The sequence below is a fragment of the Dipodomys spectabilis genome, unplaced genomic scaffold (assembly GCF_019054845.1).
Source record: "Dipodomys spectabilis isolate Male_0828 unplaced genomic scaffold, ASM1905484v1 ptg000002l, whole genome shotgun sequence".
Taxonomy (NCBI): domain Eukaryota; kingdom Metazoa; phylum Chordata; class Mammalia; order Rodentia; family Heteromyidae; genus Dipodomys; species Dipodomys spectabilis.
This window is the reverse complement of record NW_024870679.1, coordinates 3,582,760-3,723,866: the sequence shown is the minus strand read 5'-3', so window position 1 is coordinate 3,723,866 and position 141,107 is coordinate 3,582,760. Positions and strand designations below refer to the sequence as shown.

Sequence of the window (141,107 nt, the reverse complement as noted above, 5' to 3'; positions counted from 1 at the left end):
TCAAGGCAAGTGTTCTACCACTTGAGCCACTTCCATCTTTTTCTGTTTATGTGGTACTGAGAAACTGAACCCAGGGCCTCATGCATGCAAGGCAAGCACTCCACCACTGAGCCACCTTCCTAGCCCCAAGATGCTGATATTCTATGTGGTTAGCTTTTGCCCCAGACTTTTGATAAAGATTAACATTCAGATTCCATATTCTTTCTGCCTACCATTCCTTGTTTTTATTTACTTTGAAGATTTCTAAAGTATTAGTTCCCTGACTCCTTTTTTTTTTTTTTTGCCAGTCCTGGGGCTTGAACTCTGGGTCTGGGCACTGTTTCTGAGTTTCTTTTGCTCAAGGTGAGTGCTCTACCAGTTGAGCCACAGCTCCATTTCTGGCTTTTTTGAGTAGTTTATTGGAGGTAAGCATCTCATGGACTTTTCTGCCCAGGCTGAACCACAATCCTCCTGAATAGCTAGGATTACAGGCATGAGTCACCAGAGCCCCCCTACTTCCCTGATCTTAATACATTCTGATTCCCTCTATTCTCTATCATTTAAGATTAAAAAACAAAAATCCACACTTTGTGTGTGAGAGAGAGAGAGAGAAAGAGAGAGAAATGGTGGGGAAGATATTGTAGAGTACTAGGGCTTGAATTCAGAACCTTGTGCTCTCCCTTAGCTTTTTTGTTTTCTAAAGTCTGGTGCTCTACTGCCTGAGCTACAACTCCACTTTCAGCTTTTTTGCTGATTATTTGAAATAAGAGAAGAGTCTCAGGGGCTTTCCTGCTTGGTCTGGCTTAGAATTGCAATCACTGTCTTTGAACTCAGATCTTCAGATCTTAGCCTCCTAAGTGAATTACAGGCTGAATCCCAGTGCCTGGTTCTTTCTTTTAAAAATTAACACACATTAGTTGTACAAGTGAGGTTCTACTGTATGTTTCTTGTATGTTTTATATACACTATTATTGTTATGTTTTGAATCTACGGATTGCTAGATCCATGGCCTTCACTTGATCTTGTCAACAAACATTTAATAGCTGTTTTTTCAAAAACTTTAGAAGGCCACTTCTCTTTAACAGGATTCTTACGGTAGTCCTTTCTTTCACCTCATTAATCCGAACCTTTTGTCTTGAAAAAACTTAATGCTCCAGTGGTCACTGCAATTCTGTTAACAAGATCAACAAATTATGATTAATTTGGGGGTAGTTTCGGCTTACAAAGTTGTTTGCTGAGTCTGCCTTGGAGGAATTGTTTAATTCTTATAACTCAAAGAATAAACAAAAGTGACTTGCTCCAGAATAACAAATGAGCTGGCACCAGTGGCTCACAACTGCAGTTCAAGCTAATCAGGAGACAGATCTGAAGATAGTACTTCGAAGTTAGTCCAGGCAGGATTGTCCACGAGACTCTTACCTCCAATGAGCCACCAAAAATCCAGAAGTGGAGCTGTTAGTGGCTCAAGTGGTAAAGTGGAAAGCCTTGAGTAAAAAAGCCAAGGAAGATCTCAAGGCTGTGAGTTCAAACACCAGTACCAGCATGACCAAAAAAAAAAAAAAGTATGCATTATTAGTGCAATTTTTGCTCCATGAAGATATTCTCTCTTGTGAGACTGGCACCTGCTAAACTGATTGATTCCAACCAATTGTTAGAGATTTCCAGATTGCTAAAACTGCTGTCCCATTAGGAAATCGTGTTTAGCTAAAAAGTGTAACTAGCGCCCTCCAAGATGAGGCAAACACCGGTAAGTTCCTCTGATTCCTTTTCTCTTTTCTTTTCTTTTTCGGTCGTGGGACTTGAACTCTGGGTCTGGACGCTGTCCCTGAGTTCTTCAGCTCAAGGCTAGCACAATAAACCGGTGGTTTATTGGAGATACGACTTTCATGGACTTTCCTGCCCGGGCTGGCTTTGAACCGTGATTCTCAGATCTCAGCCTCCTGAGTAGCTAGGATTACAGGCGTGAGCCACCAGAACCAGGCTCCTCCGATTCCTTTTCGTAAGGGCTACAATGGGAGTAAACCCAGATGAATACAGAAAATACGGCAGACTTGAGGGGAGAATTAGGCGGTTCTACAATCATAATGAGTGGGGCAGCAGACAGAAGAGAAAGCAAGGAAAGAGGAGAGCTCAACTACACTCTACCCAATAACCAGAGAAAGTAAAGCAGTATGCCATGCTATATTGGCAGTAGCCCCGCACAGGTCATCCTTACCCCCCTCTTGATTGCTTCGAGAGGCAGGGCTGCTCAGCAGTACCTGCCAGGTGTGTGCACGTACTCTGCAAGTTCCCAGCTCCAAGTGGCTCACTCCCTGGGATGACACATGCTTGCTCACGGGCCAGGCCCTTCGGGAGCGCGTTAGTACTGCCTGGTGGGAATGCTTCTACACAAGAATTCACTTTCAGGCTGCTTCCTAATAGAGGACCCAGCACAGGACCCAGGCCGGGTCCTGGCCGAGGAACACCGACGCCCGGCCTGCATTCCACTGGGCCCAGAAACACCTGCGGAGCCACGCGCATCGGCAGAGCCTTTGCAGACCGGGGGACGGCGCGGGACCTCCGGGAACGCCCGGGCTTCCCGCGTCGGACACCGACTCCAGGGTTCAGCGACTCGGGCCCAGAGTGAGAGCGCAGCCGCGCCTACCCGACGCGCAAGCCTCCCGCACCCGCCCACTTCCGGTGGCCGCGGCCCGTCGGGTGGGGCGGGCCTGAAGCGGATTCCGTTCTTACTCCTTCCGTAGCCGCAGGCGGGGGGGGGGGGGGGGGGGGGCAAAAACTACTTCCGGCCTTCCGGTTTGAAGCTTTGGGAGGAGCAGTGGGGGCAAGGGGAAGCATGGGGGCGGGGCGGGGCCAGGGAGGCATGGGGCGGGGCCAGAAGCCCCGCCTACCCCCACTGGACACTGGGTAAAGTCACAGTCCAAGTCGGCCGAGGCCAGTGTGGCTCGGTCCATAATATCAGCACCATGCCCATGACACTTGGTTACTGGGACATCCGCGGGGTGAGCGACCGACTAACGGGTGGGAGGGGCCGAGGAATGGGGAGAAGCTGACTCCAGCTGGGGGAGGCGGTTCTAGCATGGGGATCTTCCTCAGAACTTGCTGGAGTCTTCTGCCTAAGCCTTACCAGAGGGCACACACATGTGACCTCTTTCTTTCTGTGTATGCACGCATAGTGTGTGCATGCATGTGGAAAGTATTGTTAGACTGGGCTCACCTGGAGGAGGTGAAGTCACAGACAGGATCCCCCATTTCTGATCTCTCTCACCTGCCAACTTTCCCAGCTGGCCCACGCCATCCGCCTGCTCCTGGAATACACAGACACAAGCTATGAGGAGAAGAGATACACGATGGGGGACGGTAATGACACCTCCTGGTCAGACTTGTGACCAATTCTTGCCCATTGGGGTGCCCAGCCACTCATACTGTGGTCACCTGTTCCCAGCTCTGCAGGCCTCCAACCACACCCAGGGCCTGCTCCTTCCCAAATCCTAAAAGGGTGCACTTTGGATTTCCATTACAAGGAGCTGGGAGTGGAGGGCCAGGGACCCCCCCTTTATCTGAAGTTGGGTGGGGTTGTCTAGCACTGGCCTAAACCTTTTGTGCTCTGGTCCTTAGATCCCTCAGCCTTACCAGCATTCTTCACCCCTGTAGCCTTGGAATGTGGGACACAGCTGGTCAGAGTGCAGATCCACTGCCTCAGGGGGTCCTGGGGAAGGAGGGCTGGACTCAGGGAGGTTTGTTTTCACTTGATCTCATCTACCACAGCTCCTGACTATGACAGAAGCCAGTGGCTGAATGAGAAGTTCAAGCTGGGCCTGGACTTCCCCAATGTAGGTGCAGGGGAAGGAGTGGTCTAGGGAAATGTAGCCTCCCTCCCTCCTCCCCCCCCCCCCTCCCCTTTCCTTGCCCAGCTGAGAGCTTCTAGGATCAGTGCTTCTGCTCTACTCCTTTCCTTTCTGGCTATCTGTGGTTTTCTATGACGCTCTATGTCTTGACTCTTGCATTCATTCTGAAGTGTGTTTATGTGGGGCTCACCAGTGCCAAGCACACTGAATGCTAGGTTCTGTGTCTGTCTAACCCAGAGAAGGGCTGCTGGGACCTGGGGCCCCTTGTGACCTTCCCTGCTTGTCCATCCAGCTGCCCTACTTGATTGATGGAGCTCACAAGATCACCCAGAGCAATGCCATCCTGCGCTACATTGCCCGCAAGCACAACCTGTGTGAGTGGGGCTGGCTGCAGGGCGTGTGTGGGACAGGCAGTGGTCATCCCTTGGGCTTGTTTGGGGTGGGATGGAGAGGATGCAACTGAGTTGTGTGGCTGCAGGTGGGGAGACAGAGGAGGAGAAGATTCGAGTGGACATTTTGGAGAACCAGGCTATGGATGTCTCCAATCAGCTAGCCAGAGTCTGCTACAGCCCAGACTTTGTGAGTCATATATTGCTACCCACTCCCTGTCCCTGTCCTCCTCTGCCATGGGCTGTGTCAGGCAGGGTTTGGATCAAGAGTCAAATCTTTTAAATTCCCATCTCTGCTGGTCCTCTTTCACTTTTGAACTCATTAGAACTGCTTATCTTTGAGGATGTTTCCTGTGTTGCCACCTGTGTCCCTCACCGGACTGTATTAACTGAACGTTCTGATTCAGTCCCTACCAACCTGAGTGCAGTCTAGATTCTCCAAGATGGATATTCAGTGCTAGAATGTGTTAGAGTTTCAGAATTCTCTCCACTTTTGCCCTCTGCCCTGGCTCTTTTTCCAACAAGTTCATTCCATGTACCTGCTCATGATATAAACACACTCACTGAGGAGAAAGGGAAGTCCACAAGCAGAATTGTCATGGAAGTCTTGAGTTCTGGCCTCTGCCAAAATGTTTCCTAGTGCTGTCCCCTTCACATCAGCATGAATCAATTACTTTTCCTAATAGGGGCAGCCAGAAGACCTCTGCTCCTCTTTTTCAGCTTCATTTTTTGCTTTATGAGAAAGACTTAGATGTTTATTTCATGCTTTTGAAACTTACTAGGTAGAGCTATCATCTTCTCTACTGGTACTTTTGGTTCTTGCATCTTTGATTCTGCCTGGCATCATAGCCTAGATCTGCCAGGTAGTCAGAGCACTCCTTGGGTAGAAACACAGGAGGTTGTTTGACTATCAGGAGTTGTAATGTTTCCTTAAGAGAAGTGTCCCATTCCTGTCTGACTTTTTATTGCCTTTCAAGGACTGGGTGAAGTATCCAGAAGTAGTCAATTAAAGACTGAACACCGACCTAGTCTCCATCTGAGGGAAGATGGCTGCTGATTGGGGCTATGCCCAACACTGTGGAGACTGGTCACTCTGTCAGGGAATTTGTGGGTGAGGGTAGTGACAGCTGTTTTCTGTCTCAGGAGAAACTGAAGCTAGAGTACTTGGAGCAACTCCCTGGAATGATGAAGCTCTTCTCAGAGTTCCTGGGGAAGCAGCCATGGTTTGTTGGTGACAAGGTAAAAGGCAGGGAATCAAGCTGGGTACCAGTTGTTCACATCTGTAATCCTAGCTACTCAGGAATCTGAGATGTGAACATCATAGTTTGAAGCCAGCCTGGGCAGGAAAGGACCTGAGCCTCTTACTTCCAATAAACTGTTAAAAATAAAGTATATTTGCCTTGAACAAAAAGAAGCTCAGGAACAATGCCCAGAACTGGCACACACACACAAAAAAGGGAAGGAATGAGAATTCGTTCTTTCAAGTGTATGGAACTTCATGCTCACAAGCCAAGAGCCCGTGGCTCACACCTGTAATCCTAGCTACTGAGGAGGCTGAGATCTGAGGATTGTCGTTCAAAGCCAGCCTGGGCAGGAAAATCCTGAGATTCTTATCTCCAATAAACCATAGAAAACTGGAAGTGATGCTGTGGATCAAGTATTAACAGCACTTGCCTTGAGCTGAAGAGCTGAGGGACAGCACCCAGGCCCAGAGTTCAAGCCCACCCACGACTGACAAAAAAGAAAGAAAGAGAGAAAGAAAGAAAGAAGGAAAGAAAGAAAGAAAGGAAAAAAAAGAAAAAAAGAATTTCATGCTCCTTTATCCTTGGCTGTTTTGCAGATCACCTTTGTGGATTTCCTGGCTTATGATATCCTTGACTTGCACCGTATATTTGACCCCAAATGCTTGGACACATTTCCAAACCTGAAGGACTTCATTTCTCGCTTTGAGGTGATACCTCTCATCCTCCTTTTCCAGGCTATGACCTCCTTCTTCTTTTCAGGATGTTTTTCTAGGCCTAGAGCTGAATGAAGAGCAACTAGGGCCTGTAGTTAGCAACTTGCATCTATTGGGCTGGCTTTCCTACAGAGAGAGCAATCTGTCCCACTGGACGGATTAGGAACTTGGGAGTGTAGGGGGTGAGTCACTTGTTCAAGATCTCAGTGCTGGGGAGGTTGCTCTGGGATCCTTGTGGTCCTCTGACTTCTAAGGGCAGCAGTTTAGTAGCTTTCCAGCTTTTGTGCTAAAGGAAAAATCTTCAGGTTTACTGCCCAGGACCTTGGGCAGAGTCAGCAGAGTCTATTCAACAGGTATTAGGAAAGTGAGGTGAGGGATTAATGTGAATCCCCAAGATTCAGACAGTATTCACACCTGATCTGCAGGAGGCTTTGCTCAATCCAGTCAGATCAGTAGCTGGTGCTGGATTTGGAGAGGCCTAGGATAGAAGTATTCTATGGTGTGGGCCTTTCCTTCCACCTTCTTCCTTTGTTTTTTTCTTCTTCCCTTGAATGTGCCAGATGGTTCACATGTGAATTAATCTATGAACTTATTTTTACTCATGTTTTCTGACCTTTTCTCTATGAGGTTCCCTGTAGGCGGGTACAATACAGAGAGATACCCCTTCCCCCATCTTGGCACTGAGTAAAGCATGGAATAGTTGGAATTCCAGACTGTGAGGTGCCCTACTTGGGCTCTGGGGAGCCCAGCCTTGATCTCACCTCACATCAAGGCCTGGGGCAACTAGAGTCCTTAATTTGAAACCCATAAAACCTACTTTAGGAGATTTGGAAGTTGGAGGCATCGTGTGAATTATTTAGACTAGAATTTGTTGTTTCCTCTTCCTCATAAAGTGTTGTGCTTTTGCAGCAAGTTCTCATCAGTTCTGGTTCTGGTCCAGATTATGTGGCCTTGGGGATTGTGCAAGAGCTGGCTCAACTCTGAGATGGGAGGGATGGGAGGGATGGGAGGGATGAGAGGGGGAGGGGCTGGGAGGGCTGAGGCTGCTGCCTGAGGCTAGTGTGGACTTGATCCATTGATACAGGCAACCCTAGATTACACTGAACCCTTTAGAAATTGCCCAGGAACTGAACCTTGGTAATAAGTCCCATAATACAATGGAATATCATTTAGCTTAGTCTCTGTATCAGGTCTGGCAGTTGGGTGGGGTACAAGTGGAGAAAATTGCACTTTATGCTCTTAGAGGATTGATTAGGACTTGCTCTACCTTTCCTTATGGGTCCTCCTCCGTCGGTGTGTGTGTGTGAGTGTGCGTGTGTGGCTGAAACTCAGGGCCTCATGCCCTTCCTTGGCTTTTTCTCTTTCCTTTTTTTCATTTTGCTCAAGGCTAGCACTCTACTACTTGAGCCACATCTTCAATTTTAGCTTTTTTTTTTTTTTTTGCTGATTAAATGGAGGTAAGATAAGAATCCCAAAGATTGCTCTGCCTGTACTGACTTCAAACCACGATCCTCAGATCTCAGCCTCCTAAGTAACTAAGATTATAAGGTGTGAGCCACTGATGCCCTCTTCCTCCATCTTCTACACTTTTACCCAAGGTTTACTGAGTTGCTGGGTAAGGCCTGGGCTCTATGCCAAACAGCATGGCAAATTCTCAGCTCCTTTGTTCTTCCTGGTCGCTCCCTTGTGTGCAAATCCAGGCAAACAGGAGCTTCCCTGGGAAAGAAGAGCATGTCTGTGCAGACAAGCGCCTCCTGTGTGAGGGCAGAAAGGGCATGTCCACAGAGGACAGACTGACAGACAGCCCTTTCCTTCTCACTATCTGCATGAATAAGAGGAAGTTGCTTTCCCTCTGTGGATCTCCACATATCCTGAGCCTCTGCTTTCTCTTTTCCACTCAGGGCTTGAAGAAAATCTCTGCCTACATGAAGAGCAGCCGCTTTCTCCCAACACCTTTGTATACAAAGGTGGCCACATGGGGCAATAAGTAGAGCTTTGAAAGGATAGTGAGAAGTCCATTTTGTCCCTGCCTGGGACTCTGGGAAACAGCTGGACCCCTGCAGCCCTAGCCCAAAACAGATGATAGCCATCCATGGAGGCATGGGGCAGGAGCTCAGCATTCTTAGATCACAGCCATACATAGTCAAAGCACTCATTGTTGGTACCAGTAAGTCTTGATTGTAATGTCTTTTACATTGTTTATTTTCTGCCTTTAAATGGATTGATAATGTTGGGAAATAAACTTGACTAATGTTAAACATTTTAACAGCGGTTAAAGGAGCTGGAGCCTGACTGGCTTGAGCAAAGAATGAGTAGTCACAAATGTGTCCCCAAATCATGACTGTGGTGCCAGAATACACTGACCAGCAAGTAGCTTGTATTGGACTTTTGCCACCACTAGCCTTGTGAACTCTAGAAGACCCTATGGTCACTCTCACCCAGACTAGGCAGGGAACACCTCATTATCCTAGTGGCCCAGCAGAAGACTTGTGATTGGTGCAAACAAAACCCTTCATTTGCATGAAGGAATTCAATGATTGGTGTAGACTCTTGGCAAGTCCTGTTTCTTACTGTGTCAGCAGGCTGTGTGGCTTACTTTGTGCACATCATGAGAAATCCTCTTTGCTTTTCCTTGTTATTACAATATAAGGCCCAAATAAAGAGTGATTTTCTTTGCCTACTTTTGATTTTCATTGTTAATACAGTGATTGAGGGGGTAATATGAAAAAAATTGGTGCCTGTAGTCAGGCACCGGTGACTGATGCTTATAATCCTAGCTACTCAGGAGGCTGATATCTGAGGATCATTATTCAAAGCCAGCTGATGCAGGAAAGTCTGTGAGACAATTATCTCCAATTCACAACTGGAAAACCAGAAGTGGTGCTGTAGATCAAGAGGTAGAATTCTTGTCTTGAGCTGAAGAGCTGAGGGATAATGCCCAGGCCCAGAGTTCAAGCCCCACAACTGACCAAAAAAAAAAAAAATAGTGGTGAAAGTGGAGTGGCCAAGCCATCAAGGCAAACATGGCGGCAGAACTTGCAGAGCACATGGGCAGCAAAGATGGCGCTGAGAGGGAGCTGAATGGGCAGAGCCCGATTTACTGCAGAGCACATGTGCAGCAAAGATGGTGTTGAGAGAGAGTAGAGTGAGAAGAGCCCAATTTGCCTTAAGTTGAGTGCATAACCAGTCCCTGGAAGCTTAGGTGCATGATAGGGTGTGACCTTGACAGTGATTGGTTTCTCTTCCTCCCCTGCCAAGCCACCTGCTCCTGTTTGGCTTTAAAAAGGGCCTGTTCTCTGTTAATAAATGAGTTTTCTACCTGCTTCACTTGACTTCCAGCTGAGTCTTATTGTCTCCCAGGCTGAGGGAGGCTGGGGAACGGGCCAGCGCCACACTTACCTTTCCTTGGACCCCGTCCATCTTTTCGTGAGACGGATGAAGACCCAACATCTGGCGCCCAACGTGGGGCATGAAGGGAAAAGATACCGGCCGAGGCTAAGCAGTCTCTCAGGGTAAGTGAAACCCTTAGTATGGGTAATGCTATCTCACAGAAGAAGGAGGAGGAGGCAACAGTAGGCCTAGAAGGAGTACAGGAGGACTTGGGAAGTGAGAAGGAAAAGGAACGGGTCAAATTGGACTGAGAACACACTGAAACATGCACAGTGGAAGTCAAAACGAGGGTGAAAATGACTCCCTCTGACTCAGGTGCTCCTGATGGTCCTAGGGCCCCTGCCTATTCCCCCGATTGGAGGAGAGGTAGGGCACCCTACCATACCTGAGAGAGGGACTTTCAAGACCCAGACCCCTACCAACCTTCCATGGAGGGGCCGAGGGCTGGGGAAGTAACCTACTTAGAGACCTATCCTGGAAGGGAAGGGCCTCCTGAGAGCCTGGACTCTAGACCACAGGATTCGCTTCCCCAAGTGTATCTGGTCAATCTGGCAGCAGGGGCTAACAGGCCCTTGGAATGGTATTCATGGGAAGCTAAGGATCTTAAAGAGCTCTGCAAGGCGGTGACAGAGGATGGCCCAAACTCTCCCTGGGCCCAGACCCTGTTATAGGACATTGCTTATCACCCATATGACCCAAAGGACTGGCTGGATGTGGCCAATTCCATCCTTACTAGTTCTCAGTTTATTAAATGGTGTGCTTTCTTTAAGGAGGAATGCAGAGTCAGAGCCGAGAATAACCAGCAGGCTCAACCCTGGATACCTATTACTTATGCCATGTTAACAGGGACAGGGGGAAGGGTACTCCACTGGCGTCCAACAGGCCGCCATACCTGGCCCATACCGTGACCAGGTGAGGCAGGCAGGACTTGCCACCTGCTACAAACTGGATGATGGGCCTACTGAGTCCCCCATAGCAGCAGTGAGACAAAAACTGGGTGAGCCTCTACCTGATTTTATGGACCAAGTCCAACAGAGCGTTCACTGCAAGATGCCAGCAGGGAACCTCCGAGATCAGTTTGTAAAGCTGCTGGTCTGGGAAGGGATGAATGCAAACCACCACATGGCCTGCAAGGGATTGAGAGAGAGTTCCCTGGGCAGATGGGTGGTGGCCTCGCAGGATGTGGGAACGCAACAGTACCAGTCCCAATAATTAGCTTTAGCTTTACAGTCTCAGACATCTGCAATAACTGAGGCTATTACCCAGGCACTGGCAGCCCAGGGCGGAGGAACCCCAAGACCATCGGGGAGAGGGACTTGTTTTAAATGCGGGCAGGAGGGGCACTTTAAGAGGGACTGTTTACAACTATCCCCCACCAACCAGCCCAGGGGGGCCAAACGGGCCCCCTACACCCTGCCCCAAGTGCACACAGGGATACCATTGGAAAAAGGATTGTGGATCCAAGTTTGATTTAGATGGGAAGCCTTTAAACTAGGGGAGGGGGGCTGGGAAGGTGGCTCAGTGGTAAGAGTGCTTGCCTTGCATGCCTGAGGCCCTGGGTTCGATTCCTCAGCACCACATAAGAAAAAAGAAAAAAGTCGGAAGTGGCGCTGTGGCTCAAGTGGTAGGGCACTAGCCTTGAGCTGAAGAGCTGAGGGACAGCGCCCAGGCCCAGAGTTCAGGCCCCAAGACTGGACCCCCCCAAAAAAAATAAACTAGGGGAGGGGCATCCTCTAGCCCCGTTAACTCAAGGAGGAACCCCCTCTGCTGTGAGGCCCAGGCAGCCTCCTGGCAGGGCAACCCAGGCCCATTGGACCTTCCCCCTGGTGGAAGGACTCCACGCTAAAATGAGTATTCTCATAGGCGGAAAGAGGTTTCACTGCTTAATTGACATGGGGGGCAGATCGAACCATTCTTAGGGAGTAGGAAGTGCCTTTGGACTGGAAGTTTGCACCTGGGCCCCCGATATTGGCGGTAGGGGGCAACTCCCAGTCCAAAGATATGGTTGCCATTATGAAATGTACTAGCTCAATTGGAAAACATGGAAAGATAAGCCCTTTAGTGGCAAAAAAAACCTCACTGCCTATTTACTAGGGCAAGACATGCTAAGACAAATGGACACTGTGGTCACTACAGACCATCCTGGATGGAGAAGAAGTACAAAGGCTTAAACAGGAACTAGAGGGAGTTAAGGAAAAGGATTTTTTTTAACTTTCATAATTACAGAGAAGAGCATAGGGGACCCGCTCAGGTGCACCCCCAATCCTAAAGGCCACTGCCCCCTGATTACCTCCCATTAGGTGGAAGCCAAGAAGCCCAATCTGGGCGGAGCAGTGGCCATTGACCAAACCTAAACTTGTAGCTCTCCACCTTCTGGTGGAGGAACAGATAAACCTTGGGCACACATCCCCTTCTATGAGTCCTTGGAACACACCCGTATTGTTACTCAAAAAGCCTCCGGGGCTTGGCGTATACTCCAAGATATACTTAAGGTAAATGAAAGGATGGAGCTAGTAGGAGCGCCCCTAAGAGGCATGCTCTTGACTCCCGCTATACCTTCAGAATATACCTTGGTTGTGATTGATATTAAAGATTGCTTTTTTTTCTATCCTCCTACATCCAGATGACTGGGAGAAGTTTGCTTTCTCCATACCTTCTCTTAATTTTTCCCAGCCTGATGGGAGGTTTGAATGCACAGTGCTGCCACAGGGAATGGCCAATAGCCTGGCCTTTTGCCAACAATACTTGGCCACACTTTTAGGGCCTGTGCTGGGTTCAGATACCTCCCTTGCCTATGCCTCCATGGATGATATAATTCTGGGGCACCAAGACCCGATCTGCCTGGAGGGCCTTCTGGCCCAAGTTCTCACCATATTAAAAAAGGGGGTTTTTACCATAGCCCTTAATAAAATTCAAAACATAGCTCCTTTAAGGTGCTCAGGACCCACCTTACCTTGACTCAGGCCAGCCCCCTTTAGCCTTTGCTGGATATTCCAGCCTCTCTAACCTTAATCCAACTTCAGAGTCTTTTAGGGGAAATCAATTGGCTGGTGCCATGGGTTTCTCCCTAAAGATAGTCTTGTGCCCTTATTTGTCCTGCTAAAAGACAGGATGCCCCAAGAAGTTATTACAATTACAGACAGCCATTGGGCAATATTTTTGCAGTTCCAAAAAGCCCTGGATGAAGTTTCTCTAAAGAGGTATTCTATTTTTGAGCTCATTTCCCTTTGGTTGTTTGCAGGTGTCACATTAATTTCTGCAGTTTTAACTCAGAGTGGGGAGCCATTAGAGTGGGTTCACACTCCTCTGGGGGGCACACCTCGGGTGTACTCTCAAGCAGACCAACTTGCAGATTTTATTGTCAAGGGAAGGACCCAATCCCAAAGGCATTATGGCCTTGACCCTCCTAGGCCTCCCTTGTGAGGTCCCCATCTTCCCACAGCCCAGCTCTGGTGCTTCAGAACCTGCTCTTCCCCATGGCTGTGACAGCCAATTTTAAAGACTCAAGTGTGTGTGTGCGTGTGTGTGGGCACAGCAGTATTAGAAATTGAATTTAGGGCCTCTAGCCCTTGCTTGGCTCTCCCCCCCCCCCCCCCCCCCCATTTCAAGGCTGGTGCTCTATCGCACTCCATTGTTTTTCCTTTTCGGATGGCAGAAGTTGAGTGGCTCACTTGAGCCAATGCTCATCTTGCTCTCTCCTTGGAGGGGTTTCTAGGCCAAATTGACTGCCATTATGGGCCATTCAAATGGACTGCCATGTTATGGTGACTTCCCCTCAAAATGCCATCTCTATTTTCTCCTACGCCTATTCCTGGCACGCTCCATGTTTTTACTGATGGAGGTAAAGCAGGCTCTGCCTATGCAGCCTTTGAGGAGCAACAAAAGACCCCGAGCTAACAAAGATTTCAACCTTGTCAAGGGTCAGCACAATATAAAGAAATGCTGGCCGTAATTATGGCCCTTCAGGACATTCAAAAACCCTTTAATTTGTATTCTGATAGCCTATATGTGATTAACTTGCTCCCTCATATTCCCCAGGCACATATTAAGCTGGATGAAAACCCTATTTCTCCTCTTATGGTTACCCTTAAGGGCCTATTAGAAGGGTGGGGAGCCCCTATTCATATTCAACATTTGAGAGGGCATTCAAAACTTCCTGGGTTTTTATCCCTAGGCAATAATTGGGCAGACCAGTTAGTTACTGGCCTGCAAGCATTAACAAACATTACAAGAGGCTACCTGTTTGCATGATTTAACCCACATTAATTGGAGAGGTCCTTAGCATAGATATCCTCAGATTCCTGTAAAGGACCTCAAAAGGATAGCACATACCTGTAAAACATGCCAGCCCTTCTTAAGAGTACCCTGTTACAACCACCAGGGGTAAATCTCAGAGGTCTTAAACCTAACATCCTCTGGCAAACGGATGTTACTCATTTCCTAGCCTTTGGTAAGTTTAAATATATCTTTGTCTCTATAGATATCTACTCAGGGGCATGCTGGGCCATAGCACATACAGGAGAAAGAACTAAACATTCACAAGCACATTTTCTTCAATGCTTTGCCACCTTGGGTCTACCAGCACAAGATAAAACCAATAATGGACCCTGTTTTGTTAGTAAAGCAATGTCAGATTTTTTTTGATAAATGGCATAATAATCATACTAAAGGAATTCCCTATAATCCCCAAGGCCAAGCAATTATAGAAAGAAATCACCAATGTCTTAGGGAGTTAGCCCCCATATACAGTTACAGATAACTTTGTTTACCATTAACATTTTAAATTTTTCAAAAGGGGCAACTGAATCCAGATTTCAGAAGCACTGGGGACAACAACCCTAAGCCCCAAGTGACACTACAATGGAGAGGACCTGACCCCCTAGTTACCATGGGCAGGGGATTTGGATGCGTTTTTCCCATAGGGGAGACAGCTCCCATTTGGATCCCTGCCAGGAACCTCAAGTTTTTACCCATCTCTCTATACAGGAGGATGCCCAAGGATAAGCTAACCAACCAGGAAAGAAAAATGGCTATAGTGTCTGAGGCTTGTGTTTAAAAGAGAAAAGCCAGATAACAACTAACCATCCCCAAGGGCAACCAGCCCTTGAGAAGCTCTGGTGTACTCTAACAATTGCAGATGGTGATATTCCAGCTGTTGGCTGTCCTGACCCTCCCAGTCCCAGCAATGGCCCTATGGAATCTCCATCAACCTCAACGGGTAACCTGGGCAGTGATCAGAGCTGGCAATGTAGAAATCATCAATAGCACCACAAGAGAAGCTGTCCCTTCGACCTGGTGGCCTGATTTTCATTTTGATAACCACCCTATGTCATTATGTATGGACCGTTTAATATTTCTGTAGGAGCTAATTACTTTAATGTTACCTGCTTTAATTGTTCTTTTACTAATTGCTTGTATTGTGCATTATTGAATCCATACTTATTGTTCAACAAGCACCTTTTGTTATGCTTCCAGTTTAGATCTTTTGCAACCCCACAGGCAAATAGCTGGATTAGAACAAGCCCCACCTCTGGATTCTGAAGTGGCAAAGACTGCTATCCCATCCTTGACTAATGTTAAAGGACTGGTAATGACATTTCCTGGTCTGGTAATGCTTTTGCTGATGGTTTTTCTATGCCTTCCTTGCATTATACATGCACTGTAAAACTTTTATGAGCTTAGCCAGCCAGTTACATAAGCTCAAGCTCCAAGTGAATGAATTTCCCCTGAGAGGAATCACAGCCAGAGACAGGTAAGAGGGGGTGTTAGTCTGACCAACCTAAGACAGGGCCTTCAGCTTCACTCTGAAGAAGTTCCCGATGACAGGTAAGGCAGACAAGGTGATCCACCCAACCTAAGACAGGCAGGTTAGCTTCTTTAAACAAAGATGGGGGAGATGTGAGATGTTGGGAGCCTTTGGGAGCTGACAGTAAAGCTCAAAGGTCATCTTGACCCCTGTGCTAGCTTAAAGGCACGTACAAGGAACTGGCTTATTTAAAAGACACCAGGTGCCCAGGATTGCTTTGCTATGTCTGCAGTTTGTTTTAAATTTTCCTTGTTTCTCTGGACTATAGTAGATTGGCCTGAGTGTGGGGGCCCACAAGGATGCACCATGCCGCAGGTGTGCAACTCCCAATACCCAGGCTGCTCCCATGTTCTGAAGAGGACGACCTTACGAGATACTGACTTTTATATATGCCCAGGAATTAATTGAACTGCTTTGGACATTTCTAACTGTGGTGGGACTGTTTATTACTGTGCTAGGTGGGGATGTGAGGTAACTGGGATGGGCTCTTGGATCATGCACAAGGGCCCTCCCTATCCTTGTCTGGCGAATCTCGCCCCCCAGACTTGCCTCGAACCCCCTGTGTAGCCAATGCTATTCTTACCAATGTAATTCTGTTAAAACAACCTTTACAGAGGAGGGAAAAGGATAACTAACTGGGAGGTGGGTCTGCTATTAAAACAAAAAAAGGGGGAATCTGCAGAGCACATGGGCAGCAAAGATGGCGCTGAGAGGGAGTTGAGTGGGCAGAGCCCGATTTACTGTAGAGCACATGGGCAGCAGAGATGGTGCTGAGAGAGAGTAGAGTGGGCAGAGCCCAATTTGCCTCACGTTCAGTGCATAACCAGCCCCTGGAAGCTTAGGCACATGATAGGGTGTGACCTTGACAGTGATTGCTTCCTTTTCCTCCCCTGCCATGCCACCTGCTCCTTTTTGGCTTTAAAAAGGGCTGTTAATAAGTTTTCTTCCTGCTTGACTTGACTCCTCGCTTTGTCTGATTGTCCCCCAGGCTGAGGGAGGCCACACTTACCTTTCCTCGACCCATTCCGTCTTTTCGGACAGACAAGAACTGAGAAGTTCCATGACAGTACGTGGCCTTGGATAGGCAGCTGATGGCGCCCATGGTTTGGGCTCTCTGGCAGCAGCAGTAGGTGGTGTCAACTGTTCTTGGAGTGAACCTGATATCACCAATGCATGAGAGCCAGAGCACTTGCCCCTCCCAACCATGACTGTCAAATATTGTACAATCAGAAGACTTGTAACACTGGCCCCAGATGTGAATTGTCTGTCTTCCTGGACCCTGTCTTCCTGAAGCCTGTGTCACTGCTCCAGCGGTTACCTGGACCCTCCAGATGAGGGTTATTATAGAATGGGGCTCCTGTCATATCTCTTCCCCTTGGCTTTGCACTGATGGCTTCATGGCTTGTGCATGTGGCATCCTTTCATTGGTTGAGCAGGTAAACAGCATTATGGGAAGAAAAAGTGTTTGAGCGAGAAATTAGCATTATGGCTAGAAGCATTTGAGCAGGAGCCTGAGGCACTATGGGAACAAGAATGGCCATAGTGGGACATGTGTTATCTTTTTTTGGGGGGGGGGGAAGGGTCTGGTCATGGGGCCTGAACTCTGGGCCTGGGAGCTATCCCCTCAGCTCTTCAGCTCAAGGCTAGCGCTCTACCACTTGAGCCACAGCGCCACTTCTGGTCTTTTCTGCTTATGTGGTACTGAGGAATCAAACTCAGGGCCACATGCATGCGAGGCAAGCACCCTACCACTGACCACCTTCCCAGCCCTAGGATTATTTTATTAGAAAAAAAATCTTTTTGCTGATTGATTGGAGATAAGAGTTTCACAGATTTTTCTTCCTGGACTGGCTTTGAATCCCCACCCTCAGATCTCCTGGGTGGCTGAGATTATAGGCTTGAGCACTAGCATCCACCTTGCTTTGGAGTATCTAGACAATTGGCTCTGTATTCTCCAACATACAAGGGACTTGCAACCATCTTCTACCTACCCAACCTTCATACCATTGACTGACTTATACCATTGACTTCCTGAATTGCAGAGTGACCATGGGAATTCTCTTCATAATCTGTTGAATCAATTCATACATATATATATATAATATATACACACATGTATAGATATATGCGCACACATACACATGTATATGTATATATTAATAAACTGATGTATCGATTCATCTATTTGTAGCTATTCTGCTCTGCTTCTGTGGAACACTATTGACTATATTGTAAACACATTTGCAAATAAGTTGCAAAAATGAATGAATACATTGATATGATGAAATACAACAAACCATTATATTTTTTTCTATTTGGAATGGACTGGATGGACATTTGGAGGTACAATATTTTTTTTTTTCACTTAAAAATCACCCAATCAGGTTCTGGTGGCTCCTGCCTATAATCCTAGCTACTCAGGAGGCTGAGACTGAGGATCATGATTCCAAGCCAGCCCGGGCAGGAAAGTCTGTGAGACTCTTATCTCCAATAAACCACCAAAAAATCGGAAGTGGCGCTGTGGCTCAAGTGGTAGAGTGCTAGCCTTGGGCTGAATTCCTGAGGGACAGTGCCCAGGCCCAGAGTTCAAGACCCAGCCCCCAGAAAAAGAGTCTCATGGACTTTCCTGCCCAGGCTGGCTTTGAAATATCTTTCTTAGATCTCAGCCTCCTGACTAGCTAGGATTATAGACATGACCCACCAGTGCCCAGCTTTTGATGGAGCTTTGGTTTCAAGTAGTCATCTGTGTGTATTTGTCCTGGACCATGTTGTGAACATGTCCCCCCTTTGTTTCTTTTTTTTTTTTTTTTTTGGTGTGAAGTCAGGTGTCAGGAAAATTTCCAAAAGGGAAAAGAACTCCTACGTAGCCAGCTATTCCCTTTGTCCACATGGCTCTTCTGCTCTCTCCCATCTTTCTCTCTGCCTGACTCCTCTTAGCATGCTGTGTCCTAGCACAAAAATAGTTATGATCAAGACACTATATTCTCTCTCTCTCTCTCTCAGTTGTGGGTCCTGGGTGCTGTCCCTCAGCTCTTCAGCTCAAGGCTAGTGCTCTATCACTTGAGCCACAGCACCACTTCTGGCTTTTTTTGCTTATGTGGTGCTGAGGAATCAAACCCAGGGCCTCATGCATGCAAGGCAAGTGCTCTACCACTGAGCCACCTTCCCAGCCCCTATATTCTCTTTTCACTTGTTATTGTTGTGTGTGTGTGTGTGTGTGCGCGCGCGCGCGCGCGTGCGCACGCTAGTACTTGGACTTGAACTCAGGTCCTCAGGCTCTACCTTAGCTTTTTCATTCAAATCTGGTACTCTATCACTTGAACCACACCTCCACTTCCAGCTTTTAGTAGTTAATTTGGAGATAAGATTCTTTGGATTTGTCTGCCAGGGCCAGCTTCAAGCAGCAATCCTTATATCTCAGCTTCCTGAATAGGTAGGATTACAAGCATGACTCACTAGTTCTTGGTAGGACATTCTACTTTTTCTCTTGATGCTGGAGTCTGGGTGAGGATTCAGGCCCTAATATAGGACAGTGATTCATAGTCATCCTCACTGTGCTACCTTCCCAGGTGTGTCTTTGTAGTAAGATGAGTTCTCTAACTCCTATCAGATGAGCTGTGCTCATTCCAGATTACAGCAAAGCTAAGTGACCAACCCTTCCCATAGTGCTGGCTGAGATCAGCAAAATCCCAGCCTTATTTTGTTTGAAACTGTAGTCATCTCTGTACTAGGTGGCGCTCTAAGTCCAGATTTACAACTAGTTTGTATCAGACAGCTATATAAAAAAGAAGCTTGGGCTGGGCATGGCTTAAGCAGGACCCTGAAATCAAACCGCAGTCCTACAACCAATACTTGTGGTGGAAACATGCAAAATCCTTTCTTTGTTTTTCTTTTCTTCTCTTCTTTTTTGTTTTCTTCGTGGGTGGGTGTGTATGTGAGTGCACATGCACCTGTACTGGGGCTTGAACTCAGGACCTCTCACTCTCGCTTAGCTTTTTCCCTCAAGGCCAGTGCTCTAACACTTGAGCCACATCTCCACTTCCGGCTTCTTGCTCATTAACTGGGGGAACTAGGCTCACAGATTTTCCTGCCCAGGCTGGTTTTTCCACATTAACATTGTTATTAAATCCCCCCTCCCCACACTGTGCAGTACTAGCCTATTGGAACTCCTTGCTCCTGGCTAAACATAACTCCACTCCTTGATCAATATGTCTCCATCCTTCCCTCCAGCCTACTTTCCCTACTACTGCTCTAATTTCAACTTTCATGGTCTTAGCTCCCCGCCCCAATATGGAGTGTCTTACAAATTTTCATGTCATCCTTTCTCATGGATCATGCTAATCTTCTCATCCCTGCCTAATGCATTCTCTTCTTCCCTGCCTCCACTCTGCTTTTTCCTTTCAGTTCCTCTTCCCATACCCTAGCAGCCTCTGTCTCTTCTCCTTTCTTCATTTCCACTCCCCCCTTCTCCTCTCTTCTCCTGTCTTCTCTTCTCCCTCTCTCCCTCTATTTTTCTCTTTCCTTCTTCCATCCTTCCCTTCCTTCCCTCCCTTTATTCCCTCCCTCACTCCCTCTTTCTCTCTCTCTGTTTCTTTTTTCTTTCTTTCTGTCCTTTCTTTCTTTTCCTTCCTTCCTTCTATCCTTCTTCCCCCTCCATCCCTTTCTTTTTCTTTTTTGGTTTCCACAAATATGGAAGAACACATATGATAATTTTTTATTCAGGGTTTGGTTAACTTCATCTACTTTCCTGAATATCATTTCATTTCATTCTCTTTTTAATGACTGAACAATACTGCAGTATGAATGTATAGCATATTTTCTCTATGCATTTATTTGTGGATAGACATTAGGCTGACTCCATGACTTGGCTCTTGTGGGCAGTCTGCAGTAAACATGGATGTGTATGGGTTTCTATTGTATGCTGACTTGCTTTCTTTGGAGTATCTATTCAGGAGTAATAAATCTGGATCCTATAATGGTTCTAGTTTTAGTTTTTGGAGGAACCACCATACTGATTTCCATAGTGGCCATACTAAAAGCAGTGTAGTGCCTTTCTTTCTCCTTATTTGCTATTTTATTCTTTGGAAGTTTATTTTTTCTTATCCTTACACTACAGACAAGCATCATTGCAAGTGAAAGTGAATTTATGTTACTCCTTTATTTATTTGATTATATATTTGACTACTGAATTAACTATTTAATCATATATTTAAGTGTTTATTTTCTTGAGCTGATACTGGGGCTTGAACTGAGGGACTGTTGCTTGGCTTTCTCATTCAAGGCTGGTACTCTACCACTTGACTTTCACTTTCAGCTTTTTAACTGGAGATGAGTCTCCTAGACTTTTCTGCCCTGACAGCTTCAAGCTGCAATCCTCAGATCTCAGCCTCCTGAGTAGCACCCAGTGCCATTTTATTTTTATTTTATGTATTTATTTTTGCCAGTCCTGGGGCTTGAACTCAGGGCCTGGGCACTGTCCCTGAGCTTCTTTTGCACAAGGCTAGTGCTCTACCACTTGAGCCACAGAACCACTTCTGGCTTTTTCTCTTTATGTGGTGCTGAGGAATCGAACCCAGGGCTTCATGCATGGTAGGCAAGCACTCTACCACTAAGCCACATTCCCACCCCATTGTTGAATTGTTATATGTTCTTCATATTGGTTCTCTGTCAGATGAATAGCTGGCAAAGGTTTACTTCCATTCTGTAGGTTGTTTTTTCTCTCTGTTAATTATTTCCTTTGATGTATAGAACTTTATGTTATAATACTATTTTTCAGTTCTTGCCTTTATTTGCTGAGTCATTTGAGTCAATTCCAGGTTCTCTTTGCCTGTGCCAACATTTTGCAGAATTTTCCCAACACTTCCTTGTACTGAGGTCTTTGATTCCTTTTCAGCTGTTGTACAGGGAGAGAAACAGGGATCTAGTTTCAACTATCCAGCTCTCCAGCATCTCTGGTTGAAGAGGCGATTCCATTCTTTTTACAGCTGAATAGCATTCCATGGTATATGTACAACATTTCCTTTTTCCATTTATCAATTGATGGGCACTTAAAGGTTGATTTCAGTGTTTTGGCTATATTGTGAATAGTGCTGAAATAAACATGGGAGTACAGATGCCTTTCACATGCTGATTTGATTTCCCTAGGATAAATCCTCCATAGTGGCATTGCTAGATCATTTATACTTCTATTTTTAAATTTTAGAGGAACGGCTATATAGTTTTCCCTAACGGGTATAATAATTCACATTCATAACAGTATACTAGTGTTTCCTTTTCCCCAAGCCATCACAAACCCTTCTCCTTCTTTCCTTCCTTCCTTCCTTCCTTCCTGCCTGCCTTCCTGCCTTCCTGACTTTCTGCCTTCCTGCCTTCCTTTTTTCTTGTGCTAGTCCTGGGGCTTGAACTCAGGGCCTGGGAAAGGCTCTTGAGCATTTTTGTTCAAGGCTAGCAATATACCACTTGAGCCACCACATCACTTCTGGCTTTTGGGTGGTTAACTGGAGGTAAGAGTCTCAGACTTTCTTACCTGGGCTGGCTTCGAACCATGATCCTCAAATCTTAGTCTCCTCAGTATTTACAAGTCAAGGTGTGAGCGACCAGCGCCTAGCTACTGGTTTTCTTGGTTCTTTTTTTTTTAATTTTTTTTTTTTGGGGGGGGGGGGTTGGTGGTGAGGCCTGAACTCTGGGCCTGGGTCCTGTCCTTCAGCTCTTCAGCACAAGGCTAGCGCTCTACCGCTTGAGCCATACCACCAATTCTGGCTTTTTCATTTTCTGCTCATGTGGGGCTGAGGAATCAAACCCAGGGCTTCCTGCATGCAAGGCAAGCGCTCTACCACTGAACCACCTTCCCAGCCCTCTTTGTTCTTTTTGAGAATCACCTTTCTTAATGTGATGAGGTATATCTCATTGTGATTTTGGTTTGCATTTTACTGATGATCAGTGATATTGAGAGTTTTTCACATATCTACTGTCCATTTGTATATCTTCTTTTCAGAAATGTTGATTTTGGTATATTATCCTACTTTTTAATCCAGTTATTATTTGTTATTGAGTTTTTTAGAGTTCTTACATATTTCAGATAATAACCCCTTGTCAGATACATAGTTTGCTAATGTTTTCTCCCATTCTGTAGACTCTGTCCTTACTTTGTTGCTTATTTCTTTGTAGAGCAGAGACTCTTTAGTTTAGTGAAACCCCATTTGTCGGGTTTTGCTTTGATCTCCTGTGCTTTTGGGGTATTGTGTATACTAACATCTTAAAGAATTTTCACTATGTATTTGTCTGGGAGAACACTTCTGCCCAAACCGTCTCAAACTGAGATTCTTCAGCTCTTAGCCTCTGGAGTCTCTTTCTGTAGCCTAGGCTGCCCTTCAACTTGTTATCCTCTTGCTTTCTACCTGAGTGCTGGCATTGAAAGCATGCACCATCATACTTATTTTGTGTTCATTTTTGTAAATGATGAGAGGTTAGGAACTATTTTATCCGGAAGCGTTGTATCTTAAACTGACATGTTGAATTGAAACACCTTTGCACAATTACTTAAAGATAATTTAAAAAATGAAACGAAAAAGATAAAAAGGGTCTCCTTTCATAACTTTGAATGTGAACATAATTATTTTCTTTTTTCAGGTTAAGAAAATTTCTGGATTTCCTAAATTTATACACACAGTATTTAAGAAATTTTTTTCCCATGAAGTAGGATACATTTTAACTTGTCTATAGTTATTTACTTCTAGTAAGTTGTATTTTAAAAACTAACTGAGGCGATTTTATGTAGAATTACTGTGAATTGCCTTAAAATTGTTACCATAGAGCTCAGTGGAATTATGGATTCCAGTCTAGGAGTCATTCTAAAGGCTCTCAGCAAGTTCTACCAATATATGTTGATGACCTGCACACTGCCTCTTTAGAGAGTTAAAAACACTCCTCACTATAAGCTCAGGATATAGCATACAGATATCCAGAGAATTGAGCAACATTAGGGCAAATTACTGTGAGGTCATTAATGGACCACAGTCTCTTGCTTCAGGACCACTTCCAGTGTTTCCAGTCCTGATTGCTCCCTTCTGCCTTTCAGAGACCTATGTCACCCACTTAGATGTCTCTCCTGGTTTGTGGGAATCCTGCCTTTGAGATCCTGCTGTTCCAGGCCTTCTTTTCCTTTGACAAAGCTGTTTTCCCCAAGAGCCCACCTTCCCAGCTCCTTAGAGTCCTTGTCCTGGACAGCATGGCCTCCCTCTCCTTCACCGGGCCTCCCTCCCTGTCCACTCTTCTCAGGGCATAAAAACATGAAGATGTGCCTCATGTTTCCAAAGTCTCTCCCTGTAGTTCCCATTTCAGTTGTCTTCTTTGACATCCTGACTACAGTCTAGTGAGGGGCTGTATTGCTCCTGGGGCCTGGTGTGTGAGAGGGTCAATAACTGCCCTCCTCCCTCAAGAAAGGAGTCTTTGACCAATAAATATGAACATACTATTTTGGTTCTTCTACAGTTATGATTCTAATTTTTTAGCTTGAAATTTTATTTGCTCAATTGAGTCTAGAACCTTTCTCCCCGAAGATATACAAACCTCAGAGTGACAAGTAATTTGTAAGGACTTGAAACAATGTGAAGGGCCAGCCCTGTGTGAGAGCAGGGCACTGGGTCTCTGTGCACAAATCCAGAGAGAACCTCACTTGAGGCCTAAGCTTACACACAGAACTGGACAAAACCGGGAGCAGTGGCCGCTGGGCCTGCACTGTCAGCTCCAGTGTCATGGGTCTGAGTAACTCACCTTAGCAGAACTCTGCAGATCATCTGATTTCTAGGATCTCCTATGACAAAGTGGAGGATTATCCTTTCAGGTGAGTACTTGCTAGGTATTCCTCACAGCCTGAGCCACCCAGAGCCTGCAGGAACTTGACAGTGATGGAGACTGAACTATGTCATGGGGAGAACGCAGGGAGAACGTCATGGATATTCCTGTCACCCAACAACAGTGCCAAAGCATCGTGGATTCAGCAGAGCAGGGTTCAGGCAATGACCCTCTGGCTGGGCTGGGGAGCAGTCTAGCTGAACCCTGGCTTTGGCTTCTGGAGGCCCAGTCCTGGGAGGTTCCTGGCAGGGGCTGCATTGATTGTTACTCCTCCTAGTGGGTGGGGTCCCAGCGCTAAATCCAGGCTTTCCTGATTGGCAGAGGTGGTGCACGGGGCGGCGCCGGGAGGCACGGGGCGGGCCAAAGACTAACTGCAGCTTGGGCAAAGCAGATCTTTCTTCCTCAGTTGGCCTCAAGGGCTGCTGGAAGCCAGTCGGGGCGAAGTCAGTCTGCTCAGTTCACAGCACCAGCACCATGCCTATGACACTGGGTTACTGGGACATCCGAGGGGTGAGCGAGGGGTCCCCGTGGAGAGGGGTACAGGGGCGCGGGGTGGGAACACGCTGAGTAAATGGGGGCTGCTTCTGGAACAGTAGTTGCTGGATGGAATCTGCTGTTCTGCCCTCCCTCTTCCCCGTGTGTGTGTGTGTGTGTGTGTGTGAGAGAGAGAGAGAGAGAGAGAGAGAGAGAGAGAGAGAGAGAGAGAGAGAGAGAGAGAGAGAAGATAGAGAAATAGAGAGAGGACGTTAGGCATAAACAAGTTTCTGAGCACCCCTCCTCCCTCCCAATGTCTGACTTGTGTCACCTCCCATCTCTCCCAGCTGGCCCACGCCATCCGCCTGCTTCTAGAATACACAGACACAAGCTATGAGGAGAAGAAATACTCGATGGGAGATGGTAAAGACACTTCCTGGGCAGAATCCTGACTCCTGCGCTGCCCATTGGAGCCCTGACACCTTTACAGTGGTCACCTGTTGCTCAGCTCTGCAGGTCTCCTAGTCGCGTGCAGCACCTGCCTGTTCAGGAAACTCTTGGAGGACCCAGTTTTATTTTCCAAGGAAGGGGCTGGGAGTGGAGGGCTGTCTGTAATTCCGTTTGGTTTCCTGAAGTGCTGACTTAAACGTTTTTGAGCCTGGTCTTGTAAATCTCTCTTGCATTCTTTGTCCTTGTAGCCTTGGAAGGTGGGACACAGCTGGTCAGAGTGCAGATCCCCTGCCTCAGGGGGTCCTGGGGAAGGAGGGCTGGACTCAGGGAGGTTTGTTTTCACTTGATCTTGTCTACCACAGCTCCTGACTATGACAGAAGCCAGTGGCTGAGTGAGAAGTTCAAGCTGGGCCTGGACTTCCCCAATGTAGGTGCAGGGGAAAGGGTGGTCTGGGGAAATATGAGTGACCCTCTTGCATCACCTTTTCTAGCTTGTAGGTTTTAGGATCAGTTATTCCAGACTGTCTGTGTTGTGTCTCTGTGATGCTCCATGCCCCAGCCCTTGCATTCTATCTGCTGTGTATTCATGGAGGGCTCAGCATGGCAGGGCACACTGTGTCTGCTCTAACCCAGGGAAGGGCTGCTTGGACCTGGGGCCCCTTGTGATCTTCCCTGCTTGTCCATCCAGCTGCCCTACTTGATAGATGGAGCTCACAAGATCACCCAGAGCAATGCCATCCTGCGCTACATTGCCCGCAAGCACAACCTGTGTGAGTGGGGGTGGTGGCTGGGTGGGTGTGTAGGGGTGGGAAGTGGTTATCCCTTGGGCTTGTTTGGGGTGGGGTGGAGAGGATGCAACTGAGTTGTGTGGCTGCAGGTGGGGAGACAGAGGAGGAGAAGATTCGTGTGGACATTTTGGAGAACCAGGCTTGGGACACTCGCATACAACTAGGCACGATTTGCTACAGCCCTGATTTTGTGAGTCTTTCCTTATCCTGAATGAATTATGGTTGGGTTAGGGTTCTAGACCCTCAAATTCTCATCTGCTCTGGTTCTGTTTGTCATCTGAACTCTCTGAACTCACTGTGCAAGTACTGTTTCTAACTACCAAATAGAGTAAATCTCAAATCTAACATCACATCAGATGCAACTTACAATTAATTTCCACTAACTCTTAGGATGCAGCTCAGCCTCTCCAGGGAAAAATTCAGTACCTGGACAGTAAAGTTTGTGTTCAGAATTCCCCAGCTGAAATCACTGATTTCTGCCCTGAACACTAACTACATCAGTGATCCTGGAATACATATCTTTAAAGTAGGAAGAAGAAGAGGACAATTGAGCAGGAAGGGCACTCTCCCCTGGGAACTTTTTCCCAGTGGTTTTCCCAGAGTGCCGGTCCCCTTAACACCCACAAGAATGAGCTGGCTTTCTGGAAAGTCTACATGGATGAAGCGCCTCTCATCCTTCCCCTTTTCTTCCAGCTCCACAAATTCACTTTCCTTTTGTTTTGTTTTTTAATGTTACAGAAGTCTGTGCCTTCTCACTGACCTTGCACTATGTAGAACATCCAGCTTTTATTCCCCTGAGTGTTTTCCATTGTTTGCATCCTTGAGTCTGCCTGAGTTCATAGCTTGATGGTGCCCGCAGCACTCTTGGGCCTCAACCATAGGAAGTGTCTTGTACATCAGTGGTGACAGATGGGGGACAGTGTTGGATTCCTCTCGGGCTTCTCTTCACCCCTGAAATATGGGCTCTGACAAGACACCTATTTATTTAAAAAATGGTGATGCATTCAATAGAAGCTTGAACCCTAGAATAGCCCCAGTTACATGGGAGGTAGCTGTTCACTCCTTCCTAGGCTGGGGTCTTCTCAATCCAGCTGAGAGCAACCTCTGCTGGGGGCAGCTAGGGCTTGCATCTGCAGGTGCACTGACTGCTGTTTTCTTCCTCAGGAGAAACTGAAGCCTGAGTACGTGGAGGGCATTCCTGACAAGATGAAGCTCTTTTCCCAGTTCCTGGGGAAGCGGCCATGGTTTGCTGGGGACAAGGTAAAGGGAAGAGTCATGCTTAGGAGAACTTGTTTTTCCTCTTGTTCATGAAATTTCGGCCCATTCATTCTCAGCTTTCTGCAGATCACCTTTGTGGATTTCCTGGCTTACGATATTCTTGACCAGCACAGAATGTTTGAACCCAAGTGCCTGGATGCGTTCCCCAACCTGAAGGACTTCATGTCCCGCTTTGAGGTGACACCTCCAGTCCTCCTTCCTCATGGATGAATTTCTTCCCTTCCCCCTTTCTATGATGCCTCCGTAGTCCTGGAGCTGAGAGAAGAATAACTAGGGTTTACAGCACACTGGCTTTCTGCTAGCCCCTGTGCTTGGCAACTTGCATCAACTGAGACAAGTTTACCATGATAACATTCCTGGGGGGTGGTTAGATCAATCCATCCCATTAGACAGATTAGGAACCTGAGAATGTTCAATGTCCCAGTGCCAGGGAGGCTGTGTTGGATTGTGAGCCTCTGGTTTAGCCTAAAGGCAGCCATCAGTGGCTGTCTGCTTTGTAGGGGAAGGAAAATCCCCAGAGCTTGTGCAGCTTGAGTTTCCACCCTGTAGAGAAGGAGGAGGAGTCAGCAGAGTGTGAGCAAGTGGCACTGGGAGAGTGAGATGAGTTGGGATTGATAGGAAATACCAAGACACAGACAATATTCACACCTGCTCTGTAGGAAGCTTTGCTTGGTTGGATCCCTGGCTAAGGAAGCACAGAGACCCCAGCACTATGGTTGGTGTTGGACTGAGTAGATACGCGAGGCCTCTGTTGCAGGACTTTATCTTCACTTGTTCAATGTTCATCTTTCACCTTCTATTCTTTAGTATCTCAAGTATGAAACAGGTTGAATTCTCACTCAGTGTCCCTTATAGTCTCTGGCTATCTTCTCTGAATAAGGCTCATTGCTTGGTTCCATGGGACTTGGATGATGTCTTCCTATCGAGGGCTGAGATAGCAGAATGGAGTGGATATTCTAGACCATGAGGTATACATGGTGCTACCTAGACATTGAGGAGCCCAGCCTGGGCCTCACCTCACAGCTAGTCATGGGCCTCCCAGAATCCACTTGTTTGACACCCATAAAGCCTTCTTTGTTAGAGATTTGAGTGTTGGAGGCATCCGTTCAACTACTGGAATCTGTTCTCCTTTCCTCCTCCCCACGAAGTGACATGCTTTCTTAGCCAGGTTTTATCAGCTTTGGTTCTGGTCTAAATGATGTGGCTTTGGAGACTGTGCAATAGCTGTGGGTCTGTAGTGGGTTGGGATGGAAGACACCAGACATCTTCACACTGAAATCAGCCAGGGTCTGCCCAGATTTGCCTTGTTGGGTTTTTCTCTTTCTCCTTCTCTCTCTGTCTCTCTCTTTCTTTTTCTTTGTTTTCTTTCATCCTTCACTTCCTTCTTTCCTTCCTTCCCTCTTATTCCCTCCCTCTGTACTTTCTTGTCTTGTCTTTCTCCTGGAAATGTCAGAGTTTTGGCAGTGTGCTTTCATTGAGGCATACCTCTAGTCCTCTTTTTTGGTGCATGATTTTTTTCATATGATTGTATGTTTACATTTGTTCTGGTGATAGGGCTTGAACTCAGGACCTGGGTACTGTCCCTGAGAATATTTTGCTCAAGGCTGGTATTCTACCACTTGAGCTCTACCTCTCCACTTCCAGCTTTTTGCTGGTTAGTTGGAGATAAGAGTCTCATGGACTTTTCTGTCTTGGCTGGCTTTGAACCTCAATCCTCAGATCTCAGTCTCCTAAGTAGCTAGCAGTACAAACATGAACTACTGGTTCCTGGTCTGTGCTGGTTACTTCTGAGCCAGGGTCTATCTTCATGCTGGGTGTTGCTTCTAGAGCACAATCGTCCTGGATTTCACTGTCCAGTGTATCTTTGATGACAGACATGTTTGACCATGCCTAACTCCCACTGAAATAGCTCCTGAAGACTTTCTGCTTGAGTTAGCCTGGAATCACAATTCTCCCAATATCAGCCTCTCAAAGCAAAGTAGCTAGGATCATGGGTGAGTCACTGGCACCTGGCTAGCCCTTTGATCTTTGAGTCCTTTTATTTGGTCACTGAAAATATAGTACACAGTATAGTTAAGGATTAGCTTAGTCATTTCCACTACGGGGCCACAGAGTATGGGTTCAGGTGCCTGCTTTCAAAGTTAGTGCTTTCTGCTACAGAAGAATGATAAGCATGTATCTGTCCTTTCTTTCTGGTTCACTTTTCACGGAGTCCCCTTGCAGTCAGGATTTGCTGTGTTACAGAGTAAGACCTGGGATGTCTTTCTGCAGACACTGGCAAGTCCTGGCCTCCCTGTTCTGCTAGATCTCTCCTCTGTGCTAACAGAGATAAGGAGGGGCTTCTCTGTGAAAGAAGAGCAAGTCTGTGCAGACAACACAGGATAGGGCCTTGAGCAGGGAGTTTGGGGCCAATTCCCAGTCAGCACAGAGTGACAGGCTGATTCCAGCCCTGGGAGGGTTTTGTTTTTTTTTTGTGTGTATATTGTAATGTCTATTTTATATAAAGAATCTTACATAGTGATCAGAATTTTCTTCAGTATAAGGAACTGAAGAGCTTCCTTCCCAGAGCTGGGGGACTACATAGACTAGAACGTGCCCTGGCCTTTGACTCCCCCAAGAACAGAGTGTTCTTAAAGGAAGGCTACTTGGTCCAATGGGCAGAAGATCTGATCTGCATTCTTCTTCTTACTCACAGAGCTTGAACAAGATCTCCACCTATATGAAGACCAGCCGCTTTCTCTCTAGACCTGTGTTTACGAAGATGGCCCTGTGGAACCCCAAATAGGACGCACAGCTGTCCTTACTGGCTCTGGGACCTTGGAAACAGATCCAGACCAGACCTGCAACTTGAGACAGTTTTATCATCCTTTCCCTGAAAAACCTAAGCAATTCCATTGTACTTAAGACTCAATCTCAGTTCTGCGACTTAACCCATGGCCCACTTTAGCCCCAATGCTAGGAATTTTTGACAGAAAGCCAGGCACAATTCTTGGAGCCATAGATGGCGTTTGCTTAAGGCAGGTGTTAGCCCCCAAGTGACTTTGCCCCTGAGTGACCATGAGCTAAGAGTTTCAGTTAAAACTATATAATGTTCCCACCAACCGGTTCTTCAGAGCCCAGAACAAAACATGCCATGCATACTGTTGGTCCAGGTATGACTCATAACCATTTGTGGTCAAGCTGTGGACCAAGGATATTTTTTGTAAAGGTCAACCAATCGTATTTGCCCACCTTAGCTTGTTTGAAATGTTAACCAATCATGTAATTTCTTATGTAAAACTTCCTTAAAGTTGTTTGTTCAAAACTATAAAAACTTCGCTGATTTTACGCTCGGGCCTCTTAGCGTCACCAGTTGCCGGGTGTGCGGAGGACTAAGCTGGAGCTTGCAATAAACGACTCTTTGCTGTTTGCATTGATCGTGGTCTCTGGTGGTCTGTGAGGGGGCATCTGAAAATGGGGTACTTCATCCCTTTGCATTTCCTTTTTTTTTCTTCTATTACTTCTACCAGTGCTTTTCATAGAGTTGAAGTCTCAGCTCCTCATTTCTTGAGTAGAATCCTCCCACTCTCCTTGTCCCTGACCTGAAACAGGGTGCCTCTGTTCTGCTTGGAGGAGCTTGAATGGCTCCAATCCCCAGCAATGCCTGGAAGCCCAGCTTCGCCTGCTGTGCAGACCCTATTCCCCAGTATGGGAGCTGCCAGTCCGTGTGACCCCTGGTAAAACTATTCTTGCCTATGTCTTGTCGGTTTTGTGTGTGTGTGTGTGTGTGTGTGTGTGTGTGTGTGTGTGTGTGTGTGACAGTCCAGGGGCTTGAACTCAGGGCCTGGGAGCTGCCCTGGGCTTCTGTGCCTCAGAGCTTTACCACTTGAGCCTCAGCTCTACTTCTGGCTTTTAAGTGATTCATTGCAGATAAGAGTCTCAGGGACTTTCCTGCCCAGGCTGGCTTTGAACAGGGATCTCAGCCAGATCTGAGCCTCCTGAGTAGCTAGCATTATAGGCAGGAGCCTGTCTTGTTTGACTGCCTCTGGGCTGACTGTATTGATGGTGTTGGGGTTCTTTGTTCTGTGTCTGTAGCTGGACTGGCTGATGGGGTTGGACTCTGGGTGATTCAAGGAGATGTGAGCTAGGAGGCAGGGTCAGCATCATGGTTTGGTATGTGGAAACCAAAGACAAAAGAGATGACATTGTTGCAGAAGGTCCAGCAGGAAACAAAACATCCTGCTTCTGCCCCTCCCTAATCCCTTTTGTCCCTCAGATTTCCATAGCCTTCCCCTGACCCTAGGAGGAAGAGAATTTGCAGAAAGGACCTTATTGGGAATTTAAAAAAAATCCAGCCTGGAGTTGGTAGCTCACACCTGTAATCCTCTCTACTCAGGTGGCTGAGTTCTGAGGATCAAGGTTCAAAGCCAGCCAGGACAGAAAAATTCAGGAGACCTTTACTCCAATAAACTACTCCGAAAAATCTGCAAGTGGCACTGTGGCTTAAGTGGTAGAGCACTAGCCTTGAGCACAAAGAGCACAAAGAGACAGTGCCTAGGCCCCAAGTTCAAGCCCAGAACTGGGGAGAAAAATCCACTCAGGATGTTATGAGACCCCCGCCAATAGAAAGACCACTTTCGAATGTTTCATTATAAAAAGGGGCAACCACTCAGGGCAAAGCTCAAAGTATAAAAACCCCTAGATTAAGCCAGGTGCTTGTTGCTCATACCTATAATCCTAGCTACTCAGGAGTCTGAGCTGTGAGGATCATGGTTCAAAGCCAGCCCAGGCAGGAAAGTCCATGAGCCTCTTATCTCTAATTAACCACCAGAAAACTGGAGGTAGCGCTGTGGCTCAAGCGGTAGAGGACTAGCCTTGAGCTGAAGAGGTGAGGGACAGTGCCTAGGTAGTGCCCAGGCCTAGAGTTCAAGCCCCACAACCAACAAAAACAAACAACAATAACATAAAAACCCCTTAGATTGAACCACTTACAGACAGCAGCAGAGACACTTCTGAATGTCTTGAATGAAGGCTGATGCCTTGAAATTGGTCCCTAATACAACAGTTTTCAGAACTAAAGCTTCTGGGAAATTGTGGGATCATAAAGACTCTGACCTCATCAATGGATTAATCTATTTGTGAATGAATACTCAGACTATTAGAAGATTATGGAAACTTTGAGAGGTAGGGCTGAGTCAGAGGAAGTAGATGGTGAAGGAGTGGGTGGGAGACTGAAGAATCTATTTCATTCTAGCCCCTTCCCTTCACTCTTTGCTTCTAGGCATCATGAAATGAGCAGCTTTCTCCATCACCCGTTCCCTGCCATAATATCCTGCCTCTCTCCACAGGCCTAGAAATAACAGAGCCAAGTAATCATGAACTGAAACCATGATCCAAAATAAATATTTTCTTTACATCGATTTTTTTCTCAGACATGTTGTCAAGCAGGCCTACTGAGAGGGACAGATATTTGACCCCACGTAGGTACTTTAGATCGAAGACATCTGGGGCAAAGGACCAGTTGTCCGGAAATCAAGAAAGGACATAAATCACCTTTCTTGTTCTTGTCTAGGCTGGGAGGTTTCAAGTTCTGGTACACATGTTTAGATCAGATTCAAAAGCAGAAGGCAAACCCACCCACCCCAGGATAGGAGGGGTCCAACCAGACCCAAACTCATATCCAATCCAAAAGGCCTTCAACAGTGAGTGATCACTGCTTAACAAATCAAACCAAACATATGTCCCTCACGAGGGAGGGGCCTAAGGGCCAAATATCTAGTGGGAAACAGAAGCCTCTGACTTTTTCTTAATTGGTAACAAGGAAGTGTCCACCCACTAAGGATCCTGCTCATTCTTCCTACCTACTTTCATGGTTGATTTCACCTTCAAGTAAACTTACTCTTTTTACCTTAAACTCTATCCTGCCTTTTCATTCTTAAAAGGGCAGAGAAATGAACCTGAAGTGCCTCTAGACTACTTTAGTAGCACACTGTGAGGTGCACATGGTAGCTTCTGGGTGCTGTGGAGAATAGCCTAATTCTGGGTACCTGGAACCCACTTGTTTGATACACACAATACCCACAATCGATTTGGCAGTTGGAAGTATCAGTGCCAACAGCTGGCTCAGCCTGGAATCTGTTCTTCTTTCCACTTCCTGTGAAGGAATATGCTTTCTCAGATAGCTGCCATCTGCTGTGGTTCTGGTCCAGGCTGAATGGCACTGGGGATTGTGCAAGAGCTGCCTTGACTATGGGAGGAAAGGCTGGAGGGTGAGCCAAATGCTGCAGCCCGAGGCCTGCTGGGGCTTGGGTATAAGCGAGCCTTTAGAAATTATCTTGTCACTTCCTCTTCTGGTAGAAGATCAACAACATATGTGACTGTCCAGCCTAGTCCCTGTATCAGCTCTGGAGATGAGGTCAGGTAGGACACAATGATATTGGGCTCAGGTGTTACAGAGAATTTAGGACTTTTCAGATCTCAAGAATCCTGCCTTTCTTTGTGGGTGTTCTTGAGGTTCCCTTTCATTCAAAATTTACTGAGTCACTGGGAAAGATCTGGGCCCTTTATTAATGTGGAACTGGCATAATCTAGGTTTCTTTCTCCTTAGAAGTCCTTTATCTGTGCAGACACAAGCAAGTGAGAACTTCCTTGGGAAAGAAGAGCATGTCTGTGCAGAAAGACATGCATATATATATATATATATAAATATAAATATATAGTATCATATCTTATATGTGTTACATGTTATATATGTAATATGTATAATGTTACCATATATGTGTGTAAGAACACATACATGCACCAGTACTGAGGCTTGAACTCAAGGCCTCATACTCTTGCTTAGCTTTTCCCATTCAAGGCAGTCACTCTACTCCTTGAGCCACACCTCTACTTCCAACATTTGGCTGGTGAATTACAGTCTCAGATTTGTCTGTCTAGAGTAGGCTTCAAACCTTGATCCTCAGATCTCAGTCTTTTGACAGCTGTGAAGTTTGAGAGTGTGTGTGTGTGTGTGTTAGAATTTGCCAGAGAACCATGCAGACATCCAGGTACAAAGAAAAAAAAAAAGGTTTATTGCCAGTAAATGGGCCCCAAGACCCCTTTTCACAAGAGAGAAGTGAGAAGTGGCTGCTATTGTCTGAGGTGAACTATATAAACTAGGAGGTTTAGGAGGGGCTAGAAGGGGCTAAAATGTGGAGAGCCTGGTGTGGACATGAGGACCAGGGACTTCATCATGGTGGACTAGCATTGATGGCTGCTGCCCAAGTAGTAGATAAGGGGCCCTGTAGCTGCCCACCTGAAGGTCACTCTAAGGGGCTCTTGTTGCCTTATATGGTGGTAGCTGCCCAGCAGAGTGCCATCTCAAGGTACAGGGGGTTGGAGGCTGATTATTTACTACCTTTACTATACTACATGGGCCTAGTGTTGCCTAGCAAAGGAGCATGATAAGCTGTGGAAAGGGGAAGAAGCGTGCTAAGGTATGGGAAGGGAACTCATTGGGCTGTGTGTGTGAACTTGGGAGCTTTAAGTAAGTTTGTGCAGTGTCCCTGAGCTCTTTTTCTCAAGGCTAGTGCTCCACCACTTGATCCATAACTCTACTTATGGCTTTTTGGTGGTTAATTGGAGATAAGAGTCTCTGGTTTGTCTGCATAGGCTGGCTTCAAAGCCTGATGCTCAGATTTCAGCCTTCTGAGTAACTAGGAGTTTAGGTGGGATTATAGGTGCCAGGCTTGAGTGGATATTTTTGAACCTTCTTCCTGAGATCTCTTACCAGAGATCTCTAAGATATCTCTTCCCAGAGCTGGGGAGCTAAGCAGATTGGGTTGTGGCCTGGTACTGGACTCCTTTGGAAATATTATTAGAGTCTCCATGTGCTATTGTTAGAATGAGGTTTAGTCTGACCCCAAAGGAGTTGCAGTCCATGTACCCCTATATTCTATCCCCACTGGCAGGGTCTGAAAATGTTCTACAGCTACCAAATACAGCTGTTTCCTCCCAGGATTTGTTTTTTCCAATTGTGGTCACATGGGGGTATCTAGTGGCATCTTGAAAGAGCAACAGATGGGCATGAGGAGCCAAGATTTGGTATCCTGCCCAGAGCCCTGGCAAGAAGCCAGACTCACTGCACACCTGACCAATCTAACACTTGCTCCTACTTTTTATTTCTTCCTCATACCCATATCCTTATCAGCCCTCTCCCCCTCCCCCTCCATGCCCCCTGACCATATTTCTCAATCATGACACGAAAAGGTTCTGTTTCTACAAAAAAAATCTCCATCCTGACTTTGCTAGTTCTCTCCTAGGGGACTTTTCCCTTGGAGCTCAGCCCCTGGGTCCCAGCCTGGTCCCAAAGACTGTGCTGCCCAGTGTGTGTGGTCCTGTCCTGGATGAGGTCTCTGCCAGGTTCTGTCTGATCCCCAGTGAAGCAGAGCCCCATTTGCTTTGCTTTTTGTTCTCTCACTTCTGGTTTCTGCCCTTACCAGCTCCTACTGTGACCTCCAAGGGATTTTGTTGAAGGGATTTTCCATTTCCTGGTTCGAACCAGACCTTGCTCAGAGCAAGCAGTCCCTGGAGGTGCTTTCTGGGCTTGGAATCTCATTCACTTCAGCAGGACTGAGGACTTTCAAGTTGAACAGGATAGTGGTCTCAGTGTGCAGAGATGCAGAGTGGTGAGTCCGCAGCAGAGAGTTAGTTTAGCATCCTTCTTGCCAACTCTATAGAATGGCTATAGGTCTCCAGGTGTGTTCTTCGAGTGTGTGTGTGTATGTGTGTGTGTGTGTGTGTGTGTGTGTGTGCTAGTCCTAGAGGTTGAACCCAGGGCCTGGACTGTGTCCCTGACCTTTTTGGCTTAAGGCTAAGGCTCAACCACTCAAATCTCAGTGCCACTTTTGGCTTTGCTTAATTGGAGATAAGAGTCTCTGGGATGACTTTTCTTTCCAGGCTGGCTTTAAATTGCCATCCTAAGCTCTCAGCCTCCTGAGTAGCTAGGATTGTAGGTATGAGCCACCAATGCCTGACTTATACTTCTTTTTCACTTCTTTTCTCTGTCAGACTCTCCCACTTTAGTTCAGCCTCCTCCTCTCTTCTTCCTCCTAATCTGAATGCTAAATCCAAGCACAGAGACCTTTGCTGTGATTTTCTTTAGAAACCTAAGGAGCTAGTGTTTCCCAGCACTACTGTCATCTCTGTATAAGACACAACGCAAAGATATGCACACAATATCACCATCAGCCTCAGCCTCACCTCACAGCTAATCATGGGTCACCAAGAGTTCATTTATTTGATACCAGTAAAAAACTATGTTACTAGAGATTTGGAAATTTGAGGCAATAGTCTAATGTGTTTATTAGCCTGGAATCTATTTCTTCTCCCCTCCCCTTGCAAACAATGTGCTTTCTCAGCAAGGTCTCATCAGCTCTGGTTCTGGTCCAGGTACATAGCCTTGGGCATTGTACCAAAGCTACCTTGAGCATGGGGAGGAAAAGTGGGGGACAATAGAGAACACCGCACTCTGGGCCACTGGGCCTGGCTCATTGTGTACAGATAGTGCTGGACCTCCCTTGAACCCGTTGGAATCATCTGTGTACTCTGTATCCTGAAAAGTACTCCCACAATAAAACTGAAAGGCTATGGTCTGGTTGATGTGTCAGGGCTGTGGATGAGGTAGGTTGGGTTGCAATGAGATTGGACTCGGGTATCAGGTGGAGAAATTTGGACTTTCTTCTCTCATGAGAAGCCTGTCCAACCTTTCTCTGTAGGTCTTGTTCTTGGTGTCCCTTCTCATCTAGGATTTGCCAAGTCATGGGGTGGAACCTGGGCGAGAAGGAGCATGTCTGTGCACACAGGAGGTGACAAAATGTCACTAGTTGTGTGGAAGTCTTTTAACCTCAGTGGACCTCAATGAGAAGTCTCCTAAGTGGTGCTGGCAGGACGGCTCTTGCTGAATAGCTGAGTGGAACCTTTGAAACTTTGCAATGTCATTGTTAGCATTGCCTGCCAGCTCATTATGAGTAGAAGCCATGGGCTACAAGCCTCAGATGGCCACACCCTGAGTCAACAATGAAGGGTCCTTCTATAACCTTTGTGACAAGCCTCTCTCGTATCAAGATTGGGCATGTAATGAAGGGCACAGAGGATTGCATGCAGAAGCTATAGCTTCTCACAACACCCCACTCCCCACCAGGCAGCCTCTGTACACTGACCAGACCATTTGGGGAGGGACATAGGGAAAAGCAGTGAAATCCCACCCTTTTAGATAAAGCACTAGCCCTTGCCAGCGTCCATACCATCAATCCTTATTTGAGCTGCCCATTTCATCCCCTGAGGATTAATCCCACTTAGCTAATAAATCACTCTTTGCTATTTGCCTAGTTTTGTGCCTCCTTTGCTGTACCTGGGGCAGCTAGAGCACAGTGTCTAGTGAGTGGCATTCCTAGAGTTGGAGGGCTAAGCAGCCTGGGTTGCTGCCAGTGTTTGATCTCTGTGAAAATGCTACTCTTCCAGGGAAGCTGCCTGGTTCAGTGGGCAGCAGATCTGAGCCCTGGTCGCCCCTACTCACAGGGTCTGAAGATCTCTGTCTACTAAGACCAGCTGCTTCCTCCCAAGACCTATGTTTTCATAGATGGCCCAGTGGTCCAACAAATAGAACTCTGCAATGCTCAGATGCAAAGGGAGGACCCATCAGAGCCTGGGCTCTTGCTGGGCTCTCTGGAGTGCTGCTTCTTCTTTCTACTTCCATCTCTTCTGCAAAGCCTTATATTTCTCTTTCTTCTACCCACCTCTCTTTCCGGCAAACTTTGCTAAGCAAACTCTTTCATATTATTTCAGCCTCCCCCACCCTTCGTCCTCCTCATCTCAGTGCTAAATACAAGCACAGAGTCCTTTGCTGTGATTTTTTTGGAGCACAATGATCTTGTGCCTGTATCCCACCCCCTGCTGCAGCCCCCCCCAACCCCCCAGTACTATCCCAAAGGGCAATTATTTCCTTGTGGCCAGGCTCTGTCCCCAGTGTGGGAAAGATGGATGTGATGACCTCTGCTGGCCTCCAACCTTTGCACTGAAAGTTCAAATCATTATTGACACACTGAGTTTATTCACTGCAATCCTAACAATGCATTAGCTATTGCATTAGCTCAGTTATTTCCTACAGATAACAGCCTTGTCCTTGTAAACTCATTCCCCGCATTCCCCCTTCTTTTCCAGGCTGAAGGAAAATGCATAAATACAAGGCCACGTGTCAGGCCCCAACAAGACACTTTCTAAGGGGCCTCCAAAGAAAGGTGCTCACTTATTCCATTTTCCCCCTAAGCCATCAACTTTCAACCCAATGAGAAATTTAGACCCTCTCTGCAGCTCTCTTGCATTGAATATATGATCAAAACAGGTCTGCATGGCAACAGGAAGAATAAAAAGTGATTTTTTTGTGGTAGGCCTCTTGGGCCTATCTAAGAGTACTTGATTCAATAGAAGTTTCACTGGATTAGGATCAGACCATACAACATCCTTAAAGATATCCCATGCCTGCCCACCTTTCAGATCTTCTTTCAGTTTCCCAAGTGAACTTCCCAAGCAGGAAGAAAGCATATTCCATATTTTAATCTATTTGGCAGTCATAGGGAAAGTATAGAAGTCAGGTGTGTCTGCTTGGGGCAGGCCCATGTTCAACCTGTACCCAGACAGGAGTCTGCCTTCCCTTTCCCAGGCAGATTATTTTCCGTGTCTGTTGTGTTTGGTTTGGAAGTCCAGAAATTTGCATTTGTATTCCTAGCAGGGCTTTAATTCACTGAGATTTAAAAGAAGAAAAAGGAAGAAAAAGAAAACCAAAATATATGTTAACTGTGTGTCAGACAGAGGTTCTGCCAATGTTTACCACTGTAGCCTATCTTGAAACAGCTTGTCTAGGTCTCTGCATTCCATGTTGATGTATTGCTAGACACAGATTTCTCTGTGTGTGTGTGTACTTGGGGCGGGGGTTGAATGAATTCAGGGCCTTGTCACTGTCCCTTAATATTTTTTCTCAAGGCCAGCACTGTCCAGAACACTTGAGCCACATTTTTTGGCTTTATGTTGTTACTTGGAGATAAGAATCCCACAAACTTTCCTGCCTGGACTGGCTTCAAATGGTGAATAGCTAAGATTACAGGTGTGAGCCACCAATACCAGGCCCCATTCTTTTTTTTAAGTCCCATTATCTGTTCTCTAGCTATTATGTTTTCTAAGTTGCTTGGCATAAGGCAAAGTCAACCCCAGGCCAACTGATTGCATACCTCTTGGTTTTGAAATAGTCTTCTGCCTTCAAGGAAGGAAGCTGGCAGGCAAGAGGCTATTCTTTTGGGATATTGCCCTTGCTGAGGTCTCAGATCCCAGAGTGGCTTTAAAGGCCATTTGAGTCCTCCTGTGACACCCAGAGCACAAGGGTCAGGGGCCTGGGCCAGGGCTAGGGCTAGAATCCAAGGCTCTAGACAGCTAAGGCTGTGAGCCTGGCCTATCTATTGTCTTGTGTGGGATCCTCCAGGGACCCCTCTTGTCAGTGTCCTGTCTTTCCTTGGAAAGCAGAAGAGGTGTCTGGCTCCTTGGAGCTTAAGAGATCCTCCATCCTAGCTCACCATCCAGCTGTGAGCTCTGTAGCCAAGGCTTCCCTGCTATCAGTGTAAATGAACTCTGTAGCCAAGGCTTCCCTGCTATCAGTGTAAATGAGCTCTGTAGCCAAGGCTACTCTGCTGTCAGTGTGCATTTCTGCTAGCTGCTTCAGTCTATGGCAGAGTGGGCTTGGGTGTGGGGGTGAGGATACCTCACCCTCTTTTTTTTTTAATTTAGATTCACAGATGTGGCCAAAATGTTTAGTGGCTAATTTGCATAATCATAACCTGATCCCCCACAGAGCTTGTGCTTCAATTTCTCAGAGACCACATATTCCCCATATCTGTCCTTTGTCCTAGGTCCTAGTTCATGAACGCCTGTTTCTGTAGATAGGAAACTTTAGAAGTTTCCTCCAGATTGGCCAGTCTTGTTTTTCCAATAATAGGGACTGAGACTCTTTTAAGCTGGACTCTGGCAGCCTGAGCTTCACCAAAACACAGGATCTTTATAGCCCTGGGTGGAGGAGTGCATGGACTGCGCCCCAGGAGCCCAGCCAGGGGTGGCTGGGGAGCAGGAGAGCCTGGCGCTGACTTAGGATCTCAGATGTCCACACCTGGCTCCTAGCCCATCCAGGCTGAGGCTCCTTGGAGTTTTTCCTTCTGCCTCTTCCAGGGTTCCAAGAGCCGGCCGGCGGGCCCTCGGGACCCGCTTCTGCATATCAAGGTTGGAGGAGACTTGGGGTGGACCCCGGAGGTGGAGCCGAGAGGGATGGAGGGGGAGGGGGAGCCTCAGCGGGTTCACGCGGGAGGAAGGGGCGGGCCTACCCTCCCTTTTCCTGGATTCCAGGATAAAGTCACCGTTCACCCCCGCCGAGGCCGATCTGCGCAGTCCAGCACCCGAGCACCATGCCCATGATACTGGGTTACTGGGACGTCCGCGGGGTGAGCCGGGACTCCGCCGGGAGCAGGGCGGGGGACGCGGGCGGGGACTTTTCAGGAGGGCCCGCAGGGCGCCTGTTGCTGGAGTGCAGGCTCAGCAAGCCAGGACCTAACTTGCAGGTCTCCAGAGCTCACATGCATGGGGCTACGCAGGGTGGGGTGGCGGGGAGGTGAGTGGGGTGTGCTGTGCATAAGGGGCACCAAGGAAGAGGTGAGGCCAAGCAATCAGGCTTCTCCCTTCCCCTTCTGACTTCGGTCATCTACCCTCTGTCTCAGCTGACTCACCCCATCCGCCTGCTGCTGGAATACACAGACACAAGCTATGATGAAAAGAGATACACTTTCGGGCCCGGTAAGGACATTCCCTGATCAGACTCTTGACCAAGGCTTGCCCATGGGGTGCTCAGCCACTCATACCGTGGTCACCTGTTGCTCAGCCCTGCAGGCCTCCTCCATGTGCACCCAAGGTCTGCTTCTTCTCAAACCCCTGTAAGATGCAGTTTGGTATTCCATTACAAGGAGCTGGGAGAGGAGGGCTGGGGTCCCCTTTGTCTGAAGTTGGGTGGGGTTGTCTAGCACTAGCCTAAACCTTTTGTGAACCTGGTCCTTAGATCCCTCAGCCCTCACTGTGTTCTTCACCCCCCTGTAGCCTTGAAATGTGGGACACAGCTGGCCAGAATGCAGATCCATTGACTCAGGGGGTCCTGGGGAAGGAGGGCTGGACTCAGGAAAGTTTGCTTTTAATTGATCTTGTCCACCACAGCTCCTGACTATGACAGAAGCCAGTGGCTGAATGAGAAGTTCAAGCTGGGCCTGGACTTCCCCAATGTAGGTGCAGGGGAAGGGGTGGTCTAGGGAAGTGTGGCCTCCCTCCCTCCTTCCCCCCTTTCCTTGCCCAGCTGAGAGTTTCTAGGACCAGTGCTTCTGGTCTACTCCTCTCTTTCCTGGCTATCTGTGTTTTTCTATAATTCTATATGTCCCAGCTCTTGCATTCATTCTGCAGGATGTTTATGTAGGGCTCACCAGGGCCAGGCACACTGAGTGCCAGGTCCTGTGTCTGCTCTAACCCAGAGAAGGGCTGCTGGGACCTGGGGCCCCTTGTAACCTTCCCTGCTTGTCCATCCAGCTGCCCTACTTGATTGATGGAGCTCACAAGATCACCCAGAGCAATGCCATCCTGCGCTACATTGCCCGCAAGCACAACCTGTGTGAGTGGGGCTGGCTGCTGGGCGTGGGGGGGGGGCAGGCAGTGGCCATCCCCTGGGCTTGTTTGGGGTGGAATGGTGAAAGTTCATCTGTGTTGTGTGGCTGCAGGTGGGGAGACAGAGGAGGAGAAAATTCGTGTGGACATTATGGAGAATCAGGTCACAGATATCCGTACACAGTTCATCATGCTCTGCTACAACTCAGACTTTGTGAGTTTCCCAGTTGTGAGGTCTCATTATGGCTGAGAAGAGGAGTTAAACCTTTGCAGTTACATCTTCAGTGTTTCAGTTCAGCAAAGGAATTTGTTAGTGGTACCTACTCTCTAAGGTTTCCTATCCTACCAAGTTTCCTCTCCTTCAGATTGACCTTCCGTATTTTAGCACATCAAGTCAAGTGTGAATCCATCCTAACTAATCATAATATAGTTTAGATTATCCAGGATGAATATTCTGATCCTAGTCTCAAGCCATGAATATAAGGTACAAAAAAAGGGAGAGCAATGAACCTTAGCTTCTTTTGTCTTCCCAACTATTTCCCCAGAACTGTTTCTTTGGCATTCCTAATAGTCAGCTCAGGGTCAGAGAGATAACCTCTGTTTCTTTCCTGCCATTTTTTCTACATGAAATACTCTTAATCTTTATGCACACTCCTCACAAATCCTGCGGAAGGAGTTCAGCCCTCCCCCATGCATACCACTGTTTCTTCACTTTCAGTCTTCTAGTCGTCTGTCTTTTTGGTTCTACTGCATTATATCTGTTTACCCGAGTACGTGTGAGGTACTCGGAAACCATTGGCTCTGACTCACATGAACCAGGTTGAACAGCAGTGGATTCCAGCATATGTTGCATTTGTGTCTCACTTCCCAATACCTCTGATAGCTGGGATCTGTACCAAGTGGGAATCTAGACAACACAATTGTGACTCAGGATGTGGAAGTCTCTATCCAGACCCAGGCCCAGACTCATGGAAGATGGCTGCATAAGCCTGGCCAGCTGGGGCCTGCAGTCCCTACTGAGATTGGCCTCTCTGCTGGGGGGGGTGGGACTTGCATCATAACATGGTGACAGCTGTTTTCTGCCTCAGAAAAAGATGAAGCCAGAGTACTTGCAAGGCCTCCCTGACAAATTGAAGCTCTTCTCACAGTTCCTGGGAAAACGTCCATGGTTTGCAGGGGACAAGGTAAAGGGGAGAGTCCTGGGGAGCAGAACTTATCTTTCCTGTAGGTTATAAAATTTAACCCATTCATCCTTGGTTTTCTGCAGATCACCTTTGTGGATTTCCTGGCTTATGATATTTTTGACCAGCAACGTATGTTTGAGCCCAAGTGCCTGGATGCGTTCCCAAACCTGAAGGACTTCATGTCCCGATTTGAGGTGACAAGTCCCCCAGTCCTCCTTCCTCATGGATGAACTTCCTCCCTTCTCCCTTTCCATGATGCCTCCCTAGTCCTGGAGCTGAGTGCAGAATAACTAGGGTTTACTGAACATTGACTTTCTGGCAGCCCCTGTGCTTTTAACTTTTGTTTATTGGGTCAAGTTTATCATTACAGCATTTCTGCAGGGTGGTTAGAGCAATCTGACCCATTGGACAGATTAGGAACCTGAGGCTATAGAGTGTGAGTCACTCCTTCAAGTTCCCAGTGCCAGTGGGGCTGTGCTGGGCTCCTGGTGGGCCTCTGTCTTGGTCTAAGGGCTGCAGTCAGTGACTGAGCAGACATGTGGGAAGACATGTTGGAAGGTTTTATCTTCAGTTGTTTGCAGTTATCTTGTTTCATCCTGTCATCATTGTGTCTTCTCTTGCATATCTTAGGTCTTTTGTCTGTGTGATGGGAACATAATGTTCTGAGTTTTTAAAATATATATTTTTATTGTAAAAATACTGTACAGAGGGATTAGAGTTACATGAGTAAGGTAATGAGTACATTTCCTATGGAGCATTGTTACCTCCTCCTTTGTTTTTCCCCTACCATCCCTTCCCTCCCCACCTTCCCACCTTCTCCTTCCCCACCTCCCGACGTTGTAAAGTTTGTTTTGAACATAGTGTCTTGTACTGTGCTGAATTTTTTTACATGTATGAATGCTGATCTTCTCCAGCAGTATAGTATCAGTCTTAGCATGACATGCAAAACTGTCCCCAAATCCTGGGACTGAATATAGCAGAAATTAGCAGAGATACCAGAACATAAGATGCACATGTGCCATCTGGATGCTGGGGACCCCAGCCTGGACCTCATCTTTCACAGGGCACCTCCAAAAGTCTCTTTTATTAGAAATGTGAAAAGTGAGTCACAGTTATGTTTACCTGGAATCTGTTCTCTTTCCCTCTCCCTCTGAAGCACTGTGATTTCTTAGTAAGTTCTCATCAGTTGTGGTCTGGTCCAGATTTCATGAGCCCAAGTACCTGGATGTATTCCCAAACCTGAAGGACTTCATGTCCTGCTTTGAGGTGACACCCTCCAGTCCTTCTTCCTCATGGATCGGGAGAGGGCACAGTGCAGTAGCCTGAGGTCCAGGAGGCCTGGTGTGTTTGGGAAAACACAGGGATGGATATAGCAAAACCCCTTGGGATTATCTCTTCACTCTGTGTCCTGGAAAGAAGTCTTGCAATGCAACTGAGAGTCTGTAGCATGATGATTGTATCAGGGCTGCTGATGAGATAGACTGAGGGGGAGTGTGGTTGTACTCATGTACTAGGTAGAGAATGTTGCACTTTCTGCTCACTGGGGACCAGTCAGAACCCTGTCATGGCTTTCTTTGTAGATTCTCCTCCCTGAATGTTTTTTCCTTTTTTGTTTTTTTGGGGGGAGTTTTGCCAGTAGTGGAGCTTGAACTCAGAGCTTTTGGCCCTCATCTGATTTTCTGTACAAGGCTGGTGCTGTGCCATTTGAGTCACACCTCCACATCTATCGTTTTGCTGGTTAACTGGAGATAAGAATCTCTCAAGTTTGTCTGCCTGGGCTGGCTTTGAACCAAGATACTCAGATCTCAGCCTCCTGAGTAGCTAGGATTATAGGCGTGAGTCTCCAGTTCCCAGTCTTGCATACTTTTTCATGTGGTAATTTCTGAGTCATTGGGTAAGTCCTGGACTTGCTTCCAAGTTACACTGTCAAGTTCTCAGCTCCGTTGTCCTGCTGACCCTCCTCTTTGTGCAAAGCTGGGCGAGCAGAAGCTTCCTGGTGAAAGAAGAGCAGGGCTGTGTGGACAGGAAGGGATAGGGTCTGCTGTGGGGGGGAGGAGTACACAGAGCACAGGATGTCACGCACAGATCCTTAACCTCACATAACTTCTCTGGGTGCCCCTGATCAGTGATAATGGCAGGATTGTTGAGGTGTTTTTCTTGAGCCTATATTGTAATATCTAGTGGGCATAAAGCACCTTGCACAGTGTCCAGTCTCCCCCTCTTACAGGAAATTAGAGTTCCCTTCTCAGAGCTGGAGTGGTAAGTAGACCGGACTGCGCTCCAACACTTGACTGCAGTGAACAATCTCCTCTTGGACGGCAGCTGGCTGGTCCCGTGGGCAGAAAGCCTGAGTTCTGGCTCTCCTCTTCTCATAGGGTCTGAAGAAGATCTCTGCCTACATGAAGAGCAGCCGCTTCCTCCCAAGACCTGTATTTTCAAAGTTGGCCCAGTGGTTGGAGTAGTAGAACTCTGCAGCACTTGGAGCAAAGGAAGACCTGTTGGAGCCTGGGCCCTGGGCCGGGTTGGGCTCCCAGTAGTGTTACCCAGGTCTTCCCACTGCTTTTTTCTACTCCCTTCTCTTCTCCAAGGCCTTATTGGCTGTCTTTTCTTCTACTCAGCCACTTCCAGAAAAGCTTCTGTACACACACTCTCCTGCTCTCCCATTCCTTCCTTCTTTCTCATTTGACTGCTAAATCCAAGCATACAGAGCCCCCAGCACTCCCTGAAAGAGCAACATTGCCTTGTGGGCAGACGCTGTGCCACTGGGGAATGAATACCCAGTTATATCTGTCCTCAATAAAGCTTGAAACTGTGCTGTGTATTTTGTTTATTCCTTTGGCTCCATGCATGTACTCAGCCATTGTCACTGCTCCAGCCTCGAGCCAAGAAAAAAAAAAAAAAAAACGAAGGGAGAGCACTTTGGCTGTGAGTTTAAGCCCCAGTAGTAGCAAAAGAAAACAAAGCAAGAACAACCAAAAGGACAACCCTGAGGTTTGCCCAGATAGCAGGTCAACTGTTTAAATGAGCACCAGAGTCAGTAGACTGAACAAAGAAGCCCTTTCCCATCATTATCCTCAAAATCCAGTAAGACATAGCTCAGATAGAACAAAAACTGAGAGACTTTTTTACCTGGCACCAGTGGCTTACAACTGTAATCCTAGCTACTCAGGAGAATGATATGTAAGGATATCCATTCAAAGCCAGCCCAGGCTGGAAAGTAACTCAAGGGATAGAATGTTAGTTTTCAGAAAAAAAAACAAACAATAAAAAAAGCTCACACACAGCACCAGATCCTACATTCAAGCCACAAAACCAGCATTAAAAAAATAGGAAAAAACTGGTCAGAGGCTGGGTGAATTCACGCTCTCACGACAGAAACACATGCCGTCTCTTGCCCTGGGTCATCTGTGCTCCCTGTTCTCTGGCCTTAGGGCTTCGTTTGTGACTTCCACAGGATCCTCTACCTGTTTGCAGGTCTTTAGCCTTGGACTAAATGTACCACTCTAACTTATGGTTGGCAGATCACTGGAGTCTTCCTCCTCCATGATGAATGAGCCAATTCTTATAACAGCACACACATGCATGTACTTATAGAAAATGTATTATTTATGCATTCTGCCTATACTGTTTCTTGGAGAGTCCTGACTAGTACATTCACATAGCAAGAAACAAATTGGTCACAATAATCAGTGAATTAGTCATACAACCACACAAAACACAATATGCCAGAAAATGGCTATTTATTATATATATTTATTATATATTCAACTTGTGATGATGACTTCTAGGAGCTGGTTAGACATGATTCTCAGTTATGGTGTTCACATTTAGTTGGGCACTGGTGGCTATTCAGGAGGCTAGGCTATTCCTAGCTATTCAGGAGGCTGAGATTTGAGAATCACAGTTCATAGTCAGCTCTAGCAGGGAAGTCTGTGAGACTAATCTCTATTAACTAACAATAACTATAAGTGGAGGTATGGCTCAAGTAGTAGAGTGTCATCTTTGAGCAAAAAGTTAAAGGAGAGCATGAGGTCATGGGTTCAAGCTCCAGTACTGGCAGAATACAGCAACTTCAGCTTAACCTGCTGGTCTTTACCCCAGTTGGGGATAATAAGTATAGTGAGGCTGGGCTCAGCTCTGCCCTTCTAGTAGGCTACTGAGGACTCCAGGGAGGTCAGCTGTGTAACTAGCAGAGTCTCCACTCCCTGCCATGCACACTGGGAGACCAGGCTGCCCAGCCTCTCCCATGGATAGACCCATGCCTCTGCCCACATCTTTCTGGTTCATTGTGATCTGCAGCCTGATGCTCCAGGGTAAGAGCGTTCTAGGTCCTCCTTCAGGCACTCTCTGGACCAGCTGATTGCCAGGGCAGCTGCCACCATTATTTTAGAGCCATTTTACTCTAAATGTAGATTTTTGACTTGTCCATCCACAGTTTTTAGACCTGGAGTTTTAAAGGTTATGACTTCTAATTTGAAGCATACAATTATTTGCTGTAAGGGGCTATGCTGTGCATTGCAGGGTTCTTTGCAATCCATCCACTTCCTCCAGTTGCATGTCAGTCGTATTTACCACAAGGGACCATTTGGAAAATCTGACCATTGCTGAATATATCCCAACAGCAAAATGATCTCTTGTTACAGACTTGTGGTAATGTAGAGGCTCATTTCAAAAATGAAACAGAAGGGCTGGGAAGGTGGCTCAGTGGTAGAGCGATTGCCTTGCATGCCTGAGGCCCTGGGTTTGATTCCTCAGCACCACATAAGCAAAAAGAAAAAAGCCGGAAGTGGCACTGTGGCTCAAGTGGTAGAGCGCTAGCCTTGAGCTGAAGAGCTTAGGGACAGCGCCCAGGCCCAGAGTTCAGGCCCTACGACTGGACCAAAAAAAAAAAAAAAAACAGAAGAAGAAAAAACAAGAATACAATGCATGGTGAGTCAGAAGAATTCTGTTGGAACAACACAATTCGTTGCAATTAGTAAGGCATGAGTGTTTGTCCTGAATTATGCAGTAAATGCTTTCCTTTTCTTTTTTTTTTTTTTTTCCTGTTTTTTTACTTTAGTATAACCTTACACTTGGAGAAAATTTGCAAGAAGAGAAAAGAACTCCTGTGTGCTCAGTAATTTGCTTTGTCCACATGGTCCTTCTACTCCCTCTCCTTCCCTCCCTTCCACCTTTCTCTCTTGTCACTCTCCCCCATATGCTGTGTCTGAGCACAAGTATCATCAAGGCACCATATTGTAGATGCCTGAGTTGATTAGACTTAAAAAGGGAGAGTGAATTGTTATTCTCACTTTTTGTTTGCCTAGGTAAGTCTCTCAAGCTGTCTTCATAGTTTGGGACAGTTGATACAATAATTGTTTAGGAGGGCTTATCCAACCAATTTCTGTGTAGTAATTGCCCTTAAAATTCTATCTATCTATCTATGTATCTATCTGTCTGTCTGTCTGTCTGTCTATCTATCTATCTAACTACCTACCTATCTATCTATCATCTATCCATCTGTCTATCTATCTATATCTACCTACCTGACTATTTATCTATCTATTTATCTTTATTTTGCTGGTCCCAGGGCTTTAATTGATAGCCTGGGCACTGTTCCTCAGCTTTTTCTGTTCAACGCTGGTGTTCTTCCGTTTGAGTCATAGCTGCACTTCTGGCATTTTTGCTGGGTAATTGGAATTGAGTCTCACAGACTTGTCCTGTCTAGTCAGGCTTCAAATCTCCATCCTCAAATCTCAGTGTTTTAAGTAGATAGGATTATAGGCATGAGTCACTGGCACCCAGCCAGATCTTAATTTCTTCAATTTATGTTTGGCCTTATTGGTTGTAACTGTAATATTTCTATATGGAGAAAGTGTTTCCCCAATTTGAAATCATTTATGCTGGTTTTTAAATCTTCTTTCTTAGATCTACTGGTTATTAAATTGAATTTTATCACTTTGTTTTTCTTGTTGTACTAATGCTGCATCAATTTAGCTAATGTTTTTGAGGAATTCATCTCTTTTTCATATGAAAGTTCAGTATTTATCTTCTTAGTATTATTTCTTGTTTTCTATACAAACTTTTCACATTGGACAGTGTTATTATTCCTCCATCTTGAAACTCTGTGTTAAGCTAATTATTCTTTCTCTTATTTCATTTTTGTCTTTCTTCCCTTTCTTTCCTCCTTTTCTTCTCTTGCTTCCTTCCCTCATTTCCTTCCTTCCTTCCTTCTTTTGCACCCCTACCCCTTCCTTTCCCTTCTCCTTGCCTCTCTTTTCCTCTTTTCTGTGTTTAGGAACTAATGATTGCTGCCTCTCCAGTATTGAGCTATATCCCTAACCTCAATTTATTTATTTATTTATGCCAGTCCTGGGGCTTGCAGTCTGGGTCTGAGCACTGTCCCTGAGCCTGTCTGTGCTCAAAGCTAACACTCTACCTTTTGAGCCACAGTGCCACTTCTGGCTTTTTTTGTTTATGTGGTACTGAGGAGTTGAACCCAGGGCTTCATACATATTAGGCAAGTACTCTACCACTAAGCTACATTCCCAGACCTTAACTTAAATTTTAATATCAGAAGAATGTAGGGTATTCATTTTCTCAAATCAAAGCTGGTAACATATCTTCGATCTAAAGTACCTGCGTGGAGTCAAATATCTGTCCCTCTCAGTAGGCCTGCTTGACAACATGTCTGAGAAAAAAATCGATGTAAAGAAAATATTTATTTTGGATCATGGTTTCAGTTCATGATTACTTGGCTCTGTTATTTCTAGGCCTGTGGCAAGAGGCAGGATATTATGGCAGGGAATGGGTGATGGAGAAAGCTACTTATTTCATGATGCCCAGAAGCAAAGAGTGAAGGGAAGGGGCTAGAATGAAATAGATTCTTGAGTCTCCCACCCATTCCTGCATGATGTATTTCATCTGACTAGACCCTACCTCTCAAAGTTTCCATAATCTTCTAATAGTCTATGAGGTTATTAATTCACAATAGATTAATCCATTCATAAGGTCAGAGTCTTTATGATCCCATAATTTCCCAGAGGCTTTAGCTCTGAACACTGTTGTATTAGGGACCAATTTCAAGGCATCAGCCTTCATTCAAGACATTCAGAAGTGTCTCTGCTGCTGTCTGTAACTGGTTGAATCTAAGGTTGTTTTTTTTTTATTGTTGTTTGTTTTTGATGATTGTGGGGCTTGAACTCTAGGCCTGGGCGCTACCTAGGCACTGTCCCTCAGCTCTTCAGCTCAAGGCTAGTGCTCTACCACTTGAGCCACAGCGCTACCTCCAGTTTTCTGGTGGTTAATTAGAGATAAGAGGCTCATGGACTTTCCTACCATGCCTTTGAAGCATGATCCTCAGATTTCAGCCTCTTGAGTAGCTAGGATTACAGGCATGAGCAACCAGCACCTGGCTTAATCTAGGGGTTTTTATACCTTGAGCTATGCCCTGATTGGTTGCCCCACTTTATAAAGACATTTGAAAAGTGGTCTTTCTATTAGTGGAGTCTCATAACATCCTGACTGGATTTTTCTCCCCAGTTCTGGGCTTGAACTTGGGGCCTAGGCACTGTCTCTTTGTGCTCAAGGCAAGTGCTCTACCACTTGAGCAACAGTGCCACTTGCAGATTTTTCGGAGTAGTTTATTGGAGGTAAAGGTCTCCTGAATTTTTCTGTCCTGGCTGGCTTTGAACCTTGATCCTCAGAACTCAGCCACCTGAGTAGAGAGCATTACAGGTGTGAGCTACCAACTCCAGGCTGGATTTTTTTTTAATTCCCAATAAGGTCCTTTCTGCAAATTCTCTTCCACCTAGGTTCAGGGGAAGGCTATGGAAATCTGAGGGACAAAAGGGATTAGGGAGGGGCAGAAGCAGGATGTTTTGATTTCCTGCTGGACCTTCTGCAACAATGTCATCTCTTTTGTCTTTGGTTTCCACATACCAAACCAAGATGCTGACCCTGCCTCCTAGCTCACATCTCCTTGAATCACCCAGAGTCCAACCCCATCAGCCAGTCCAGCTACAGACACAGAACAAAGAACCCCAACACCATCAATACAGTCAGCCCAGAGGCAGTCAAACAAGACAGGCTCCTGCCTATAATGCTAGCTACTCAGGAGGCTCAGATCTGGCTGAGATCCCTGTTCAAAGCCAGCCTGGGCAGGAAAGTCCCTGAGACTCTTATCTGCAATGAATCACCAAAAAGCCAGAAGTAGAGCTGAGGCTCAAGTGGTAAAGCTCTTAGGCACAAAAGCTCAGGGCAGCTCCCAGGCCCTGAGTTCAAGCCCCTGGACCTTCTCTCTCTCTCTCTCTCTCTCACACACACACACACACACAAACACACAAACGACAAGACATAGGGCAAGTATAGCTTCACCAGGGGTCACACGGACTGGCAGCCCCCATAGTGGGGTATAGGGTCTGCAGAGTGGGCAAAGCTGGGCTTTCAGGCAAGAACAAGCAGAACTGAGGCACCCTGTTTCAGGTAAGGGACAAGGAAAGTGGGAGTATTCTACTGAAGAAAGAAGGACCTGAGACTTCAACTCTATGAGAAGCACTGGTAGAAGAAAAAAAAAAAAAAAAGGAAATGCAAAGGGATGAAGTATCCTGTTTACAGATGCCACCTCACAGACCACCAGAGACCACGATCAATGCAAACAGCAAAGAGTCGTTTATTGCAAGCTCCAGCTTGGTCCTCCGCACACCCGGCAACTGGTGAGGCTAAGAGGCCCCGAGCGTAAAATCAGCATAGTTTTTATAGTATTGAACAAACAACTTTAAGGAACTTTTACATAAGAAATTACACGAGTCGGGTGCTGGTGGCTCACGCCTGTAATCCTAGGATCTGAGGATCGCGGTTCAAGAGCCAGCCCGGGCAGGAGAGACCATGAGACTCCTATCTCCAATAAACCACCAGAAAACCGGAAGTGGCGCTGTAGCTCAAGTGATAGAGCGCTAGCCTTGAGCTGAAGAGCTGAGGGACAGCGCCTAGGCCCAGAGTTCAAGCCCCAGGACCGACACACACACACACAAAAAAAGAAATTACATGATTGGTTAACATTTAAAACAAACTAAGGTGGGCAAATATGATTGGTTGACCTTTACAGAAAATATCCTTGGTTCACAACTTGACCACAAATGGTTATGAGTCACACCTGGACCAACAGTATGCATGGCATGTTTTACTCTGGGCTCTGAAGAACGGTTGGTGGGAATATATATGGTTTTAACTGAAACTCTTAGCTCATGGTCACTCAGGGGCAAAGTCACTTGGGGGCTAACACCTGCCTTAAGCAAACGCCATCTATGGCTCCAAGAATTGTGCCTGGCTTTCTGTCAAAAATTCCTAGCATTGGGGCTAAAGTGGGCCACGAGTTAAATCGCAGAACTGAGATGGGGTCTTAAGTACAACGGAAGTGCTTAGGTTTTTCAGGGAAAGGATGACAAAACTGTCTCAGGTTGCAGGTCTGGTCTGGATCTGTCTCCAAGGTCCCAGAGCCAGTAAGGACAGCTGTGCGTCCTATTTGGGGTTCCACAGGGCCATCTTTGCAAACACAGGTCTAGAGAGAAAGCGGCTGGTCTTCATATAGGTGGAGATCTTGTTCAAGCCCTGTGAGTAAGAAAGAGAAAGCAGATCAGATCTTCTGTCCATTGGGCCAAGTAGCCTTCCTTTAAGAACACACTGTTCTTGGGGGGGGGGGGGAGGCGGAGGGTCAAAGCTCAGGGCACATCCTAGTCTATGTAGTCCCCCTAGCTCTGGGAAGGAAGCTCTTCAGTTCCTGATACTGAGGAAAATTCTGGTCACTATGTAAGATTCTTTATATAAAGTAGACATTACATTATAGACAAAAAAACAAAAACAAAACCCTCCCAGGGCTGGAATCAGCCTGTCACTCTGTGCTGACTGGGAATTGGCCCCAAACTCCCTGCTCAAGGCCCTATCCTGTGTTGTCTGCACAGACTTGCTCTTCTTTCACAGAGAAGCCCCTCCTTATCTCGGTTAGCACAGAGGAGAGATCTAGCAGAACAGAGAGGCCAAGACTTGCCAGTGTCTGCAGAAAGACATCCCAGGTCTTACTCTGTAACACAGCAAATCCTGACTGCAAGGGGACTCCGTGAAAAGTGAACCAGAAAGAAAGGACAGATACATGCTTATCATTCTTCTGTAGCAGAAAGCACTAACTTTGAAAGCAGGCACCTGAACCCATACTCTGTGGCCCCGTAGTGGAAATGACTAAGCTAATCCTTAACTATACTGTGTACTATATTTTCAGTGACCAAATAAAAGGACTCAAAGATCAAAGGGCTAGCCAGGTGCCAGTGACTCACCCATGATCCTAGCTACTTTGCTTTGAGAGGCTGATATTGGGAGAATTGTGATTTCAGGCCAACTCAAGCAGGACCTATTTCAGTGGGAGTTAGGCATGGTCAAACATGTCTGTCATCAAAGATACACTGGACAGTGAAATCCAGGATGATTGTGCTCTAGAAGCAACACCCAGCATGGAGCAAGACCCTGGCTCAGAAGTAACTAGCATAGACCAGGCACCAGTAGTTCATGCTTGTACTGCTAGCTACTCAGGAGACTGAGATCTGAGGGTTGAGGTTCAAAGCCAGCCAAGACAGAAAAGTCCATGAGACTCTTATCTCCAACTAACCAGCAAAAAGCTGGAAGTGGAGAGGTAGAGCTCAAGTAGTAGAATACCAGCCTTGAGCAAAATATTCTCAGGGACAGTGCCCAGGCCCTGAGTTCAAGCCATATCACCAGAACAAATATAAACAAACAATCATATGAAAAAAATCATGCACCAAAAAAGGACTAGAGGTATGCCTTAATGAAAGCACACTGCCAAAACTCTGGCATTTCCAGGAGAAAGACAAGACAAGAAAGTAGAGAGGGAGGGAATAAGAGGGAAGGAAGGAAAGAAGGAAGTGAGGGATGAAAGTAAAGAAAGAAAAAGAAAGAGAGAGAGAGAAAGAGAGAGAGAGAAAGAGAGACCCAACAAGGCAAATCTGGGCAGACCTGGCTGATTTCAGTGTGAAGATGTCTGGTGTCTTCCATCCCAACTCACTACAGACCCACAGCTATTGCACAATCTCCAATGCCACATCATTTAGACCAGAACCAAAGCTGATAAAACCTGGCTAAGAAAGCATGTCACTTCGTGGGGAGGAGGAAAGGAGAACAGATTCCAGTAGTTGAACGGACGCCTCCAACACTCAAATCTCTAACAAAGAAGGCTTTATGGGTGTCAAACAAGTGGATTCTGGGAGGCCCATGACTAGCTGTGAGGTGAGGCCCAGGCTGGGCTCCTCAATGTCTAGGTAGCACCATGTATACCTCATGGTCTAGAATATCCACTGCATTCTGCTATCTCAGCCCTAGATGGGAAGACACCATCCAAGTCCCATGGGGCCAAGCAATGAGCCTCATACAGAGAAGATAGCCAGAGACTATGAGGGACACTGAGTGAGAATTCAACCTGTTTCATACTTGAGATACTAAAGAATAGAAGGTGAAAGATGAACATTGAACAAGTGAAGATAAAGTCCTGCAACAGAGGCCTCGCGTATCTACTCAGTCCAACACCAACCATAGTGCTGGGGTCTCTGTGCTTCCTTAGCCAGGGATCCAACCAAGCAGAGCTTCCTACAGAGCAGGTGTGAATATTGTCTGTGTCTTGGTATTTCCTATCAATCCCAACTCATCTCACTCTCCCAATGCTACCTGCTCACACTCTGCTGACTCCTCCTCCTTCTCTACAGGGTGGAAACTCAAGCTGCACAAGCTCTGGGGATTTTCCTTCCCCTACAAAGCAGACAGCCACTGATGGCTGCCTTTAGGCTAAACCAGAGGCTCACAACCCAGCGCAGCCTCCCTGGCACTGGGACATTGAACATTCTCAGGTTCCTAATCTGTCTAATGGGATGGATTGATCTAACCACCCCCCAGGAATGTTATCATGGTAAACTTGGCTCAGTTGATTCAAGTTGCCAAGCACAGGGGCTAGCAGAAAGCCAGTGAGCAGTGAACCCTAGTTATTCTTCACTCAGCTCCAGGACTACAGAGGCATCATAGAAAGGGGGAAGGGAAGAAATTCATCCATGAGGGAGGAGGATTGGAGGTGTCACCTCAAAGCGGGACATGAAGTCCTTCAGGTTGGGGAACGCATCCAGGCACTTGGGTTCAAACATTCTATGCTGGTCAAGAATATCGTAAACCAGGAAATCCACAAAGGTGATCTGCAGAAAGCTGAGAATGAATGAACTGAAATTTCATAACCAAGAGGAAAAACAAGTTCTCCTCAGCATGACTCTTCCCTTTACCTTGTCCCCAGCAAACCATGGCCGCTTCCCCAGGAACTGGGAGAAGAGCTTCATCTTGTCAGGAATGCCCTCCACGTACTCAGGCTTCAGTTTCTCCTGAGGAAGAAAACAGCGGTCAGTGCACCTTCAGATGCAAGCCCTAGCTGCCCCCAGCAGAGGTTGCTCTCAGCTGGATTGAGAAGACCCCAGCCTAGGAAGGAGTGAACAGCTACCTCCCATGTAACTGGGGCTATTCTAGGGTTCAAGCTTCTATTGAATGCATCACCATTTTTTAAATAAATAGGTGTCAGAGCCCATATTTCAGGGGTGAAGAGAAGCCCGAGAGGAATCCAACACTGTCCCCCATCTGTCACCACTGATGTACAAGACACTTCCTATGGTTGAGGCCCAAGAGTGCTGCGGGCACCATCAAGCTATGAACTCAGGCAGACTCAAGGATGCAAACAATGGAAAACACTCAGGGGAATAAAAGCTGGATGTTCTACATAGTGCAAGGTCAGTGAGAAGGCACAGACTTCTGTAACATTAAAAAACAAAACAAAAGGAAAGTGAATTTGAGGAGCTGGAAGAAAAGGGGAAGGATGAGAGGCGCTTCATCCATGTAGACTTTCCAGAAAGCCAGCTCATTCTTGTGGGTGTTAAGGGGACCGGCACTCAGGGAAAACCACTGGGAAAAAGTTCCCAGGGGAGAATGACCTTCCCACTCAATTGTCCTCTTCTTCTTCCTACTTTAAAGATAAGAATTCCAGGACCAGTGATGTAGTTAGTGTTCAGGGCAGAAATCAGTGATTTCAGCTGGGGAATTCTGAACACAAACTTTACTGTCCAGGTACTGAATTTTCCCCTGGAGAGGCTGAGCTGCATCCTAAGAGTTAGTGGAAATTAATTGTAAGTTGCATCTGATGAGATGTTAGATTTGAGATTTACTCTATTTGGTACTTAGGAACAGTACTTGCACAATGAGTTCAGAGAGTTCAGATGGCAAACAGAACCAGAGCAGATGAGAATTTGAGGGTCTAGAACCCTAACCCAACCATAATTCATTCAGGTTAAGGAAAGACTCACAAAATCAGGGCTGTAGCAAATCGTGCCTAGTTGTATGCGAGTGTCCCAAGCCTGGTTCTCCAAAATGTCCACACGAATCTTCTCCTCCTCTGTCTCCCCACCTGCAGCCACACAACTCAGTTGCATCCTCTCCACCCCACCCCAAACAAGCCCAAGGGATGACCACTTCCCACCCCTACACACCCACCCAGCCACCAGCCCCACTCACACAGGTTGTGCTTGCGGGCAATGTAGCGCAGGATGGCATTGCTCTGGGTGATCTTGTGAGCTCCATCTATCAAGTAGGGCAGCTGGATGGACAAGCAGGGAAGGTCACAAGGGGCCCCAGGTACTAGCAGCCCTTCCCTGGGTTAGAGCAGACACAGTGTGCCTGGCCATGCTGAGCCCTCCATGAATACACGGCAGATGGAATTCAAGGGCTGGGGCATGGAGCATCACAGAGACACAACACAGACAGTCTGGAATAACTCATCCTAACACCTACAAGCTAGAAAAAGATGATGCAAGAGGGTCACTCATATTTCCCCAGACCACCCTTTCCCCTGCACCTACATTGGGGAAGTCCAGGCCCAGCTTGAACTTCTCACTCAGCCACTGGCTTCTGTCATAGTCAGGAGCTGTGGTAGACAAGATCAAGTGAAAACAAACCTCCCTGAGTCCAGCCCTCCTTCCCCAGGACCCCCTGAGGCAGGGGATCTGCACTCTGACCAGCTGTGTCCCACCTTCCAAGGCTACAAGGACAAAGAATGCAAGAGAGATTTACAAGACCAGGCTCAAAAACGTTTAAGTCAGCACTTACGGAAACCAAACGGAATTACAGACAGCCCTCCACTCCCAGCCCTCGGCCTTGGAAAATAAAACTGAGTCCTCCAAGAGTTTCCTGAACAGGCAGGTGCTGCACCCGACTAGGAGACCTGCAGAGCTGAGCAACAGGTGACCACTGTAAAGGTGTCAGGGCTCCAATGGGCAGCGCAGGAGTCAGGATTCTGCCCAGGAAGTGTCTTTACCATCTCCCATCGAGTATTTCTTCTCCTCATAGCTTGTGTCTGTGTATTCTAGAAGCAGGCGGATGGCGTGGGCCAGCTGGGAGAGATGCAAGGTGACACAAGTCAGACATTGGGAGGGAGGAGGGGTGCTCAGAAACTTGTTTATGCCTAACGTCCTCTCTCTATTTCTCTATCTTTCTCTCTCTCTCTCTCTCTCTCTCTCTCTCACACACACACACACACACACACACACACACACACACACACACGGGGAGGGGGGAGGGCAGAACAGCAGATTCCATCCAGCAACTACTGTTCCAGAAGCAGCCCCCATTTACTCAGCGTGTTCCCACCCCGCACCCCTGTACCCCTCTCCACGGGGACCCCTCGCTCACCCCTCGGATGTCCCAGTAACCCAGTGTCATAGGCATGGTGCTGGTGCTGTGAACTGAGCAGACTGACTTCGCCCCGACTGGCTTCCAGCAGCCCTTGAGGCCAACTGAGGAGAAAGATCTGCTTTGCCCAAGCTACAGTCAGTCCTCGGCCCGCCCCGTGCCTCCCGGCGCCGCCCCGTGCACCACCTCTGCCAATCAGGAAAGCCTGGATTTAGCGCTGGGACCCCACCCACTAGGAGGAGTAACAATCAATGCAGCCCCTGCCAGGAACCTCCCAGGACTGGGCCTCCAGAAGCCAAAGCCAGGGTTCAGCTAGACTGCTCCCCAGCCCAGCCAGAGGGTCATTGCCTGAACCCTGCTCTGCTGAATCCACGATGCTTTGGCAGTGTTGTTGGGTGACAGGAATATCCATGACGTTCTCCCTGCGTTCTCCTCGTGACATAGTTCAGTCTCCATCACTGTCAAGTTCCTGCAGGCTCTGGGTGGCTCAGGCTGTGAGGAATACCTAGCAAGTACTCACCTGAAAGGATAATCCTCCACTTTGTCATAGGAGATCCTAGAAATCAGATGATCTGCAGAGTTCTGCTAAGGTGAGTTACTCAGACCCATGACACTGGAGCTGACAGTGCAGGCCCAGCGGCCACTGCTCCCGGTTTTGTCCAGTTCTGTGTGTAAGCTTAGGCCTCAAGTGAGGTTCTCTCTGGATTTGTGCACAGAGACCCAGTGCCCTGCTCTCACACAGGGCTGGCCCTTCACATTGTTTCAAGTCCTTACAAATTACTTGTCACTCTGAGGTTTGTATATCTTCGGGGAGAAAGGTTCTATACTCAATTGAGCAAATAAAATTTCAAGCTAAAAAATTAGAATCATAACTGTAGAAGAACCAAAGTAGTATGTTCATATTTATTGGTCAAAGACTCCTTTCTTGAGGGAGGAGGGCAGTTATTGACCCTCTCACACACCAGGCCCCAGGAGCAATACAGCCCCTCACTAGACTGTAGTTTGGATGTCAAAGAAGACAACTGAAATGGGAACTACAGGGAGAGACTTTTAAAACATGAGGCACATCTTCATGTTTTTATGCCCTGAGAACGGTGGACAGGGAGGGAGGCTGGGTGAAGGAGAGGGAGGCCATGCTGTCCAGGACAAGGACTCTAAGGAGCTGGGAAGGTGGGCTCTTGGGGAAAACAGCTTTGTCAAAGGAAAAGAAGGCCTGAACCAGTAGGATCTCAAAGGCAGGATTCCCACAAACCAGGAGAGACATCTAAGTGGGTGACATAGGTCTCTGAAAGGTAGTAGGGAGCAATCAGGACTGGAAACACTGGAAGTGGTCCTGAAGCAAGGGACTGTGGTCCATTAATGACCTCACAGTAGTTTGCCCTAATGTTGCTCAATTCTCTGGATATCTGTATGCTGTATCCTGAGCTTATAGTGAGGAGTGTTTTTAACTCTTTAAAGAGACACTGTGCAGGTCATCAACATATATTGGTAGAACATGCTGAGAGCCTTTAGAAGGACTCCTAGACTGGAATCCATAATTCCATTGAGCTCTATGGTAACACTTTTAAGGCAATTCACAGTAATTCTACATAAAATTGCCTCAGTTAGTTTTTAAAATACAACTTACTAGAAGTAAATAACTATAGACAAGTTAAAATGTATCCTACTTCATGGGAAAAATTTCTTAAATACTGTGTGTATAAATTTAGGAAATCCAGAAATTTTCTTAACCTGAAAAAAGAAAATGATTATGTTCACATTCAAAGTTATGAAAGGAGACCCTTTTTCTCTTTTTTTTTTAATTTTTTAGATTATCTTTAAGCTATTGTGCAAAGGTGATTCAATTCAACATGTCAGTTTAAGATACAACGCATCCGGATAAAGTAGTTCCTAATCTCTCATGATTTACAAAAATGAACACAAAATAAGTACGATGGCACGTGCTTTCAATGCCAGCACTCAGGTAGAAAGCAAGAGGATAACAAGTTGAAGGGCAGCCTAGGCTACAGAAAGAGACTCCAGAGGCTAAGAGCTGAAGAATCTCAGTTTGAGACGGTTTGGGCAGAAGTGTTCTCCCAGACAAATACATAGTGAAAATTCTTTAAGATGTTAGTATACACAAAACCCCAAAAACACAGGAGACCAAAGCAAAACCAGACAAATGGGGTTTCACTAAACTAAAAAGTCTCTGCTCTACAAAGAAATAAGCAACAAAGTAAGGACAGAGTCTACAGAATGGGAGAAAACATTAGCAAACTATGTATCTGACAAGGGGTTACTATCTGAAATATGTAAGAACTCTAAAAAACTCAATAACAAATAATAACTGGATTAAAAAGTAGGATAATATACCAAAATCAACATTTCTGAAAAGAAGATATACAAATGGACAGTAGATATGTGAAAAACGCTCAATATCACTGATCATCAGTAAAATGCAAACCAAAATCACAATGAGATATACCTCATCACATTAAGAAAGGTGATTCTCAAAAAGAACAAAGAGGGCTGGGAAGGTGGCTCAGTGGTAGAGCGCTTGCCTTGCATGCAGGAAGCCCTGGGTTTGAGTCCTCAGCACCACATGAGCAGAAAATAAAAAAGCTGGAAGTGGCACTGTGGCTCAAGTGGTAGAGCACTAGCCTTGAGCTGAAGAGCTGAGTGACAGCGCCCAGGCCCAGAGTTCAGGCCCCATGATCAACCCCCCAAAATTTTTTTTTAAAAAAAGAACAAAGAAAACCAGTAGCTAGGTGCTGGTCGCTCACATCTTGACTTGTAAATACTGAGGAGGTTAAGATTTGAGGATCATTGTTCGAAGCCAGCCCAGGCAGGAAAGTCTGAGACTCTTACCTCCACGTAACCACCCAAAAGCCAGAAGTGACATGGTGGCTCAAGTGGTATATTGCTAGCCTTGATAAAAAATGCTCAAGGACAGTTCCCAGGCCCTGAGTTCAAGCCCCAGGACTGGCACAAGAAAGAAGGAAGGCAGAAAGGCCAGAAGGAAAGAAGGAAGGAAGGAAGGAAGGAAGGAAGGAAAGAAGGAAGGATGGAAGGAAGGAAGGAAGGAAGGAATGAGAAGGGTTTGTGATGGCTTGGGGAAAAGGAAACACTAGTATACTGTTATGAATGTGAATTATTATACCCGTTAGGGAAAACAATATAGTCGTTCCTCTAAAAATTAAAAATAGGACTATAAATGATCTAGCAATGCCACTATGGAGGATTTATCCTAGGGAAATCAAATCAGCATGTGAAAGGCATCTGTACTCCCATGTTTATTTCAGCACTATTCACAATATAGCCAAAACACTGAAATCAACCTTTAAGTGCCCATCAATTGATAAATGGAAAAAGGAAATGTTGTACATATACCATGGAATGCTATTCAGCTGTAAAAAGAATGGAATCGCCTCTTCAACCAGAGATGCTGGAGAGCTGGATAGTTGAAACTAGATCCCTGTTTCTCTCCCTGTACAACAGCTGAAAAGGAATCAAAGACCTCAGTACAAGGAAGTGTTGGGAAAATTCTGCAAAATGTTGGCACAGGCAAAGAGAACCTGGAATTGACTCATATGACTCAGCAAATAAAGGCAAGAACTGAAAAATAGTATTATAACATAAAGTTCTATACATCAAAGGAAATAATTAACAGAGAGAAAAAACACCCTACAGAATGGAAGTAAACCTTTGCCAGCTATTCATCTGACAGAGAACCAATATGAAGAACATATAACAATTCAACAATGGGGTGGGAATGTGGCTTAGTGGTAGAGTGCTTGCCTACCATGCATGAAGCCCTGGGTTCGATTCCTCAGCACCACATAAAGAGAAAAAGCCAGAAGTGGTTCTGTGGCTCAAGTGGTAGAGCACTAGCCTTGTGCAAAAGAAGCTCAGGCCCAGGCCCTGGCAAAAATAAATAAATAAAAATAAAATGGCACTGGGTGCTACTCAAGAGGCTGAGATCTGAGGATTGCAGCTTGAAGCTGTCAGGGCAGAAAAGTCTAGGAGACTCATCTCCAGTTAAAAAGCTGAAAGTGAAAGTCAAGTGGTAGAGTACCAGCGTACCAGCCTTGAGTGAGAAAGCCAAGCAACAGTCCCTCAGTTCAAGCCCCAGTACCAGCACAAGAAAATAAACACTTAAATATATGATTAAATAGTTAATTCAGTAGTCAAATATATAATCAAATAAATAGTTAAATGGGTAGCATAAATTTACTTTCACTTGCAATGATGCTTGTCTGTAGTGCAAGGCCAAGAAAAAATAAACTTACAAAGAATAAAATAGCAAATAAGGAGGGAGAAAGTCACTACACTGCTTTTGGTATGGCCACTATGGAAATCAGTATGGTGGTTCCTCCAAAAACTAAAACTAGAACCATTATAGGATCCAGATTTATCACCCCTGAATAGATACTCCAAAGAAAGTAAGTCAGCATACAATAGAAACCCATACACATCCATGTTTACTGCAGACTGCCCACAAGAGCCAAGTCATGGAGTCAGCCTAATGTCTATCCACAAATAAATGCATAGAGAAAATATGCTATACATTCATACTGCAGTATTGTTCAGTCATTAAAAAGAGAATGAAATGAAATGATACTCAGGAAAGTAGATGAAGTTAACCAGACCCTGAATAAAAAGTATCATATGTGTTCTTCCATATTTGTGGAAACAAAAAAAGAAAAAGAAAGGGAGGGAGGGGGAAGAAGGATAGAAGGAAGGAAGGAAAAGAAAGAAAGAAAGAAGAAAGAAAGAAACAGAGAGAGAGAAAGAGAGGGAGGGAGAGAAGGAAGGAAGGGAAGGATGGAAGAAGGAAAGAGAAAAATAGAGGGAGAGAGGGAGAAGAGAAGACAGGAGAAGAGAGGAGAAGGGGGGAGTGGAAATGAAGAAAGGAGAAGAGACAGAGGCTGCTAGGGTATGGGAAGAGGAACTGAAAGGAAAAAGCAGAGTGGAGGCAGGGAAGAAGAGAATGCATTAGGCAGGGATGAGAAGATTAGCATGATCCATTAGAAAGGATGACATGAAAATTTGTAAGACACTCCATATTGGGGCGGGGAGCTAAGACCATGAAAGTTGAAATTAGAGCAGTAGTAGGGAAAGTAGGCTGGAGGGAAGGATGGAGACATATTGATCAAGGAGTGGAGTTATGTTTAGCCAGGCGCAAGGAGTTCCAATAGGCTAGTACTGCACAGTGTGGGGAGGGGGGATTTAATAACAATGTTAATGTGGAAAAACCAGCCTGGGCAGGAAAATCTGTGAGCCTTGTTTCCCCAGTTAATGAGCAAGAAGCCGGAAGTGGAGATGTGGCTCAAGTGTTAGAGCACTGGCCTTGAGGGAAAAAGCTAAGCAAGAGTAAGAGGTCCTGAGTTCAAGCCCCGGTACAGGTGCATGTGCACCCACATACACACCCACCTACAAAGAAAACAAAAAAGTAGAAGAGAAGAAAAGAAAAACAAAGAAAGGATTTTGCATGTTTCCACCACAAGTATTGGTTGTAGGACTGCGGTTTGATTTCAGGGTCCTGCTTAAGCCATGCCCAGCCCAAGCTTCTTTTTTATATAGCTGTCTGATACAAACTAGTTGTAAATCTGGACCTAGTACAGAGATGACTACAGTTTCAAACAAAATAAGGCAGGGATTTTGCTGATCTCAGCCAGCACTATGGGAAGGGTTGGTCACTTAGCTTTGCTGTAATCTGGAATGAGCACAGCTCATCTGATAGGATTTAGAGAACTCATCTTACTACAAAGACACACCTGGGAAGGTAGCACAGTGAGGATGACTATGAATCACTGTCCTATATTAGGGCCTGAATCCTCACCCAGACTCCAGCATCAAGAGAAAAAGTAGAATGTCCTACCAAGAACTAGTGAGTCATGCTTGTAATCCTAGCTATTCAGGAAGCTGAGATATAAGGATTGCTGCTTGAAGCTGGCCCTGGCAGACAAATCCAAAGAATCTTATCTCCAAATTAACTACTAAAAGCTGGAAGTGGAGGTGTGGTTCAAGTGATAGAGTACCAGATTTGAGTGAAAAAGCCAAGTGAGAGCCTGAGGACCTGAGTTCAAGTCCAAGTACTATCGTGCGCGCGCACATGCGCACTCACACACTCACACACACACAAAATAACAAAATAACAAGTGAAAAGAGAATATAGGGGCTGGGAAGGTGGTTCAGTGGTAGAGCGCTTGCCTCACATGCATGAGGCCCTGGATTTGATTCCTCAGCACCACCTAAGCAAAAAACCCAGAAGTGGTGCTGTGGCTCAAGTGGTAGAGCACTAGCCTTGAGCTGAAGAGCTGAGGGATGACCCAGGACCGACGGGGGGGGGGGGGGGGGGGGGGGAGGGGGGAGAGAAAGGGGAGAATTAGAGAGAGAAAGAGAGAGAGAGAATATAGTGTCTTGATCATAACTATTTTTGTGCTAAGACACAGCATGCTAAGAGGAGTCAGGCAGAGAGAAAGATGGGAGAGAGCAGAAGAGCCATGTGGACAAAGGGAATAGCTGGCTACGTAGGAGTTCTTTTCCCTTTTGGAAATTTTCCTGAAGCCTGACTTCACACCAAAAAAAAAATAGAAACAAAGGGGGGACATGTTCACAACATGGTCCAGGACAAATACACATAGATGACTACTTGAAACCAAAGCTCCATCAAAAGCTGGGCACTGGTGGGTCATGTCTATAATCCTAGCTAGTCAGGAGGCTGAGATCTAAGGAAGATATTTCAAAGCCAGCCTGGGCATGAAAGTCCATGAGACTCTTTTTTTGGGGGGTGGGGCTTGAACTCTGGGCCTGGGCACTGTCCCTCAGGAATTCAGCCCAAGGCTAGCACTCTACCACTTGAGCCACAGCGCCACTTCCGATTTTTTGGTGGTTTATTGGAGATAAGAGTCTTACAGACTTTCCTGCCCGGGCTGGCTTGGAATCATGATCCTCAGATCTCAGCCTCCTGAGTAGCTAGGATTATAGGCAGGAGCCACCAGAAACTGATTGGGTGATTTTTAAGTGAAAAAAAAATATTGTACCTCCAAATGTCCATCCAGTCCATTCCAAATAGAAAAAAATATAATGGTTTGTTGTATTTCATCATATCAATGTATTCATTCATTTTTGCAACTTATTTGCAAATGTGTTTACAATATAGTCAATAGTGTTCCACAGAAGCAGAGCAGAATAGGTACAAATAGATGAATCGATACATCAGTTTATTAATATATACATATACATGTGTATGTGTGCGCATATATCTATACATGTGTGTATATATTATATGTATGTATGAATTGATTCAACAGATTATGAAGAGAATTCCCATGGTCACTCTGCAATTCAGGAAGTCAATGGTATAAGTCAGTCAATGGTATGAAGGTTGGGTAGGTAGAAGATGGGTGCAAGTCCCTTGTATGTTGGAGAATACAGAGCCAATTGTCTAGATACTCCAAAGCAAGGTGGATGCTAGTGCTCAAGCCTATAATCTCAGCCACCCAGGAGATCTGAGGGTGGGGATTCAAAGCCAGTCCAGGAAGAAAAATCTGTGAAACTCTTATCTCTAATCAACCAGCAAAAAGATTTTTTTTTCTAATAAAATACTCCTAGGTCTGGGAAGGTGGCTCAGTGGTTGAGTTCTTGCCTCGCATGCATGTGGCCCTGAGTTTGATTGCTCAGTACCACATAAGCAGAAAAGACCAGAAGTGGTGCTGTAGCTCAAGTAGTAGAGCCTTGAGCTGAAGAGCTGAGGGACCTTGCCCAGGCCCAGAGTTCAGGCCCCATGACCAACAAAAGCTAAATAAATAAATCTAGTAAAAATAAAATACTCCCAGTGTACAGGAAGAAAAGCAATCCTAATCTGTTTTTCTTTCTTTTTTTGGGGGGGGGGTCCAGTCGTGGGGCCTGAATTCTGGGCTTGAGCGCTGTCCCTCAGCTCTTCAGCTCAAGGCTAGCGCTCTACCACTTGAGCCACAGCACCACTTCCAGCTTTTTTCTTTTTGCTTATGTGGTGCTGAGGAATCGAACCCAGGGCCTCAGGCATGCAAGGCAAGCGCTCTACCACTGAGCCAACTTCCCAGCCCCCTAATCTGTTTTTCTTTGTAATAACAATTTATAAAAACTATACTTGTTAATAGGCCTATATATTGTAAAAGAGTTAAATACAAATTTTATTGGATTTCACAGATTATAGGATGAAACAGATTAATATCTTTTGTTTAAATAATGCTGGGGTCCTTCCTAATCTACCTGGACACAAATCATGGATAGATGAGAAACTTCTGAAATTCTTCTAGGATCTGAGGTGCAGGTAGAGTGGGGGGAGGGGGATGTGATCTTACAGTAGATGAGAGAAAGGGAAATGGTTAAGTATGTAGGGCTAAAAAAATGGCAGATAAGGGGCTGGGAAGGTGGTTCAGTGGTAGAGCACTTGCCTTGTATGCCTGAGGCCCTGGGTTTGATTCCTCAGCACCACACTAGCAAGAGGAAAAAAGCCAGAAGTGGCGCTGTGGCTCAAGTGGTAGAGTGCTAGCCTTGAGCTGAAGAGCTGAGGGGACAGCTCCCAGGCCCAGAGTTCAGGCCCCATGACCAGACCGCTCCCCCGCCCCCCAAAAAAGATAGTAACACATGTCCTACTATGGCCATTCTTGTTCCCATAGTGCCTCAGGCTCCTGCTTAAATGCTTCTAGCCATAATGCTGATTTCTCACTCAAACACTTTTTCTTCCCATAATGCTGTTTACCTGCTCAATCAATGAAAGGATGCCACATGCACAAGCCATGAAGCCATCAGTGCAAAGCCAAGGAGAAGAGATGTGACAGGAGCCCCATTCTATAATAACCCTCATCTGGAGGGTCCAGGTAACCGCTGGAGCAGTGACACAGGCTTCTGAGTCATAGGAGACAGGGTCCAGGAAGACAGACAATTCACGTCTGGGGCCAGTGTTACAAGTCTTCTGATTGTACAATATTTGACAGTCATGGTTGGGAGGGGCAAGTGCTCTGGCTCTCATGCATTGGTGATATCAGGTTCACTCCAAGAACAGTTGACACCACCTACTGCTGCTGCCAGAGAGCCCATACCATGGGCGCCATCAGCTGCCTATCCAAGGCCATGTACTGTCATGGAACTTCTCAGTTCTTGTCTGTTGGAAAAGACGGACAGGGTGGAGGAAAGGTAAGTGTGGCACTTGCCTGTTCCCCAGCCTCCCTCAGCCCCGGGGAGAATCAGATTAAGCAAGGAGTCAAGTCAAGCAGGAAGAAAACTTATTAACAGAGAGCAGCCCTTTTTAAAGCCAAAAAGGAGCAGGTGGCATGGGAGGGGAGGAAAAGGAACCAATCACTGTCAAGGTCACACCCTATCATGTGCCTAAGCTTCCAGGGGCTGGTTATGCACTGAACGTGAGGCTAATTGGGCTCTGCCCACTCTACTCTCTCTCAGCGCCATCTCTGCTGCCCATGTGCTCTACAGTAAATTGGGCTCTGCCCACTCACCTCCCTCTCAGCGCCATCTTTGCTGCCCATGTGCTCTGCAGATTCCCCCTTTTTTTGTTTTAATGGCAGACCCACCTCCCAGTTAGTTATCCTTTTCCCTCCTCTGTAAAGGTTGTTTTAACAGGATTACATTGGTAAGGATAGCATTGGCTACACAGGGGGTTCGAGGCAAGTCTGGGGGGCGAGATTCACCAGACAAGGATAGGGAGGGTCCTTGTGCATGATCCAAGAGCCTGTCCCAGTTACCGCACATCCCCACCTGGCACAGTAATAAACATCAGTCCCACCACAGTTAGAAATGTCTGAAGCAGTTCAATTAATTCCTGGGTCTATATAAAAGTCAGTATCTAGTAAGGTCGTCCTCTTTAGAACATTAGGAGTTCTACACGTGTGGCAAGGTGCATCCTTGTGGACCCCCACACTCAGGCCATTCTACTATAGTCCAGAAAAACAAGGAAAATTTAAAACAAACTGCAGACATAGCAAAGCAATCCTGGGTACCTAGTGTCTTTTAAGTAAGCCAGTTCTTTGTAAGTGCCTTTAAGCTAGCACAGGGGTCAAGATGACCTTTGAGCTTTACTGTCAGCTTCCAAAGGCTCCCAACACCTCACATCTCCCCCATCTTTGTTTAAAGAAGCTAACCTGCCTGTCTTAGGTTGGGTGGATTGCCTTGTCTGCCTTACCCGTCATCGGGAACTTCTTCAGAGTGAAGCTGAAGGCCCTGTCTTAGGTTGGTCAGACTGACACCCCCTCTTACCCGTCTCTGGCTGTGATTCCTCTCAGGGGAAATTCATTCTCTTGGAGCTTGATCTTATGTAACTGGCTGGCTAAGCTCATAAAAGTTTTGCCGTGCACATATAATGTAAGGAAGGCATAGAAAAACCATCAGCAAAAGCATTACCAGACCAGGAAATGTCATTACCAGTCCTTTAACATTAGTCAAGGATGGGATAGCAGTCTTTGCCACTCCAGAGTCCAGAAGTGGGGCTTGCTCTAATCCAGGTATTTGCCTGTGGGGTTGGAAAAGATCTAAACTGGAAGCATAACAAAAGGTGGTTGTTTAACAATTAGTATGGATTCAATAATGCCACTATACAAGCAATTAGTAAAAGAACAATTAAAGCAGGTAACACTAAAATAATTAGCTCCTACAGAAATATTAAAGGGCCCATACATAATGACATAAGGTGGTGATCAAAATGAAGGTCAGGCCACCAGGTCAAAGGGACAGCTTCTCTTGTGGTGCTATTGATGATTTCTACATTGCCAGCGCTGATCACTGCCCAGGTACCCGTTGAAGTTGATGCAGATTCCATAGGGCCATTGCTGGGACTGGGATGGTCAGGACAGCCAACAGCTGAAATATCACCATCTGCAATTGTTAGAGAGCACCAGAGCTTCTCAAGGGCTGGTTGCCCTTGGGGATGGTTAATAGTTATCTTTCTGGCTTTTCTCTTTTAAACACAAGCCTAGGCCACCATAGCCATTTTTCTTTCCTTGTTGGTTAGCTTATCCTTGAGCATCCTCCTGTATAGAGGAGATGGGTAAAAACTTAAGGTTCCTGGCCAGGATCCAAATGGGGGCTGTTGCCCCTATGGGGAAAACGCATCCAAATCCCCTGCTCATAGTAACTAGGGGGTCAGGTTCTCTCCATTGTTGTGTCAGGGGATCCTTCCACCTGACTTTCACTTGGGGCTTAGGGTTTAGTTGTCCCCAGTGCTTTTGAAATCTGGATTCAGTTGCCCCTTTTGAAAAATTTAAAATGTTAATGGTAAACAAAGCTATCTGTAACTGTATATGGGGGCTAACTCCCATTCTTTGTTTTAAGACATCAGTGATTTCTTTCTATAATTGCTTGGCCTTGGGGATTATAGGGAATTCTTATAGTATGATTAACATGCCATTTGTCAAAAAAAAATCTGACATTGCTTTACTAACAAAACAGGGTCCATTATCGGTTTTAACTTGTGCTGGTAGACCCAAGGTGGCAAAGCATTGAAGAAAATGTGTTTGTGAATGTTTAGTCCTTTCTCCTGTATGTGCTATGGCCCAGCATGCCCCTGAGTAGGTATCTATAGAGACAAAGACATATTTAAACTTACCAAAGGCTAGGAAATAAGTAACATCCATTTGCCAGAAGATGTTAGGTTTAAGGCCTCTGGTATTTACCCCTGGTGGTTGTAATGGGATACTTTAAGAAGGGCTGGCATGTTTTACAGGTATGTACTATCCTTTTGAGGTCCTTTACAAGAATCTGAGCTCAAATGTTGAATATGAATAGGGGCTCCCCGCCCTTCTAATAGGCCCATAAGGGTAACCATAAGAGGGGAAATAGGGTTTTCATCCAGCTTAATATGTGTCTGGGGAATATGAGGGAGCAAGTTAATCATATATAAGCTATCCCAATACAAATTAAAGGGTTTTTGAATGTCCTGAAGGGCCATAATTATGGCCAGCATTTCTTTATATTGTGCTGACCCTTAACAAGGTTGAAATCTTTGTTAGCTCGGGGTCTTTTGTTGCTCCTCAAAGGCTGCATAGGCAGAGCCTGCCTTACCACCATCAGTAAAAACATGTAGGGTGCCAGGAATAGGCATAGGAGAAAATAGAGATGGCATTTTGAGGGGAAGTCACCATAACATGACATGACAGTCCATTTGAATGGCCCATAATAGCAGTCAATTTGGACTAGAAACCCCTCCAAGGAGAGAGCAAGATGAGCATTGGCTGGAGTGAGCCACTCAATGTCTGCTATCCGAAGAGGAAAAACAAAGGAGTGAGGGTCAAGGCCATAATGCCTTTGGGGTTGGGTCCTTCCCTTAACAATAACATCTGCAAGCTGGTCTGCTTGAGAGTACACCCGAGGTGTGCCCCCCAGGGGAGTGTGAACCCACTCTAATGGCTCCAAACTTTGAGTTAAAACTGCAGAAATTAATGTGACACCTGCAAACAACCAAAGAAAAATGGGCTCAAAAATAGAATACCTCTTTAGAGAAACTTCATCCAGGGCTTTTTGGAACTGCAAAAATATTGCCCAATGGTTGTCTGTAATTATAATAACATCTTGGGGCGTCCTGTCTTTTAGTAGGGCAAATAAGGGCACAAGACTATCTTTAGGGGCAGTAACCCATGGCACCAGCCCATTGATTTCCCCTAAAAGACTCTGAAGTTGCGTTCAGGTTAGAGAGGCTGGAATATCCAGCAAAGGCTAAAGGGGGTTGGCCTGAGCCAAGGTAAGGTGGGTCCCAAGCACCTTAAAAGGAGCTACCTTTTGAATTTTATTAAGGGCTGTGGTAAAACCCCCCTTTTTTAATATGGCGAGAACTAGGGCCAGAAGGCCCTCCAGGCAGCTTGGGTCTTGGTGCCCCAGAATTATATCATCCATGTAGGCATAGGCAAGGGAAGTATCTGAACCCAGTACAGGCCTTAAAAGTGTGGCCAAGTATTGTTGGCAAAACGCCAGGCTATTGGCCATTCCCTGTGGCAGCATTGTCCATTCAAACCTCCATTCAGGCTGGGAAAAATTAAGAGAAGGTATGGAGAAAGCAAACTTCTCCCAGTCATCTGGATGTAGGAGGATAGAAAAAAAAATCTTTAATATCAATCACAACCAAGGTATATTCTGAAGGTATAGCGGGAGTCCAGGGCATGCCTCTTAGGGGCGTTCCTACTAGCTCCATCCTTTCATTTACCTTAAGTAGATCTTGGAGCATACACCAAGCCCCAGAGGCTTTTTGAGTAGCAATATGGGTGTGTTCCAAGGACTCATAGAAGGGCATATGTGCCTAAGGTTTATCTGTTCCTCCACCAGAAGGTAGAGGGCTACAACTTTAGGTTTTGTCAATGGCCACTGCTCCACCCAGATTGGGCTTCCCGGCTTCCACCTAAGGGGAGGTAATCAGGGGCCAGTGGCCTTTAGGATTGGGGGTGTACCCCAGTGGGTCCCCTATGTCCTTCTCTGTAATTATGAAAGTTAAAAAAATCCTTTTCCTTAACTCCCTCTAGTTCCTGTTTAAGCCTTTGTGCTTCTTCTCCATCCAGGATGGTCTGTAGTGACCACAGTGTCCATTTGTCTTAGCATGTCTTGGCCTAGTAAATAGGCAGTGAGGGTTTTTTGCCACTAAAGGGCGTATCTTTCAGTGTTTTCCAATTGAGCTAGTACATTTCATAATGGCAACCATATCTTTGGACTGGGAGTTGTCTCCTACCCCCAATATTGGGGGCCCAGGTGCAAGCTTCCAGTCCAAGGGCACTTCCTCCTCCCTGAGTATGGTTCGATCTGCCCCCGTGCCAATTAAGCAGTGAAACCTCTTTCCGCCTATAAGAATACTCATTTTAGGGTGGAGTCCTTCCACCAGGGGGAAGGTCCAATGGGCCTGGGTTGCCCTGCCATGAGGCTGCCTGGGCCTCACAGCAGAGGAGGTTCCTCCTTGAGTTAATGGGGCTGGAGGATGCCCCTCCCCTAGTTTAAAGGCTTCCCATCTAAATCAAACTTGGATCCACAATCCTTTTTCCAATGGTATCCCTGTGTGCACTTGGGGCAGGGTGTAGGGGGCCCTATGGCCCCCCTGGGCCGGTTGGTGGGGGATTGTTGTAAACAGTCCCTCTTAAAGTGCCCCTCCTGCCCGCATTTAAAACAAGTCCCTCTCCCTGATGGTCTTGGGGTTCCTCCGCCCTGGGCTGCCAGCGCCTGGTTAATAGCCTCAGTCATTGCAGATGTCTGAGCCTGTAAAGCTAAAGCTAATGATTGGGACTGGTGCTGTTGCGTTCCCACATCCTGCGAGGCCACCACCCATCTGCTCAGGGAACTCTCTCTCAATCCCTTGCAGGCCATGTGGTGGTCTGCATTCATCCCTTCCCAGACCAGCAGCTTTACAAACTGATCTCGGAGGTCTCCTGCTGGCAGCTTACGGTGAACACTTTGTTGGACTTGGTCTATAAAATCAGGTAGAGGCTCACCCGGTTTTTGTCTCACTGCTGCTATGGGGGACTCAGTGGGCCCATCATCCAGTTTGTATCAAGCGGCAAGTCCTGCCTGCCTCACCTGGTCATGGTATGGGCTAGGTATGGTGGCCTGTTGGATGCCAATGGAGTACCCTTTCCCCATCCTTGTTAACATGGCATAAATAATAGGTATCGCGGGTTGAGCCGGCCAGTTATTTCTGCTCCCACACTGCATTCCTCCTTAAAGAAAGCACACCATTTGATAAACTGAGAACTGGTGATGATGGCTTTGGCCACATCCAGCCAGTCCTTTGGGACACATGGGTGATAAGCAATGTCCTGTAACAGGATCTGGGCCCAGGGAGAGTTTGGGCCATCCCGAGCCACTGCATTGCAGAGCTCTTTAAGATCCTTAGCTTCCCATGGATAACATTCCAGGGCCTGTTAGCCCCTGCTGCCAGATTGACCGGATATGCTTGGGGAAGCGAATCCTGTGGTCTAGAGTCCAGGCTCTCAGGAGGCCCTTCCCTTCCAGGGTAGTTCTCGGAGTAGGTTACTTCCCAGGCCTCGGCCCCTCCATGGAAGGTTGGTAGAGGTCTGGGTCTTGAAAGTCCCTCTCCCAGGTCTCATAGGGTGCAGTACCTCCCCTCCAATCGGGGGAATAGGCAGGGGCCCTAGGACCATCAGGAGCACCTGAGTCAGAGGGAGTCATTTTCACCCTCGTTTTGACTTCCACTGTGCATATTTCAGTGTGTTCTCAGTCCAATTTGACCCGTTCCTTTTCCTTCTCACTTCCCAAGTCCTCCTGTACTCCTTCTAGGCCTAATGTTGCCGCCTCCTCCTCCTTCTTCTGTGAGATAGCATTACCCATACTAAGGGTTTCACTTACCCTGAGAGACTGCTTAGCCTCGGCCAGTATCTTTTCCTTTCGTGCCCCACGTTGGGCGCCAGATGTTGGGTCTTCGTCCGCCCAGTCCCACGAAGAAAAGACGGACGGGGTCCAAGGAAAGGTAAGTGTGGCTCTTGCCCATTCCCCAGCCTCCCTCAGCCTGGGAGACAATCAGACTCAGTGGGAAGTCAAGTCAAGCAGGTAGAAAACTCGTTTATTAACAGAAAACAGGCCCTTTTTAAAGCCAAAAAGGAGCAGGTGGCTTTGCAGGGGAGGAAGAGGAACCAATCACTGTCAAGGTCACACCCTATCATGCACCTAAGCTTCCAGGGACTGGTTATGCACTCAACTTAAGGCAAATCGGGCTCTGCCCACTCTACTCTCTCTCAGCGCCATCTTTGCTGCGCATGTGCTCTGCAGTAAATCGGGCTCTGCCCACTCTACTCTCTCTCAGCGCCATCTTTGCTGCCCATGTGCTCTGCAAGTTCTGCCGCCATGTTTGCCTTGATGGCTTGGCCACTCCACTTTCACCACTATTTTTTTTTTTTGGTCAGTTGTGGGGCTTGAACTCTGGGCCTAGGCATTATCCCTCAGCTCTTCAGCTCAAAACAAGCATTCTACCTCTTGATCTACAGCACCACTTCTGGTTTTCCAGTTGTGAATTGGAGATAATTGTCTCACAGACTTTCCTGCCTGAGCTGGCTTTGAATAATGATCCTCAGATATCAGCCTCCTGAGTAGCTAGGATTACAAGCGTCAGCCACCGGTGCCTGACTACAGGCACCAATATTTTTCATATTACCCCCTCAATCACTGTATTAACAATGAAAATCAAAGTAGGCAAAGAAAATCACTCTTAATTTGGGCCTTATATTGTAATAACAAGGAAAAGCAAAGAGATTTTCTCATGATGTGCACAAAGTAAGCCACACAGCCTGCCGACACAGTAAGAAACAAGACTTGCCATGGGTCTACACCAATCATTGAATTCCTTCATGCAAATGAAGGGTTTTGTTTGCACCAATCACAAGTCTTCTGCTGGGCCACTAGGGTAATGAGGTGTTCCCTGGCTAGTCTGGGTGAGAGTGACCATAGGGTCTTCTAGAGTTCACAAGGCTAGTGGTGGCAAAAGTCCAATACAAGCTACTTGCTGGTCAGTGCATTCTGGCACCAGAGTCATGACTTGGGGACACATTTGACTATTCATTCTTTGTTCAAGCCAGTCAGGCTCCAGCTCCTTTAACTGCTGTTAAAATGTTTAACATTAGTCAAGTTTATTTCCCAACATTATCAATCCATTTAAAGGCAGAAAATAAACAGTGTAAAAGGTGTTACAATCAAGACTTACTGGTACCAACAATAAGTGCTTTGACTATGTATGGCTGTGATCTAAGAATGCTGAGCTCCTGCCCCATGCCTCCATGGATGGCTATCATCTGTTTTGGGCTAGGGCTGCAGGGGTCCAGCTGTTTCCCAGAGTCCCAGGCAGGGACAAAATGGACTTCTCACTATCCTTTCAAAACTCTACTTATTGCCCCATGTGGCCACCTTTGTATACAAAGGTGTTGGGAGAAAGCGGCTGCTCTTCATGTAGGCAGAGATTTTCTTCAAGCCCTGAGTGGAAAAGAGAAAGCAGAGGCTCAGGATATGTGGAGATCCACAGAGGGAAAGCAACTTCCTCTTATTCATGCAGATAGTGAGAAGGAAAGGGCTGTCTGTCAGTCTGTCCTCTGTGGACATGCCCTTTCTGCCCTCACACAGGAGGCCCTTGTCTGCACAGACATGCTCTTCTTTCCCAGGGAAGCTCCTGTTTGCCTGGATTTGCACACAAGGGAGCGACCAGGAAGAACAAAGGAGCTGAGAATTTGCCATGCTGTTTGGCATAGAGCCCAGGCCTTACCCAGCAACTCAGTAAACCTTGGGTAAAAGTGTAGAAGATGGAGGAAGAGGGCATCAGTGGCTCACACCTTATAATCTTAGTTACTTAGGAGGCTGAGATCTGAGGATCGTGGTTTGAAGTCAGTACAGGCAGAGCAATCTTTGGGATTCTTATCTTACCTCCATTTAATCAGCAAAAAAAAAAAAAAAAAGCTAAAATTGAAGATGTGGCTCAAGTAGTAGAGTGCTAGCCTTGAGCAAAATGAAAAAAAGGAAAGAGAAAAAGCCAAGGAAGGGCATGAGGCCCTGAGTTTCAGCCACACACGCACACTCACACACACACACACACACACACACACACACACACACACACACACAGACGGAGGAGGACCCATAAGGAAAGGTAGAGCAAGTCCTAATCAATCCTCTAAGAGCAGAAAGTGCAATTTTCTCCACTTGTACCCCACCCAACTGCCAGACCTGATACAGAGACCAGGCTAAATGATATTCCATTGTATTATGGGACTTATTACCAAAGTTCAGTTCCTGGGCAATTTCTAAAGGGTTCAGTGTAATCTAGGGTTGCCTGTATCAATGGATCAAGTCCACACTAGCCTCAGGCAGCAGCCTCAGCCCTCCCAGCCCCTCCCCCTCTCATCCCTCCCATCCCTCCCATCCCTCCCATCTCAGAGTTGAGCCAGCTCTTGCACAATCCCCAAGGCCACATAATCTGGACCAGAACCAGAACTGATGAGAACTTGCTGCAAAAGCACAACACTTCATGAGGAAGGGGAAACAACAAATTCTAGTCTAAATAATTCACACGATGCCTACAACTTCCAAATCTCCTAAAGTAGGTTTTATGGGTTTCAAATTAAGGACTCTAGTTGCCCCAGGCCTTGATGTGAGGTGAGATCAAGGCTGGGCTCCCCAGAACCCAAGTAGGGCACCTCACAGTCTGGAATTCCAACTATTCCATGCTTTACTCAGTGCCAAGATGGGGGAAGGGGCATCTCTCTTTATTGTACCCGCCTACAGGGAACCTCATAGAGAAAAGGTCAGAAAACATGAGTAAAAATAAGTTCATAGATTAATTCACATGTGAACCATCTGGCACATTCAAAGGAAGAAGAAAAAAACAAAGGAAGAAGGTGGAAGGAAAGGCCCACACCATAGAATACTTCTATCCTAGGCCTCTCCAAATCCAGCACCAGCTACTGATCTGACTGGATTGAGCAAAGCCTCCTGCAGATCAGGTGTGAATACTGTCTGAATCTTGGGGATTCACATTAATGCCTCACCTCACTTTCCTAATACCTGTTGAATAGACTCTGCTGACTCTGCCCAAGGTCCTGGGCAGTAAACCTGAAGATTTTTCCTTTAGCACAAAAGCTGGAAAGCTACTAAACTGCTGCCCTTAGAAGTCAGAGGACCACAAGGATCCCAGAGCAACCTCCCCAGCACTGAGATCTTGAACAAGTGACTCACCCCCTACACTCCCAAGTTCCTAATCCGTCCAGTGGGACAGATTGCTCTCTCTGTAGGAAAGCCAGCCCAATAGATGCAAGTTGCTAACTACAGGCCCTAGTTGCTCTTCATTCAGCTCTAGGCCTAGAAAAACATCCTGAAAAGAAGAAGGAGGTCATAGCCTGGAAAAGGAGGATGAGAGGTATCACCTCAAAGCGAGAAATGAAGTCCTTCAGGTTTGGAAATGTGTCCAAGCATTTGGGGTCAAATATATGGTGCAAGTCACAAGGATATCATAAGCCAGGAAATCCACAAAGGTGATCTGCAAAACAGCCAAGGATAAAGGAGCATGAAATTCTTTTTTTTTTTTTTTTGTTTTCTTTCTTTCTTTTTTGTTAGTCGTGGGTGGGGCTTGAACTCTGGGCCTGGGTGCTGTCCCTCAGCTCTTCAGCTCAAGGCAAGTGCTGCCACCCCTTGAGCCACAGCATCACTTCCAGTTTTCTATGGTTTATTGGAGATAAGAATCTCAGAATTTTCTGCCCAGGCTGGCTTTGAACCACGATCCTCAGATCTCAGCCTCCTCAGTAGCTAGGATTACAGGTGTGAGCCACTGGCTCCTGGCTTGTGAGCATGAAATTCTGTACTCTTGAAAGAACAAATTCTCATCCCTTCCCTTTTTAGTGTATGTGTGCCAGTTCTGGTGCTTGAAATCAGGGCCTGGGCATTGTTCCTGAGCTTCTTTTTGTTCAAGGCAAATATACTTTATTTTTAACAGTTTATTGGAAGTAAGAGGCTCAGGTCCTTTCCTGCCCAGACTGGCTTCAAACTATGATGTTCACATCTCAGATTCTTGAGTAGCTAGGATTACAGATGTGAACAACTGGTACCCAGCTTGATTCCCTTCCTTTACCTTGTCACCAACAAACCATGGCTGCTTCCCCAGGAACTCTGAGAAGAGCTTCATCATTCCAGGGAGTTGCTCCAAGTACTCTAGCTTCAGTTTCTCCTGAGACAGAAAACAGCTGTCACTACCCTCACCCACAAATTCCCTGACAGAGTGACCAGTCTCCACAGTGTTGGGCATAGCCCCAATCAGCAGCCATCTTCCCTCAGATGGAGACTAGGTCAGTGTTCAGTCTTTAATAGACTCCTTCTGGATACTTCACCCAGTCTTTGAAAGGCAATAAAAAGTCAGACAGGAATGGGACACTTCTCTTAAGGAAACATTACAACTCCTGATAGTCAAACAACCTCCGGTGTGTCTAACCCAGGAATGCTCTGACTACCTGGCAGATGCCAGGCAGAATCAAAGATGCAAGAACTAAAAGTACTAGCTCTACCTAGTAAGTTTCAAAAGCATGAAATAAACATCTGAGTCTTTCTGATAAAGCAAAAAATGAAGCTGAAAAAGAGGAGCAGAGGTCTTCTGGCTGGCCCCATAAGGAAAAGTAATTGATTCATGCTGATGTGAAGGGGACAGCACTAGGAAACATTTTGGCAGAGGCCAGAACTCAAGACTTCCATGACAATTCTGCATGTGGACTTCCCTTTCTCCTCAGTGAGTGTGTTTATTTCATGAGCAGGTACATGGAATGAACCTGTTGGGAAAAGAACCAGGGGAGAGGGCAGAAGTGGAGAGAATTCTGAAACCCTGACACTTTCTAGCACTGAATATCCATCTTGGAGAATCTAGACTGCACTCAGCTTGGTAGGGAGTGAATCAGAATGTTCAGTTAATACAGTCCAGTGAGGGACACAGGTGGCAACACAGGAAACATCCTCGAAGATAAGCAGTTCTAATGAGTTCAAAAGTGAAAGAGGACCAGCAGAGATGGGAATTTAAAAGATTTGACTCTTGATCCAAACCCTGCCTGACACAGCCCATGGCAGAGGAGGACAGGGACAGGGAGTGGGTAGTAATATATGACTCACAAAGTCTGGGCTGTAGCAGACTCTGGCTAGCTGATTGGAGACATCCATAGCCTGGTTCTCCAAAATGTCCACTCGAATCTTCTCCTCCTCTGTCTCCCCACCTGCAGCCACACAACTCAGTTGCATCCTCTCCATCCCACCCCAAACAAGCCCAAGGGATGACCACTGCCTGTCCCACACACGCCCAGCAGCCAGCCTCACTCACACAGGTTGTGCTTGCGGGCAATGTAGCGCAGGATGGCATTGCTCTGGGTGATCTTGTGAGCTCCATCAATCAAGTAGGGCAGCTGGATGGATAAGCAGAGAAGGTCACAAGGGGCCCCAGGTCCCAGCAGCTCTTCTCTGGGTTAGAGCAAACACAGAACCTAGCACTCAGTGTGCTTGGCACTGGTGAGCCCCACATAAACACACTTCAGAATGAATGCAAGAGTCAAGACATAGAGCGTCATAGAAAACCACAGATAGCCAGGAAGGAAAGGAGTAGAGCAGAAAAGCACTGATCCTAGAAGCTCTCAGCTGGGCAAGGAAAGGGGGGAAGGAGGGAGGGAGGCCACATTTCCCTAGACCACCCCTTCCCCTGCACCTACATTGGGGAAGTCCAGGCCTAGCTTGAACTTCTCATTCAGCCACTGGCTTCTGTCATAGTCAGGAGCTGTGGTAGATAAGATCAAGTGAAAACAAACCTCTCTGAGTCCAGCCCTCCTTCCCCAGGACCCCCTGAGGCAGTGGATCTGCACTCTGACCAGCTGTGTCCCACATTCCAAGGCTACAGGGGTGAAGAATGCTGGGAAGGCTGAAGGATCTAAGGACCAGAGCACAAAAGGTTTAGGCCAGTGCTAGACAACCCCACCCAACTTCAGATAAAGGGGGGTCCCTGGCCCTCCACTCCCAGCTCCTTGTAATGGAAATCCAAAGTGCACCCTTTTAGGATTTGGGAAGGAGCAGGCCCTGGGTGTGGTTGGAGGCCTGCAGAGCTGGGAACAGGTGACCACAGTATGAGTGGCTGGGCACCCCAATGGGCAAGAATTGGTCACAAGTCTGACCAGGAGGTGTCATTACCGTCCCCCATCGTGTATCTCTTCTCTTCATAGCTTGTGTCTGTGTATTCCAGGAGCAGGCGGATGGCGTGGGCCAGCTGGGAAAGTTGGCAGGTGAGAGAGATCAGAAATGGGGGATCCTGTCTGTGACTTCACCTCCTCCAGGTGAAGTCTAACAATATCTAACAATACTTTCCACATGCATGCACACGCTATGCGTGCACACACAGAAAGAGGTCGCACGTGTGTGCCCTCTGGTAAGGCTTAGGCAGAAGACTCCAGCAAGTTCTGAGGAAGATCCCCATGCTAGAACTGCCCCCCTCCCCAGCCCCAGTCAGCTTCTCCCCATTCCTCGGCCCCTCCCACCGGTCAGGTGGTGGCTCACCCTGCGGATGTCCCAGTAACCAAGTGTCATGGGCATGGTGCTGGTATTATGGACAGAGCCACATGGGCCTTGGCAGACTTGGACTGTGACTTTACCCAGAGTCCAGTGGGGGTGGGCGGGGCTGCTGGCCCCACCCCCATGCCGTCCCTGGCCCCGCCCCTTCACCCCGCCCCACCCTCATGCCTCTATGTAGTGTGTGTGTGTGTGTGTGTGTGTGTGTGCGTGTGCGTGTGTGTGTGTGTGTGTGTGTGTGTGTGTGTGTGTGTTCTGGTTTCTGTTCAGGGGTGTGGGGTGATGCCTTAGGAGTGGTGGAGCACATGACAGTATAGCCTGAGCCTCAGTGGGCCTAGCCTGTTGACAGTCTGGGAGTCTAGCAAGCCTTTAGAAATGATCCTTGTGAGGAAGACCCCCATGTGTCTCATTGCTATTCAACTTGTGCTCTCTGGACAGCAGTTGAGGTGGATTAAGCACACAGGGATTTCACTGGGGTGCTGGGCGAGGAAGAGTCAGCTTTCTGATTTAGATTAGTAGTTGTAGTAGCTAGTGCTTTCTTTGTGGTTTGGCTTCTTCCTCTGCACTGGCCATCAGGGTTTGCTGAGTCACTGGGTGAGATCTGGGCTCACTTAGGAGCTGCACGGGCAAGTTCTCTGTCCTGCTGTTCTGCCAGATCCTCCTTCCTTTTCATTCTACCTAAGTCAAGAGCTTCAATGTGAAAAAGGGATGCGTGTGTGCAGACAGGCCTTGTGTAGGAGAGAAGAAGGCAAAAGCACAGAGAGAACACAGAATGACCAATCCTGGCTGCTTGAAGCCCTGGCCGACTTCTTCGCCATTGGAGAAGGAGAATGTTGCATAACCTCTGTCTCCCTCAGGCTCCCTTATTTTTCTCATTATTATTATTATTATTATGATTGTAAAATTCCATTTAAGTAATTGTACAAAGGGGTTTCCGTTCAGCAGATAGATCTTCATCAATGTCACCCCTTCCATCATTCTCCCCCATCTTTCCCAACCCTACCCATCCCCTTAAATGTCCTGGTTCCATTTTCACATATATACATTGACTAGAATGACTGTATTCACCCTTTCTTTTGCCATTCATCTGTACTTGACCCTCTTTGCCCTGCTCTTGACCCTATAAAGCATGCTTCAGTTATTTATTTTGGTAAGCTGTTGTTTAGTTGTTCATTACATCATTGGAATGCCTCCCCTGAGTATTTTATGTTTAGTCAGTTTGTCTTGTATGTTTTTGTATATGTTTATGAATTAGGTCTCATCTCTACAGATAAGAAAACACATGTATAGTTTGTGTCTCTGAGCCTTCAGGCTCCCTTCTGATAAGTTGGGTGGACTTCCTGCATCTGTATTTTAAACTCTAGTAGATGTCCCTGCATGCGGCTGCTCCTGCCCAATGGGCAGCAAACCTGAGCTCCTGCCTTTTCTCTCCCACTTGCAGGGACTGGAGAAGATTTCTGCATACATGAAGACCAGCTGCTTCCTCTCCAAACCCCTATTTTTAAAACAAGCCAAGTGGGGAAACAAATAGGACTGTATAATGACAAGACTCAAAAAGAGGATCTGTCTACACCCTTGGCCCTCTCACCTGGCTCCCCACATGGCTATCTCAGTCTTCTCCATCCTTTCTCCCTCCTTCTACTCCCTTCTCTGCAACGGCTATAATCTCCTTTTTCTACTCAGGCCCACCTGCAAGTGAGCCTCTGTAAGCTTCAGATCTCCATTTCTTCAGCAAAGTCATCCTGCTCTCCAATTCCTGGTCCTAGCTCTGAATCCAACCAGACAACCTCTGTCTTGCTTGGAGGAGCTTGACTGACCCCAGTCCCCAACATTGCCTGAAAGATAACTCTACCTGGTGCATAGGCCCGGGCCTCCAGTCCTGTGTGACCCCTTCCCTGCCTAGTAAAGCCTGAGCTACACTAGTTCTGTTGTAATTACTGCCTCTGTTTTTCTGGGCTGATTGTGTTGATGAAGTTGAGGTTCTTTGTTCTGATGTCCATGGCTGGGCTGGATGATGGGGAAGGGAGGAGACTCTTATGGCCTAGCAGGATTACATGGTGTCCAGGTCATTGCAGTGGCCTATCACTATTTCTGTGTGCACACCTGTGATTCCTCCTTAAGGTGCTCCTTCTGTGCCAGGGCTCTGCATTCTGAGGGAAACATGCAGTTCTCCATCAGCTATGAATAGACAGGTACTGAAGGTGGTGGTGGGAGGGCCTGAGTAGTTCATGAGCTCAGCACCTTCTGTGCCTTTTTCTTGGAAGCCCTGATCTGGTGTTCTCCTGTGTATTCTCAAGATGTTTCCATATAAACTCTCCTTGCTGAATTGTAATTAGTGTTCTACATGTTTTCAACCAACTCAATCAGAAATTCATTTAGGAGAATTTGGGCATTTTATCTGATATATTTGACAAAGCCTGGCATACAACTAATGTTTAGGAAACTTGGAAATTGGAAAGAATTTGTTCAAATTGAACTTAAGGCTGGGCACTGGTGTTTCCTGCCTGTAATCCTAACTACTCAAGAGGCTGAGATCTGAGGATCGGGATCAGAGGCCAGCCAGGGCAGGAAAGTCTGAGACTCTCATCTTCAATAAACTAGTCAAAAAAGACTGGAAGTGGTGCTGTGGCTCAACTGGTAGAGTGCTAGACTTCAGTAGAAGAAGCTCAGAGACAATGCCTAGGCTTTGAGTTGAGGTCCCAGGACCAGCTCCAATTCCCCCCCAAAATGAACTTAAGGACAAATGAAATTATCAAAAGAAACAATGGAATTAATATGAAAATATGATAAAAAGTTATGTAGATGCATAAAATATTAAGCTAGACTAAAATACATAGCAGCCTAGAAGTCAGCAAATATTTTCCATGATGCGCCAATATTTCATGGTGTTGGCCATGATTCTTCCCTGTTTCATTGTGTAGAAGCAATGATAACTCATATATTCTACACAGATGCACCTTTGCCTCATGAAATGTTATTTACAAACATTGGTGGCTATAACCAAGAGGTCACAAATAAAAGATTCAAACATTGACTAAAAACTCAGATAAAAATTTCTCCATAGAATATATGCAAATGCCATAAGCTCAGGGAAAATCTCTCAAGACCGCTAATCATTAGGGAAATGTAAATCAAATCTCTAATGAGGATCACACATTGTGGAGTAACTACTATCCAATACCAATGATGGGTTTGGTGATTTTTGTGGAATAACTCTAACCCTTTTAAGACTCTTCCAGTGAGGATGGAAAATGGTATAGCCACTGTGCAAATTACGCAGTTTATCAAAACAGGAAGCTTGGTCCAAAACCAAGAGTTGCGAGATCCATTGGTCTGAGATTGACTTTGCCTTGTCTCAAAGAACTTAAGGGACATAATGGCTAGGAGAACAGATTTTGGAACAAAAAGGAAATGAGTTTATAAGGGCGAGGTTGTTATCTACATTAGCTAATGCTTTGTTTGGACTGCAGGTATGAACTCAGTGTGTCAACAATGGTTTAAACCCTGCATGAAAAGGTGAGGAGTGGGGGTGGAGGAGGTGTCTTCCCCTTCCTGTTGAGCCAGGGTGTCACATGCATGCAGGTCTCTGTGAAAGGTGGGGGCCTCAGAAACCAGGTCACAGAGGCTGGCAGAGAGAGTACCTCTTCAAATATTGCCTCTGCATTCAGACACAACCAACTCTCTAGCTCAGTTTCCTGCACTGTGTCCAGCCTCAAGAAGTAACTCAGCCCTTAAAGAGAATCCGTGCATGGCTTTGCCCAGAACCAGACACTAACACACACACACACACACACACACACACACACACACGCACACGCACACACACACACACTTTGTGGGTCTCTGAGCTCTTATAGTTCTCGATACACTTCAATCATTTGTCATACTAAAGTTTATACATCTTGACCTTAGAAATAGAACATTGTCTGGCTCTGGTCACTCCTGCCTGTAATCCTAGCTACTCAGGAGACTGAGAACTGAGGATCGCAGTTTTGATGCCAACCCAGGGAGGAAAGGCCCAAAGACTAGTATCTCCAATTAACATCAAGAAAACCAGAGATGGCACTGTGGCTCAAAGTAGAAGAGCATTAGCCTTGAGCACAAAAGCTCAAGGACAGCACCCAGTTCCTAAGTTCCAGCCCCACAACTGACAAAAAAAAAAAAAAAAGCCATTTCCAGATTCATCTGAAAAACTGCATTTTTCATATTAAGATTGACTAGACTGGAGTTGGATATGTGCTCAATGTTAAATCCTTTCCTGGGACTCAGGTAGACATGGATTTGATCCCCAGAATGACAACATTTTAAAAAAGTATTAATCATTTTGTAAGACTTGAATTGCAATAATAATTTCAAAGCAGATGCTATACCTGAATGTGCATCAATTGTTCCCTCTATTACTAGGGGGAGGGGAGAAGGCCCAGGACCAGGAATAAGATGGATCCTTCATTTTGACTTAGTTTGGCTATTAACAGACACAACTGAGGTGAGCTACAGAGAGAGAGTTTGGAAATACAGGCACATCTTTATGTTTTTATACCCTGAGCAGAGTGGACAAGTGGACAGGGAGGGAGGTTGTGTGAAGTAGAGGAAGCCCATGATGTCCAGGACAAGGACTCTCTCGAGCTGGGAAAGTGGAACACAGGAGGAAAACAGCTCTGCAGAAGGAGGGGAAGGATGGACCAGTAGGTTCTCAAAAGCAGAGTGCCCACAAGCCAGGAGAGACATCCACTGGGTGACCTGAGTCTCTGGAAGGCAATAGGGAGCAGTCCCAGTTAGGGTGCTTCAAAGTGATCTGAAGCAGAGGATTGTAGTCAATTAAGGACCTCACAGAAATTCACCCTAGTGTTGCCTGACACCCTGGATTTCTTTTTTTTTTTTTGGTCGGTCGTGGGGCCTGAACTCTGGGCCTGGGCGCTGTCCCTCAGCTTTTCAGCTCAAGGCGAGCGCTCTACCACTTGAGCTACAGGGCCACTTCCGGTTTTCTGGTGGTTTATTAGAGATAGGAGTCTCACAGTCTCTCATGCCAGGGTTGACTTTGAACCGCGATCCTCAGATCTCAGCCTCCTTAGTAGCTAAGATTACAGGCATGAGCCACCAGCGCCTGGCTGACACCCTGGATTTCTGTGTGCATTGTCACAACTATACAGAATGGCCATGTTCTAGTTGTCTAAAAGATCATGGTACAGATAATTATAAGCAATTGGGTGAAATTTGCCTAAGGATCTACAGAATGACCTCTGGACTAGATTCCTTCATTCTTTTTACCTGTATAAATAACACTATTCTATCAATAGCAAGGTAAATTCACACCAATTCTAATACAAGAAGAAGTAAGTACCAAATAAGAAAAAATCAGAAGTGCTCTATCTTATAGATATTATTTAGAATTTTCTTTTTTTTGGGGGGGGGGGGGCGGTCATGGGGACTGAACTCTGGGCCTGGGTGCTGTTCCTCAGCTCTTCAGCTCAAGGCTAGCGCTCTACCACTTGAGCCACAGCGCCACTTCCGGCTTTTTTCTTTTTGATTATGTGGTCCTGAGGAATTGAACCCAGGGCCTCATGCATGCAAGGCAAGCGCTCTACCTCTGAGCCACCTTCCCAGCCAGAATTTTCTTAAAATAGAGGAAATATACCACATTTTCTTATCTCTAAAAAATAAAATGATTAGTAACACACCTACATGCTACCAGCTTTGATTTGAGAAAATGAATATCCTACATTCTTCTCATATTAAAATTTAAGTTTAGGGCTAGGAATGTGGCTTAGTGTAGAGTGCTTGCCTAGTATGTATGAAGCCCTGGGTTCAACTCTTCAGTACCACATAAACAGAAAAGGCCAGAAGTGGCACTGTGGCTCAAATGGTAGAGTGTTAGCTTTGAGCACAGACAGGCTCAGGGACAGTGCTCAGACCCAGAGTTCAAGCTCCAGGACTGGCATAAATAAATAAATAAATTCAGGTTAGGGATATAGTTCAATAGTAGAGAGGCAGGAATCATAGGTGAAGCCCTACATTAGTTCCTAAACACAGATAAGAGGAAATGAGAGGCAAGGAGAAGGGAAAGGAAGGGGTAGGGATGCAAAGGAAGGAAGGAAATGAGGGAAGGGAGCAAGAGAAGAAAAGGAGGAAAGAAAGGGAAGAAAGACAAAAATGAAATAAGAAAGACAAAAATTAGCTTAACACAGAGTTTCAAGATGGAGGAATAATAACTCTGATCAATGTGAAAAGTTTGTATAGAAAATAAGAAATAATAATAAGAAGATAAATACGTGAACTTTCATATGAAAAAGAGATGAATTCCTCAAAAATATTAGCTAAATTGATGTAGCAATAGTACAACAAGAAAAACAAAGTAATAAAATTCAATTTAATAACCAGTAGATCTAAGAAAGAAGATTTAAAAACCAGCATAAATGATTTCAAATTGGGGAAGCACTTTCTCCATATAGAAATATTACAGTTACAACCAACAAGGTCAAACACAAATTGAAGAAATTAAGATCTGGCTGGGTGCCAGTGACTCATGCCTATAATCCTATCTACTTAGAACACTGAGATTTGAGGATGGAGATTTGAAGCCTGACTAGACAGGACAAGTCTGTGAGACTCAATTCCAATTACCCAGCAAAAATGCCAGAAGTGCAGCTATGACTCAAATGGAAGAACACCAGCGTTGAACAGAAAAAGCTGAGGAACAGTGCCCAGGCTATCAATTAAAGCCCTGGGACCAGCAAAATAAAGATAAATAGATAGATAGATAGACAGGTAGGTAGATATAGACAGATGGATAGATGATAGATAGAGAGATAGATAGATACACAGACAGAGAGACAGAGAGACAGACAGACAGACAGATAGATAGATAGATAGATAGATAGATAGATAGATAGATAGATAGATAGATAGATAGAATTTTAAGGCCAATTACTCCACAGAAGTTGGTTGGATGAGACCTCCTAAAAAATTATTGTATCAACTGTCCCAAACTACGAAGACAGCGTGAGAGACTTACCTAGGCAAACAAAAAGTGAGAATAACAATTCACTATCCCTTTTTAAGTCTAATCAAGTCAGGCATCTACAATATGGTGCCTTGATGATACTTGTGCTCAGACACAGCATATGGGGGAGAGTGACAAGAGAGAAAGGTGGAAGGGAGGGAAGGAGAGGGAGTAGAAGGACCATGTGGACAAAGCAAATTACTGAGCACACAGGAGTTCTTTTCTCTTTTTGCAAAGTATAAGGTTATATTAAAGTAAAAACCAGGAAAAAAAAGAAAAGGAAAGCATTTACTGCATAATTCAGGACAAATACACATGCCTTACTAATTGCAACGAATTTTGTTGTTCCAACAAAATCCTTCTGACTCACCATGCATTGTATTCTTGTTTATTCTTCTTCTGTTTCAGTTTTGAAATGAGCCTCTACATTACCACAAGTCTGTAACAAGAGATCATTTTGCTGTTGGGATATATTCGGCAATGGTCAGATTTTCCAAATGGTCCCTTGTGGTAAATACTACTGACATCCAACTGGAGGAAGTGGATGGATTGCAAAGAACCCTGCAATGCACAGCATAGCCCCTTACAGCAAATAATTGTATGCTTCAAATTGGAAGTCATAACCTTTAAAACTCCAGGTCTAAAAACTGTGGATGGACAAGTCAAAAATCTACATTTAGAGTAAAATGGCTCTAAAATAATGGTGGCAGCTGCCCTGGCAATCAGCTGGTCCAGAGAGTGCCTGAAGGAGGACCTAGAACACTCTTACCCTGGAGCATCAGGCTGCAGATCACAATGAACCAGAAAGATGTGGGCAGAGGCATGGGTCTATCCATGGGAGAGGCTGGGCAGCCTGGTCTCCCAGTGTGCATGGCAGGGAGTGGAGACTCTGCTAGTTACACAGCTGACCTCTCCTGGAGTCCTCAGTAGCCTACTAGAAGGGCAGAGCTGAGCCCAGCCTCATTATATTTATTCTCCCCAACTTGGGTAAAGACCAGTAGGTTAAGCTGAAGTTGCTGTAGTCTGCCAGTACTGGGGCTTGAACCCATGACCTCATGCTCTCCTTTAACTTTTTGCTCAAAGATGACACTCTACTACTTGAGCCATACCTCCACTTATGGTTATTGTTAGTTAATAGAGATTAGTCTCACAGACTTCCCTGCTAGAGCTGACTATGAGCTGTGATTCTCAAATCTCAGCCTCCTGAACAGCTAGGAATAGCCTAGCCTCCTGAATAGCCACCAGTGCCCAACTAAATGTGAGCACCATAACTGAGAATCATGTCTAACCAGCTCCTAGAAGTCATCATCACAAGTTGAATATATAATAAATATATATAATAAATAGCCATTTTCTGGCATATTGTGTTTTGTGTGGTTGTATGACTAATTCACTGATTATTGTGACCAATTTGTTTCTTGCTATGTGAATGTACTAGTCAGGACTCTCCAAGAAACAGTATAGGCAGAATGCATAAATAATGCATTTTCTATAAGTACATGCATGTGTGTGCTGTTATAAGAATTGGCTCATTCATCATGGAGGAGGAAGACTCCAGTGATCTGCCAACCATAAGTTAGAGTGGTACATTTAGTCCAAGGCTAAAGACCTGCAAACAGGTAGAGGATCCTGTGGAAGTCACAAACGAAGCCCTAAGGCCAGAGAACAGGGAGCACAGATGACCCAGGGCAAGAGATGGCGTGTGTTTCTGTCGTGAGAGCGTGAATTCACCCAGCCTCTGACCAGTTTTTTCCTATTTTTTTTAATGCTGGTTTTGTGGCTTGAATGTAGGATCTGGTGCTGTGTGTGAGCTTTTTTTATTGTTTGTTTTTTTTTCTGAAAACTAACATTCTATCCCTTGAGTTACTTTCCAGCCTGGGCTGGCTTTGAATGGAAATCCTCACATATCATTCTCCTGAGTAGCTAGGATTACAGTTGTAAGCCACTGGTGCCAGGCAAAAAAGTCTCTCAGTTTTTGTTCTATCTGAGCTATGTCTTACTGGATTTTGAGGATAATGATGGGAAAGGGCTTCTTTGTGCAGTCTACTGACTCTGGTGCTCATTTAAACAGTTTACCTGCTATCTGGGCAAACCTCAGCGTTGTCCATTTGGTTGTTCTTGTTTGCTTTGTTTTCCTACTACTGGGGCTTAAACTCACAGCCAAAGTGCTCTCCCTTTGTTTTAGTTTTCTGTTGTTTTTTTTTTCTTGACTCAAGGCTGGAGCTCTACCACTTAACCCACAAGTCTTTTCACAGTTTTTTTTTTTTTTATAGTTAATTGGAGTTAAGCATCTCCTAGACTTTTCTGCCTGAGCTAGCTTTGAACCATAATCCTCAAATCTCAGCCTCCTGAGTAGCTAGGATTACAAGTATGAGCCACTAGTGCATGATAATGTGGTATATTTGAATAAAAAAATTACTGTCATATTAAGTAATGAAATCTAGAATACTATCACAACTAATGGCCCTGCCCCTGATTAAACAAAACACTGTCACAGGTTCTTCTTTTCACGTTTCTATAGGACTCAAAGGGAGACAATGATTAAACAGAGGACTTGCTTGGTGCTGGTGACTCATACTTGTGATCCTAATTAATTCAGGAGGCTGAGATCTGAGGATAGCAGTTCAAAGCTAGCCCAGGCAGAAAAGTCCTTGAGACTCTTCACTCCAATTGATCCCAAAAAGAGGGAGAGCTGTGACTCAAGTGGTAGAGCACTAACTAAGCTCAGGGACAGCACTCTGGCCCAGAGTTCAAGCACCAGGACCAGAAAGAAAAATGATTAACACAGGGTTCCTCAAACACAGGGAAATTCATTGACAGTGTTGAACAGATGGAAAAGCGTAAGTGCTAACCATTAACAAAATATAAAAGTCAAATTTTCACCCACTTTTCTAGAATGGAGAGGAATTAGCCAAGAAATATGGTCTCCATGCCAGCTAGGGAGCAAGCCTTGAAGGCATCAGGGATGAAGAAAAGATAGACTCCTGGACTTATAGTATGTGATGCAGTCAAACCATGTGAGAAGCACAGAGAGGCCCAGGTCGCTGCCACTGAATCCCATCCATTCTGGGTCTTGACTCATTGGGATCCACAGCCTTTCTCATGGTAAATTCAGTAGCCCTGTAGAAGTGCATGAGAGATGCAGGCCCAGAAAAGGAAGGCTTTGTACTCTAGAATGCCTCCTGAACTGTCTCCTGTGAGTGCCTCAAAACTGAAAGCAAGAAGTCTCATACTAGCTGGGTCCCAATGGCTCATGCCTATAATGGTAGATACTCAGGAGGTAGAGATCTGAGTATCACAGTTCAAAGCCAGTCCAGATACAAGACTTTGAGATACTCTTATCCAGCAAAAAGTCAGAAGTGGAGGTGTGGTTCAAGTGGTTCAGTCTTGAACCAAGTGAAAGTGCAAAACTTTCAAGTTCAAGCGCAAAACTTTCAAGTTCAAGCCTCAGTACCAGCACAATAAAAATTAATTTTGTAAAAAAATTAAACATAAAAATGTTTCAAAACTCTCAGATTCTCTAGAAGCCCTCTAAAACTAGCCACTGGCTCAGATTTCAGTCCATTGACAGTAGCAGTGACAATGGCTGAGTACATGCATGGAGCCAAAGGAATAAACAAAATGCACAGCACAGTTTCAAGCTTTATTGAGGACAGATATAACTGGGTATTCATTCCCCAGTGGCACAGCGTCTGCCCACAAGGCAATGTTGCTCTTTCAGGGAGTGCTGAGGGCTGTGTATGCTTGGATTTAACAGTCAAATGAGAAAGAAGAAGAAAGGAATGGGAGAGCAGGAGAGTGTGTGTACAGAAGCTTTTCTGGAAGTGGCTGAGTAGAAGAAAAGACAGCCAATAAGGCCTTGGAGAAGAGAAGGGAGTAGAAAAAAGCAGTGGGAAGACCTGGGTAACACTACTGGGAGCCCAACCCGGCCCAGGGCCCAGGCTCCAACAGGTCTTCCTTTGCTCCGAGTGCTGCAGAGTTCTACTACTCCAACCACTGGGCCAACTTTGAAAATACAGGTCTTGGGAGGAAGCGGCTGCTCTTCATGTAGGCAGAGATCTTCTTCAGACCCTGTGAGAAGAGGAGAGCCAGAACTCAGGCTTTCTGCCCACGGGACCAGCCAGCTGCCGTCCAAGAGGAGATCACTGCAGTCAAGTGTTGGAGCGCAGTCCAGTCTACTTACCACTCCAGCTCTGAGAAGGGAACTCTAATTTCCTGTAAGAGGGGGAGACTGGACACTGTGCAAGGTGCTTTATGCCCACTAGATATTACAATATAGGCTCAAGAAAAACACCTCAACAATCCTGCCATTATCACTGATCAGGGGCACCCAGAGAAGTTATGTGAGGTTAAGGATCTGTGCGTGACATCCTGTGCTCTGTGTACTCCTCCCCCCCACAGCAGACCCTATCCCTTCCTGTCCACACAGCCCTGCTCTTCTTTCACCAGGAAGCTTCTGCTCGCCCAGCTTTGCACAAAGAGGAGGGTCAGCAGGACAACGGAGCTGAGAACTTGACAGTGTAACTTGGAAGCAAGTCCAGGACTTACCCAATGACTCAGAAATTACCACATGAAAAAGTATGCAAGACTGGGAACTGGGGACTCACGCCTATAATCCTAGCTACTCAGGAGGCTGAGATCTGAGTATCTTGGTTCAAAGCCAGCCCAGGCAGACAAACTTGAGAGATTCTTATCTCTAGTTAACCAGCAAAATGATAGATGTGGAGGTGTGACTCAAATGGCACAGCACCAGCCTTGTACAGAAAATCAGATGAGGGCCAAAAGCTCTGAGTTCAAGCTCCACTACTGGCAAAACTACCCCCAAAAAAACAAAAAAGGAAAAAACATTCAGGGAGGAGAATCTACAAAGAAAGCCATGACAGGGTTCTGACTGGTCCCCAGTGAGCAGAAAGTGCAACATTCTCTACCTAGTACATGAGTACAACCACACTCCCCCTCAGTCTATCTCATCAGCAGCCCTGATACAATCATCATGCTACAGACTCTCAGTTGCATTGCAAGACTTCTTTCCAGGACACAGAGTGAAGAGATAATCCCAAGGGGTTTTGCTATATCCACCCCTGTGTTTTCCCAAACAGGCCAGGCCTCCTGGACCTCAGGCCACTGCACTGTGCCCTCTCCCCATCCATGAGGAAGAAGGACTGGGGGGGTGTCACCTCAAAGCAGGACATGAAGTCCTTCATGTTTGGGAACACATCCAGGTACTTGGGCTCATCAAGTCTGGACCAGACCACAACTGATGAGATCTTATTGAGAAATCACGGTGCTTCAGAGTGAGAGGGAAAGAGAACAGATTCCAGGTAAACATAACTGTGACTCACTTTTCACATTTCTAATAAAAAAGACTTTTGGAGGTGCCCTGTGAAAGATGAGGTCCAGGTTGTGGTCCCCAGCATCCAGATGGCACATGTGCATCTTATGTTCTGGTATCTCTGCTAATTTCTGCTATATTCAGTCCCAGGATTTGGGGACAGTTTTGCATGTCATGCTAAGACTGATACTACACTGCTGGAGAAGATCAGCATTCATACATGTAAAAAAATTCAGCACAGTACAAGACACTATGTTCAAAACAAACTTTACAACTTCGGGAGGTGGGGAAGGAGAAGGTGGGAAGGTGGGGAGGGAAGGGATGGTAGGGGAAAAACAAAGGAGGAGGTAACAATGCTCCATAGGAAATGTACTCATTACCTTACTCATGTAACTGTAATCCCTCTGTACAGTCTTTTTACAATAAAAATATATATTTAAAATACTCAGAACATTATGTTCCCATCACACAGACAAAAGACCTAAGATAGGCAAGAGAAGACACAATGATGACAGGATGAAACAAGATAACTGCAAACAACTGAAGATAAAACCTTCCAACATGTCTTCCCACATGTCTGCTCAGTCACTGACTGCAGCCCTTAGACCAAGACAGAGGCCCACCAGGAGCCCAGCACAGCCCCACTGGCACTGGGAACTTGAAGGAGTGACTCACACTCTATAGCCTCAGGTTCCTAATCTGTCCAATGGGTCAGATTGCTCTAACCACCCTGCAGAAATGCTGTAATGATAAACTTGGCCCAATAATCACAAGTTAAAAGCACAGGGGCTGCCAGAAAGTCAATGTTCAGTAAACCCTAGTTATTCTTCACTCAGCTACAGGACTAGGGAGGCATCATGGAAAGGGAGAAGGGAGGAAGTTCATCCATGAGGAAGGAGGACTGGGGGACGTGTCACCTCAAATCGGGACATGAAGTCCTTCAGGTTTGGGAACGCATCCAGGCACTTGGGCTCAAACATACGTTGCTGGTCAAAAATATCATAAGCCAGGAAATCCACAAAGGTGATCTGCAGAAAATCAAGGATGAATGGGTTAAATTTTATAACCTACAGGAAAGATAAGTTCTGCTCCCCAGGACTCCCCCCTTTACCTTTTCTCCTGCAAACCATGGACGTTTTCCCAGGAACTGTGAGAAGAGCTTCAATTTGTCAGGGAGGCCTTGCAAGTACTCTGGCTTCATCTTTTTCTGAGGCAGAAAACAGCTGTCACCATGTTATGATGCAAGTCCCACCCCCAGCAGAGAGGCCAATCTCAGTAGGGACTGTAGGCCCCAGCTGGCCAGGCTTATGCAGCCATTTTCCCTGAGTCTGGGCCTGGGTCTGGATAGAGACTTCCACATCCTGAGTCATAAATGTGTTGTCTAGATTCCCACTTGGTACAGATCCCTGCTATCAGAGGTATTGGGAAGTGAGACACAAATGCAACACATGCTGGAATCCACTGCTGTTCAACCTGGTTCATGTGAGTCAGAGCCAATGGTTTCTGAGTACCTCACAGGTACCCGGGTAAACAGATATAATGCAGTAGAACCAAAGAGGCAGATGACTAGAATACTGAAGGTGAAAAAACAGTGGTATATCTCCATGTTTATTGCAGCACTGTTCACAATAGCTAGGTATGGAAACAACCCAGATGCCCCACCACAGATGAATGGATCCAAAAACTGTGGTATCTATACACAATGGAATATTATGCAGCCATTAGAAATGACAAAATAGTGGCATTTGCAGGGAAATGGATAGAGCTAGAAGGAATCATGTTGAGCGAGGTAAGCCAAGAGCAAAGAGACAAACGGTACATGGTCTCCCTGATAAGTGGATGCTAAATCCAAAATGTTAGGTGATACAACAAAATTAACAGGACTTAAGAAACAAAGAACTCCCACTCATCTGGTCGAACCAATAGTAAATATCCCCATGCTGCTGATCACATGTATTGTGTATATGTGTACACCGTTATATGTTATAGACTGTGATAGACAATTTGCTCCAGGAAAGTTAGAATAAACTTGTGACTTTAAATGAGCAACATAATACCACAATACTGTGAAATTTGAGAAATTATGTAATCACTTAATAAAAAAAAAAAAAAAGAACCTCGGGGAAGGTTGGGAGGGAAGGGATGGTAGGGGGAAAACAATGGAGGGGGTAACAATGCTCAATAGGAAGTGTACTCATTACCTTGCTCATGTAACTGTAACACTCTCTATAGTATCTTTACAATAAAAAACTTAAAAAAAAAAAAAGAAAAAACAGTGGTATGAATGGGGGAGGGCTATAATCCTACCACAGGATTTGTGAGGAGTGTGTATGTTGAAACAGTGGCGAGAAAGGAACAGAGGTTATATTTCTGACCCTGAGCTGACTATTAGGAAAAAGTCCTAATTCCTGCTAATGCCAAAGACACAGTTCTGGGGAAATAGTTGAAGATCAGGCTTCATTGCTCTCCCTTGTTTTACACCTTATATTGATGGCTAGAGACTAGGATCAGAATATTCATCCTGGATAATCTAAACTATATTATGATTAGTTAGGATGGATTCACACTTGACTTGATGTGCTAAAATACGGAAGGTCAATCTGAAGGAGAGGAAACTTGGTAGGATAGGAAACCTTAGAGAGTAGGTACCACTAACAAATTCCTTTGCTGAACTGAAACACTGAAGATGTAACTGCAAAGGTTTAACTCCTCTTCTCAGCCATATGGGGACCTCACAACTGGGAAACTCACAAAGTCTGAGTTGTAGCACAGCATGATGAACTGTGTACGGATATCTGTGACCTGATTCTCCATAATGTCCACACGAATCTTCTCCTCCTCTGTCTCCCCACCTGCAGCCACACAACACAGATGAACCTTCACCATTCCACCCCAAACAAGCCCAGGGGATGGCCACTGCCAGCCCCCCCTCCCCCACGCCCAGCAGCCAGCCCCACTCACACAGGTTGTGCTTGCGGGCAATGTAGCGCAGGATGGCATTGCTCTGGGTGATCTTGTGAGCTCCATCAATCAAGTAGGGCAGCTGGATGGACAAGCAGGGAAAGTTACAAGGGGCCCCAGGTCCCAGCAGCCCTTCTCTGGGTTAGAGCAGACACAGGACCTGGCACTCAGTGTGCCTGGCCCTGGTGAGCCCTACATAAACATCCTGCAGAATGAATGCAAGAGCTGGGACACAAAGCATTATAGAAAACCACAGATAGCCAGGAAAGAGAAAAGTAGAGCAGAAGCATTACCCTAAAAACTCAGCTGGGTAAGGAGAGGAGGAAGGGAGGCCACACTAGAAAAAGGTGATGTGAGAGGGTCACCCTCATTAATTACCCCAGAACACCCCTTCCCCTGCACCTACATTGGGGAAGTCCAGGCCCAGCTTGAACTTCTCACTCAGCCACTGGCTTCTGTCATAGTCAGGAGCTGTGATAGATGAGATCAAGTGAAAACAAACCTCACTGATTCCAGCCCTCCTTCCCTAGGACCCCCTGAGGCAGTGGACCTACACTCTGACCAGCTGTGTCCCTCCCACATTTCAAGGCTACAGGGGTGAAGAATGCAGTAAGGACTGAGGGATCTAAGAACCAGGTTCACAAAAGGTTTAGGCCAGTGCTAGACAACCCCACCCAACTTCAGACAAAGGGGACCCCAGCCCTCCTCTCCCAGCTCCTTGTAATGGAATACCAAACTGCATCTTACAGGGGTTTGAGAAGAAGCAGACCTTGGGTGCACATGGAGGAGGCCTGCAGGGCTGAGCAACAGGTGACCACGGTATGAGTGGCTGAGCACCCCATGGGCAAGCCTTGGCAAGAGTCTGATCGGGGAATGTCCTTACCGGGCCCTAAGCTGTATCTCTTTTCCTCATAGCTTGTGTCTGTGTATTCCAGCAGCAGGCGGATGGGGTGAGTCAGCTGAGACAGAGGGTAAATGACCGAAGTCAGAAGAAGGGAGAAGCCTGATTGCTTGGCCTCACCTCTTCCTTGGTGCCCCTTCCGCACACTCACCTCCCCGCCACCCCACCCTGCGTAGCCCCATGCGTGTGAGCTCTGCAGAGCTGAGAGTTAGGTCCTGGCTTGCTGAGCCTGCACTCCAGCAACAGGCGCCCTGCGGGCCCTCCTGAAAAGTCCCCGCCCGCGTCCCCCGCCCTGCTCCCGGCGGAGTCCCGGCTCACCCCGCGGATGTCCCAGTAACCCAGTATCATGGGCATGGTGCTCGGGTGCTGGACTGCGCAGATCGGCCTCGGCGGGGGTGAACGGTGACTTTATCCGGGAATCCAGGAAAAGGGAGGGTAGGCCCGCCCCTTCCTCCCGCGTGAACCCGCTGAGGCTCCACCTCCCCCTCCATCCCTCTCGGCTCCACCTCCGGGGTCCACCCCAAGTCTCCTCCAACCTTGATATGCAGAAGCGGGTCCCGAGGGCCCGCGGGCCGGCTCTTGGAACCCTGGAAGAGGCAGAAGGAAAAACTCCAAGGAGCCTCAGCCTGGATGGGCTAGGAGCCAGGTGTGGACATCTGAGATCCTAAGTCAGCGCCAGGCTCTCCTGATCCCCAGCCACCCCTGGCTGGGCTCCTGGGGCGCAGTCCATGCACTCCTCCTCCCAGGGCTATAAAGATCCTGTGTTTTGGTGAAGCTCAGGCTGCCAGAGTCCAGCTTAAAAGAGTCTCAGTCCCTATTATTGGAAAAACAAGACTGGCCAATCTGGAGGAAACTTCTAAAGTTTCCTATCTACAGAAACAGGCGTTCATGAACTAGGACCTAGGACAAAGGACAGATATGGGGAATATGTGGTCTCTGAGAAATTGAAGCACAAGCTCTGTGGGGGATCAGGTTATGATTATGCAAATTAGCTAGTAAACATTTTGGCCACATCTGTGAATCTAAATTAAAAAAAAAAAGAGGGTGAGGTGTCCTCACCCCCACACCCAAGCCCACTCTGCCATAGACTGAAGCAGCTAGCAGAAATGCACACTGACAGCAGAGTAGCCTTGGCTACAGAGCTCACAGCTGGATGGTGAGCTAGGATGGAGGATCTCTTAAGCTCCAAGGGGCTAGACATCTCTTCTGCTTTCCAAGGAAAGACAGGACACTGACAAGAGGGGTCCCTGGAGGATCCCACACAAGACAATAGATAGGCCAGGCTCATAGCCTTAGCTGTCTAGAGCCTTGGATTCTAGCCCTAGCCCTGGCCCAGGCCCCTGACCAATTGTGCTCTGGGTGTCACAGGAGGACTCAAATGGCCTTTAAAGCCACTCTGGGATCTGAGACCTCAGCAAGGGCAATATCCCAAAAGAATAGCCTCTTGCCTGCCAGCTTCCTTCCTTGAAGGCAGAAGACTATTTCAAAACCAAGAGGTATGCAATCAGTTGGCCTGGGGTTGACTTTGCCTTATGCCAAGCAACTTAGAAAACATAATAGCTAGAGAACAGATAATGGGACTTAAAAAAAGTAATGGGGACTGGTATTGGTGGCTCACACCTGTAATCTTAGCTATTCACCATTTGAAGCCAGTCCAGGCAGGAAAGTTTGTGGGATTCTTATCTCCAAGTAACGACATAAAGCCAAAAAATGTGGTTCAAGTGTTCTGTAGAGTGCTGGCCTGAGCAAAAATATTAAGGGACAGTGACAAGGCCCTGAATTCATTCAACCCCCACCCCGAGTACACACACAAACACACACACACACATACACACGTGCACACATACACAGAAATCGATGTCTAGCAATGCATCAACATAGAATGCAGAGACCTAGAAAAGCTGTTTCAATATAGTGTGCAGTGGTAAACACTGGCAGATACCTCTGTGTGACACACATATTTTGGTTTTCTTTTTCTAAATCTCAGTGAATAAGAGCCCTGCTAGGAATACAAATGCAAATTTCTGGACTTCCAAACCAAACACAACAGACAGGGAAAATAATCTGCCTGGGAAAAGGAAGGCAGACTCCTATCTGGGTACAGGTTGAACATGGGCCTGCCCCAAGCAGACACACCTGACTTCTACACTTTCCCTATGACTGCCAAATAGATTAAAATATGGAATATGCTTTCTTCCTGCTTGGGAAGTTCACTTGGGAAACTGAAAGAGGATCTGAAAGGTGGACAAGAGTCGGGTTCTTTAAGGATGTTGTAGGGTCTGATCCTAATCCAGTGAAACTTCTTTTGGTCAAGTACTTTTAGATAGGGCCCAAGAGGCCTACCACAAAAAAATCACTTTTTATTCTTCCAGTTGCCATGCAGACCTGTTTTGATCATATATTCAATGCAGGAGAGCTGCAGAGGGTCTAAACTTCTCATTGGGTTCCAAAGTTGATAGCTTAGGAGGAAAATGGAACAAGTGAGCACCTTTCTTTGGAGGCCCCTTAGAAAGTGTCTTGTTGGGGCCTGACACGTGGCCTTGTATTTATGCATTTTCCTTCAGCCTGGAAAATAAGGGGGAATGCGGGGAATGAGTTTACAAGGACAGGCTGTTATGAAATAGGAAATAACTGAGCTAATGCAATAGCTAATGCATTGTTAGGATTGCAGTGAATAAACTCAGTGTGTCAATAATGATTTGAACTTTCAGTGCAAAGGTTGGAGTAGGGGTGGAGGAGGCCAGCAGAGGTCATCTCATCCATCTTTCCCACACTGGGGACAAAGCCTGGCCACAAGGAAATAATTGCCCTTTGGGACAGTACTGGGGAGGAGGGGGTTGCTGGAGCAGGGGGTAGGATAGAGGCACAAGATCATTGTGCTCCAAAAAAAAAAAAAAATCACAGCAAAGGACTCTATGCTTGTATTTAGCACTGAGATGAGGAGGACGAAGGGAGGAGGAGGCTGAAATAATATAAAAGAGTTTGCTTATCAAAGTTTGCCTGAAAGAGGGGTGGGTAGAAGAAAGAGAAATATAAGGCTTTGCAGAAGAGATGGAAGTAGAAAGAAGAAGCAGAAGGAAGACCTGGGCAGCACTCCAGAGAGCCCAGCAAGAGCCCAAGCTCTGATGGGTCCTCCCTTTGCATCTGAGCATTGCAGAGTTCTATTTGTTGGACCACTGGGCCATCTATGAAAACATAGGTCTTGGGAGGAAGCAGCTGGTCTTAGTAGACAGAGATCTTCAGACCCTGTGAGTAGGGGCGACCAGGGCTCAGATCTGCTGCCCACTGAACCAGGCAGCTTCCCTGGAAGAGTAGCATTTTCACAGAGATCAAACACTGGCAGCAACCCAGGCTGCTTAGCCCTCCAACTCGAGGAGGCCACTCACTAGACACTGTGCTCTAGCTGCCCCAGGTACAGCAAAGGAGGCACAAAACTAGGCAAATAGCAAAGAGTGATTTATTAGCTAAGTGGGATTAATCCTCAGGGGATGAAATGGGCAGCTCAAATAAGGATTGATGGTATGGAAGCTGGCAAGGGCTGGTGCTTTATCTAAAAGGGTGGGATTTCACTGCTTTTCCCTATGTCCCTCCCCAAATGGTCTGGTCAGTATACAGAGGCTGCCTGGTGGGGAGTGGGGTGTTGTGAGAAGCTATAGCTTCTGCATTCAATCCTCTGTGCCCTTCATTACATGCCCAATCTTGATATGAGAGAGGCTTGTCACAAAGGTTATAGAAGGACCCTTCATTGTTGACTCAGGGTGTGGCCATCTGAGGCTTGTAGCCCATGGCTTCTACTCATAATGAGCTGGCAGGCAATGCCAACAACATGACATTGCATTTTCAAAGGTTCCACTCAGCTATTCTGCAAGAGCCGTCCTGCCAGCACCACTGAGGAGACTTCTCATTGAGGTCCACTGAGGTTAAAAGACTTCCACACAGCTAGTGACACTTTGTCACCTCCTGTGTGCACAGACATGCTCCTTCTCGCCCAGGTTCCACCCCATGACTTGGCAAATCCTAGATGAGAAGGGACACCAAGAACAAGACCTACAGAGAAAGGTTGGGCAGGCTTCTCATGAGAGAAGAAAGTCCAAATTTCCCCACCTGATACCCGAGTCCAATCTCACTGCAACCCAACCTACCTCATCCACAGCCCTGACACATCAACCAGACCATAGCCTTTCAGTTCTGTTGGGGGAGTACTTTTCAGGATACAGAGTACACAGATGATTCCAACGGGTTCAAGGGAGGTCCAGCACTATCTGTACACAATGAGCCAGGCCCAGTGGCCCAGAGTGCTGTGTTCTCTATTGTCCCCCACTTTTCCTCCCCATGCTCAAGGTAGCTTTGGTACAATGCCCAAGGCTATGTACCTGGACCAGAACCAGAGCTGATGAGACCTTGCTGAGAAAGCACATTGTTTGCAAGGGGAGGGGAGAAGAGATAGATTCCAGGCTAATAAACACATTAGACTATTGCCTCAAATTTCCAAATCTCTAGTAACATAGTTTTAACTGGTATCAAATAAATGAACTCTTGGTGACCCATGATTAGCTGTGAGATGAGGCTGAGGCTGATGGTGATATTGTGCGCATATCTTTGCATTGTGTCTTATACAGAGATGACAGTAGTGGTGGGAAACACAAGCTCGTTGGGCTTCTAAAGAAAATCACAGCAAAGGTCTGTGCTTGGATTTAGCATTCAGATTAGGAAGAAGAAGAGAGGAAGAGGCTGAACTAAAGTGGGAGAGTCTGACAGAGAAAAGGAGTGAAAAAGAAGTATAAGTCAGGCATTGGTGGCTCATACCTACAATTCTAGCTGCTCAGGAGGCTGAGAGCTTAAGATCGCAATTTAAAGCCAGCCTGGAAAGAAAAGTCATCCCAAGACTTATCTCCAATTAAGCAAAGCCAAAAGTGGTACTGAGATTTGAGTGGTTGAGCCTTAGCCTTAAGCCAAAAAGGTCAGGGACACAGTCCAGGCCCTGGGTTCAAGCCCTAGAAGTAGCACACACATACACACACACACACACACACACACACACACACACACACACACACACACACACACACAAAGAAAATACCTGGAGACTTATAGCCATACCATAGATGAGGCAAGAAGGATGCTAAACTAACTCTCTGCTGGGGACTCACTACACTGCATCTCTGCACCCTTCCCCATCATCCAGCCCAGCTATGGACATCAGAACAGAGAACCTCAACTTCATCAACACAATCAGCCCAGAAAAACACAGGCAGTAATTACAACAGGACTCGTGTAGCTCAGGCTTTACTAGGCAGGGAAGGGGTCACACAGGACTGGAGGCCCAGGCCTATGCACCAGGTAGAGTTATCTTTCAGGCAATGTTGGGACTAGGGTCAGTCAAGCTCCTCCAATCAAGACAGAGGTTGTCTGGTTGGATTCAAAGCCAGGACTACAATTGGAGAGTGGGATGACTTTGCTGAAGAAATGGAGATCTGAAGCTTACAGAGGCTCACTTGCAGGTGGGCCTGAGTAGAAAAAGGAGATTATAGGCATTGCGGAGAAGGGAGTAGAAGGAGGGAGAAAGGATGGAGAAGACTGAGATAGCCATGTGGGGAGCCAGGTGAGAGGGCCAAGGGTGTAGACAGATCCTCTTTTTGAGTCTTGTCATTATACAGTCCTATTTGTTTCCCCACTTGGCTAGTTTTAAAAATAGGGGTTTGGAGAGGAAGCGGCTCGTCTTCATGTATGCAGAAATCTCCAGTCCCTGCAAGTGGGAGAGAAAAGGCAGGAGCTTAGGTTTGCTGCCCATTGGGCAGGAGCAGCCGCATGCAGGGACATCTACTAGAGTTTAAAATACGATGCAGGAAGTCCACCCAACTTATCCGAAGGGAGCCTGAATGATCAGAGACACAAACTACACGCGTGTTTTCTCATCTGAAGAGGTGAGACCTAACTCACAAACATATACAAAAACATACAAGACAAACTAACTAAACATAAAATACTCAGGGGAGGCATTCCAATGATGTAATGTCTTTGAACAACTAAACAACAGCTTACCAAAATAAATAACTGAAGCATGCTTTATAGGGTCAAGAGCAGGGCAAAGGTGGTCAATTACAGATGAATGGCAAAAGAAAGGGTGAATACAGTCATTCTAGTCAATGTACATATGTGAAAATGGAACCAGGACATTTAAGGGGATGGGTAGGGTTTGGAAAGATGGGGGAGAATGATGGAAGGGGTGACATTGATGAAGATCTATTTGCTGAACGGAAACCCCTTTGTACAATTACTTAAATGGAATTTTACAATCGTAATAATAATAATAATAATGAGAAAAATAAGGGAGCCTGAGGGAGACAGAGGTTATGCAACATTCTCCTTGGTGAATTCTCCAATGGTGAAGAAGCCAGCCAGGGCTTCCAACAGCCAGGATTGGTCATTCTGTGTTCTCTCTGTGCTTTTGCCTTCTTCTCTCCTACACAAGGCCTGTCTGCACACACACATCCCTTTTTCACGTTGAAGCTCTTGACTTAGAATGAAAAGGAAGGAGGATCTGGCAGAACAGCAGGACAGAGAACTTGCTTGTGCAGCTCCTGAGTGAGCCCAGATCTCACCCAGTGACTCAGCAAACCCTGATGACCAGTGCAGAGGAAGAAGCCAAACCACAAAGAAAGCACTAGCTGCTACAACTACTAATCTAAATCAGAAAGCTGACTCTTCCTCGCCCAGCACCCCAGTGTAATCCCCATGTGCTTAATCCACCTCAACTGCTGTCCAGAGAGCACAAGTTGAATAGCAATGAGACACATGGGGGTCTTCCTCACAAGGATCATTTCTAAAGGCTTGCTAGACTCCCAGACTGTCAACAGGCTAGGCCCACTGAGGCTCAGGCTATACTGTCATGTGCTCCACCACTCCTGAGGCATCACAGCCCCCCAGAACCAAAACCAGAACACACAGACACACACAGACACACACACACACAGACACAGACACACGCACACACACTACATTGCTTCATAGAGAAAGGAAAGTTAAATTCTTGGCTAAAATAAGTGTTGCACTGATGCTTGCAACATCCAAATCTGGAGTCAAGTAGGTTTTCTGGTGTCAGACAAGTAGACAAGTAGAGTGGAGCATGATTATGAGATGAGGCCAACACTGGGCTCCTCAGCATCCACATAGAACCAAATGTGCAATACAAACTATTCTGGCCCCTTCTGCTATACTCAGTCCCAGGATGGGGGACATCTTTGCATTTCATATTGATGAAAATGGTAAAGTATAGAGAGTAAATGAATGGGGGGTGCCCATTCATTGCACAGAGAGGACACATGAGATGGGAAAGAGAGGGAAAAGAATGAGAGGGTGGGAACAAGATATGAAGCAATTTAAACAATCCAAAACAAATTCCTCCAACAGGGCAGCCAAAATTCTAGTCAATCCAATACCAACCACAGACCTGGGGTCTTTGACCCAGTAAAGCCTCCTGCTGCAAAGCAGGTGTGAATATTGTCTGTGTCTTGGTATTTCCCATCTATCCCAACTCATCTCACTCTCCCAGTACTACCTGCTCACACCTTGCTAACTCTTCCTCCTTCTGCACATGGTCCTGGGCAGAAAACCCAGGTTGCACAAGGTTTGAGGCTTATTCCTTTTGCTACAAAACATGGACAGCCACTGGCTGCGGCCTATAGACTAAGGTAGAGGCTCACAGGGAGCCCAACACAGCCTTTCCTGGCACTGGGACCTTGAATGAGTGATTCACCCCCTCTACAGCCTCAGGTTCCTAATCTGTCCATCCTGTAGGAATGCTATAATGATCAACTTGGCTCAATAGATATACGATGCTAAGCACAGGGGCTGGCAGAAAGCCAGTGTTCAGTAAACCCTAGTTATTCTTCACTCAGCTCCAGGACTACGGAGGCATCATAGAAAGGAGGAAGGGAAGAAATTCATCCATGAGGAAGGAGGATTGGGGGGTGTCACCTCAAAGCGGGACATGAAGTCCTTCAGGTTGGGGAATGCATCCAGGCACTTGGGTTCAAACATTCGGTGCATATCAAGGACATCATAAGCCGGGAAATCTACAAAGGTGATCTGCAGAGACAGAATGAGTGGGCTGAACTCTCATATAAAGTGGAACAATAGAAGAGTTCTCCTCCCTGTGGTCTTCCTCTTTACCTTGTCCCCTGCAAACCATGGCCGCTTCCCCAGGAACTGGGAGAAATGCTTCATCTTGTCAGCGAGGCCCTCCAAGAACTCAGGCTTCAGCTTCTCCTGAGGCAGAAAACAGCTGTTACCATCTTTTGATACAAGCACCACCCCTCCACAACAGGCCAGTCTCAGAGGGACTAAGGAGACCTCAGCCTGGCACAGGTGAACAGCCACTAGCCCTGAGACCATGTCTGCATCAGTGCCCAAGGCTCATCAGCCATTAGTGAACTACTGTTGGGAACCAGAACTCTACCACCAGAGTTGTTGGAAAGTGATGCAAGAACACAATTCTGTCCTTGCATTTGCAATAATGCCCCAAAGGTGATCCTGTAGACAGACACTTGTGGGGCAGACTCTACTGTCAAAAGTGTCATGGAGGGGCTGGGAAGGTGGCTCAGTGGTAGAGTGCTTGCCTTGCATGCCTGAGACCCTGGTTCGATTCCTCAGCACCACATAAGCAAAAAGAAAAAAGCCGGAAGTGGTGCTGTGGCTCAAGTGGTAGAGCGCTAGCCTTGCACTGAAGAGCTGAGGTACAGCGCCCAGGCCCAGAGTTCAGGCCCCACTACTGCCCCCCCCCCAAAAAAAAAGTGTCATGGAGGCCAAAGAGGTTACAAAATTGCTAACATAGTAGGAGAGAAGACAGATTTCTACCTATGGGGTGGTTGAAGAATAGAAATGGTATTTGATTGGTGGATGATGTAGAGGAATGTTTGATGTTGAAAGAAAGGAGGAAAAGGAAAAGAGATGCTAAAACTGACCATGAGCTGCCTCTTAACTAAAGGTCCTGATTCATACTGATGTCAGGAGCACACTGGCAGAGTTCAGAAGACCAGAGTACATAATGTCCTCTTATCGTTTATTTATTTCTCATGCATTCCATAAACAGATAGATGGTGAGAACCAATGGGAGAAGAAGCCCATGACAAAGGTCAAAGTTGGAGAGAATTCAAGCATATGAATTGACTAGATAGAAATGTCCAACCAGCATAATGGATTCACAGGGTTCATTTGATAAATTTGAGAAGAGGGGTGGGAAGTGGGAGTAAAATTACCTGTTGGGAGGGATCCATTTGTTGACAGGATAGGAAAACTTGGAAATTCAATACCAAAAATTAGGTTAAGCTGGTTGCTAATGGCTCACAGCTGTAATCATAACTACTCAGGAGACTAAGATTTGAGAATTGTGGTTCAAAGCCATCCAGGGAAGGAAAGTCTGTGAGACCCTTATCTCCAATTAATCACTGAAAAAACTGCAGGTGGCACTGTGGCTCAAGTGGTAGGGCACTAGCTTTGAGCAAAAAAGAACTCAGGGACAACACCCAAACCCAGAGTTCAAGCCGCAGGATCAGGGAGGAGAAAAAAAAGGCGGGGGGGGGGGGGGGGTGGAATGCTCAAAATATTGGTACATAGGTAAACATAGACTTTATACTTTACTCCTTCTCCTGTCCTTCCCTGTTCCAGCCCTACTGGGTACTCACAAAGTCGGGATTGTAGCAGAACATGCCAAACTGTACACGGAAGTCCCAAGTCTGGTTCTCCAAAATGTCCACACGAATCTTCTCCTCCTCTGTCTCCCCACCTGCAGCCAAATAGATGCATCCTCTCCATCCCACCCAGCCAAGCCCAAGGAATGGCCACTACCCAGCCCCTACACACCCACCCTGCTGCCAGCCCCACTCACACAGGTTGTGCTTGCGAGCAATGTAGCGCAGGATGGCTTTGCTCTGGGTGATTTTGTGAGCTCCGTCAATCAAGTAGGGCAGCTGGATGGACAAGCAGGGAAGGTCACAAGGGGCCTAGGCCCCAGCAGCCTTTCCCTGGGTTAGGACAGAGATAGGGTCTGGCTCTCAGTGTGCCCGGCCATGGTGATCCCTACATAAACACACTGCAGAATGAATGTAAGAGCTGGGACATAGAGCATCATAGAAACACTGCATAGACTAGAATGAGAGTCCAGGAATAACTGATCCTGAAACCTCTGAATCGAACATGGTGATGAGTAAGGAACACCTGGAGTTTCCCTAGACCAGCCCTTCCCCTGCACCTACATTAGGGAAGTCCAGGCCCAGCTTGAATTTCTCACTCAGCCACTGGCTTCTGTCATAGTCAGGAGCTGTAGTGGACAAGATCAAGAGTAAATAAACCTCCCTGGGTCCAGCCTTCTTTTCCCAGGACCCCCTGGGGCAGTGGGTCTAGTCCTGTAGGCCAATCCAATTACAAAGGGACCCAGCCCTCCACTCCCAGCTTCCTGCAACGGAATACCAAACTGCATAGTTGTGGAGTTTAGGAAGAGGCAGGCCCAGAGTGCAGGTGGAGGAGGCCTGTGGAGCTGAGCAACAGGTGGACATTGTATGGGTATCTGGGTTCCACTGGGCAGGGGTTGGACAAGGGTCTGATGAAGAGCTGTCCTTACCATCCCCCATCGTGTATGTCTTCTCCTCATAGCTTGAGTCTGTGTATTCCAGGAGCAGGCGGATGGCGTGAGCCAGCTGCGAGAGACAGGTCAGATAGAGAGCTATATAACTTCACTTCCTCCAGGTGGTTCAGCCTACACCTAACAATATACTCACATGTTCATGACGTATGGTACATATGGTACACAACACCACACACACACACACACACACACACACACACACACACACACACACACACACACTTGTGTAAGCACCAGAGTGCTGAGAGGTACAAGCAGAAAAATCCAGCAAGAATTGTTGGTGGGAGTGTAAACTTGTTCAACCACTTTGGAAAGTAGTATGGAGGTTCCTCAAAAGATTCCACATAGAGCTCCCCTATGACCCAGCAATCCCACTTTGGGGCATTTATCTAAATGATCACAAACAAGACCATACTAAAGCTACCAGCACAACTATGTTTATTGCAGCATTATTTACCATAGCTAAGATATGGAGCCAACCCAGATGCCCCTCAGTAGATGAATGGATCAAGAAAATGTGGTATATATACACAATGGAATTCTATGCCTCCATCAGAAAGAATGACATTGCCCCATTTGTTAGGAAATGGAAAGACTTGGAAAAAATTATATTAAGTGAAGTAAGGCAGGCCCAAAGAAACATAGCACCCCCCCCCCCCAGTTTCCCTTATTTGCAATAACTAGTATAAGTCTGAGACAAACAGAAACAGCCAGATAAGTTGATGTTAGGCAAAATGAACCCCAAGATAAGGACTCAAATGTTTTTTTTTTGGGGGGGTCCGGTCATGGGGCCTGAACTCTGGGCCTGGGCCTGTCCCTCAGCTCTTCAGCTCAAGGCTAGCGCTCTACCACTTGAGCCACAGTGCCACTTCCGGCTTTTTTTCTTTTTTGCTTATGTGGTGCTGAGGAATCGAACCCAGGGCCTCATGCATGCAAGGCAAGCGCTCTACCACCTAGCCACCTTCCCAGCCCCTCAAATTTTTTTTTTTCTTGTTTGCAATTGTTTCTAACACATTTATAAGATGATTTCTTTGTTGCTTTGTATGTCCCTCTCCCAGGATATAACCCCTGCTTTCACTGTATTTGATGTTGGTATAATTTGTGGAGAGGAAGGGAAGAAACAAATTGTTTAAATAAGGATACAGGTGGACCCATTGCAACAATGAGATGTACAAGACAGTTATGTGGAAAAACGAACTTTACAACTTTGGCATGGGAGGTAGGGGGAGGGGGGATATTAGGGGAGATGGGAAGGGATGGGAAAGGGAAACAAAGGAGGAGGTAACAATGCTTGATAAGAAATGTACTTGTTACCTTGCTCATGTAACTATAACCCCTGTACAGTATTTTCACAATAAAAAATAAATTTAAAAAAAAGAAAGAAAAATCCAGCAAGACATCAGAAGTTCTATGTTCTAGAATCCTCTCCTGGCAGCATTCTCATCAATTCATTCCCACCCTATCCTTGCACCCAATGCTCCTTGCTTACCCCACGGATGTCCCAGTAACCCAGTGTCACAGCCATAGTGCTCCAAGGGTACTGTGACTGAGCCTAGTGGTCTCAAAAAGCACAGGGCTGCGACTTTTTATTTCTGAGCAAGGCCAGGCAGGGCCCAGGACTCTGCTTCCTGGTCTGCCCCCCCCCATGCACCGCCCACCCCATGCTCCGCCCACCCCATTTGGCCTAGAAGCCTCTTGGCAAAGTCACCTGGAAAGGAGCCAGTATCTCTAAGGCAGGAGAGAGAAAGAATAGTGCTGTGTCACCCTCCAGGGTTCAGGAATCCAAGTGTGGGTTCCCAGGAACCCACCAGCCATCCTGTTCCCCAACCCCACCAGTGGACCCCTGTGCCCCTTGCTTGGGCAAGTTCTCAAGTGTAAATTTCAAGTTCATAGTGAAGGGTTATGAGGCAGCGACCATTTGTTGCTTGTTTAAACTAAACCGAAGATCAGCAAATTCTGTCTAGCAGAGCAACACGTGGTGATAATCCAAACACCTGGTTGGTTGTGTGCCTTAAAACCCTGCAAATCCTTAGCTCAGGGCCCTCCTCCTAGGCTCTGCTGTGTCAGAGTGTAGGATGAGGCCCGAGCTGTAGCCCATCTAAATAAAACTTTAAAACAGCTGTAAAGTCTGACTTTCAGTGGTCTTCTTGGTGGGGGTCCTGCAACCTGGGCACAACATATTAGTGGGGGCTTGCCCAGGATTTCCCCAAAGGCCCCCCAAGACCTCAGACTCCAAAGGTAAACAGCGCTGTCTTTGTTAATTTGTCTTGTCCTGTCGTTGTCTGTCTGTACTTTTGTTTTCCTTTGTGAGCACGGCTGCTCTGATTCATATTGTGTAAAGGGTTGTCGAAGCGGATGCGCTTGCATGACAACCCTGGAGGAACTGGGAGATGTCCCAGATCCTCTTGTGTGTGTGGGTGGGGAGTGTCCTTGGAACCCGGCCGTGTGAATTGTGGGGCGGGGGTCGGTTAGGTGTTGGGTTGGAACTGACCAAGAGGGTCTCCTAACTGAGGCCCAACTCGCCCACTGTGGGGTCCGCTCCTTCTGCTGTGGGGCGGGGGTGTGGAACCCTGCCGTGACAGGAGTCAGTGGACCAATTCGGGAGATCTCCACTTCATAACTGTCAGGCCTGGGTGTGTTTTGTTTGTACCGTTTATTGTTTTGGACTGTACGACTGACAGGACTGGAAACCATGGGCAACACTCCATCTAGCCCTCTAGACTTACAAAAAGAAACTGAGAAAGAGGAAAAGAAATTGTACCCCCCGTTTTTCAGGGTGATAACTTGGAAGAAGAAATGTTTCCTCCCCCATATTCCCCTTCCCAGGTTCCTTTTGTAGAACCTGAGAATGATCAAGAGGAGGAGGGAGCTATAGAACCAGCAGCCGAAACCTCGGCACCTGCCCTTAAAGTTTCTGAGGGGCCAGTCACTCGACAACGCCATTGGGATCAACCCCCCTTCTAACGCAGCTGTTTTTCCCTTACGCGCTATAGGTCCTGTGGATGCGGATGGTCAACAGCAACTCCAGTATTGGCCATTTTCTACCAGTGATCTATACAATTGGCACATCCAAAATGCCCCATTTTCTGAGGAATCCCAGGATTTAATTCGTTTGCTTGAAACTGTAAAGCCGAATTTGGAAATCCTTACCCAAAAGACCACCAGAGACCGTCACCAATGTAAAAGCAAAGGAGTCTTTATTGCAAGTTTGAGCTTGGTCCCCCCGCAAACACGGCAGCAGCCCATGACACTGAAAGGCCCCGAGCCCAGGGTTACAGCACTTTTTATACACTTTTTTTAGGGAAGGCAGGGGCTTTGCATACATCATAACTTCTTGTAACAAATGACTACAAACCGCGGGAAAATCATAAAACAACTCTATAGTATGACTGGCGCACTACAAAGCGCTAAAGGACCAGAAACAAGTTGTTGGTTAGATCAAGGGGGCTGACTTACTTTAAACTGGTTGGCTTGCACCACAGGGGAGTCTCAAGAGGATAGGTGCTAAACTGCTGGGTGTCTGGTTTAGATAATGGTCACCAGACCCCAGGAGGGGCTGTTCTGGGATTTCAGATATGGTAATTCCAGGCATTGGGGCTGAAGTGGGTAAAGGGTTAAGTTGCAGAACTGAAATGAGGGTCTTAAGTGAAATGGAGTTGCTTAAGTTCCTCATTCTCTTCTCTTGTAGCATCAGGGGCCAATCATGGTCCCATAATTGGCACAGTCTTTTATATTTACAGTTTGGTACTGGGATCTCAGAACTAATAGACGGATTGCACTGATCTTTTTCTTTTACAAAGGACACCAGTCTGTTGAGTATACAAGGTCCGATTGTGAGTAACAAAATTAACAGTACCAAAGGCCCTTACATTTTCTTCCACCAGTACTGACTCCGTATATCACAGCTAACTTAATTTTATACCAGCTGTACTTGTAAGCTCCAATTTTAAGACATACTCATACCGTTTGCTACTTAAACTTTCTGAGGTTTGTGGTCTTTACAAACATTTTAAGACAATCCTTTTTAAATCCTTTTTTATCCAGAGGAGACCACTTTTTCCTCAATTCCTTTCCCAAGGCTTTCTTTACTACCCTCCTCTTCTTTACAATTCCTTGAGCTTCTTTGTGGCTAGAGTTCAAAACTGCCCAATTTTCCTTTGGCTTGTGGAACCAAGTTATCTCAGAATGGCCTTAAGGCACCACTGGGATACAGAAGCTTGCTAGATTTTAAGGCTAAGAGTAAGGCTGGGTCTCAAAAAAAAATCTCTCTTTTATCTTTAACCCACACCTGGGAGGAAGCAGATTATTACCAAACCAGAGCCAAACTAGGCTGTGACCCTGAAGTGCCTAAGGCAGGCCAGTGGATATCCTTGCCCCCAATATTCACTGTGGGAGTAGAGAGGGTTTCTGGATATCACCAAAAGAATGTCCCACAAGATCTTAGTTTTAGCAGCTTTCAACGGGGAAGCAGTTTCAGGTGATGGAATCAGGCAGGAGTTCAGTCTTTTACCACGGTGAAGGTGGGTCTTGGTGATGATGTAGATTTCCTCCAGGTGATTATCAGGCTGTCCTTGAGCTTTACCCATTAGGGTGTGCAGCTGCAGCTGCTGCAGCAGCAGGGTCTCTCAGTGGCTCCAAGGGACTGTCACACCTCATGCTGGGCTGCAAATTCCTACACAGACTGGTTAAGGATACAAGTAATACATAGGCTTGGCAGGCTATGACCCCACTAGTTTTCTTTTCTTTTTCTTTTCTTTTTCACTAGACAAGTATTTTCACCTTTATTTTGATAGTTGGTCCTCTTTTACACTACAGGATATTCTTGGGAAAATGTGCTCCAGGCTGACCACAACTGCAGAATATTGTGGTTTGATCTGTCATAAGAGAAGGAAAGAAGGGGAACCTGTTTTATGGTGGTGAGTTGAAAATGAACATTTTTCACAGTCAACCTTGAAAAGCAATCTTTTTTTTTTTTTTCAAGACTATTTAGACAATAGCCCAGGACAATTTACCAAGATGACAACTTTTTAAACTAGATAGTTCTTTTAATAAGGCTAGGATTTTTTAGGCAGACATAGAGGGCTCAGGCCTGCACTACTATTTTCCATGCCTTTTCCTTCTGTCTATTTTGCCACATTTTTTTTAAAGTGACTCTGGTCCCTTGTTCTTAAAAGGGGAAGATGGGTGAAGATTCATCTTCTGTAACTTCTTCAAGCTGACTCAGGGGTGTTGATCCTACCTAGCCAGGAACCTATATAACCCTAGCCTATTTTACAAAGAGGTTAGGGTTAAATGTCATTAAGGACAATATTTTAACTTTTGACAAATGCACAAACCTTTTCTCTGGCTACAGCAGTATAGCTTGTTTAGCACTCTGGTTTGCAAAACCATCTTTCTGGATGGCTTGGGAATGTGATCTCTAATGATGCTAACAATGCCTGAGTTACCTATATAGGCCTTCAGGCAGATATCAGTAGAAACACACTCTCAGGTTTACAAACTTTTTTCCTGAGCAGATGAATTTCGTGTAGCTGGTGTCAGCTCAAAAGTTACTGTCAACAAAAAAAAAAGAAAAGAAAAAAAAAAAGTTAGTGCCAATTAGAATTTTTGGCACATATAAGGGTTGGGATTTAAACTATCCCCCACATTTTATAACTTTAGCTTTTTACTACTATCACAGAGGATGGTAAGGTCCTGTCCCTTACAAGGTAGATAGTCATGGACATTAGTCATGCTTACAAACTATCTTTTCATGACCTCCTGGCTATGACCAATTCTTGAAGGACCATGCACAAATAACTCTAAGATCTGACATTTCTGCCATCCAAGCAGTGGCTTACTGCCTCTGGATGCTCCTCCATTGCTCTTGTCCCAGGAGTGTCTTCTCAACACTGGGATAAATGCCTCATTGGCATTTCCCTTAGCTGGTCGCTGGACTTGAACTCGGGCCTGAGCACTGTCCCTCAGCTCTCCAGCTCAAGGCTAGCACTCTGCCACTTTGAGTTCCAAAGCATCTCTGCTTGCTCTTTCAGCACTCTGCTGGCTGAGTAGAGGTGACAGTCTCACAGGGACCTTTTTCTGCCCGGGCTGGCTTTGAACCAGTTTGCAGATCAATGAGTCTTATAAAAGGCCACTTTACTCCAATTAAAAGCAACAAGGTGGTCAACATAGAAGTAGCTTTTAAGCATGATCTTACCTGAAACTTATTAAGAGCCAAAGTTACATCTGACAAACTTGTAAGAATCCTCTGTGCTTTGCTCTGGGCTTGCTGGAAACTGTTAAAAGAAAAAAACCTGTAAGAGCAAACTGGAATAGCAATTATTTTGGTAATCCTAATTTTTTCTTTGTGTACTGAGGCAAATGCTAAGAACAATTTTACTCTTGAACTTTTTTTTTTTTTAGGGTCCAGTCGTGGGGCCTGAACTCTGGATCTGGGCGCTGTCCCTCAGCTCTTCAGCTCAAGGCTAACGCTCTACCACTTGAGCCATAGCTCCACTTCTGGCTTTTTTCTTTTTGCTTATGTGGTAATGAGGAATTGAACCCAGGGTCTCATGCATGCAAGGCAAGCGCTCTACCACTGAGCCACCTTCCCAGCCCAAAAGACAGATGCCCAACGTGGGGCTTGAATAAACTTTATATCCAAAAATCCATTTCCAATTTTTTAATCTCCTTTAATACTTTGTACTTCAGTTTTCATTTGTGTTTTGAAAAGATCCCTTGAAATCTTGAGGCCAAGTTTCACTCATTGTCTCTTGGCTGCTTGTTTTAAAACAGATACACATTAAAACTTTTAAACTCAAATGACAGTTTTTCCTTAATGCAAGAATTACAATCACCATCACTGTACCAAGAAGCTAGACTTAACACCTTTATGACTTTTAAAAACATATCCTACTTGTAGAACATCATTGAAAGCAAGTCACATTAAACAAATAAGCTTTTTAACCCTTTTTAAGGTCTTTTCAATTTTAATTTTAATACATCCAAGGGGCAGTTTTAGCAATATTAACCAGATCATCACATCACTAATTTTTACTATCTTGTTTCCAGTGTTTATCTGCAGGGAAAAGGGACAGAACAACGATGGGCCACTCGGCCCCTCCTATGGAGTGGGCACACACCCAATCCGACTCTTTAGGGTTAGATGAACTGCGTTTGTGCCAGCTTGCCCTCTTTCACCATGTGTGGACTCCTCCCAGGGCCTGTCCCACCATCTGTGGATTTCCCCCAGGGCCTGTCCCACCATGCATGACCAGCTGAACTGCACTTCTGCCAGTTCACCCCTCACCCCTCAAGATAGTCCTTCTGTTGGCTTCTAAGTTTTTTTTCCCTTTCTTTTCTCTTGGTTCTCAAATGAAATAGACAGTTTTAGACAGCCAACAGGTAATGTCTTTGACAGTGTTAAACTAATCTTTACACTTAAATTTCTATTATTTATCCCCAAATTTTAATCAAAGGAACTAAATCTCAGTCAGTGCATTTTTGTTAAGCCAGATAACCTGATTACAGTATAAACAGCCTTATGCCTTTAAAAATATTAGATTTTAAAATACCAGGTTTTCTAATTTTTAAGTTAAAGAATCCTTTAAAAAAAACTTTTAAAACAATGTGAAAATTCTTTAAAATTTTTTTTGGTCATGTCCAAACCTCAGAATCTTTTAAATTTGACACTTAAACTCACCCCATTGTTACAACATGCTGACAATTCTTATCTCGAACATGTTCACAAACACATACAAAACACTTGTACAGATCTTAAAGTGCGCAAAAATCAAAATCAGTTGTACATACATTTTCTAAAGTTTTTAAACAAAAATTTAAGACAGTATTTCTTTTAAACTAAGTACCTTTGTTGAGCTTCATTTTCCCAGAGCTTGCTTATTTAGCAAGGCAATTCACCAATGGGTCTTTTGAATCCCTTCTGTTGGAGGAGGGCTGGGGGAGGGGGTCACTGAAGCTAAACTGGCCTGATTTTTTTTTGGGGGTGGGAGGGTTCCGTCATGGGGCCTGAACTCTGGGCCTGGGCGCTGTCCCTCAGCTCTTCAGCTCAAGGCTAGCGCTCTACCACTTGAGCCACAGCACCGCTTCCGGCTTTTTTCTTTTTTCTTATGTGGTGCTGAGGAATTGAAGTCAGGGTCTCAGGCATGTAAGGCAAGCGCTCTACCACTGAGCCACCTTCCCAGCCCTGATTTTTTTTTTAAATCCAATTTTAGACAAGAGCACTTTTCAAATTGTTACATTATCAGGTCTGGCTGAAAAGTCCAAACCAGGCACACAGCCATCTACACCCTCACTGCTGCCAGCCTCCACAAGGAGAAAATGCAGCCTGAGGCTTGAAGGGAACCAAACTAGTCCAGCAACCTTCCATGCCTCACAGGGAGGGGAACTTTTAGTCCTACAGAGCTGTTCAAATAAATAACAAAAACACAAACACAAAAACCAAGGATCCACATTTAAAACTGGTACCAATTCTAAAACAGAACTAGACAAGACAACAACCAAAGGCTGAGTTGGGGACTAATGGGCCCCCAGTTTATCTCTACCAGAACTCTGTGCTGTTTTCACTCAGCAAGCTGAATCCAGAGTCTGTTGAGTGAGCCTGCTATGCTCACTCAGACCTTCTCTACCCCAGGAAACAGAACAGAAAACACACCGAAGTAAACAAGACAGACAAGTGGCCACAAAGACAAAATCAGGTCTCAGTGAATGGGGCAATATCTCAAATCCACTTACCAGGGGACCCAAACCCCCTCTACTCATTCTAGAGGATTTTTCTTTTAGATTCTTGCAAACGTTGACCCAGGGGCCTTCCAAGGCAGAGGAGAATTCCCAGTCATCTTGGGGCAAGGGAAAGAAGTCCCTAGCGGCCATCCCCTCAGACTGACAGGTTCTTCTCCATGCTCAGACCCCCCTGGGCCAATGCCTGAGGCTAAGATCTTGCTGGGCCACTTGCAGGTGGTCAGTGACAGTTTCATAATTGACAAAGAAGCAAGTTACAAAAGCAGAACCAGCAGAGTATTAGAAGAATTTCACCAAGTCTTCCCAGCCCTTCTTTACATGTACATGTAGTCTGGCCAACTAAAATGTCCAGCACTAATCTAGCAAACAAACAGGAATAAGCAAGTTATAAAATCAAGGTTATGACACAAAAAACAGTCAGCAAACGCCGTGTGTTATTAACCTTCAAGAGTCAGGGGAGGGAGAGGACAGGACAATGGAAACAAGCACAAATTTTCCAGGGGGAGACTGGTCTGGTTAGTTTCCTGCGGAAAATCAGAAGTAAATATCATGAACAGTGGTCTCAGGGCAAGGAAGAAACATAATTACGACAGATAGACGACACGAAATGAAAGCGCTGCGCGGTGTGGAAAGTCTAGCAGGTGCCAGAGAAAATCTATCTCCAGTAGACAACAATCCACTCAGATGTGGCCACTCTGGTTCAGGTGTGGAAAGTCAAGCAGGTGCCAGAGAAAAATCTCCAGCAGACAACAATCCGAGGGAACGGGGACATCTCCCACAGACCCCTGTCAGTGGCCTTATAGTGCGTCCACGAAGACCCTTTGCCGACCAGACAGACACCTAGGTTTTCAGATTCAGACAAAGACAGAATGGCAATGCCTCAGACATACCGGCCAGGTTTCTCACGACTTCTTGGTTAAGGCATCTGGGTGGGCTTGGGAGGGATTCCCGGCCAATGCACCAAATGTAAAGCTGAATTCGGAAATCCTTACCCAAAAGACCTCCAGAGACTGTCACCAATGTAAAAGCAAAGGAGTCTTTATTGCAAGCTCGAGCTTGGTCCCCCCGCAAACACGGCAGCAGCCCATGACACTGAGAGGCCCTGAGCCCAGGGTTACAGCACTTTTTATACACTTTTTTTAGGGAAGGCAGGGGCTTTGCATACATCATAACTTCTTGTAACAAATGACTACAAACCGTGGGAAAATCATAAAACAACTCTATAGTATGATTGGCACACTACAAAGCGGGAAAGGACCAGAAACAAGTTGTTGGTTAGATCAAGGAGGCTGACATACTTTAAACTGGTTGGCTTGCACCACAGGGGAGTCTCAAGAGGATAGGTGCTAAACTGCTGGGTGTCTGCTTTAGATAATGGTCACCAGACCTTAGGAGGGGCTGTTCTGGGATTTCAGATATAGTAATTCCAGGCATTGGGGCTGAAGTGGGTAAAGGGTTAAGTTGCAGAACTGAGATGAGGGTCTTAAGTGAAATAGAGTTGCTTAGGTTCCTCAAAACTATTCTCTTTACTCACCAGCCCACTTGGGATGATTGTGGTCAGCTTTTACCACCAAAGAGAGAGACCATGTCTGAGAAGCGGCCCAGAAACATATCCCTGGCCCCACAGGAGCGCCCATCACGGATACTGCCCTGATCGCTGCCTATTTTCCTGAGATCCGACCAACATGGGACTACAATATGGTTGAAGGTAGGGAGCGACTCCTCATCTACTGCCAGGCTCTGTTGGCAGGTCTCAAAGCGGTGGCTCGCCAACCTACTAATATGGCCAAGGTTTATGATGTAAGACAGGGAAGAAGTGAAAGTCCGGCAGCATATCTTGAGCGGCTCATGGAAGCTTTTAGTGATCTTGAGACCCAGGAGTTGGCTCAGATGATTATGTTTGCCTATATAAATCAAGCTGCACCAGACATAAAGTGAAAGTTGCAGGCTCTAGACAGACTTGGTGAAAAGACTATTAGGGATCTAGTAGCTGCGGTGGAAAAGGTTTACAATAAGAGAGAGACAGAGGAGCAAAGACAGGAAAGGAAGGACAGGGAACGTGAAATTGAGCATGAAAAGAGAGACCATGCTAAGGAAAAGAGGCCAGATGTGTTGGACTCACCACTATCGCATGCCGAGCATACCTGGTTCACAGACGGCAGCAGTTTCATTCAAGATGGAAAAAGGCACGCGGGTGCAGCAGTCACCACGAACACTGAGATAGTGTGGGCAGAAGCACTCCCCCAGGGACTGTCTGCACAAAGATCAGAACTAGTGGCACTAACAAAAGCCCTACAGATGGGAAAAGGGAAGAGATTAAACATTTACACAGATAGTCAGTATGCTTTTGCCACCATGCATGTCCATGGAGCCATTTACCAAGAGAGGGGGCTGCTGACAGCTGAGGAAAAGGCTATTAAAAACAAACAAGAAATTTTAAGCCTCATCCAGGCCTTATGGGAGCCAGCAAATATTGCCGTTATGCACTGCCCTGGCATCAGTTATAGAACTGATTCAATAACCAAAGGAAATAACTTGGCTGATCAGTCAGCTAAGGAGGCGACCCTCCAGCCCAGAGCGGAAGTACTGACTAGTAGAACCAGGGCCATGGGCTTTGCCTCCTGAGCCTCAGTACTCCCAAGAAGACTTGGAGTGGATAAAGAAAATTCCCATGGCCTATAAACCTGCAGGCAGAGAAGAAAACAAAGACTGGTGGAAAACTGGTGAGGGGAAACTTATCTTGCCACAAAGATTGGGCGAGGGGATTCTTAAGAGAATCATCGAGCCTCTCACATGGGAACCCGTAGAATTCAGGACTTGCTCCGACACTCAGAAGTAAAAATTAGGCAAGGAAATCAACTCATTGAGGACATTGTTAAAAATTGTAAAGCCTGTCAGCTCACCAATGCCCCCAATCAACTGGTTACAAAAGGAGCTCGCCTCCGTGGAGATAGGCCAGGTGTGTATTGGGAAGTAGACTTCACAGATATTAAAACTGGAAAATTTGGATATAAATATTTGCTAGTTTTTGTTGGCGCCTTTTCAGGATGGTTGAAGCCTATCCAACAAAGCATGAGACCGTGAACATCATGGCTAAGAAGATCCTGGAAGAAATCCTACCCAGTATGGCTTCTCATCCACCATCGGGTCGGACAATGGACTGGCCTTCATCTCAAAAGTAAGTCAGGGAATAGCCGCGGCACTGGGGATGGATTGGAAACTGCACTGTGCTTATAGACCCCAGAGTTCAGGGCAGGTAGAAAGAATGAATCGGACTCTAAAAGAGACCTTAACTAAATTGGCCTTGGAGACAGGCGCAGACTGGGTATCGCTCCTTCCTTTTGCCCTGTTTAGAGTAAGAAATTCACCCTATTAACTTGGCTTTACTCCTTTTGAAATAATGTATGGACACCCTCCACCCATTATCCCTAGCCTTCAGACTGAATTGCTTGCTGGTTTGAGTGATACTGAATTTCTATGTAAACTTGACTATCTACAGCTTGTCCACAAAAGTGTGTGGCCCCAGCTTAGAGCATTATATGATTCTGCTTCTATTCCTACCCCCCATTCGTTTAAACCAGGGGACTGGGTGCTTGTTCAAAGGCACAACCTGAGATTTCTGGAACCACTGTGGAAGGGACCACATGGTGCTACTGGCTAGACCTACTGCCCTTAAGGTGGATGGCATTGCTGCTTGGATCCACTGCTTCCATGCCAGACCGGCTGACCCCTTTGCCCTGGACGACTGTGGGGAAACATGGGAAGTCTCCAAGCATCCTACCCAACCACTCCGTGTATGCCTCAAGAAAAGAAAAATGGACTGATTAATAGTATGGCTAAGGTCAGAGAGGGACTAGAAAAGAAAAGAATCCATTCAAGATTGAGACCTGTTGGAGTTTAGTTTTGGGCCGGAGCCACAAGATTGTGTCTCAGGACCATAAGTCAAGGGGGGAAATGAAGGGTTATGAGGTAGTGACCATTTGTTGCTTGTTTAAACTAAACCTAAGATCAGCAAATTCTGTCTAGCAGAGCAACAGGTGGTGGTAATCTAAATACCTGGTTGGTTGTGTGCCTTTATAAGCTCTGCAAATCTTTAGCTTGGGGCCCTCCTCCTAGGCTCCGCTGTGTCGGCGTGTAGGATGAGGCCCGAGCTGTAGCCCGTCTAAATAAAACCTTAAAACAGCTGTAAAGTCTGACTCTTGGTGGTCTTCTTGGTGGGGATCCTGCGATGGGCACAACAATAGTATAATAACTCATAACAGCATGGATACAACCCATGAATCCATGTAGAAATGATTATGGTATGTAAATGCAAAAGAATACTGTTCAATGTTAAAAAGGAAATTTAAACACACAACATTTGAGTGTCTTATGCTGGCTGATATTGGTCAAAAAAAGTGAGGCACTGGTGGCTCACATCTGTAATCCTAGCTACTTAAGAGGCTGAGATATGAGGATTATGGTTTGAAGCTAGCCCAGGCAGGAAAGTCTGTGAGACTCTTAGTTCCACTAAAGTACTTAAAAAAAAAAAAAGCCAGAAATGGAGATGTGACTCAAATGGTAGGGTGAGCTATAGAAGCTCAAGGACAGTACCAGGCCCTGAGTTCAAACCCCAGGACTGGCACACACAAAAAAAGCCAGGCATTCCATGGTTCTATTTTTTATGAAGGAAGTAGTCACAGACAAAGAACGAAAGTGAGGCCTTCAGGAACAGAAGGGAGTGTGGGGTATAGTTGTTGCTTAGTGTATAGTTCCTCCAGTTTTGCAAAATGAAAAGTCTTACCAGACTGGATGGTAATGATGCTGCCAACATTATGGATCACACAATACTACTCAAGTGCTAAAATGGGTAAGATGGCAAATTTTACATTATAGTATATTTGCCATACTAAACAATAAGTTATAGCAAAGCGAAACAAAAAAATAGGTGTCCGTACTTCCCGTATCCCTAATCTACAGGCTCAAATTCAAACAAAAACCAAACTATATTAAAACTAAGATGTACTAGACTTAACATTCAAATTGTAGTTATGAAAGGAAAACACTCAAAACAACTCCATTTTACTCTAAGAGATGAAGGCAACTGCAAAAAAGAAAAAAAAAACGATTTGGGAGCTGGTGGCTCATGCCTATAATACTAGCTACTCAGGAGGCTGAGATATGAGGACCTCTGTTCAAAGCTAATCTGATCAGCTAAGTCCATGAGACTCTTCCTTGGAAATAACCATCAAAAAGCCAGAAGTCGAACTGTGGTGGAGTGGAGTGTTATCGTTGAACAGAAAAGGCTAAGGGACAGTGCTCAAACCCTGAGTTTAAGTCCTATTACTGGCACAAAATTTCTGAACATTGTGAGCAGAATTAGAAGAGATGAAAACATATACTTTAAAAGTCCAGTAGGAGTAGTATAAGTCATGTCCTTTAAATATAGACCACCAAAACCAATGACGGATGCATCCAAACCCAGCCCTCATTCTCTGTTCAATGTGTCTCTTCTTTTTTAGATGGGAAGGGAGGTAAAGCTCTCTGGATGACTGTCTACATAGGAATCTGCTGTGTTATTCTGTGACTGCTGGTATTCTTTGCACTTTCATTCCTTTCTCTAGGAACAGATGGTTACAAAACCAGCCAAGATGGTCACAAAAATCCCCTAGAGCAGCGCTCTGTGCTAAATTGCTCACAGTACAACCTGCAATTATGGGGCCTCGCTGCAGTGGCAGGGGGGCTGGGGCTTCCTCCTGGACTTAGTTGGAGTGAAGTATTGAGCCTAAGCCTCTGTTGTGTGGTCTGCATTGGGGAGACAGAAGATAAGACTCCTGTGGATATTTTGGAGCAGAGGCTATAGAGGTTTCCTGTCAGAGCCGGATAGAGCTTAGACTTTCTGATTCATGTCATGCCCCCTGCTGGTTGGGCTAGGTAGGGTTTGGATCAAGAAATCAGATCTTTTGAATTCCTATCTTCACTGGTCCTATTTCTCATTTGAACTCATTAGAGCTACTTATTCTCTAGAATTCTACTTTTGCTGCCACCATCCCCACATAACACTAGACTGTAACAACTGAACATTTGTGTGTGTGTGTGTGTGTGTGTGTGTGTGTGTGTGTGTGTGCCGTACTGTGGCTCAACTCAGTGCCAGATTGTTCTTCCTTAGTTTTTTTTGCTCAAGGTTGGACCTCTACCACTTGAGTCACAGCTCTATTTCCAGCTTTGTGCTGGTTAATTGAGGATAAGAATCCCATAGAAGCCAGGTACCTGTGGCCTATGTCTGTAATTCTAGCTCCTCAGAAGTTGAGATTTGAGGATCTTGGGTCAAAGCCAGCTCATCCAGTAAAGTCTATAAAACACATATCCAATTAATCACCAAAAAAGCCAGAGTGGAGTTGTGGATCAAGTAATAGAATTCCAGCCTTGAGGGCTGGGAAGGGGGCTCAGTGGTAGAGCACTTGCCTCGCATGCATGAGGCCCTGGGTTTGATTCCTCAGCACCACATAAGCAGAAAAGAAAGAAGCCGGAAGTGGCGCTGTGGCTCAAGTGGTAGAGTGCTAGCCTTGAGCTGAATAGCTGAGGGACAGCGCCCAGGCCCAGAGTTCAGGCCCCACGACCGGACCCCCCCCCCCCAAAAAAAAGAAGAATTCTAGCCTTGAGTGGAAAAGTTAAGGGACAGTGCCCAGATCCTGAGTTTAAGCCCTAGTACCACACACACACACATCTCATAGACTTTTCTGCCTGGGCTAGCTTTAAACCACGATCCTCAGATCTGTCTCATGAGTAAATAGGATCACACCTAGTGCCTAGCCAACGGAACACTTATCCTAGTCCTACCAACCTTAGGATACTGTGCAGACTCTCCAGGGTGCACATTCAGTTCCAAAAGAAGAAATTCTGTGTTCATAATTCTCTACCTTTATGTTACACAGCCACTAGAAAGAACAATATTATGTCTTTTGCAGAAAAATGGATGGACCTAGACCAAATCATGTTAAGTGAGGTAAGCCAAGTTCAGAGAGACAAACAGCACATGTTTTCTCTCATATGGGGAAACTAGATTTAAAATACACTGGGATACAATAAATTATATAGGAACTGGATGATATTCTTAGGAGAGGAACAGAAAGGTACCATGTCTATATGCATCTGATCATATAAAATAATGTTCAGGAAATGAAAACAAAATATTTTTTCTTTTTTGCTGTTTTTTTCTGTTTATTCATTTATCTGTCTTTTGGAGGGCAAGAGGAGACACAGAAATGGAGGGACAAAGGGTGAACAAATGTAACACTGGTTCTCATTAGACATTATGTTGAAATGAACTATGCAACTTGTAGGTGAGGACAGGAGGGGAAAACTGGGAGAGACTGAGAGGAGGGGTGACACTGTCTAAAAAGAGATGTACTCTTCACCTGACGTATGTAACTGTAACCCCTCTGCACATCATCTTTATAACAATAAAAATAAAAAAAGAATTTTCTACCTCTAACCTTGTTCTCTGATTCATTCCATCTGCGTGCTGCTTTATGAACAAATTCAATCAATGAGGAAAAAGAAGTCTAAGCTCTAACACTGTCATGAAAGCCTTGAGTTCTGACCTCTGCCCCAATGTTGTCCCCTTCACTGCTTGAAGGCAGCTCACAGTCAGCGAGAAAACCTCTGCTCTTCTCTCTCCCTTTCGGCCTCAAACACTCCTCAAACTCCATGGACACTACCAAATACATACTTCATTCTTCTGCTTCCTCATTAGGCAAAACTTCCTTTTCTCTGTGTGTATGTGTGTGTGTGTGCGAGCGCGCACACGCATGCATGCCTGTACTGGTTCTGAGGCTTGAAATCAGGGCCTGGGTGCTGTCCCTGAGCTACATACAGATCTACTGATTGAGCCACATCTCCAAACCCCTTTTCTGTGTCATTTTAACTAAAGCTCTGCATTTTCTATCAGTCCACATGTGGGCATACTTCTCTCTGTTTTTCTGTCTTCTCTGTTTGTCTTGTCTCTGTCTGTCTGTCTCTCTCTCTGAATGCACATGTGAGACTGGGGCTTGAACTCAGGACCTGGGCACTGTCCCTTAGTTGTTCAAGGCTGGTACTCTACCACTGAGCCACAACTCCACTTCTGCATCAACTTGACTTCCCATTATTTGCTGGAAGAATCCAAGATGATTCCTGAAAAGACCTAGCATTAGAATTAGCAAAGAGGATAGTCATCATTTATGGGGTAGGTAGCATCCAGTCAGTTGAAGCCCTGATAGAACAAAATCAGGAGAAGGGAGGATTTTCTTTTCTCTACTTGGCTGGAGCATCCCTCTTTTCTTCCAATGGGACATCTGCATTCTTAGTTTTCTGAAGTGTATCTCAACTTCTCTTTTTCTTCACCAACCTGCTGGTGGAAGATTATGGGACCAGAAAAGAGTAACCCATCTCCCCACCCTGTAAACTGGAAGACTAGGCCACCCAGCCTCTCCACCTGGTAGGCCCAGGTCCCTGCTCTCATCTCCTTGCCGCATGCCTGAAATTCTAGCCACTCAGGAGGCTGAGATCTGTGGATCATGGTTCAAAGCCAGCCCAGGCAGGAGAATCTGTGAAACTTACTTCCAATTAACCAGAAAAAAAAAAAGCCAGAAAGGGAGCTATAGTTCAAGTGGTAGAGCTCTTGCCAAATGTGACCTCAAGTAAAACTGTCTCCTGTTATGGGCCAATGGTATAGCGAATAAAGATCATCCTTTTGGATATTTAAAAATGCCCAGTACTGGTGGCTCATGCCTGCAATCCTAGCTATTTAAGAATTTGAAATCTGAGAATCTTGGTTCAAAGCAAGCCCAGGCAAGAACATCTGTGAGACTCTTATCTTCAGTTAATCACAGAAAAAGCCGGGAGCTGTGCTGTAGCTCAAGTGGCAGAATGCTAGCTTTGCACAAAAGTAGCTTAGGGACAGAGCCCAGGCCCAGAGTTCAAGGCTCAGGATTGACAAACAAACAATAAAAATTAATTAATCAAATAAACTAAAATCTGATTTAATTCCTTGTGGAAATTCTGTGAGTTCATCCTAAGGGGGTTACAATATTAGAGGCAAATGAGAAAAGAAGAAAGAATTATGGACTCCAATCCAAAGGACACTTTGTAGACTTTAAGCCAAATTGTACCCAATACACTTTGATGACCTTGCAGTATCAAAGTGATGACCTTGACCAATGAGAAATTGTCCACTCTGTATAGCAGGGACAGCACACACAGATGTCCAAAGAAGCCAGCATTTCTGTGAGGTGACGACTAAAATCCTCTACTTCACACCACTATGAAGTATCCGTAATCCTGATTGCTCCTTCTTACCTTTCAGGGACTTAGGAAACTCACTGGATGTCCCTCCTGGCTTGTGGAGACCCTGCCTTTGAGCGACTGCCAGTCCAGCCTGTTCCCTGCTATTGCAGAGCTGTTCTCCTGAAAGGCCCTGTGACTGGATTCCACCTTCCCAGCCCCTGAGAGTCCTTGTCCCGGCCAGCATGTCCTCCCTCTCCTTTACCAGCCTCCCTCCCTGTCTACTCCTCTCAAAGTATAAAAACGAAGATGTCAGGACCTGAGGCTCACGCCTGTAATCCTAGCTACTCAGGAGGCTAAGATCTGAAGACTGCAGTTCAAAAGCCAGTTGGTGCAATTAACTACCAAAAAGCTGGAAGTGGAGTTGTGATTCAAATGGTAGGGTGATAGTCTTGAGGGAAAAAGTTAAGGAACAGTATGCAGACACTGAGTTCAAGCACCAGTGTTGGGAGAAAAAAGATATCCTGCTCTCTATCTTCAAAGTCTCTCCCTGTAGTTCCTACCTCAATTGTGGTGGTTAACAGCCAATCTCCTCTTTCTCTCCTTCCTTCTCCCTGTCCCTATTTCTCTTTCTCTTTTTTCTCTCTCTTCCCCCCTCCTCTCTCCTGATACTTGGGGCTTGAATTCAAGCCTTATGCTCTTGCTTTTCCACTCAAGGCTGGCCACTCTGCCACTTGAGCCATACCTTAACTTCTGGCTTGTTTGCTCATTATTTGGAGATAAGTCTCACTGACTTTTCTGCCAAATCTGGCTTCAAACCTAAATCTTCGTATCTCAGTCTCTTGTGTAACTAGGATTACAAGCGTGAGCCACTGGCACCCAGCTGTCTTATCTTTCAAAAGTACTGTTCTAATTCGTGTTACATTTTTTTGGGGGGGTTGGGGGGGGTCAGTCGTGGGGTTTGAACTCTGGACTTGGGCGCTGTCCCTGCACTCTTCAGCTCAAGGCGAGCTGAAGCACTCTACTGCTTAAGCCACAGCGCCACTTCCGGTTTTCTAGTGGTTTCTTGGAGATAAGAGTCTCATAGACTTTCCTGTCCAGGCTGGATTTGAACCATGATCCTCAGATCTCAGCCTCCTGAGTAGCTAGGATTCCAGGCATGAGCCACCTGTGCACGGCTTTGTGTTAGATTTAAAAAAAAAATCATTCCTTCAGAGGGAAGGGGTGATATTGTCCCAAAAGAAATGTACTCATTACCTGATGTGTAACTGTAACCCTATCTCACCTTTTTAACAACAAAAAATAAAAATGAAAAATAATCATCCCTTTAATAGGATTCAGACATTTTTCTTTCAAAATCCAAAATGTATAAAGACCCAAACAACACCCTCTGAAGGACTGAAACAATTCCGAGGGCCAGCCCCGTGTGAGTGCTGGACACAAGGCTTTTGTGTGGACAAATCTGGAGAGGTCTACTCTTGAGGCCTGAGCCTGGACACAGGGTTGGCTCTGAGCAGGAAGACTGGCCCTGTCTGAATGGGGAGGTGGGTGGAGAGCCCCAGTGACACACCTCTGAGTTACAGGCCTTTAGCATAGCTTAACCAGCCCACCGGTCTGATTGCAATGACTTATGATGGAGAAGTGGAGCACTGAACTCTCTGGCTGCAACACCCCACCCCGCCACTCTTGCTCTTTGTTGTTGTTATTGCTTGTTTGTTGTTGTTGTTGGCTTGACCCTGGCTTCCTGAGTCTCCAGAATCCACAATCACTCCAGATCCCAGCCAGGGTGGAAGACTGAGCTGTGAGGGAAGAGAAGGAAGGTGGGGACAGCGCTGCTGGCTCACTAGCTGGAGGTCTCCAAGGGTAACTGATAAATTAGGAGCCAGCAGGTCATGTGGGGGTGCAGAGGGCAGCCGCTGCAGGGCTGCAAGCAGAGCCCTGCCTTTGGCTGGGATTGGCCCTCCCCGCGGGTGGGCGCTCCCCCGCCTCCTTCCTGCCTCGGGGATTGGTGGCTATGTGGGGCGGGGCAGGGCGGGCTAAAAGCAGCCCACAGCCCCGGCTCAGCCACCCCTGCCTGCACCAGGCACTCTCTGATCTGGGAGGACTGTGGGCAGGTGTTTGTCGGCTCAGTTCACAGCACCAGCACCATGCCCATGACGCTGGGTTACTGGGATATCCGTGGGGTGAGCCAGGGGTCCGATGGCCACGTAGGACGGGGACACGGGGTGGGGACTTGTTGAATAGATGGGGGTCTAGTTCTAGAAAATGCATCCTCCAGAGGAATTGTTGTAACCCTCTCTGTGTCGGGCAGGAGGCCTGTGAGACCTTGTGCATGTAAGAGCAGGGTTGGGAGACCTGATTTGGAGGTGAGGGGATGGAGAGGTACATGTGTGTGCCTGGAAATACTAACCTCAGGAGAAGGGAGGGAGAGGCTCACCTGGGAGGTGAAGCCACACAATGCCCTTCTCCTCTGACTTGTGTCACCTGCCATCTCTCCCAGCTGGCTCATGGCATCCGCCTGCTCCTGGAATACACAGACACAAGCTATGAGGAGAAGAGATACACGATGGGAGATGGTAATGACACCTCCTGGTCAGATTCCTGAGCAGTTCTTGTCCATTGGGGTGTCCAGCCACCCATACTGTTGCTCCTTGTTGCTCAGCCCTGCAGGCCTCCTCCACCTGCACCCAAGGTCTGCTCCTTCTCAAACCCCTGTAGGATGCAGTTTGGTATTCCATTATGTGGGGCTGGGAGAGGAGGGCTGGGGTCCCCTCTGTCTGAAGTTGGGTGGGGTTGTCTAGCACTGGCCTAAAGCTTTTGTGAACCTGGTCCTTAGATCCCTCAGCCTTCCCAGCATTCTTCACCCCTGTAGCCTTGGAATGTGGGACACAGCTGGTCAGAGTGCAGATCCACTGCCTCAGGGGGTCCTGGGGAAGGAGGGCTGGACTCAGGGAGGTTTGCTTTTAATTGATCTTGTCCACCACAGCTCCTGACTATGATGGAAGCCAGTGGCTGAATGAGAAGTTCAAGCTGGGCCTGGACTTCCCCAATGTAGGTGCAGGGGAAGGGGTGGTCTGGGAAATTCCAGATGTTCCTTATTCATCTCCATGTTCGATTCAGAGGTTTCAGGATCAGTTATTCCTGGGCTCTCATTCTAGTCTATGCAGTGTTTCGATGATGCTCTGTGTCCCAGCTCTTGCATTCATTCTGCAGGATGTTTATGTGAGGATCACCATAGTCAGGCACACTGAATGCCAGGTCTCGTGTCTGTCTAACCCAGAGAAGGGCTGCTGGGACCTGGGGCCCCTGGTGACTTTCCCTGCTTGTCCATCCAGCTGCCCTACTTGATTGATGGAGCTCACAAGATCACCCAGAGCAATGCCATCCTGCGCTACATTGCCCGCAAGCACAACCTGTGTGAGTGGGGCTGGCTGCAGGGTAATGTGTATGGGGTAAGGGGTGGACAATGGCTAGCTCCTGGGCTTGGCCTGGGGCAGTATGGTGAGGATGCATCTATGTGGCTGCAGGTGGAGAGACAGAGGAGGAGAAGATTCGTGTGGACATGTTGGAGAACCAGATTATGGATACTCGCATGCAACTGGCCAGGATTTGCTACAGCCCTGACTTTGTGAGTTCCCTGCTGGGCTAAGAGATACAGAGAGGAACAGGGGCCCATCTTTGCATTTCCAACTCCTCTGGCCAGTTTGCTATCCAAACACTTTGTGTTATCATCCTACAAATTGTGGTTCCCAACCAACAACACACCTGCAATCCCAGCACTCAGGAGACTGAGATAGGAGGGTTGAAGATTTGAGGCTAGAGCCTGTGTTATATATCTGTCTCAAAACCAATCCAGACTCAAATCAGACCAAACAAAACACCCTTACAAGATCCACCAACAGAGAGACATCTTAAACCTTATATTTCTAATGAAAATTGCAAATCTCCTGCCACTAAATCTTAGGTAGAAAGTCAGTACCTGGATAGTTAAGTTTGTGTTCAGACTCCTCAGTTCTGACTCGATTTCTTCCCTTACGTCATGTTTCCAGTTTGCTGAATGCATCACTGGTATTGGAGTACACAGACCAAGAGGAAAAGGAGGACGTGATGGGCACTCTTGCCTGTGGACTTTTTCCCAGCTGGTTTCCTACAGACATGTTCTTTTTTCTTTCTTTTTGTTTTGTGCTGGTACTGGGGCTTAAAATCAAAGCTTTGAGTTTTACTTTGGCTTTTTCACTCAAGGCTGGCACTCTAGCATTTGAACTACATCCCCACTTCTGACTTTTTGTTGGCTAATTAGAGATAGAATCTCTCAGATTTATCTGCCAGGCTGGCTTTGAGATGTGATCCTACGATCTCAGCTTCTTGAGGAGCTAGTATAACAAGTTTGAGCCACTGGCACTCAGCTTTCTGTAGCCATTTCTTGATGGTTTTTTTTAAAAAATTTTATTTGTGAACATACTGTTCAGAGGGGTTACAATTACATAGGCAGGATAATGCATACATTTCTTACTAAGCATTGCATCCTCCTCCTTTGTTTACCCTTCACATCCCTTCCCAGCCTCCCCCCTCCCCCCAATCCTTCCCCCCCACCGATATTGTAAAGCTGGTTTTCGACATGACAACTTGTACTTCTCATTGTTGCAACAGGTCCACCTGTATCCTTAAACGACTTGTTTTTCCCCATCTCCTTCACAAGTTATACTGACATTCTTGATGGTTTTTTCCAGTGAGCCTAAATACCTTTGATCCTGTTCCTCTTTCCTTTTGCCATCTCAAATTCACTTCATCTTTTTTGAAAAATACATGTAAGTTCATGCCCTTCTTCTGCCACCCCACTAGAAAGAACACTGGAATTCTTTTATGGGATGCTTTTTTTTTGTTATTTGCTTCTTTGATTCTGCCTAAATCTGAGCTCAGAACCTGCCAGGTACCTGCACACTTTGGGGGGCGGGGGGGGCGGTGATCCATAAGAAAGAAAGGGTTTGAACATCACTGATGAGATGCCCAACAGTGTACTTTGTGTCTGACTTTCAATCCCCTCAGACACATGGTCTCTTCTAACTGTAGGAGTCTATAATCAATGCTGATATATTAAAGCCTGGAGCCAGGCTCAATTTTAGGGAAGCTCTGTTCACCATGGCCCTGCCAAGGCCTACATAGCCTGGCTGGGCCTAGTCATTCTGTCATGGAATTTTGTGTATGAGGGTGGTAACAGCTGTTTTCTGTCTCAGGAGAAATTGAAACCAGAGTACTTGGAGCAACTCCCTGAAATGTTGAAACTTTTCTCCCAGTTCCTGGGGAAGCGGCCCTGGTTTGCAGGGGGCAAGGTAAAGAGGAGGGAGATGAAGGGACAGTTTCCTTCTTCCCATTTTGTAAGATTTCAGCCCATTCATTTTTGGCTTTCTGCAGATCACCTTTGTGGATTTCATTGCTTATGATATGATAGAGAGGAATCGAATATTTGAGCCAAAGTGCCTGGATGCATTCCCAAACCTGAAGGACTTCATTTCCCGTTTTGAGGTGACACCCCTCCCCCCAATCCTCCTTCCTCATGGATGAACTTCTTCCCTTCCCCTTTTCTATGATGCCTCCCTAGTCCTGGAGCTGAGTGAAGAATAACCAGGGCTTAGTGAGCGCTGGCTTTCTGGCAGTCCCTGTGTTTGGCAACTTGCATCTGTTGGGCCAAGTTTATCATTACAGCATTCCTATAGGGTGCATAGGGCAATCCATCCTATTGGACAGATTAGGAACCTGAGACTGTAGAGGGTGAGTCATTTGCTTAAGGTCCCAGTGCCAGTGGAGGCTGTGCTGGGTAACCTGGAGGAAGCTTTGCTCAGCTTCCTGACTGGAGAGGCACTGAGATCCCAGGACCCCTGTCGTAAGAATTGCCTTTTGGAGATGGGAGCAGGTACTAGGTCTTGAACTCAAGACCTTTTGCTCTCCCTGGGCTTTTTTACTCAAGGCTAGCACTCTACCACTTGAACCATAGCTCCACTAACAGCTCTTTGGTGATTAGGAGATAAGAGTCTCACAGACTTTTCTGCCTAAGCTGCGTTTGAACTCCACAAGTGCCCAGCTGGACTTTTTCTTGAGTTGCTTGATGGTGGTTGTCTTATTTTCTCTCTGTCAACCGTTTCAACCTCCTCTTTCCTATCTCATGTGTTTTGTCTGTGAAATTAACTCATACTCTTTTTGCAGTTCCATATTCTGGCATTCGCTGAATGAAATACAATGTAGCTCCAGCCAATGAAAAGATTGGCCTTCGCCAATCTTTCTTGGCAGAAATACCAGTTTGTGAGATTCAGGTAGTCCCAGACAGGTGCCAGGGAGCCCAGTCTGGGCCTTACCTCACAATGATTTATGCTGCATTCAGAGTCTCTGTTTGGCATCAGCAAAACCTACTTGACTCCAGATTTGGGAGTTGGAGGCATTAGGGGAACAGCGATTTCTGCCTGGAATCTGTTCTCTTTCTAACTCCTCATCAAGAAATGTGCTTTCTCAGATAGCTTATCAGCTCTGGTTTTGGTCCTAGAGGTGAAGCCTTGGGAATTATACAAGAAATGGCTCAACTGTCCAGAGGGACGGGAGAGCTGAGAGTTAGAACCTGAGACTTGTGGGCCTGCATTGTTGAGTTCAGGTTCTTCCCCCCCCCCCCTTCCTTTCCCCCCAGTCCTGGGACTTGAACTGTGGTCTTGGGTACTGACCCTGAGCTTCTTTTGCTCAAGGCTAGGGATCTACCACTAGAGCCACAGCAACACTTCTGGCTTTTTTTGAGTAGCTTCTTAGAGATAAGAGTCTTATGGACTTTCCTGCCTGGGCTGGCTTCAGACCACAATCCTCAGATCTCAGCTGCCTGAGTAGCTAGGATTACAAGCATAAACCACTTGTGCCCAGCTAAAGATCTCTGATTTTTTGGAATTTATTTAAATACTCTATATTCTTAATGAGGCACAAAGCATATCATTCAGCCTGGTCCTCTGTAGTAGGGTTGGAGAGGAGATCAGGCTCGGACATTAGGTAAAAAGTTGGTCCTTCTGCTTTCTGAAAAATGATTAGGGCAAGCCAAATGTGTCAAGCTGGTCCTCCACTAACTGTCCATTTTATGCAGGATTTGAGGTCTGCTCTACTGGCATGTTCTGGATCCCTTTGTCATTGTATAAAACCAGGCAAGCAGGAGTTTCTTTGTAGAAAAGAAACATTCCAGACCAGAGAGGGGTCACAGGGCCGCCTGTGGGGAGTTGGGGTAAGGGAGTACCCAGAAAGCACAGAATAGCAGACCCAGAACCAGGCTGACTCCAGCCCTGCCCTGCACTAGCTGTGTAGATAGGAAATCCTCCCCTCCCCTCCCATTAACCTCTTTTTTTCCCTCTTCCTCTCTCCTCCCCTCCCCTCCTCTTCTCCCTCCCTTTCCCTCTCCTTCCTTTCTCTTTCTCCTTTCCTCTTATCCTTAAATACTTGTACAAAGGGGTTTTAATTCAATTTGTGAGTCAATTTTACATTAATTTGTGAGTACAATGTCATCCTTTGTTAAAAAAAATCATTTCCCATCATCTTTCCCAACCCTAACCATCTCCTTAATCTACCTAGATCTCTTTTAACCTATATATAGGGAGAATATTATGACCGCATTCGCTCACCCTTACAGGAAATCTTTCAAGTTCCCTCCTGCTCTGATAGGATGACTTTTTGCAGTTGAGTGAATTTTTTTTTTTACCCTACATTGTAATGTCTAGTGGTTTTAAAGCACCTTGCTGTGTCTAGTCTCTGCCTTGATACAGAAAATGGAAAAGCTCCCTTCTCAGAGCTGGGGGACAGGGCAGGAACTAAGCAGACTGAGCTGGGCTTCACCACTTGATCTCCACGAACAGGCTGCTCCTGAAGTGTGGCTGCTCAGGCTAACAGGCAGTAGATCTGACCTCTGGCTCTCTCCTCACTCCCAGGGCCTGAAGAAGATCTCTGCCTACATGAAGAGCAGCCGCTTCCTCCCAACACCTGTGTTCACAAAGGTGGCCAAGTGGGGTGGCAAGTAGGACCAAGAGAGGGGGCCAGGGAGTCCATCCTCATCCTGCCCTAGAAGCAGCTGGACCCACTGCAGCCTGACTCCGCCTTCTCATTTCTTCTTCTTTCCATGACCTTCCTATTCTATGGCCTTACCAGTTGTTTTCTTCCACTGAATCCTTGACCCATGTAGGCCATTTAAAAAAATCCTCAGCTCCTCATTTCCTTCAGCACCCTGACCATCCTGCCTGGCAGTGGCTGCTTTGAGGAGCCTGGCTGGGGCCCTCCCCTTGGAGCTCAGTCCTGCTCTCTTGAGCTCTGCCCAGAAGACCCAAATTGTGCCACTCTATGTCTCTGTCCCCCAATGAGGGCCCTGTCTGGTTTCTAATAAAGTTGGAGTCACACTTTCTTTGAGTTTTGCCTCTGCTTTCTTCATGCACCATCCCTCACTGCTACCTCAAAAGGACTGAATAGAGCATATGGCCATGGCTGAGTACACTGGGATTCTGGTGGAGTGGGGAAGGGTTTAAGATTTCCTGGTCCCTCAGAGCAGGCTATCCCAGGAGGCTGTCTAGAAACTGAAAAGTGCCTTTCTGGGCTTGGAATCACGTTCACTCTCCAGCAGGACTCACATTTTCAAGATGAAGCTGCGGTGTCTCAGTAAGCAGAACTCCAGGTTTGTGGGGGTCTGTGGCAAGGAGTTTGGGGAACCTTTTGTCTCCCAGTGGTATGGCTTATTACACTGTGGGTCTCTAGGAACCTGAGTCTACTGGGTTTTCAGATGCCTTAGTCATCTTCAGCCCTTGATACACAATTACCATATGAACTGCCTTCTTGGTTTACTTTTTGATTGACTGGGAACTTGTGAAATAAATTTCTTTGGTCTTTATATCATTGTCATGTGATTTAATTAATACTTTGTGGGGGTGAAATTCAGAAACAAAGCCTTCAGGCTTCAGCTGGCCTTGCCAACAACTTTCTGGTATTTAGCATATCTGATGGGAGAGCTAATTGCAATCTTACTCAAATCTGTTTATTAAGGAACCCTTAGGATGTGGTCACCTACTCAAGTGTATATTCCTAGTGACTCAGGCGGCTGAGCTCTCATAGTTCAATGCCAGCCAAGACCTGAAAGTCTGTGAGACTCTTATCTCTAATTAATCACCCAAAAGCTAGAGGTGAAGGTGTGGCTCAAGTGGCAGAATGTCAGCCTCGAGCAAAAAGCTAAAGGATGGTACACTGGCCTTAAGTTCAAGCTCCAGGACTTCCCCAGCCCCCTCTCCCCCACACAAAGAAAGAACACCTATACATTATTAATAGAAATACAGGTTAGTCTACCTACTATGGAAATTTGTATGGTGCTTCCTCAAAACCTAAAAATAGAGCTATCATATAATCTAACTATGACTACTGGGTACATTTCCAAAGCAATCAAAATCAGCATACAATAGAGATACCTTCATAGCCATATTTTATGGTGACATTATTCACAATAGCTAAGTATGGAATCATTTGACATACTTATCAACCACTGAAAGGATGGCCCTGGTGACAGACTGGCAATTTTAGCTGCAAGCCTTAAATCCAGTGAGCAAGTTGGTGAGGCAGTGACTGCTTCTGTATGAAAAGCTAGCCTGGGTGGAGAATGATACTTTGTTGCTCTCCTTATCATGAAGCTCTATACAAAATGCCATCTTGAGAGAAGAACTATTGTTTGGGACTGAGTTAATCTTGGGGATTGAAAACAAGAAACCATCATGGCCTAGGGAGTCCTAGGACCCTCTCTACAATGTTTGAGTAGAGCACAGACATGATAAGGTTTCATAATAAGGAAGAAGTCCTAATATGGTCCTATAGAGAAGTTCAAACCAGAGAGAGCGTTGTCAGCAAAGGGCATATTGGTTGGAGGCCAACTGGTGTGGAATAAGTCCTGTCATCTGAGGGTCATAGCAGAAACGAAGCATCAAGCCTGTGGCTGGCAAAGTATTTAGCTTCCAGAGCCTGCCTCCTGGCCCTTGTGAGCCAAAGCACACAGAGCCCCGATCCTGCCAATCACGTTATCTTCACAGAAGAAGTAACAAGTAAAGTCCAAAAGCACTGGGACCTGCCTTGGGAATTTTCATCTTGGCATGTGTTTGCTACCATTTCCCTAGTAAATACTTTCAAAACTTATATTTTAATGAACTGGAAAATCTAGACAAAATTGATAAATTTCTAGGTTTATAACAAGCAAATACAATCAAAGCAGTAATTAAGAATTTCGCAAGAGGGCTGGGAAGGTGGCTCAGTGGTAGAGCGCTTGCCTTGCATGCATGAGGCCCTGGGTTTGATTCCTCAGCACCACATAAGTAAAAAAGAAAAAAAGCTGGAAGTGGCGCTCTGGCTCAAGTGGTAGAGCGCTAGCCTTGAGCTGAAGAGCTGAGGGACAGAGCCCAGGCCCAGAGTTCAGGCCCCACGACTGGACCAAAAAAAAAAAAAAAAGAATCTCCCAAGAAAGACCAGGATCAGATGCATTCACTGCATTCACTGCTGAATTGGACCAGATATTATAAGGAAGAAATAACATCAATACTCCTCAAATTATTCCACAAAAATGTCTTATAGTCTAATTTCAAATTTCTAATTTCAGTCTAATCAAAATTTCTTCTTCAGTCTACAAAGATATATAATCTTTTTTTTTTTTTTTTTTTTGCCAGTCCTGGGGCTTGAACTCAATGCCTGAGCACTGTCCTTGAGCTTCTTTTGCTCAAGGCTAGCACTCTACCACTTGAGCCACAGCACCACTTTCAGCTTTTTCTGTTTATATGGTACTGAGGAATCGAACCCAGGGCCTCATGAATGCTAGGCAAGCATTTTACCATTAAGCCACATTCCCAGTCCCAAGGTACATAATCTTGATATTAAAACTAAATAAGGACAAAAGGAGAAGAGAAGAAAAAAAAAAGGGAAAGTGAAGGAGAGAGAGAGGGAAGAGAGAAAAATGAGAGAAAATTACAGACCAATTTCTTTGGTTAACACAGACACAAAAATTCTCAATAAAATACTTTAATTCTGAATACAATAACACATTTTAGAAGATTATAGCTGTGTGTCTATGGTTCATGTTTATAATCCTGGCTACTTAGAAAGCTGAGATATGAAAACCACTGTTTGCAGCTAGGCTGGCTCACAAATCTGTGAGAGTCTTATCTCCAATTAATCTGCAAAAGGTCAAAATTACCACGCAAGTGGTAGAATGTCAACCTTGAGTGAAAATTTTAGCTGAGCAAGAATGTAAGACCTTGAGTTAAAGCCCTAGTAGTTTCATTCCACAGATACAAGAATGTTTCTATACACACAAGTCAGTAAATATAATACAACAAATAAGCAGAATAAAGGATAAAAATCACATAATCAGCCGGGCATTGGTGGCTCATGCCTATAATCCCAGCTACTTAGGAGGCTGAGATCTGAGGATAGCGGTTCAAAGCCTGCCCAGACAGGAAAGTCTGTGAGACTCTTATCTCTAATAAACCACCAGAAAACCAGAAGTGGTGCTGTAGCTCAAGTGGTAGAGCATTAGCCATGAGCTGAAGAGCTTAGGGACAGTGCCCAGGCCCAGAGTTCAAGCCCCACGACAACCAAAAAAAAAAAAAAAATCAATCAAACAATCATCTCAATGGGCACAGAGAAGTTTTCCACAAAATTCAATCTCCCTTTGGTATAAAAGACATAAGGAATAAGAAGAAATAACTCAATCTAATAAATGCCATGCATGATAAACCTATAGCTAACATCATACTAAATTGGAACTGTTTCCTCTAGGCAGGAATTCAGTAAGCGTAACCATACTTTCCACTCTTGCTCAATATAGTACTTGAATTCTTAGCCAGAGAAATATGCAAGAGAAAGGAATTGTTACTACAGTTAAATGAGTATTTCTAATGAGCTTTCCAATTTTTACATACAATCTCAGATCCTTGAGATCCACTTATGAAAACATTTCAGAGTGTCTGTCAGAGAAAAGGATTTATTTTAGTGTAACAAGATAAAGAAGGAACACATAAAAAAAGGGAAAAACATTTCCTGCTTCTAACATAGGAAATGAAAATTGAAGGCTCAAAAATGACTCATCTGCCTATCTAGCTAGCTAGCTAGCTGGGGGAATGCACACACTACTGTCTAGCAACCCTCAACCATTAGATAATGATTTGAGGTGGACAAGATGGGTGTTTATTATTCTAAAACATGTAGTTGTGTGGGGCCTACCTAAAACACAGGACAAAAGGTGAGTTTTAGGGTTTCCTGTTCCCAGATATTTTATTCATTTTTTTGTCTCTCTCATTTATGAGGTGTTTGAAGTTTTTTAAAAAATCATTTCAAAGGAGGTTTCCTTAGGTTTCCTTCTGCTGTGTCCTTAATATATAAAAGGAGATATGATGAAAGGGAGGGAAGAGAAGTTTTCAATAGCTTATTTTCATTTTTTTTTTTTTTGCTTTCTGGTTCTATGTCTAAGTCTGACCCTTTAACTATTTGTTAAAAATAATGTCATTTACTTGTCTATTCTACCTCAAATTAAGGAATATAAATAGAAAAGGAAGAAGCAAAATTACCCCATTTTCAAGTAATATTAATAGGGATCCTAAAAATTCCACAAATGACTTCTTCAATCTGATAGATAATTTTTGCAAAGTAGAATTATATCAAACAATGTACAAAAACTATTAGCATTTCCATATACTACTAATAAACAGGCTGAGAAAGAAGACAAGAAAATAATTTCATTCACAATGGCTCAAAACAAATACCTAAAAATAAACCTAACAAAGGAGGTGAAAGACCTCTACAACGAAAACTATAAAGAAATTGAAGAAGACACTAGAAGATGGAATGATCTTCCATGTTCATGGAAAGTTGTTATACTATCAATTTACAGGTTTAATGCAATTCTGGTAAAGCAATGCAATTGCTTGAATGCAAAGAATAGCCAAAGCAATTCTGAGCAATAGGAGCTATATTGAAGATATCACAAGAGCTAACTTTAACAAAACAGTATGGTACTGGCATAAAACAGACATACAGACCAATGGAACAGAAGACCCAGAAACAGAAACAAGCTCATACATCTACAAGTATCTGATTTTTGACAAAGATGCAAAAAAAAATGTACATTGGGGAAAAGTCTTTTCAATAAATGGTGTTAGGAAAACAAAATATTCATGTGTAGAACACTGAAGAAGCTAGACTCCTATCTTTTATCTTTAAGTTGTGGCTTGCTGGGAATAAGCTTTACCTTGACCTGGGTTTTGATTACATAAAGTATGCAGATGTTAAAACCTATGGAAGTGTTCCTTGATGAGCTATGTACATACTGCAGGTGAATTATACTTCAGTGGAGGTGTAGAGTGATAGTCATGAGTAGAAAAGCCAAGTAAGTGAGACTCTGAGTTCAAGTCTCCCATCAGCACAGACACAGAACAATAGTCGCATATTATATGTTATTATTTGTATGTTTGTGTTTAGCATCTGATTGCTCCTGTAGGATACCAATGACAAAAAGACACATATTTGTTTCTTCTTGCTCACCAGTGTTACAAGTGTTTATTTAATACCTAGAACATCTTCTCACAATAGGAAGAATTCAATGAATAGTCATTAAGCAAATTATATTCCAATGTTAGTGGTATCAGTTCAAATTCTTTTGACTTTTATTGATATCTATTTCTTTAAGTAGGTGAATTTGGACTGTGTGTGTATTTCATTTGGCTCAGCCTCTTTTCTTTAACAATTTTACTTAAATAATATTAGAGCTGGGAATGTAGCTCCATGGTAGAGTGTTTGCCTACATGCCCAAGACCAATGCTTAATTCCCAGCACCAAAAATAAATCAATAAAAATGAATAATAAAACTAATGTTCACATATAATATTTAATCAGATATAATGTTTAATCATTATCTACCATTCCTTCCTGCAGATAAAGTAATGTTTGCCTAGTCATTCTCATGCTATTGGTCTTTTTCTTTTTTCTTTTTTTCCTGTTCTGATACTGGAGCTTGAACTCAGGGACTGGGTACTATTCTTTAGTTTTTCTTACTTAAGGCTGAGCCTCCATAAGCCACATCTCTACTTCTGTCCTTCTTTTGCTGATTAATTGGAGATGAGTCCTATAAACATTTCTGACTGGACTGACTTTGAGCCTCAGTCTTTAGCTATCTACCACTTAAGTAGCTAGGGTTGTGGGCATAAACCACTGGCATCTGGCTATCAATCATCTTTTTTTGCCTTTCTGTATATTAATAGAATTGTCTTTAAATTATTGCCTCCTTTCTTTCTGGTTACATTATTTGAGTCCCAATGGGTGCCAGTCAAAGGGAAAAGACTAGTAATACTCCATTAATATAATAGAGTATTTGACAATTTTCCTGTGAGAACCTATTGAGAGTGAGTCAAAGAAAATATGTGGACTTTTTTTTAAATTTTTTTAAATTAAATTAAATTTTTTTTTGTGAACATACTGTACAGAGGGGTTACAATTACATGGGCAGGATAATGCGTACATTTCTTATCAAGCATTGCAACCTCCTCCTTTGTTTACCCTTCACATCCCTTCCCTGCCTCCCCCCTCCTCCCCCACCACTGAATCCTCCCCCCTCCCCCCCAATATGTGGACTTTTTATATGTGCTAAGGCATGCAGAGGTTCATGGTTCTATTTTATGATAGTTTTAGAGATTACAATGATTTTTTTTGGTGGTTTCTACCTCCACTCTTTATTAATTGTTACTGCTTGTACTTGTTTCCACCTCATGAATCTCTATGAACCTCTCTGTGTAACATTCTGTTATCTTCCTGTGACTTGGCCAGTTTTTCTCCTTTCATCTTCCTCCCTCCCTCCCTCCCTTCCTCCCTCCCTCCCTTCTCTTTCTTTCTTTCTTTCTTTCTTTCTTTCTTTCTTTCTTTCTTTCTTTCTTTCTTTCTTTCTTTCTTTCTTTCTTTCTTTCTTTCTTTCTTTCTTTCTTTCTTTCTTTCTTTCTTTCTTTCTTTCTTTCTTCTGTTAAAAGATTATCTACTGACAATCCAAAATTCATTTCTCCTTTAAAGGTGTAGCATTATAAATTATAATTCTATTCTAGTTTTTTTTAAATGTCATCTTGACTGGGCTAAGGGGTGCCCACATGGCCTTGAAAACATTATTCTGGATGTGTCTGTAAAGGTGTTTCCACAAAAGATTAGCCTTTGAATAAGTAGACTGAGAGCAGATATGCTCTCACTAACATAGGTGGGCATCAGCGGTCTCCTAGAATAAAAGTAGAAGAGGTATGGATTGGCTGACTGTTTGACTGGGGTATTTACTTCTGGCTCTGGGTTATCTGCCTCTGGTTTGCTGACCTTTTGATTTTATTGGAGACTTACACCACCATCCCTTCATCTTCATGTGAGGCTGATAGACTTAGGCTGAATAACATCACAGCCTTTCTTGCTTATTGCAGACAACAGATCATGGGCTTTTCTTCATCCCATGATTGTGAGGAAAGCTGCCTGGCACTGGAATGAACTACTGAGGACTTCATGGGAAGTCATCTGTGTGATCACCAGAAAGTCTCCCCTTCCCTGTCCTGTATAGTGGGAGACCCAGCTACCCAGCACCTCTACTGGTAGACCCAGATTTCTTCTCTTCTCCTTATCTTCTTCTCAGTCTGTAACCTTATTACCCAGGGGCTGCCCCAAGTAACACTGGTCTACATCCTCCTTATCCCTGTGCTACTGGTTACCAGGGAGAAATGCTGCTCTGCTAACCTTCTGGAATTGTCCTTTTGCTAACCAGCAGTTCTAATTCTGGGATGCTTTCCAACAATGGAAAAATATACTTTATCTTCCCAAATATAAGTGATAGAAATTATATTTTCATTGTCAGCAGTATGATTGGCTTCAACTAAAACCTGGAGAGGATCAAAACAAGTTGCAGTATATGTTATATCTATATAAGTAGGCAATATATATAAAATATGGAAAATGAAATATAATATTCATACTCTATTTATATAGTAAAGGAGGAGAGACTTAAACTACATGATCAAGCAATGCTTTGGCACAACTTTTTTTTTTTTTGGCAGCTGTGGGGCTTGAACTCAGGGCATGGGCATTGTCCCTGACACAATCACTTTGAGCCATGGCTCCACTCCTAGTTTTTGGGTGGTTAATTGGAGCTAAGAGTTTCACAGGGACTTTCCTGCCTGGCCTGGCATTGAACCCTGATCCTCAGATCTTAGCCTTCTGAGTAGTCGGGATTACAGACGTGAGCCACCAGTGCCTAACTAGCACAACTTTTTTTATGCCTGAAGCAGTCCTTTGAAAGCAGATACTGGATGAAATGAAAACTTTGTGTGTGTGTGTGTGTGTGTGTGTGGTGGTACTGGTACTTGAACTCAGGACCTGGGTGGGTGC

General features: G+C 45.8%; 6 protein-coding genes across 14 annotated transcripts; 2 read left to right on the top strand and 4 right to left on the bottom strand.

Moving 5' to 3' along the window:
• The first annotated feature begins 2,887 nt into the window (after positions 1–2,887).
• On the top strand, positions 2,888–8,850 carry LOC122108206 (glutathione S-transferase Mu 4). The gene is made up of 8 exons (XM_042680195.1): positions 2,888–2,978; positions 3,261–3,336; positions 3,745–3,809; positions 4,117–4,198; positions 4,303–4,403; positions 5,357–5,452; positions 6,054–6,164; positions 8,072–8,850. Exons 1-8 carry the CDS (start codon positions 2,943–2,945, stop codon positions 8,159–8,161), a joined length of 657 nt encoding a protein of 218 aa, XP_042536129.1. The 5' UTR covers positions 2,888–2,942; the 3' UTR covers positions 8,162–8,850.
• A 15,764-nt stretch (positions 8,851–24,614) lies between these two features.
• Positions 24,615–133,091, top strand: LOC122108223 (glutathione S-transferase Mu 2). Of its 8 annotated transcripts, none has more exons than XR_006147498.1 (10): positions 24,615–24,729; positions 25,041–25,116; positions 25,506–25,570; positions 25,832–25,913; positions 26,021–26,121; positions 27,096–27,191; positions 27,276–27,386; positions 81,306–81,600; positions 84,671–84,674; positions 93,443–93,454. XR_006147498.1 is itself a non-coding variant. In XM_042680251.1 (10 exons), exons 1-10 carry the CDS (start codon positions 40,673–40,675, stop codon positions 132,713–132,715), a joined length of 657 nt encoding a protein of 218 aa, XP_042536185.1. In that variant the 5' UTR covers positions 40,601–40,672; the 3' UTR covers positions 132,716–133,091. The 8 variants fall into 8 exon arrangements, 7 of the variants coding, with proteins under 7 accessions (XP_042536172.1, XP_042536198.1, XP_042536205.1 ...); XM_042680251.1 differs by lacking the exons at positions 24,615–24,729; positions 25,041–25,116; positions 25,506–25,570; ... (5 more) ...; positions 84,671–84,674; positions 93,443–93,454 and adding exons at positions 40,601–40,708; positions 87,878–87,882; positions 111,645–111,650; ... (5 more) ...; positions 130,095–130,205; positions 132,626–133,091; XM_042680238.1 differs by lacking the exons at positions 84,671–84,674; positions 93,443–93,454 and having other exon boundaries at positions 81,306–81,745.
• On the bottom strand, positions 52,132–57,943 carry LOC122108253 (glutathione S-transferase Mu 2). The gene is made up of 8 exons (XM_042680283.1): positions 57,842–57,943; positions 57,468–57,543; positions 57,013–57,077; positions 56,669–56,750; positions 56,461–56,561; positions 55,396–55,491; positions 55,201–55,311; positions 52,132–52,678 (listed from the first exon to the last, which is right to left on the bottom strand). The coding sequence occupies exons 1-8, from the start codon at positions 57,875–57,877 to the stop codon at positions 52,589–52,591; spliced, it is 657 nt and encodes a 218-aa protein (XP_042536217.1). The 5' UTR covers positions 57,878–57,943; the 3' UTR covers positions 52,132–52,588.
• Positions 74,522–79,952, bottom strand: LOC122108258 (glutathione S-transferase Mu 4-like). Its single transcript, XM_042680294.1, is given in 9 exon segments — positions 74,522–74,767; positions 76,708–76,782; positions 76,785–76,820; positions 77,409–77,504; positions 78,431–78,531; positions 78,636–78,717; positions 79,018–79,082; positions 79,490–79,565; positions 79,853–79,952. Coding segments are annotated over 9 exon segments (657 nt in total). The 5' UTR covers positions 79,889–79,952; the 3' UTR covers positions 74,522–74,677.
• Positions 90,489–96,490, bottom strand: LOC122108271 (glutathione S-transferase Mu 1-like). The gene is made up of 8 exons (XM_042680297.1): positions 96,377–96,490; positions 96,041–96,116; positions 95,564–95,628; positions 95,158–95,239; positions 94,948–95,048; positions 93,308–93,403; positions 93,114–93,224; positions 90,489–90,935 (listed from the first exon to the last, which is right to left on the bottom strand). Exons 1-8 carry the CDS (start codon positions 96,410–96,412, stop codon positions 90,849–90,851), a joined length of 654 nt encoding a protein of 217 aa, XP_042536231.1. The 5' UTR covers positions 96,413–96,490; the 3' UTR covers positions 90,489–90,848.
• LOC122108287 (glutathione S-transferase Mu 1-like) lies at positions 99,180–108,300 on the bottom strand. Of its 2 annotated transcripts, none has more exons than XM_042680299.1 (8): positions 108,190–108,300; positions 106,677–106,752; positions 106,312–106,376; positions 105,945–106,026; positions 105,742–105,842; positions 104,231–104,326; positions 104,036–104,146; positions 99,180–99,304 (listed from the first exon to the last, which is right to left on the bottom strand). In XM_042680299.1, exons 1-8 carry the CDS (start codon positions 108,223–108,225, stop codon positions 99,281–99,283), a joined length of 591 nt encoding a protein of 196 aa, XP_042536233.1. In that variant the 5' UTR covers positions 108,226–108,300; the 3' UTR covers positions 99,180–99,280. The 2 variants fall into 2 exon arrangements, with proteins under 2 accessions (XP_042536233.1, XP_042536232.1); XM_042680298.1 differs by lacking the exon at positions 99,180–99,304 and adding an exon at positions 101,329–101,804.
• Positions 133,092–141,107: the final 8,016 nt, after the last annotated feature.

Bases quoted from the DNA above. Each gene is read 5' to 3' on its own strand.
- LOC122108206 (XM_042680195.1), top strand. From the start codon at position 2,943: ATGCCCATGACACTTGGTTACTGGGACATCCGCGGG. The intron at 4,404-5,356 runs GTGAGTCATATA...TTTCTGTCTCAG, and splicing joins TCTGCTACAGCCCAGACTTT to GAGAAACTGAAGCTAGAGTA. The intron at 6,165-8,071 runs GTGATACCTCTC...TTTTCCACTCAG, and splicing joins ACTTCATTTCTCGCTTTGAG to GGCTTGAAGAAAATCTCTGC.
- LOC122108223 (XM_042680251.1), top strand. From the start codon at position 40,673: ATGCCCATGATACTGGGTTACTGGGACGTCCGCGGG. The intron at 128,311-129,916 runs GTGAGTTCCCTG...TTTCTGTCTCAG, and splicing joins TTTGCTACAGCCCTGACTTT to GAGAAATTGAAACCAGAGTA. The intron at 130,013-130,094 runs GTAAAGAGGAGG...GGCTTTCTGCAG, and splicing joins CCTGGTTTGCAGGGGGCAAG to ATCACCTTTGTGGATTTCAT.
- LOC122108253 (XM_042680283.1), bottom strand. From the start codon at position 57,877: ATGCCTATGACACTGGGTTACTGGGACATCCGAGGG. The intron at 57,078-57,467 runs GTAAAGACACTT...TGTCTACCACAG, and splicing joins GAAATACTCGATGGGAGATG to CTCCTGACTATGACAGAAGC. The intron at 56,562-56,668 runs GTGAGTGGGGCT...GTGTGGCTGCAG, and splicing joins TGCCCGCAAGCACAACCTGT to GTGGGGAGACAGAGGAGGAG.
- LOC122108271 (XM_042680297.1), bottom strand. From the start codon at position 96,412: ATGCCCATGATACTGGGTTACTGGGACATCCGCGGG. The intron at 96,117-96,376 runs GTGAGCCGGGAC...CCTCTGTCTCAG, and splicing joins GTTACTGGGACATCCGCGGG to CTGACTCACCCCATCCGCCT. The intron at 93,225-93,307 runs GTAAAGGGGGGA...GATTTTCTGCAG, and splicing joins CATGGTTTGCAGGAGAAAAG to ATCACCTTTGTGGATTTCCT.
- LOC122108287 (XM_042680298.1), bottom strand. From the start codon at position 108,225: ATGGCTGTGACACTGGGTTACTGGGACATCCGTGGG. The intron at 105,843-105,944 runs GTGAGTGGGGCT...ATTTGGCTGCAG, and splicing joins TGCTCGCAAGCACAACCTGT to GTGGGGAGACAGAGGAGGAG. The intron at 104,327-105,741 runs GTGAGTACCCAG...TTTCTGCCTCAG, and splicing joins TCTGCTACAATCCCGACTTT to GAGAAGCTGAAGCCTGAGTT.